The 121896-nt window shown below is 33.7% G+C and overlaps 7 protein-coding genes, 2 long non-coding RNA genes and 2 pseudogenes across 14 annotated transcripts; 4 read left to right on the forward strand and 7 right to left on the reverse strand.

Annotated features, from left to right (window-relative positions):
- Positions 1-930: 930 nt before the first annotated feature.
- Positions 931-1847, reverse strand: LOC117933900 (21 kDa protein-like). Its single transcript, XM_034855476.1, has one exon. It carries the CDS (start codon positions 1793-1795, stop codon positions 1187-1189), a length of 609 nt encoding a protein of 202 aa, XP_034711367.1. The 5' UTR covers positions 1796-1847; the 3' UTR covers positions 931-1186.
- Positions 1848-6514: 4667 nt separating this feature from the next.
- Positions 6515-12182, reverse strand: LOC117933117 (putative nuclease HARBI1). 4 transcript variants are annotated; one of them, XR_004654280.1, is made up of 5 exons: positions 11945-12182; positions 8772-9278; positions 8464-8692; positions 7381-7731; positions 6515-7248 (listed from the first exon to the last, which is right to left on the reverse strand). XR_004654280.1 is itself a non-coding variant. In XM_034854505.1 (5 exons), the coding sequence occupies exons 3-5, from the start codon at positions 9120-9122 to the stop codon at positions 7922-7924; spliced, it is 1035 nt and encodes a 344-aa protein (XP_034710396.1). In that variant the 5' UTR covers positions 9123-9278; positions 9690-9917; positions 11945-12182; the 3' UTR covers positions 7788-7921. The 4 variants fall into 4 exon arrangements, 3 of the variants coding, with proteins under 3 accessions (XP_034710397.1, XP_034710396.1, XP_034710395.1); XM_034854505.1 differs by lacking the exons at positions 6515-7248; positions 7381-7731 and adding exons at positions 7788-8376; positions 9690-9917; XM_034854504.1 differs by lacking the exons at positions 6515-7248; positions 7381-7731 and adding an exon at positions 7788-8376.
- A 20654-nt stretch (positions 12183-32836) lies between these two features.
- LOC117933278 (pectinesterase inhibitor 11-like) lies at positions 32837-33301 on the reverse strand. The gene has a single exon (XM_034854655.1). The coding sequence runs from the start codon at positions 33299-33301 to the stop codon at positions 32837-32839; it is 465 nt and encodes a 154-aa protein (XP_034710546.1).
- A 22141-nt stretch (positions 33302-55442) lies between these two features.
- Positions 55443-57781, forward strand: LOC117933279. Its single transcript, XM_034854657.1, has 2 exons — positions 55443-55774; positions 55873-57781. Exons 1-2 carry the CDS (start codon positions 55443-55445, stop codon positions 57779-57781), a joined length of 2241 nt encoding a protein of 746 aa, XP_034710548.1.
- Positions 57782-58024: 243 nt separating this feature from the next.
- LOC117933280 lies at positions 58025-59823 on the forward strand (annotated as a pseudogene).
- Positions 59824-60309: 486 nt separating this feature from the next.
- LOC117934242 lies at positions 60310-61467 on the forward strand (annotated as a pseudogene).
- A 4070-nt stretch (positions 61468-65537) lies between these two features.
- LOC117934117 lies at positions 65538-66636 on the reverse strand. Of its 3 annotated transcripts, XR_004654419.1 has the most exons (5): positions 66504-66636; positions 66326-66401; positions 66038-66234; positions 65662-65940; positions 65538-65566 (listed from the first exon to the last, which is right to left on the reverse strand). It is a non-coding gene; the product is annotated as an uncharacterized LOC117934117 (long non-coding RNA). The 3 variants fall into 3 exon arrangements; XR_004654418.1 differs by lacking the exon at positions 65538-65566 and having other exon boundaries at positions 65572-65940; positions 66129-66234; XR_004654417.1 differs by lacking the exon at positions 65538-65566 and having other exon boundaries at positions 65572-65940.
- A 4-nt stretch (positions 66637-66640) lies between these two features.
- On the reverse strand, positions 66641-68854 carry LOC117933281. The gene is made up of 9 exons (XM_034854658.1): positions 68835-68854; positions 68519-68618; positions 68253-68393; positions 68058-68141; positions 67415-67965; positions 67236-67320; positions 67048-67128; positions 66848-66958; positions 66641-66739 (listed from the first exon to the last, which is right to left on the reverse strand). The coding sequence occupies exons 1-9, from the start codon at positions 68852-68854 to the stop codon at positions 66641-66643; spliced, it is 1272 nt and encodes a 423-aa protein (XP_034710549.1).
- A 1-nt stretch (position 68855) lies between these two features.
- On the reverse strand, positions 68856-73316 carry LOC117934167. The gene is made up of 3 exons (XR_004654444.1): positions 73233-73316; positions 69212-69317; positions 68856-69097 (listed from the first exon to the last, which is right to left on the reverse strand). It is a non-coding gene; the product is annotated as an uncharacterized LOC117934167 (long non-coding RNA).
- A 2911-nt stretch (positions 73317-76227) lies between these two features.
- LOC117933967 (21 kDa protein-like) lies at positions 76228-77150 on the forward strand. Its single transcript, XM_034855552.1, has one exon. The coding sequence runs from the start codon at positions 76275-76277 to the stop codon at positions 76875-76877; it is 603 nt and encodes a 200-aa protein (XP_034711443.1). The 5' UTR covers positions 76228-76274; the 3' UTR covers positions 76878-77150.
- Positions 77151-98296: 21146 nt separating this feature from the next.
- LOC117933981 (21 kDa protein-like) lies at positions 98297-99206 on the reverse strand. Its single transcript, XM_034855570.1, has one exon. The coding sequence runs from the start codon at positions 99171-99173 to the stop codon at positions 98571-98573; it is 603 nt and encodes a 200-aa protein (XP_034711461.1). The 5' UTR covers positions 99174-99206; the 3' UTR covers positions 98297-98570.
- Positions 99207-121896: the final 22690 nt, after the last annotated feature.

The raw sequence follows: 121896 nt of genomic DNA on the forward strand, positions 1-121896 counted from the left end.
GACAGAATCGACCGATCCGACCGTTGATTGGAGCCAATTCCGGTCTGGGTCAGCATTTGAGCCGGAAGGGTCATGAACCTCTTTCAAACCGAATGGCGCGGCGGTTGAATGGTTGACTCAGTGAACCGAGCCGTCGGTTCGAGCTTGTATTCTTTTGGCCAAAATGGGTCGTGCTGTTGGGCTTTAAATCTGGGAAGTGCACGGGCCACTACTCAAATCTGGCAAGCCAACAATATAAAGGCATTTTATTCTCCATGCCATTTCGATGCCACCATTACGCCATTTATAACATATGTAAACATTTTCACATCAACTAGAAAAAATAGATTCTTCCCAAAATTTTTATGATAATAAAAATGCAAACAATTTAAAGTAAAATAATATAATTTTTTTTTAAAACTAAAAAATAATTAATTATATAACTTTTAATATATATATATATATATATATATATATATATATATATATATATATATATATATATATATATATTTTATTTATTTAATAAAATATTACATTATTAATATATCTATATAGTATATACTAATTTGATAATATTAAACAAATAAGTATTATTAATTTTTAATTTCCTTACATATTTAAATTTTTATAAAAATTTTAAATTTTAATAAAATATAAATTATATATTTATGAAATCACTGGTCTGATTGTGGTTAGACCACCGGTCCAACTAGTGAACCATGAACTGATAATTTTTCTAATTCAATGACTGACTCGATTATGAAAACATTGATAAATATTGTTATTTAAGTTAGAAAAATTATATTTCAACAACAGTGAGAAAAAACCCTTTCTACCTCCTTTGTTTTCAACCTTCTTCATCATCATTTTCTTCTTCTTCTTATTATTATTATTAGAATTTAAGAAAAATATTTCTTTAAAATGATGAAAAAGTTTCATGCTTCAAAATTTGAAGACGAAGATGACCACAATTCATTCACAAAGAATGCGGCACTATAATGGATATGAAGCAACTGACCCAACCATCATCTAGCACACAAAATACATATACCCGTACAATTTCTCTAATAGACTTCTTACAACCGCTCAATGGAAGAGCAGTCAGGACCCACACCTAGTAGCATTCCATATTTCTTGCAGCAAGGCATATAGGATTAATTAGTACCCCAATTGAACCTTAGCCGCTTAGAAACACCTAAGTTGGCTAATTGTGAAGGGAAGCATAACTATTGATCAAACCCAAGGCGTTGCTAGTCATATGCGCGATGTTAACTACGCGAGCCCTCACGGTGGTCTTTAGATTCCCATTCATGGCGTTTCCGGCGAACCCATCAGTGCATGTGTCCTCATCCGTCAAGGCAGCACTAACCCATGTTTGTATGTCATCCATCATGAGCCCAAAATTGGAGCCTTTTATTTGGGTCATCTCCCCCATTGCTCTTCGAAGCTGATCTACTGAGTCGCTCAACTCTTCCACACAGTCCTGCATGGTTGCAACTTCTCTAGGCTTTAGGCCATGGCTTTGCACCATCTTTGACATCAGGGATGATGTAGATCGTGCGGTTGAAAGGGTCACAGCAAGGGCTGTGTCTGCTAGAAGCTTGGGGCTGGTTTGGATTACACTGGCATGAGCTGAGAGGGAGGTGTAGCAAAGTCTGGGATAAGTGGTTGTACCACAAGATGTTCGGATGAACTCGGTGCTGGCTTTATCAGCAGCAGGCCTGGCTGCTGAGCTTAAGTTTATATAGGAAGTAAGGGAAAGAAAAATGAGAAGAGCTGGAAGGAAATGGCTAGAAAAAAATGAGCCTTCCATATCTCTCCTAGTTACTTGCAGAGAAACTTGGAGGCTAGGGATGAGACTAGGGAATAGAAGGGTAGTCCTTTTATAGACGAATTGGAAAACTTCTAATGTGGGTTAAGTTAACATGAAAATTAAAGGAGCCAACTCCACAGCATGACCTATATTTCTCATACACCACTACTTGTTATAGGTCCCACGAACATTCAACCTGTCCAGAGGTCACTATAGATGAGTTAAATATTAATAGTAACAGCTGAAGTTCATGGTTTCCCTTAATCCAGAATATTAGGACTAATACTTGACTCATAAGTGGTCAATCCGTACTTCTTTGTCCCTAACTAGCACGATATATGGGGTTATGTTAATCGTTACCCTTCAGCATGATTTCAGTGATCAAATTCTGAGGTTATAAGCCTATCGTTCACCTTAACATGGTCAATCCCAAAATGAAAGTTGACCCGTTCGGTGGAAAGCTCTCATGGTTCCTGGTATGATTTTCCTTAGGTTATAACTACGAGCGTGTATATATATATATATACCTTCTAAATAGTAATTTCCTTAAAATGGTTTCTAAGCTATAAAAACTAGTTACTAATTAATCTCAGTTGGATTGAAGTTGTTAGTATACATACATCAAAAACAGTTGGCGAGGTTGGCAAGAAAAGGAGGATATCAATATCTAGAATTCTATGATTCTCTGCTTTCTTTTTCAGACCATACAGCCATGGAACTATGACCAACTTGGTGTCACCCACTGGCCCACTGCATTGCCCATATCTCAATCCCGCTTATAACTGGCCTAAATTTTTAGTTTAAAAAAACCAAATTAAAGGGTATCCACGACCACAAAAAAGAAAAAAAGAAAAAAAGAAAAAAAAAAAACCTAAGAGAAGATAATGGGTTGATGTGTAAGAGATCCTTGGTAGAGGTAGACCACAAAGCATGTAACATTTCGAGAGGAAGCTGTGTATTTGGATGGCAAACAAAGGAAGAAGGGTTGGGTAAAACTTTGCGCATGCCCAGATTCCTTTGAGATAAAGAGTAATTTTTTTTTTTTGTTTTTAGAAAGTAAAATAATATATAATACAATGAAATTTAATATTTATTCTTTTAAAATAAATTGAACATTATTATATGTAATAGTAGAAATTATAAATATTATGAAATTTTAAATCGAGTTTGGGTTTGACTTGGATTGCTCGAATCCTTAGCTTATTCCCAAACTGAATTGATTTTGGATTCAAAAAGTCAAATTGAAGTATTTAAAATATTTGTTTGAACCCTCTCAAATATCGAATTGGGCTTGGGATAGGTCAAATTAAGTGTACTCATCCAAGTTGCACTCCCAATCCTGATTGCATCAATGGAGTAGTCTTTTGGTGCATGTTCCTTCTGTCTTGAGTTTTAATCAATAAACCAAAAGGAGAAGTAGCATCCTGTCTTACAAATTAGGAATGAACTTGATCAATATTCACTCATGAGTTTCAACATCATTAGGAAATTGTGTAGTCTACCTCTAGCATATGTTGTATTATACCATTTAATAAACCACCAATGTGGTAGTATTCGACACAGATAAATTGAAAGAGGTCGTTAGAGTGTTATGAAGCAATATCTAATCAATGCATTGCTTCTAAAATACTTCCTTTTTTTTTTAATTGGTTATCAACCTATACAATGGTATGATCATTGAAGAGAACCACCAAATGATTTATCTATTATTTAGACCAATTGATGCTCCAAATAGAAAAATATGATTATTCTTCAGTCCACGTGTCAAAGATAGATTTTCTTAATAATTTTTTTTAATATATATGTATATATACTCTTCCCCAATCAATTTCCTCATATTTTGATGCTTAATTCAAAGAATTAACTAAGTGAGATATCTTATAAACAACTATTTGTTTTACAAATTTATTAGCGAATTTTCTTTTCCTTTACCCATGATTTTCCCCGTTTAGGATTTTTCATATAAATTTGTGTATTCTTATTCTGTTTTTATTTATTTATTGCCTATCTTCGTTACAGTATAACAATAACTAATATTATGTTATATAAATTGTAAAATAGTAATCAACATAAAAATAAATAAAAAAAACCTAATATTTTGAACGAATATTTTTATTTTAGTTCTAATAATTTTTCTCTCCTAAAAGACTTATAAAAGTAAAATAAATAATATTAATTTTAATAAATATTTCATCTGTGGCAATTGATTTTTAACAAGTCATTTTCCATTACTTACAATTCTTTTCCAAAATTATTGAATTTGCTCCATGATAACTTATTTCATTTACATATAGATATCATGAAGTAGAAGCAGAGTGTCGGCGAGCAATGCTTTTGGATTTTTTTTCCTCCCAATGGTGAGAAAATGACAACCTCCTAAGAACCCTTTCCTTTGGGGAAGTGATACCAAGTAAGCACTCTGAAAGGAACATACACCACCCCTGCGAGTGATATATTGACATAATTGATTTATATAGGCGATGTGTCACTTTCTTCTGTTAAAGAAATTAGGCCCCCCTCAACTATCTCTCATAAAAGAACTAGAATGCCAATTTGGCAATGCTTAGAAAACGATTATAACAAATTATTTTTTAAAAATATATTTTAAAAATATTTTTTAATTATTTTCAAGAATAAAATTCTATTTGAGAACACAAATATGAAAAATAGTTCTTTCAATTTATTCTCCAAAAAAATATTATACAAAGAATTTTTCATATTTTCATTTGTTTTTCAAAATTTAATAAAATCATTTTCTTAAGAGAAATTAGAAAGAAACTGGTAACTTTCGATGGACAACGTGGAAGTTTATAGATTTAGTTTAGATAACAGGTAGAGAAGGTGAATAGGTGTTTCTTTTATCCCAAAAAATGATTATTTTTAATCCTTTAACTAACTCCTTTTAGTTTAGGGAAGCTTAAAGATATTCTAACACAAGAAACATGATATTTTATGTAGAAAACCATCCATATGACGTTTGAATGTTAAAAAATCATAGAGTCAAAGACCTCTAATTGCAAATCCACTAATCAAAAGTACAACACAAATTTATCTTGTAAAAGCTATTCTTAAGTCTTAATCTTTAACACTTATATTGAACTTTACATCTATGATGCAACACCATATGTGCTCCCAATAGATCTCATCTCAACGCCTGAGGGGATGTAGATTTCTTTTTCAAACAAGTAGAAGCATAGACAAACTGTCTTTGAGAGTTTTAGGAAAAGGAAGACAAATTAGGTTTTTTTCCCAAAGTTCACATTAAAAAGGAAATCCTTTTTTTAGGGAAGGTATTTATAATGCAAAGAACCTTGTTGATGGGATCTAAAATTTTTCCGAAAGTAAAACTTTTAGGCTATGTTTGGTTCTCGAAAAATGTGAGATAAAGAAAATTGGGAGGAAAAATGGAAAGAAAGAAAAAGCTAAGGAAAGGAATATAATTTTTTTCACTTGTTTGGTTATCCATGGAAAATTCAGGGGAAAAAAAAAAAGAATTCATTTTCTTTTGTTTGGTTAACCACAAAAAAAGTCAAGGAAAAATGGAAGGAAAATAAAATCAACAATTTATCTTAAATAGTTATCAATTTGTTGAATAATAAAATAAATTAATCCAATAAAAAAACAGTTGAAAAATGTGAATTTTTCGACATAAAACATTGCTCATAAAAAGTCTTTGCTATTATTTTTTTTATTAATAATTATAAGATTTATGTTTAAAATTTTCCTCATGCAAAGGCTCGAGTTACCGTCAAGAACACGAATTTCGGTCACTTCAAATTCGATAATAGTACTGCAACTATATCATATTTGGGCACTGCAGTAGGGGAGGCAACTATTCTTAAGGCGAGGGCTAGATCAAGATCCACCAAAAGGTTTAACATAACTGTGCCCATATCTTCATCCAAGGTAAATAACCATAGACAATTGCGTAGAGATTTAAATTCTGGGGTTTTGAATCTGAGAAGCACTGCAAAGTTGAGTGGAAAGATACATCTGTTCAAGATTTTCAAGAAGAAGAAATCTGCAGAAATGAGTTGTACCATGGAGCTTCATACTAACACAAGCTCCATTGAGAACTTGAGTTGTAAGTGAAAATTCTACCAAGCTTAATTCACTAGTGTTTTTCTGTCATGGGGGAGAGGCCATATGTGATGGAAAGAAACTACAGAATTTGTATTTTGCATATTCTTTATAGTTTGTCTATGTATTTTTAAGATATTGGAATTTCCTTTCAAGGTATTTTAAAAGAACAAGAACTCTGGTTTTACTTAGTTCTTTGCTTTAACTTTAGGTTTTATGTGATTCCCCATTGAAGTTTGACCAAGATCCCCTGCTCACAATGCCATTAGAATTTAGTGAAAAAAAAAAACCATCCAGATTATCAAGCCAAAAACAGTCCTAGGATATGAGCACAAAACTCAAAAGCAGAAGAAGATAATAACAAAGAAGACCAATTTTCAGGGAAAAAAAACTAGCAACCCTCTTGGGATCCAATTAAATCCAACTAAACAAAGCTATAACCCAACTGCTTGGTATCAACTATGCCAATTCTAGTCCTTTTTTTTTTTTCCCTTTTTTGAGATAAATATCTAGGAAAATGAAAACCCAATCAATAATGCAATCGAGAAAATTTCAACAACTATGTAATCACCTAGAATTCACCATTCATTGTAAAACTAAATAAGTCTTACATAACAAACAAATAAAAAGATGCCCTTATAGCAAATGAATAAAAGAAGTCTTCATAAGTCTAAAAATATAATAGATCAATTTCTAATAGTCAACTATCATCCATGAGTTTTGATATCAAAACTTCACATATAGCCCCAAAACAAAAGTAAAACTAAAAATAAAAATAATCTCCATCTCAAATTAGGCATCAAAAAAAGTAGGTCCAAATTTAACTGACAACCAAAGCTTACGCCTATCAATTGGACAAGCAAGGAAGGCTCGAGCTACACTCACATCACCGGTAAGAGCTTGATATGCTTTCATTGAGATACATCACTCATGCCTCCAATCTTAGCAATCTCTTCAAACAATTGCTTTTCTGTATAATTTTGAAGGTTGCTTCTATCAAGAGCCGCAACAACTGCATCCATTCCAACTCTAATTGACCTTAATTCTTCACTTACAATGTTGACATATTTTGCTTTTCGCTTTTTTGTTTCTTTGTTGGACTTTGGTGCAGAAATAGATGCATCTGCAGATGAGAAAGATGTCTCATTTGTTGCTTCATTTTCAACATAAGCAAATGTTTCATCTCTGATCCCATGTTGTGATGATCCTAATGGAATCGTGTCATCCAAATTTTGTTCATGGGCCCAACGAAGTTGTCTTTCTTTTGCACCTGCAGCAAGACTTCCTGTTGCTTGATCTTTTCTAAGAAGAATGGACAACTTATCATAATTTCTAATAGGTTTGTATCTGAGCTGAGATGTTCCTGGGTGTGCCTTTTAACATCAGAAAAAACAAATATTAACAAAACTCAAGTTCAATTGTGATAATGTCTATTAGAAATTTATACCTCTAAATTACATGCAAAATTTTAATTTCTAATAAGTCAAAAATAATAATTAACTCACCTTAGTGTAAGTAGTCCATACTTCCGTGGTAGCTTCGATCATTTGAGTTGATTCATTGAAACCAAATCCACTACTACTTTGCAAAACTTCTTGAGCAGCATAAAAGTTTTTTTTAAAAGTTTTCATTCTATTTTTTATGTGCTCAGAGTTACAACTCAATTCAAAATTTTCCCCAATTTCTCGAGCAACTATTGCATAAGCTGTCTTGGTGAAGACTCCTCCTATCTTTTGCCCTTTATGCATTTGCTCCATTAATCGATCAACCAAAAAGTTGTCCATTTCATCAATCCAAGTCGAGTTTCTTTTTTCACTTACACTTTTGTGCACTTCAAAGCCTTCACTATGTTTCATCTGAAATAATAATACATATATATATGTTTAAAATGAAAAGTCAAGAGGAGGAGATATAATAACAACTTCATTGTAACTCATTCAAAATGTGATTTTAACTAGAGGAGTTATAGTTCTAAATACAATCATTGTACTTAATATGAAACACAAAAAACTATACAAGAAAAGAACCATAAAATAAAAGGACTCATCAACGGTTTCTATTGTAATCTTTCCACATGTCCATGGCTATTTTCTCCCTTAAGATTTCTCCTTCCTTGCATTTTTCAGCTAAACTCAAGACCATTGATTCAAATTCCGCTTCTTTGCTAAAAAGCTCTCTATCGACCTTTGCTATTAATCTTTCATCTGGATCAACACCCATGAGATAGTTATGGAGGATACAACATGCTAGTATAATATCAAATTGTGTGTCAACAGGGTAATGTGGCTCTGTCCCACTAGCTATTATTGAAAATCTTTTCTTCAAAACACCAAATGCTCTTTCAATTGCATTTCTCAAGGACGAGTGTCGAAGGTTGAAAACATCTCGAGCATTTTCTGGTTGATGAACACTATACTCTTTTAAATGGTAACGAGTGCTTCTATATGGGGTAAGAAATCCAGTTTTTAGCTGAAAACCCGCATCAGCCAAAAAATATTTACCTAAGAAGCATAGACAAAGGATCTTTGTTATTAGTAATAGTCACTTGAGCTAATAAATTATGTTATTATCTAATTACCAATAATTACCTTGTGGAACAATCAATTTATCAAAATCTCTCACTAATGCATTATCTAGGATTCTCGAGTCTGACGTAGATCCTTCCCAACCAGGTAAAACATATGTGAACTTCAAGTCAAAGGAACATGTTGCTAAAACATTTTGTGTTGGATAGTACTTTCGCCCTCGATACCTTTGCACAACATCATTTGACACTTTTACACGAAAATGTGACCCATCAATCACCCCTATGCAATCCTATAAAAAAACAAAATTATTAGTTTATTTTGAAATATAAATAATATTCTAATGATGTTTGTTAGATAAGTAAGTTTACCTTAAAGTAGGGCCAAAATTTGGTATTGTCCTTGATTTCTTGAGGGCACTTTAATCCATCAGGCTGCTTTAAGAAGACATCATCTAAAGATATTATAGATCTAAGAACTTGATGAAAGTGGCGACTAATAGTTTCACTAGAACGCTTGAAATAAAATTTCATAGTTCTATTCCTTAAATTATGACCAACAATGTGAAGGAATTTGACAACTTGTTCTTCTACATTACTATGTGCATTATTTCTAAGACGACCTGTTCCCCGAAGAATGTTTACTAGTCTTGCGAATGCATCCTTTCCCATACGTAGTTGATTATAACAATCTTCATTATCCATTAGTGTAAGTCTTTCCATCAAAGCATGTCATTCATAATCTCCTTCATTAGAGATTGATCTCTCCAAATAGTTTGAGTGATGATAAACTGAAACAAGAATTGCCGCATATGCAGCATACATAGCTACACAAGTTGCAGCCCATCTTCTAAGTCTTTGCCATTCTTCATTATAAGTCTACATGATAGCAAAGTAAGAGGAATGATTTAGTAAAGTCATTAGGTAAAGTAAGAGGAATTGAAGCATTATGATTTCTAGCTATGAAAATTTCGAGGAAAATATTGCATGAAAATTAAGGGATGTTTCTGCCCACTAGTTCTTTTCTTGATGTTAATTGCAACATGGCTCTGCTATATAATGTTGGAACAAGGAGACAAAACTGCCTGGTTCTATGAATCAAGACACTGAATTAATTGGACCTTTTTACTTAATGTTGAACAGTTTTTAAAAATTGTACTTAATGGGCTAGGCTTAGAGTGAATACGTGTGAGTTAGTGTGTGGCTTTGTGAGCTACATTTAATCCATCAAGAATGTAGAAGTTGCTGCCAAAGACTAGAGAAGAAGTTGCTGTAAAGAAAATTTCCCACAATTCCAAGCAGGGAGTGAAGGAGTTTGTTGCAGAGATTGCAAGCCTAGGAAAGCTGAGGCACAGGCACTTGGTTCATCTCCAAGGTTGGTGTAAGCAAAAAGGCGATCTCCTTCTTGTTTATGATTATATGTCCAATGGCAGCCTGAACACCTTCCTGTTTCAAGAAGACAAGAACCTGGATTGGGGACAGAGGTTCAGGATCCTCAAGGAGATTGCTGCAGGCCTCCTATATTTACATGAAGAATGGGATTTTAGCATGTTGTTAGGGCTTTTAGCATGGGTAGGCTTGATACATATGGATGTTAATTTCAGGTTTTTGGAAAGGGTGAACTTATATTTCCCAAGTGCATGTTTAAATGAAGTCTTTTCAGAATATCAAACAGTTCATACTCCTTTTCATTATTTCAGTAGTATGTGTTCATGTTATTTCCCAACTTCTTCATGGTCAACCTGAATAAGATTAGTGCAATTGTGCAATCCCTTATATTGGCAGTTAAAATTTACAAATGACTGAACACTATGATAAACCTATCCTACCTATTTGGAACTTCATGATACTAACATATGCACACATTTTTTTATACGTACAAATAGCCACCAGAAATAAGGGTTTCTAGGGTTAGGGAAAGACTCCTTAATGTGCATTAGGCTAACACCCCTGCTCACATTGGACCCCAATCTGCATGTTGAGAGGGGAAATTCAATGCATACTCTAAGAATTGGAGTTTTAACAACATGTAATGTTGGATTGTAAAACCTAAATCAGTCTTGTTGTGTCACGTATTTTTGTCATCCTATTGACGGACCAAAAGAAAAAAGGTTCAGAAGTCATCAAGTTGTATAAATGAAAGACTAAAAAACTTGTATCAGATGAACAGGAAATTAATGTTGTTAGCCGGAGAAGGGAAGGAGATTTGCTTCACCAATGATTTGAGGCCTTGGACTAGAAAATTTGGAAGTATTGCAGAGGAAAAGTTGAGGTGCCATCATGAATAGGACGTAAGGTTCACATGAGTTCAAACCAAACTGACAGAAGGTCCTTTATGTTGGCTCTTGCTTATATTAGTTCTTATATTAGTTCTTGTAAAATCGTCTTGGATGTCATCATGAATTTTCGCCATTTTATCAACTAGCTAGATGCTGCTGCATTGGAACTCCCTTCTAGAAGTAAAGAAATTAACATAGAAAATACATAAGTTCTTTCTTCATTGTAGTTCCTGTTCTCCTACTTCTGCCTGTTGTCTAATTGGTTTTCGGGTTGTCTAAACAATTCATTGTAGCCCTCAAACCCTAAACCAGTGGCTTAAGATTCCAGACTTGGTTATTTAAGATTGATTTCATAGGATGCAATAATTTCCTAACAATTTAGATATAAAAAAGAATTAAGCAAAATGGGTAAATGCCATTTTTATGCTTGGTACAATCAAATACATATGTAAAGTTAGCAATATCAAGTAAATAGAATAGGTAAGATAAATTAACACAATTCATAAAGATCAAGACATCAATGAGAAGGAAAAAAATCACAAGCTATAGTCTCCTTGAATCTTTCGCAACTAAAAATTAATGGAGCATAATGAATTTATTTATTTATTTTTCAATCAAGTGAAAGGTCCCAGAACCTCCACCAGAGAACATGCAGTTGGGTGTGTACGTCTACTCCCTTACGACTTCATGAACTAATTAATATGAGCAGGTGGCAGTGTATAATCCAAATCCAGCAATTTCTAAGGTCCCACAATAGATGAGAAGTTCATGAGAATTAGTCCAGCCCTATCCTTACGCCTTTTGAATTCCCAATTCAACCTCGTGTTTCCCGGAAAATCATATATTACTGACAATAAATAAGTAATAAACATTTTCAATCTTATCGGAAGGCTAATAACAACAACACATGATACACAAAATTACAAATTATCATTTCTTCATATTAACATTCAAAGTTGCAATTAACAATAAAGAGAATCAAAACCCTAATAATATTTAAAATCCCCATTCTAAAACCTGAAATCATTGGTCCATAAAGCCCTAAGAAATAACTCAAATCGAATTCAAACCCTCATTTGAAGGGGAAAAAAAAAATAAAAAGCAAATATCAATCCAAACAAACTCGAAATTCCCATTGGAAACCTTAAACCCTAATTTCTAGTCAGTTGTATGGAAAAGGCTGAATGAGGGAAAGAGATCATAAAATTAAACCAACATCAAACACAGAGATGATGTGAGGTTAAGAGAAAAGAGTTCAATTCATACCTGACTTAAAGACATGGATCCGTCATCCATGGGAACTTGATTTGAAGAACGCACTTCATCAATGAGAACTCGGGTGCCTGAAATTGGTAGGTTTTCAGAGGCACTCGAAGGTGGTCGGAGTGATAGTGGTGGCCATTGAAAGGGTCGACGACGTTGAGAAGCCATAGCCACTAACGAAGAGGAAGTTAGAGATGAAGCTTCGGTGAACAAGAGCCGACAAAATTTTCCTCCTCTTTTCCCTGCTCTTTTTCTCTTATATTTTCCACATTATTTTTTAAGGAAAATAGTGAGGAAAATATTACAATATTTTCTTTAATATTTTCCTTCATATTTTTTTCCATTGTATTTTCCATGTCATCCAAACTAAAAAAAATCATTTTTCTTTGTATTTTTTTTTTCCTTTCCTTAGCATTTTCCGAGAACCAAACATAGCCTTAAAAATAAAGAAAACAAGATTCCGGAATTCTTGAGAATTCTGCCATGAGCCATTGAGCACCTTTAATGCACTTGAGTGCTCTAGGGAGGCTTAGGCGCTCTCCTCGACACTTGAGTACTAGAGGAGTTCTTTTAAACCAGTTTTAAAAATCTACCATTCATACCATGTTTTAATTAACTCAAATTTGCATTTTTGAGACCTTTTTATACTTACATGTCATTCTGATTAATCATGAAACAATCTTGAGTTTTCAATAGTGAGTAAGATATAATCTAAAAAGGTCACAAATAAGTTAAAATATTTGGAGCAAAATTTCTAATATTAAAAACTACATAAATTAACATACCGATAATCTCTCCGTTAGTAATTTTGTGACAAAATTTATAAACCTCAAATACTCTTAAACGTGGTTTACAAATCTCTCAATAACACTTATCTAAAATAATCATTCTCTAACATGCATATGATGATAAAAAAACATCCAAGAGTGAACAAATCAAATTAACTTGTGACCTACACACTAATAAACTAAAATCCAAGGTAAAGCAGTGTGTGGGAAAAAACATAAAAAATAGTATAGCTATAAACAATATCAAATAATGGTGAAAACAAATGGATGCAAATCAATCATGCATGCAATATACATCCATCTATCAACCAAATATTTATCTCTCCCTATTTATCACAAGCATGATAGAGAGGAGTAATATACAACAATAAGCCCACATAAGAGAGAGATGGACAATGAAGCAAAATAATATCCATATATTGTCAAAGGTTTTGGATACATAAGATAAAGCAAGAAATGTATATCAGACCAAAGTAAAATACAAAATAAAATCAAGCCAAGCCGATTGTAGTACTAAAAGGACCGATCCAACAAAAATAACTAAAAAGCAACTACTACTCAAGATCAGATGGAGGTAATGGTATAGAGCTAGAACCGCCCTAAGACATCATAAAAGAAGTGATGGATGTGAGCTACCCCTTTATGTGATAGAAACTTGCATCCATATGCTCCTCGAATTGGGCGATGAGTAGCGTTCATATGATCCAACCGTAAGTGCAGCTAGTCCATGGATTTGAGAACTTGTTAGATCCTAAAAACATCAGTGAGGGTAGGAGTGTGGGGCGAGATGTAGAACATGTCTCTCCTTATGACTACTACGACCTTGAGGGGTAGGCACTGGGAACTCTTCGCCCTCCTCGATAGCTCTAGCCTCCTACTCCGTTTGTACAATCTCATCAATAATGAGGCTATAGATGTGGCTCACGTACTTAGACCATAAGCTCTTATCAATGAGAGCACATAGGCTAAACATGCCCATCTAATGAATTTCAAAGTCAGTATCCATGAGAATTTGAGAGATGATCATTGTGATAAGAAGGCTCCTAGGATGAGACGACTCACTGTAAATAACCATCATGTAAAAAATAAACTGGTTGATATCTATGGGTTGCCCAAATAGAATGGCATGGATGAACTGAGTAGTTGAATGGTGCCTTTGTGTTCGATGGATCGAATGATAGAAAGAATAAATGAAATAGGTGGTGAGGAACCAGACTGGCTTGGTGAAGTCAACCACTAGAATATACATGGGAAGAGCATAAGGCTCACCAAACAAGGAAATAGGGATGGCTGCGAGCTCGGAGCTCATAGTACCTCAATAGAAAAGTGGGCTAAGGTCCCTTAAAGTGATGACATATTGAGAGCGCGACAAATAGATTGAGGTGTGATTAATAGGGTATAACCTTACATGGTGACTCAGAATGCGAGCCCTAACACTATAGAGTGGATGCTTGCATAGAACATCCTAACATAACGGGGATATAAATTCCTAGGAAGTAACGTGAGAGGCTCCCAATCTATCTCATGGAAAATATCAGGTAGAATAATATCTTGATCGAACCTCAAGCTATACCATACTCGATCTCGACCCTATTGTTAGAGAAATGAGTATATGTAGTAGTGCTCATGGGTGTCCTCAGAGTGGAAACAATTGATTGAAAGGTTAGTTAGCCTAAAGGGCCTCTATAAAAGGATCCCCATAGTAGGCTTAGGGGATGGAGGCCAAGGATGAAAATATCGGTAATCACGGATATATCGGTACTTCGATTTTACGGATATATCGGATATATTGGAGATATATCGGATATATCGGAGATATATCGGCAGATATTCTGGAAAAAAATATCAGTAGGCTTAAAATTATTAAAAACTCATAGAAATGCAAGGAAAACCTCATAATAATATAATTAGAAGTATAATGGACATTTTAAAGTTGTTTTATTGAAAAATTTGATATATATATATATATATAAAATATAATTTGCGATATTAGATGTAATTATATCATATCGATCTATAAGAAATGTTAATTTTGTAATTGTTCTCATTATAAAGTCACATAAAATATTTCATTTCATTAAATATCAATAATTTGTACACATTAAATTCATTAAATAAACATATTTCATATTCAAAATATACTAGTTCATGTTAATTAAATTAATTAAATAATTTAGCATGTTAATTAAATTAATTAAATAATTTAGCTAAGTTAACTAGTTTAATTTAATTCTAAATGTGAAAATAAATCACAAATAATCATCTAAAATAAACATATCAATTTATAATTAAATAATCAAATTAACCTAAGTTAATTCAATAAAAATATAAAGATTAATTACAATTGAATGTAAAAATAGCATTAAATCATCCATATTGCAAACATACTAATTAATTGAAAATACATGAATTAATTACAATTGGAAACAAAATTAATTACAATTTAAAACAAATATAACTTAAAATGATTAAATAATTGAGCAACCTTAATAAAAATTGGAGTAATGAGAGAGCAAATGAAGAATGAAAGCAAAAATGGATGAAATAGATGAAATTTGGGCTATTTATAGAATAAATTTGGGCCAAAATAGCCGTTGGAACATTAATTTACCGTTGAAAATCAATTTTGGCCGTTGGATAAAAAATTGGAACAATATGGTCGTTGGATCGCCATATTACCATTGGAATCACATCTAGGCCGTCGGATCAACACGGGCGTGATCTGGGCCGTCAGATCACGTTGCATGAAGGAGGGGAAATATCACAAAAAAATCAGCGATATATCTCTGATGTTTTGCCACCAGAGACAATTTTTTCAAAAAATCTCCGATATATCTCCCTGAACCGATATATCGCTGATATATCACCGATATTTTGGCGATATTTACGGAAATATCTCTCCTCCGATTTTTCTCCTCGAAATGTCATGTCGCCGCCTCCCGATACAAGATATATCGGCGATATATCGCCGATATATCCCGATATTTTCCTCCATGATGGAGGCATAGGAGGTGCCCCCCGGGGATGCCTACGACTAGGAATATTGATCCTTGAGTGGAATATAAAGGGACATGTAAACCCGGAAACTATTTGGAAAGCTAAACTAGTGGAAGTACTCAAGAAGTGGTTAGGAGACTAAGCAACATGAAGAGGCTAGAAGAAATAAAGACAAAATGAGTACGGGAAGGCTTTTTATAACATCTAAAAAGGTGAATCTCAATAGTGGAATACTCCTAGGAGGGTGAGGGGAATGAAAGGTGTTTTGACTAATTAAACAAAATCTCAACTCAAATTAGCGAACCTTAAAACTTTTTGAATAGTTTTTCTTCCCTTCACACATTCTAAAAAACACAAATTATAAATCGCATGCATATATGAATGCAACAACACTTCTCAACAATATTAAAATGCAATTCACATGCACATGATCGAAGACTCCCAAACTCAAATTAACTTAAACTAAATTCAGATAAACACAAGATCAATATACCTCAAAATTTTAATAATCAATAATAAGAAACAACTTCATAGATGATTCATAGTCATTTCTCTTCATCATTCAATCAAATAGTAGACAATCAAATCTATAATAAATTGTTGAAACTGAAAAATTGATGCTAAGAAAAGAAAGAGAGACAATGAGACAATTGACACCAAATTTTGATGTGGAAAACCTTCGAAGATATCAAAAACCACGAGGCTACAATCGATCGAAAACATCCACTATGAAGAAAAAAAAACTGAATACAAGGTTTTACCTAGTTCAAACCAACCAATCCTTCCCGGACCACTTAACTAGTAACTTTCACTTTCAACTTCTCACCTTCTTCTTCCAAAGCACACTTGGAGTCTACACTAAGATCTATCTCGACCTCTTTTTGAATCCACACAAGAAGAAAATAGGTTTTTGCACAAAACCAAGAGAATGAGATATGAATGTTTCATAAATCAACCCATGTTCATTTTCAGAAAATCCATTTAAAAAAAAATTCTTGGAAAACTTATGGGATTTTCTTAGGAGGCAAACATTCTCAAAATGGGAGGAAGGAAAAGCTCTTTCATGGCTACTGCTCTCTCTTGCTTTTAGAAATAGGAAAAAAAATGATTTTAAATGAGAATGAAGCCCTTAATCCAATGACTGAAAATTGACCTTAAAAACAGATTAGTTGGATCGATCTGCCCCTACACTTGGATCGATCTAGAAACAAGGGAACAAAAGCCTTTCATCAAAAAACATTTCTCCCACCTTTCTTAACTCTTTTAAAGATGAAAAACAGGGTTGATTCACATTCAATCACCACACACTCAACTACATACCTCAACTTCTTAGCAAATTCTTAATCTTCAAAGTCAAGTAGTCCGAAGAGGAATTGGAAAACCAAGTTAGGGGATGACCGAACTTCTCTGTTGTACCAAAATACTTAGCCTTTTTTACGTAGCAACTTTGGTCAAGAAAAACTAGAGAAAGAGTCACTACAACTTTTGTAGTATTCCGGGTATCGTCCTTAAGGATTGACTTATGGAATTGCTTTTGTTTAAATCCTAAAGTGAAAAATAATATGAGAATAATGTGAAACTAAGTAAAAGAAATTAAATTAATAACAAAATGGATATCGATTTTAAATTCGATTGATTTAAGTCTGGGGCCTTCCACAATCCAACCTAAGGGTATAGCAATTAGAGAAAACAAGGGTCTTTCAAGTAATATGATCTTAGGGTTTTGGGATCCTTGGCCGCTTGCGATCAAGTAGAATTCTATAACTCAAAATTGCATCTGAAACTTAATTTTTCATTTTTAAAACAAATTCCTAAAACCATCAAATGAATGAGATTGATTATCAGTTTAAGATTTGGTTTTTTAACCCTTCCTACTCCTTATAGCTTTGTTTTGGGGAAAATAACGATAGGAAAGACGAGGATAACTAATGATCAAGAACTACCAAGAATCAATAGTATCGGATAATAACCTACCGTATCATTCCCTAAACTAACTCACAAGGGTATGATAAAAAAAAATTGATAAATTCTCATCCAACCAATAATTAATCTCACTGTTATAATAATTTACCCATTGTCCCTATAGGTTCCCTAACCCTTAGGTTTTCATGCTTCAAGCCCCAAGTTGGCTCTCAACCTCTCATGGGGTGATGCCACATTCACAATCCATAATAGGGTAAAAATCCATAATTTGAATGAAAAGAAACTGAAAACAATATATTTAATAAAGAAGAAAAAGAAAACAAACCTAAGTTCTTGTTTTCTTCCACCTTCAATGTCAAACTCTCCCCAAAAAAATCCAAGATCCCTAAAACCTAGAATTAAGAGAGTTTATATAATATCATCAATTACCTAACATATGTCACACTCTCATTGGCCACTTATTACAAAATAATTTCCTAAAAATGATTAAAAAAAATAATAAAATGGTGATTTCTAGTCGTGTGGGGTCTACTTAGGGTGGATGAAGTGCCCTAGATGCAATTCCTGAGGTAGAGGAGACGAAACATCAAATTGGCAGTGGGTGAATTCAAAATTGGTGTCATTTCGAAGTGGATTTCGAATTCATAAGTTGAATTTCGAAATCATTTCGAAATGACCCTTCAACTAGGTGTAGTTGTCTTCAAATGGCCATAACTTCTTCATTTCAGCTTTGATTTGCACACCGTTTGAAGCGTTAGAATCTTGATTTCCCGATTTGAAAAAATATATAGTATGTATAAAATGGACTCCAAGAAGTACTCCAAATTTGTCCTCAAATTCAAAGTATATATTACCATAAGGTTTTTGAGTTCTGAATTTCCATGCAGCTGAATCTTGCTTCATGCCTCATTTCCCATGTTTTATTGCCTTCTTTCTTACTCCATAATGGTCATTTCTCATCTTCCAAACTCATGATGTCCTCATCTTGCCTTTTCTTATGGTCCATGAGTCTCGACTCACTTATTTCCTCATTTAGCCCTTTCTTGATCTTTCAAAATCTAAAGTGATTCAAACTGCACCCTTTTCTTCCCTTGAATCTGAGATAAGTCTCCAAAGTACAAATGAAACTCATGGCTAGGGCCTTAGCATCGATTTAGGTCAAGTTGGGTGATTTGAATGTCCTTTGGTGCACAAATCATATCAAATATGTGCCATTAGAGCACATATTTTGGCTCCGATCAGGGGACACTTAGGAATTTTGTCTGAAATTGGCAACCTAGCTAAACACTCACAACCTCTATTTGTGCGGGAGCACTAGATGTAGCATTTGGAGCTAGATTAGTGCTTGATACAACTTTGAGTGCTTAATCATTTCAAGTGTTACATGAGCATTGAAAATAAATTTGAGTGCATGAGAGCTTAAGGGCGTTGGAAGCCTAAGAGAGCTTGAGTGCTCAATGCACCAGGATAATGTGTTGCACACTAATTGGGTGCTCTTTTGAATGCCTAAAATGTCCTTTTTGATGTAAACAACCGAGAAACAAAATCCCTAACCTTAGGGAAGATGTGAATAACATAAGAGACTAATAAATACACCCTAGGGCTTTAAAAATTCATAGAAACTCAAGTTTTTAGCATGAACAAAAATAAAACAAGGGATTAGTTTGACTAAGATATCTAAGACTCCAAGATTAACATTCGAAGAAATACATTAATAATGGTATAGGCCTAAAAAATTTTCAATACTAATCAACGTATAATAGGGTTAAAAGAATCCAAAGAAATGATTATCAAGGATATCAACTTGTTATCTAATTTATATGATTTATCGGGAAGATCACTAAAACATGCCAAATTGTAATTTATTTAACATTCATTTAATTTGAAAATAGTTTGTTGAATTTCTATTTAACAAGGCAAACATTGATCTACATACAACAAAACTTTAAATTTTTTCCCCCTCAATTATAAATAACATCATTTTTTATTTTAGAATTATGGAGGTTGTCTATGCTATAAGGAAATCATACTATCAACTATGGTTGCCTTTTTCAACTTGGGGATGTTTCCAAATTTTGTAAGTGAATATATTATTTACTTGAAAATAAATATATAAATAATATAAGCCAAGATTGCTTTATATATATATATATGCTTTGGGTAACATAATTTAGAACTATTTCAAAAATGATATAAGAACTTATTTCGAATAGGCATGATGTTCATGACTTTTCATAGACCAAAATTTAACATATCAATTAAACTTAGGAAGATTCTCGATCGATCACATACCTTAGACAATTTTAAAACTCCTAGCATACCAAGACTTTTATTAACTTTGTTTTAGCAGCCTAGAAGTTGATTAATGATATTCTAGGGATAGTTGTCAAATCTTATAGAATTCTCAAAAACTCAAACCTAATAGAATCTAAAAGCTTGGTTAAAATGCCATCTAATTGATGTTTAGTGCGAACATAGTCTAAGGAATCTATCTTATCTTCTACAAGATCCCGAATAAAATGATATCTAATCTCAATGTGTTTAGTTTGAGAATGAAGAACATGATTCTTAGAGATGTTTATAACACTCGAGTTATCACACATGATGCTCATGGTGTTTTTCTCCATGCCATCATATTGAGCATTTGTTTCATCCAAAGAAGTTGAGTACAACATCTTCCTATGGGAATATATTCTAGTTTTGTAGTGGAAAGAAACATCAAGTTTTTCATTTAACTAAGCCAACCAACTATACAATCGTAGGGATAAAAAAACAAACACTTGAAATACTTTTCTTATTCTCTATGTTTTTTATCCAATTAGCATCAAAATATCCAATGATAACAAGTGAGAAGTCAAAGTGATATCACAAGCCATAGTCTAGAGTCCCATTAACATATCAGATTATTTGTTTTACTGATTTTAAGTGATACTCTTTTAGATTAGCCTGGTATAGACTCACAATAAGGTATATAAGACTTCCTATCATGTTGTTATAAAGTTTTTGCTCAACATTTTCACCATAAGTATCTTTGCAAAGCTTTGTGGTTGTGCTCATGGGTGCTTAGCCAACTTAAGTCTAAACTTTTTCACTAGATTTGAGATAGGAAGACACCACTCTCAATTTGCTTTGATAACCACTGAAAGTCCAATAGAGAACACCCAAAGAAAGAGAGAGAAAGGGGAAGGGGGATGAGGGTGAATGAGTGATTTAAAAAATATTTAAAATAATATGTCCAATTCTTTTAACCTAATAAATTTCAAGGATGTACTGGATATTCAAACTTACCAAAAAATGATTTTTACCTTTTAGAAATATCATGTGATTAGATAGGGATAAAATAATATAATTATTAATATCCAAATTATCCTAAGAGAAGTTAGGGAAAACAATAATTGGTTATATGTATAACCTCCAAGATAACCAACCTAACAACCTCAATAACAAACTAACCAATCAATCAAAAGGATATCAATATCATCAAACAAAATATAAGCAGGAAAATAAAGGTATGCAATGAGGCATAAGAATTTTACATGGAAAACCCCCACAAACTATGAAGATAAAAAAAACCACAAGGTCTAAGACCTATTAATCTAAATTCACTATTCGAAATCAAGTTACACAAATTTACCTAATCGATTTACTCTAATAACTTACCCTCCAATACCTACAACTTGATTCACATTTGTGATGTAGGAACTCCTTTTTGCTCCCTGGTAAATCCTTTGGCCACTCCAAAGGGATTAAGATCTTCAACCCAAGATTCAAATATCAAATCCTTGAATGAGAGATCAAGAATGGTGTGACACTTCAAGCTTTCTCTCTAGGAGATCTAAAACAATCTTGTCAATGAAACCCTCTCAACTAAAGTGAGATCTCTTAGCCTAAATTTCTTTTTGATCTCTAACCCTCAAGGGGTTATAAGGAAGGTATTTATAGGCAAAGTCTTAAAGAGTTTTGATATCTTAAGTTTCCAAAATAGAGTTTGAGTGACATTCATCCAAAATCCATTTCTAAATTTGGTAGGACAGTCATGACTGCTTGAACGAACTTACACTACACGAGCGAACCTTACCGCCTAAGTAGGCTGATTGTTTGCGTAGGATTAACCGCTTGAGTAGGTTCTGCTTCTTTTGAAAAATCATTTTAAAACATTTTAAGTCGAAGAATGATACTGAACCTATTTATACATCAAAAAAGCCTTATATGCCACATGTCAAACCTTTTTAGACGTACTTATGACTTCACGGTTGGATGAACAACTTTTGATTTTCAATGGAGAGCAAGTCATTATCTAAGAAGACTTCTATGACCAAACATGAAAATGAACAAAATTACCAACATATAAACAAGACTTAATGTCTTAACATTTCTAATTTGTAGGCTTAGGAAAAAGTAAAGTTCACTTACCATGCTCATTTCAAACTCCTTTTTCATCTCCTCAATAAAACCAAGGTTTTATTCATTTAAAGTGTCTATATCATCAACATAAATTTGTGTCACTAAGAGTTTGGAATTAGTCCTAAGGAGAAATAAGGTCATATCAGCTCTCCCTCTCTCAAAACGTTGTTTCAAGAGGTAAGTAGTTAGCCTGTTGTACTAAGCTAGAGCATGAATGGTAGACCAATCAAAGAAAGCTAAAATCCAAATATAGGTATGTGTTTGAAAAACCTACTAAATAAATGACTATGCATTTAAAGCCATTAGATTTAATATTTAGAGGCTAAACACTAACTACTGCTTTCTTTATGGTTGAAATAAGATCTAGTTATAACATGTTGCTAGGAGGATATACACTAGATTCATTCCAATTATCGCATACCACTTTTCCTTCATTAGTTGTTGATCTTTCAAAAAAGAATAACACAATGGAATTGGTAAGAGCAAATAATAAATCTTTCTTGGCTTATTTAAGATGGTAGAAGTGAAATACTATATATATCTATATCTATATCTATATATATATATATATATATATATATATATATATATAAAGTATGCTCTAATCATGTTTAAAAAGACAAAAAAGAAAAGAAAAAAGGAACAAGTTTCATAGTCAAAGTCTCTCTCTCTCTTTCTATGACTTTGGTAGGAGAATTTAGGGTAATGTCTCCCAATCAATAAGGTTAGGACAAGTTTCTGTATTTTATGAATGATGCAAGAAAAATGATTGGATGAAAATATCCCAAGCTTCTATTTGAAACAGAAAAGCAAAAAAATTAGGGATTGAATTGAAAAAGGTAGTCAACCTTCGCCAAACATTGGAACACTAAAGTCAAGGTAATTAAAAAAAATCCATTTGGCTAAAGAACGAAAAGTCAAAAAGTTGTGTAAGTTCAAGATCCCTTTGATGAAATAAATTTGGAAAGAAATTAGGAAGATATGAGGCCAAACTTTTTTTAGTAATCTCATCTTGAGATGATGTAGAGGATGATATAATTACTAAAAGAATATAGCGATTGTTTTGTTGGCAATATAGAAAAAAATGCCTAGGTTAAGACGAGTAAAAGAAGGGTTTAAACTATTCAAACAACCACCTAGAATGATGATGTTAGAACATATATTTGAGACAAAAGAAGAGATTGAAAGATCACCGAAGGTGAGTTTTATTATTAGAATAACCTATTATGTGGAAATATAATTGTTTATATTTTTTTCAATGGTTGATTTGCTTGTTGATAGTGTCTCTTAGCATGAAATGTTTCTATTCATAAAACACCATTTAGGATATAATCAAATTTCGCCATAGAAGAAAATATCCATAAAACAATTTTAGATGTATTGGAGCCATAGAAACCTTTTAGTGGATAGTTATATGTTTGGGTTAAAAAAATTAAAAAATGTTGTTGCAACATACCAACAGGCCATGAATGTAATGTAATTGGAAAGAAAATGAAAGTTTACATTTACAATGTGATTGTGAACTCTATTCAAAATTTTGACAACTTAGAAAAAGTGTTTGATAGGATGAATCTACACTACGTAAAAATGAATCCTACAAATGTGTATTAAGTATAAGTGTGAGGAATTTCCTTGGATTTCTAGTTCACGACAATGGAATAAAGTTTTACTATAATAAAGGTAAGGCCATACTTAAGGCTACTCTTGCTAAGAATAAGGAGTTTCAAGGCTTCATTAGCCAAATCAATTTCCTTGAAAGGTTTATGGCAAATTCTTTAGGAAAAATCTAGGGATTTTCATCACTTTTGAAGTTAATGGATAAGGATGAACTTGTATGGAAGAACTTTCATGAAAAAGCCTTCGACTGACTAAAAATCAAGCTAAGCCTCTTGTGTTTTGATACCACTAGTGATATTGGAAATATGGAGAAGATAGAGGATAAGATTACAATAAAATCTTAAGGGATGTAGAAATCACCACCCTTTGTGTCCACTGGAAACTTAGAACTCACCATTCAATGGAATCCACCAAAGAAACATAACTTTCTTTGAAAAAAGTACTCTCTATCGAATAGCAAATATTTTTTCTTCAAGCAGCAAAAACATTCTCCCTTATAATTCAAAAGACTTATTACAGCTTACACTTGGAACAATCCTCCAAGCATAGGGTTCCAAAGTACCTAACTTACATTCTTAATACCAAAACTAAATGAATTCCAAGAAGTTCTCTAATTGAAAAATAAATTACACCTTGAGGACTTATAGAAGGATTGAAATTCCACATGGGAAATTGAGGAAACTAAGAAAATGAGGTAAAATTAGGAATTCCTAGGTGACTCCTTTCAAAAAAAAAAAAAACAAAAATCAATTAGATCAACACCAACTTTTTTCTACAAGATGTTTCAAAATTTGGTTCTAATCTGGTTGCAACTTAGGAAATTAATGTGAGAATCTATAGCCCAATAGACTCTGTTTCTTAGACCATGTAGAAGGATGCTGCTGTGTCAAGCTCCTCTGGGTGGAAAAGACTCATCCTCGAATTACTGTTACTAGCATGAAAAGGAGAAAGATTAGAAAGATTGAAAGTAGGTGAACTGCATAATTATCAGGAAGTTCAATTTTGTATGCATTTTCACCAATTCGTAGTACTTTGAATGGATCATCGACCTCTGGTTTGATCTTAACATACTTTCCAGGTGGCAAACGTTCTTTGCCAAGATGAACCCATACAATCTCCTTCCTTAAACTCGACATGTCTTTCATGCTTGTTAGCCCTCCTCTTATACTTCTCATTTTGCCTGTGAATCTTGTCCTAAACTTGTCTATGAAGCTTTGTAATGCTTTGTGCTCTTTCTTTAGTATCCCCATTGAAATGGTGAGTAGTTGGAGGAGGAGCTGAATCCAAAGGACTTGTAGGATTTTTACCATAAACTACTTTAAAGGACTACAACCAGTAGTCTGAATAGTAGACCGATAGTAAATAAATTCAATATGAGCCAAAGTAAGATCCCATTTTTTGAATATCCTTCCCTACATAACATCTTAAGAGATTCCCCTTCATCAGCATAAGTAATTTCCTCTTCTTTACTCGTAATGGCATAGTCATTTTGAGAGTTTGTATGACCTCCTCATCACTATCTTCTTCAACCAGGGTGACAATTCTATGATTAGGATATTCTGAAGTAATATGTCCGTATCCATGGCACTTAAAACATTAATGAGAACTAGCTTTCGACGAGGTCTATTGCTAGTTATAACCAGCTCCACCATCACTCTTCGAAGTTATTTTAGATGTGGGTTTCAAAGCTGGATTGGCTTTGCATTAGAGATATGTCCTCGGCTAGAAGTTTCATCTGAACCCTTTACTTCCTTTTGTTGCTTTTCCACTTTAAGAGCAAGCTTGCACACATCACCATAAGTCTAGTAAAGCAGTAATATTTAAACAACATTACCAATTTTATGCTTCAAACATCCAAGGAAATTAGCTGTGGTTTGTTCTTCAGGTTCAATAAGATTACATTTCATCATGAAATAGTTAAACTCTGCTATATATTCTCCTACAGACAACTCTTTCTATTTGAAGTTGATAAGCTTAAGGAATACATACTGTCGATAATTGTCTAGCAAATATTTTCTCTTTAAGTTCTTTTTTCTATCTTTTCCCAAGTCGTAATTCTTCTCCTTTCTTCACAAGCCCTCTGCTTAATTTTTAAGATTTTCCAACCATAAAGAGGCATACTTTTTCAACTTAATGGCAGTAAGTTTCATCCTATGAATTGAACCATTGGAACTTCTTTATGGTTAAACACCCGTTCCATAGAGTGAAGTCAATCAATAAACTTATCTGGCTCCATTTTTGCCTTCAAATTTTGGGATATAAACTTTAAAATCAGAGTCTCTTAGAACATTGTGATTCCTTTGTACACGAGGAGGAGGGGAGACTTCTTTTGAATTTTGGCTTGGATCTCTGAAATGGATTGATGTCTTCATTTTTACTGCTAGGAGCCTCATGCTTTGTATTGTGATGGGATTCATTGCACCCAAGAATCTCATAACATTCTAAACGCTATTGCAACTGCTGCACTTGTCCCCTTAATTCTTCTACCTAAATGTAACGAACATATCTTTCAAGGGATATTTTGTGTGCGACGATGGTGACTAGCGGTGAGAACTTCTGACCTATGCTCTGATACCAAATTAGTATCAGAAATTTGGAGGAAACAGAGGATAAGATTACAATGAACTCTCAAGGGATACATAAATCACTACCATTTGAGTTCACTGGAAACTTGGAACTCTACCACTCAATGGAATCCACCAAAGAAATACAAATTTCTTTGAGAAAAGTACTCTCAATTGAACAACAGATACCTTTTTCTTCAAGTTGCAAAAACTTCCTCCCGTATAATTCAAAGGACTTAAATAGCTTACACTTAGAACAACCCTCCAAGCATAGGATTCCGAAGTACCTAACTTACATTCTCAATGCCAAACTACGTGAATTCTAAGAAGTTTTCTAATTGAAAAATTAATGACACAGACTTATAGAAGGATTGAAATTCCACCTAGGAAATTAAAGAAAGTAAGAAAATGAGGTAAAATTAGGAATTCCCAGGTGACTCTCCTTTTACCTAAAAAAAATTGGCCAAATCAATACCAACTTTGTTTCAAAATCTGGTTCTAATTTGGCTGAAGCTTTGGAAATTAATACGAGAGCCTTTAGCCCATCGGACTTTGCTTCTTGGACGATGTGGAAGGGCACTGCTGTGTCAACTAGATAGCAATGTCTTTGGATTTTCTTTTTTATTTCCTCCCAAGGAGCTCAAAATATCTGAGGCTGAGTAAATGACAACCTTTAAGAATCATTTCCTTATAGCAAACTAACGCAAAGTAACCACTAGAATCCACTCCTCCCAGGGACTGATATACTCAAATGCTTATTTGGCAATGTTAGAAAGCAGTCACAAAAAATTATTTCTAGTGGAATATTTTTTAATTGTTTTAAAAAAAAAAATTCTATTTGAGAACTTAAATATGAAAAAAATAGTTTTTAAATTCATTCATAATTAAAATATTGTACATTTAATTATAACACAAAAGTTTATATTCGTTATATGTTCAATTATCTATTAAAATATGATTTAGAGAAGCATATGAAAATATGTCAAATTTATTTTAAAACAATTATTCCATCCTGTTTTTTTCTCTTCTATGCCTTACACTCTTCCCCACCACCCATTACGACAGAATGTCCACAACCAATTGAAATTTTGTCTTTAAATTTAAAATACTGAGACATCATTAAGCTTTGTTTCGGTCATGGTAATAATTTTTTTTTTTTTTTTTTTGAAAAAAATCATTTTCTTGTTAGATTGTTATAGAGAGAAACAAGAGAAAAACCAGTAACTTTCAATGTAGAGTACTTTGGTTAGGGATAACTAGCTTGTGTTCCTAGTGCATGGTCCACTAAAGGCATGGTCATGTAGGGGACATATAAATATTTCTTTAAAATGAAATAATTTATAGAAGAAGTATTATCGAATATTTTAGAATTAATTTCAGCCATCAAAAATCAATCGTTGAATGCCTTAAAAATAAAGCTATTATTTTATTATTTTATTTTTTTTATGGTGGTATCATAGCTACTGAAATTTCCAAAGTTTCTGATTTAATTTATTTCACCCAAGGGATAAACTTGCTTGCCCAACCAATTGTTGGGGGTTCGACTCCCTCAAGTGGCAGAGAAACAGGTCATTTTTGAGCTTTGACCGCCATATATGTGTTGGAAATATCTTACACGATATTTTAATAACTGGTTTCACCTTGATTTTGGTTGAGACCTTAATAGGGTACAGTGGGGCTCACAATGATGCCTTTCTAAACATCCAACACGTCTGCCTGGTCGAGAATGGCCATACTGTGGAAGAAAAGTGGCTACGTCACTAGCTTTTGTTGTCCTACTTCACCTTAATTATTCAATTGACAATTAATTCGAAGATTCACTTATAAGTGTCACATCTTCTATCGAGTCTTGTGACTTTGTTTTCCTTTTTCATGCTTCAAATTTGAACACCAAGATAATCACCAAATCTACTATAATATAAAGCAATTGACCCATAATACAACTGATCCACACCTAGTGGCATTCCACATTTCTTGCAGCAAGGCATATGGGATTAATTAGTACCCCAATTGAACCTTAGCCGCTTAGAAACACCTGAGTTGGCTAATTGTGAAGGGAAGCATAACTATTGATCAAACCCAAGGCGTTGCTAGTCATATGCGCCATGTTAACTACACGAGCCCTCACGGTGGTTTTTAGATTCCCATTCATGACGTTTCCGGCGAACCCATCAGTGCATGTGTTCTCATCCGTCAGGGCAGCACTTGTTGAGATATTAGGAATGCTTTCCTTATATCATTATTTCCTTATATCATTTAGTGTTGAGATATTAGGAATGTTTAGATATTAGGAAAGTTGAGATATTATGAATATTGAGATATTAGGAATATTGAGATACTAGGAATATTAAGATATTAGGAATATTGAGATATTAGGAAAGTTGAGATATTAGGATATTAGTTGTTATTTCCTTATATCATTATTTCCTTGTATCATTCTTTCCCATTCTTAGAATGGTGATTACCCTCTATATATACTCTGTACATGAACGAATGAAAGGATGAATGAAAAAACTACAATTTATCAATTTGAAGATGGTATCAGAGCCATGGAACTGAAATCCTGGATATTTTGTCGCTATGGTAGTCCGACAGCGATCAACCATCCTAAGACAAGCCCTAATATTGATAAGTCAACCTTCAAATGCACTCACTGCAATAAGACTGGTCCCACTAGTCTGGATATCCCACAATTTCAAAGCAACGACTCTTGGTATGACCAGGAAAACAATAAGGAACCGAGGGTTTGAACCATGGACCTTTAGATCATGTTTAGGCTATCAACACTTTGTTATTAATTATAATAATCGTGATCAACGGAAGAAGGATTCCAAGAAAACCTCGACTGCAATTGTTGCCGAAATAAAAACAGAGGCTAATGTTGCTGAGAAAGCCTCTGCATTGGTAGCCGAACTGATCATGGTGGTAAGTTTTTAAATACTTTTACACCTGTTATTAATAGTACATGGATAATTGATTCTGGTGCTACAGATCATATGACTTTTGATTCTAGACAGGTTTCATCCCTTAGACCTTCCTCACAAAAAATTGTTTCCACAGCCAATGGTAACACAACCCCAGTTATTGGGGAAGGATCCTTAACTCTTACTGATACTTTGAATTTGGATTCTGTTTTAGTTGTTCCATCTTTAGATTACAATCTTTTGTCAGTTTCTCAAATCACTACAACCTTATCTTGTATTGTCATTTTTTGGCCTGAATTTTGTGTGATTAAGGACATCCAAACAAGACAGACGATTGGTTGTGGTATTAAACGGGGAAAACTCTATTACTTGGACTTGCAGTCAAAGGATTCAAATAAGTTGCAACAAGCCTTGATGGCAGATGGATCTGAGGAGGAGAAGAAAAAGTTTGAAATTTGGTTGTGGCATCGACGTCTGGGACATGCTTCCTTTGGTTATTTAAAAAAATTGTTTCCTAGTTTGTTTGCAAAGAGTGATATTTCTGGTTTCCGTTGTGATATTTGTGAATTGGCTAAAAGTCATCGTGCTTCGTTTCCGTTAATTTTGAATAAAAGTCCGTTTCCTTTTATGGTTATACATTATGATGTTTGGGGCCCATCCAAAGTCCCAACTTTGAGTGGCTCACGTTGGTTTGTTACTTTTATTGATGATTGTACCAGAATGACATGGTTATGCTTGATGAAGACCAAAGATGAAGTGAACTTGTTGTTTCAAAAATTTCATAAAATGATTGAAACTCAATACAATGCAAAGGTTCGGGTTTTGCGTAGTGATAATGGTGGAGATTATCAAAGTTCTGATCTTCAAAAGTATTTAGAAGGACATGACATTATTCATCAGACTACTTGTTCCAATACACCCCAGCAAAATGGAGTCGCTGAACGAAAAAATCGACACTTGTTAGAGGTTGTTCGTGCTTCCTTGATAGCAGCAAAAACACCAATATCTTATTGGGGAGAAGCAATCACATCTGCCGCATACTTGATCAATCGGGTACCTTCTAGCTCAATTAACTTTCAAACACCTCTCCAAGCTCTTACTAATGTCATAGTTGCCCCAACCGTCCCAAATCTACCTCCTCGTGTTTTTGGTTGCGTGGCATTTGTGCATCTACACAAGCACCAACGCACCAAGTTAACTTCCCATGCATTGCAATGTGTGTTTGTTGGATATGCATTGCACAAAAAGGGATATCGATGTTACCATCCTCCAACTCGACAAATGTATATTACAATGGATGTGGTGTTTCATGAAGATTCAATGTATTTTTCATCTGAGTCTGAACTTCAGGGGGAGTACCATAAGGAAATTCAGACTCTCGATTATGATTATCATATTTCTGAGGAAGATGAATCTGGACAATCTGAACTAGTGAACCAGGAAGTGGGTGAGTTGGATATGAGTGGTCAACAATTTGGGTCCGAAGATGTCTTCATTGAAATACCAAACCAATCGTCGTCTGTTGAGGGTGTTCTTAATTTGGAGCCTGATCCATTCATGAAACGGTTACCACATCGTCATAATAGAGGTATTCCTAAACCCACATATGAACCTGAATTGTCTACTAAAGTCAAATATCCCATGAGCAACTATGTGTCTACCCATCGTTTGTCTGAATCAAATAAGTCATTTGTAAATCAATTATCTACTGTAGCTATTCCTAACAGTGTGCAGGAAGCCTTAGCTGATCCAAGGTGGAAAGCAGCCATGAATGAAGAGATGAAATCATTGCAGAAGAATGAAACATGGGAACTCGTAGAATGTCCACCAGGAAAGAAGCCAGTTGGGTGTCGTTGGATCTATACTGTGAAGTACAAGGCAGATGGTAGTATTGAACGATTTAAAGCAAGACTGGTAGCAAAAGGGTACACTCAAACTTATGGAATTGACTACACAGAGACATTTGCACCTGTAGCTAAGATCAACACAATTCGAGTATTACTGTCTTTAGCTGCAAACCTAGATTGGCCATTACAACAATTTGATGTGAAAAATGCCTTTTTGCATGGCGAGTTATCTGAAGAAGTATATATGGATCTTCCACCAGGATGCATGGTGTCAGAAAAGCAATGTCAGAAGGTGTGCAAATTGAAGAAGTCATTGTATGGGTTGAAGCAATCCCCGAGAGCATGGTTTGGAAGGTTCACAAAGTCAATGAGAGCTTTTGGCTATCGTCAAAGTAATTCAGATCACACTTTGTTCCTAAAAAAGCAACATGGTAAGATTACGGCACTCATCGTATATGTGGATGACATGGTAGTTACAGGAAATGATCCTGAAGAAAGAAAAGCTCTACAAAATTATCTATCTAGAGAATTCGAAATGAAAGATCTAGGTCATCTGAAATACTTTCTTGGGATTGAAGTTTCTCGATCAAGTGAAGGAATTTTTCTGTCTCAAAGAAAGTATGCCTTAGATCTTTTACAGGAGACTGGAATGTCGGGATGTCAACCTATTAATACACCAATAGAAGAAGGTCTGAAATTGTGTGTTGAGCCTAATCAAGTATCAACCGATAAGGGAAGATACCAAAGACTTGTGGGGAGATTAATGTACTTAGCTCATACAAGACCAGATCTTGCTTATGCATTGAGTGTAGTGAGTCAATACATGCATAATCCTGGAGAACAACATATGAATGCAGTCATGCGTATTTTGAGGTATTTGAAGAATGCTCCTGGGAAGGGAATTTTATTCGCAAAAAATGTTGATCATCAGAGTATAGAAGTATATACTGATGTTGATTGGGCTGGTGCAGTGGATGATAGGCGATCTACATCTGGTTACTTTACCTTTGTAGGTGGTAATCTTGTGACATGGAAAAGTAAGAAACAGAATGTCGTCGCTCGTTCAAGTGCAGAAGCGGAATTTAGAGGTATGGCTCTAGGACTTTGTGAGGCATTATGGCTAAGACTCCTCTTACAGGATTTAGGTTATCTATCTAGGCAACCAATCCGATTGTTTTGTGACAATAAAGCCGCATGTGATATTGCTCATAATCCAGTACAACATGATCGTACAAAGCATGTCGAGGTGGATAGATTCTTCATTAAGGAAAAGTTGGATGATAAGATTGTGGAATTGCCTAAGATTTGATCAGAAGATCAATTGGCCGATATCCTTACCAAAGCTGTCTCAAGTCAAGTGTTCTCAAAATTTTTAGACAAGTTGGGCATGTGTGACATATATGCACCAACTTGAGGGGGAGTGTTGAGATATTAGGAATGCTTTCCTTATATCATTATTTCCTTATATCATTTAGTGTTGAGATATTAGGAATGTTTAGATATTAGGAAAGTTGAGATATTATGAATATTGAGATATTAGGAATATTGAGATACTAGGAATATTAAGATATTAGGAATATTGAGATATTAGGAAAGTTGAGATATTAGGATATTAGTTGTTATTTCCTTATATCATTATTTCCTTGTATCATTCTTTCCCATTCTTAGAATGGTGATTACCCTCTATATATACTCTGTACATGAACGAATGAAAGGATGAATGAAAAAACTACAATTTATCAATTTGAAGAGCACTAACCCATGTTTGTATGTCATTCATCATGAGCCCAAAATTGGAGCCTTTTATTTGGGTCATCTCCCCCAATGCTTTTCAAAGCTGATCTACTGAGTCGCTCAACTCTTCCACACAGTCGTGCATGGCTGCAACTTCTCTAGGCTTTAGGCCATGACTTTGCACCATCTTTGACATCAGGGATGATGTAGATCGTGCGGTTGAAAGGGTCACAGCAAGGGCTGTGTCTGCTAGAAGCTTTGGGCTGGTTTGGATTACACTGGCATGAGCTGAGAGGGAGGTGTAGCAAAGTTTGGGATAAGTGGTTGTACCACAAGATGTTCGGATGAACTCGGTGCTGGCTTTCTCTGCAGCAGGCCTGGCTGCTGAGCTTAAGTTTGCACAGGAAGTGAAGGAAAGAAAAATGATAAGAGCTGCAAGGAAATGGCTAGAAAATGAGCCTTCCATGTCTCTCTTAGTCACTTGCAAAGAAGCTTGGAGGTTAGCGATGAGACTGGGAAATAGAAGGGTATTCCTTTTATAGACGAACCACAAAATATCCATTGTGGATAAAGTTAACAAAAAATTGAAGGGGCCAACTCCACAATATGAAATATATTTCTTTCACACCACCACTTGGCAGAGGTCCCACGAACATGCACCTAGTCCAGAGGTCCCACGAACATGCACCTAATCCAGAATACTACGACTATTACTTGGCTCAAAAGTGGTCACTCCATTATTCACCTTAGATGGTCAATCCGAAAATGGAAGTTGATCTGATGGATGGGAGATTTTCATGGTCAATCTTTGGGTCCAATATCAGTTTCAAAATTATTAATTTCTTGCAAAATTTTAGGTCACAAAAATAATGAGTGAAGATGGTTCCTAATATGAGTTCCATATGTCCTACCTACCGGCATATTAAGTTCCGTTAGAAAATTTGGTAATAAAATTTAAGTTCCACTATGTTAGGTTTTGCGAATCAAAACTTACTTAAAGATATGAACACCTTCCAAGTATTAATTTCCTTGAAATGGCTTCAAAACTACATTAATGAAGTTGTCAATATTCATACATAAAAAATAATTGATATGCTGGACAAGAAAGGGGAAGATAAGGTTGCTGAACATGCTTTGAATCAATATCTCGAATTCTATGCATCTTTGCTTTCATGTGGGGGACCTCAAAGGGTAAGAGCCATCCAACCATGGCCAACTTGGTCTCACCAGTGGGTTCATTGCATTACAATCCCAGTTGTCAACTGGGCCAAATTTTTAATTGAAAAAAATCAAATCAAATTAAAGGAAACCCCCGTCACAAATTAAAAATATCTAAAATTACTATTTATTTATTTATTATTTTTTTTGTACAGGTCTTAGGTGGAGCTAGATGACAAAGCATGTTAAAATTCTAAAAGGATTAAGAGCAGTTACATGGCAAACGAAGGGAAAAGGGTGGGGTAAAATTTAGAGAAAAATAAATTTGCTGGCCCAACATTAAGATAATAATATGGTAATTTTAGTGGGCATGCATGTAAGTTGTAAGAAACTTAGGAAAATTAAATGAAATTAGTTATTAGTGATAATTAAATTGAAATGCCAAAAGTAGAGGTTATGACAAAAAGTGAAAATATATTGGGTTAACTCAATCTGTTTATTTGTTTGAATTAAATTTAATTGCACAAGTGGTTAATACCAAAAAATATTTAGGCTACGCTTGATTGGCTGGATAGGATATGATATGTTATGTATATATTAGGATATTATATCCTATTGGATAAGAAATGCATATCTAAAGATATGATTTTCAATGAGTAATGATATCCTTTGATATTAAATTCAATAGATATGATATCCTAAGATAGCATATCCAATTAAATATATTATGTTATACTTATATTTAGTTTGTAACATGAATAATATATATATACATATATATATATATATATATATATATATATATATATATTTTCAATGTTTAAAATAAAATAAAAATAAAAATGATATTATATTATAATATTTTCTATTTAAAAAAAAATCTGAATTTTCTCTTATGTTTAATAATATTTATGATTAAAATATTTCAACTTTATAAATAATTTTTTTATTTATATTATATTATTCAATATGTAAAAATAATATACATACACACATATATAGGCTACGCTTGATTGGCTGGATAGGATATGATATGATATGTATATATTAGGATATTATATCTTATTGGATAAGAAATGCATATCTGAAGATATGATTTTCAATGAGTAATGATATCCTTTGATATTAAATTCAATAGATATGATATCCTAAGATAGCATATCCAATTAAATATATTATGTTATACTTATATTTAGTTTGTAACATGAATAATATATATATACATATATATATATATATATATATATATATATATATATATATATATTTTCAATGTTTAAAATAAAATAAAAATAAAAATGATATTATATTATAATATTTTCTATTTAAAAAAAAATCTGAATTTTCTCTTATGTTTAATAATATTTATGATTAAAATATTTCAACTTTATAAATAATTTTTTTATTTATATTATATTATTCAATATGTAAAAATAATATACATACACACATATATAGGCTACGCTTGATTGGCGGGATAGGATATGATATGATATGTATATATTAGGATATTATATCCTATTGGATAAGAAATGCATATCTGAAGATATGATTTTCAATGAGGTATGATATCCTTTGATATTAAATTCAACAGACATGATATCCTAAGATAGCATATCCAATTAAATATGTTATGCTATACTTATATTTAGTTTGTAACATGAATAATATATATATATATATATATATATATATATATATATATATATATATCAATGTTTAAAATATAAAAAAATGATATTATATTATAATATTTTCTATTTAAAAAAAATCTGAATTTTCTCTTATGTTTAATAATATTTATGATTAAAATATTTAAACTTTATAAATAATTTTTTATTTATATTATATTATTCAATATGTAAAAATAATATATATACACACATATATTAATATTATTTTATAAATGTTTTTTAGTTTTTCTTTTTAAACACAAAATTAATTTTATAATAAAAAATTTTATTTTACAAAATAAGTAATATAAAAATATAAAAAATTGAAAAATAATATATTTATAATACATGAGATATATATGTGTATCTCACATCTTAATTTGAGATTAACATATCTCATATAGAAAATATATAAAAAAGAAGGTGGATAATATATCCCACTACTAATCCTATCTCATGTTTGGTTAAGTAGAGGATAGAATAAGTGATGAAATAATCCTATCTCACCAATTAAACATAGGATATAATATGATATCCTCTCTTTTATCCTATCACATATTATATCCGATCAACTAAATATAGCCTTAAGGGAAGAAGTTAACACCATAATTAAGTTGAGAGAAAAAGGTCTTCGATAGCCCACATAGCCAACACATCAACTCATCAAGATACTTATCAATTAGGTCCATATGATGTATGGTTAATTTGGAAGATTTAAAAAAGTCATATGACAATAAAAGAACTTTTTACACTGTTGATTATATTTGAGTTAAAAATATGATTGCTTAAATTTTTTTAAGATGTCAGATGGTAGCTTTTGCTTCAAGAGCTTGAGATGCCATAGTTTGGTAAAGGAGATTTTATTTGTACTACAACATTTTTTCATCAACCCTCGTTTATATATATATATATATAATGGATATTGTTAAATTATAAAAATGAGTCACTATTTTTATCTCATGTAAATCCTAACATTATTTCTATCTTCCTCCCTTTTTTTCTTCCCTACCACCTTTGTCCCATTTCATCTTCTTTTCTTTTTCCAACAACTATACCATCTTTGCCACAATTTAAACCCAAAAAAAAAGGGGAGAGGGAGCAACTTCCTAACTCATCATCGTAATAATCTTCCTTGGATTGTTATTTTTCTTTTAAAAAAAGAAGTGAGTCATGTCTATGAACATGGTTGGCTATAAGTTGTAATGAACACAAAGGTAGGCCTCGATATGATGATTGGTGTTGGGATAAGTGGTGATGGTTCAAGAAATTTATATAGGGCTATGTTGATACTACTTGTTGGGAAATATCACAACATTCAAATGCAATAGAGAAAAATAAAATAAAATAGAGAAGAAAAACTATTTATGTGGTTCAGTGTAATCACTTATGTCCATGGGAAAGGGAGATCAAATTCATTATAACCTTCAAGATTACACACTTCAAACTCTCTCAACCTTTCTCTACCCAAAACCAAATACATCCTATACCTATCTTTGTTCACTCTTTTCTTACATTTTTTTCTTCTCTCTTTTTCTCTTTCTTTTTCAATCTAATATAAAACCACATATATATAGAGCCCTATGTGTTCACCCTAAAACAATAGTTTCCTAATCCTAGTCAAACTCCACCTTGACTTAAATTCTCTTAATCTTGCACAATTAATGAGAATAAACATGTGTCAAGTTTAAACTCTCGTCAAACTTGCCTTGAGAAATCATCTTTGTCTTCTTTATAACTTTATTTCTTTGGCAATTATTCTCATCCTTGTGCCAATAAGTACTCTTAACTAAAAACAAAATCTTGTTCACCTTGTTGTGCTCTTCTACTTTGACAACTTCTTTAACAGTTGCAAAAGACTCTTCATGACTTGACTCCTCCTTTAATAGCTCCACGTAAAATAGTCTTCCTAATCGAAGTGTATAAAATTTTCACCTTTTTCCCTTTTATAGCTATTAAAGTACCTTTATTGATCTTCATAATAATGTTTTTTGTAGAAAAATCATATAACCTAAATTGTCCAAAGCCCCCAAAAATATTAAACTTCTCCTCAACTTAGGAACATGCTTAACATAACTCAATGTCCTCACAACATCATCAAACATCCTCACCTTCATGGAACTAATCCCAATGAATTTAGAGCTTGAATCATTGCCCATTCAAATAGTACAAGCATCATATTCCTTATAGGTATCAAACTACTCCTTATATAGGCACATGTGAAAGGAACATCTAGAATCTAAAATCTAAGAGTTAGTAAAATTTTCATCAACTATAACAGATGACCAATCATGCCTACCTCCATAGATGAGAGAGAACATTCTATTATATGATAAAGAATATTACAGAGGACAAAAATTAGATACAGCTATTGGCTCCTTTTGTATCTCCACCCTAAACCATTAGCCCTTTTGCTTGACTAGGTATCTCTCACTTTTCCTCGTATCAACACTGTAATGAGCCCTCTTACTCCATTGGGTGTTTCTCATTCTTCCTCACATATCCATCCCATCTCTCTTTTATCATTTTTTCCCTCATGACCTAGATTATTTATAGAGATATACTCACTAGCTTTCCTTATTTTATAAGGAATCTAATTACAATCACATATAAAGTTAGAAAATATTCTATATAGTTTTCCTTTCACAAAAAGAAGTATGTTCTAAATAGGAATTTGAGATACCTTCCCAATAGGCTACATCTAAAACAAGAACATAAAAGAGAAATGCTAGTTTTACCATTTTCTTTTATGTTCATTGTATGACCTCCTTTGTGATAGATGCTTATTAGAATAATGAAAAACAAAAATGAAAAGAATAAAAAGACTATGATATTTGTCTCATCTAATCACTTCTTGCCAATTAACAAAGCTAAAAAGGTGGTTAAAAGGTAGGAAAAGTTGTATTCTCAAAAAATTAATACTTAAGTAAGATTAAGTTAACAATTTTATTTAATTGGTGCAATTGAATCTGATACATCAAATGGTTTAAGGGTCTTACTGATTATAATTAATTTCAAGCTACTCAAGAGTCAAACTCATTTAAGGTGTGAATACATTGATGACTCTAGTTGGTGGAGAAAATGGAAATTCAAAGAAAAAAATTGAAAAACAAGTTGAAAAGAAAAAGAGTGTGGATGATCCAATGTCCCATCAATCCATTCAAATGTCCTATGGGCCTTCAGATGGTTCTTTAATAGATGTTATCAAATGTCCTTAGGATGTTCAAATGTTCCATTCACGGAGACATTTAAACATCCACATAGAGTTTAAATGTCTCTAGAAGGGAACGTTTGAATGATAACTCTTCAATTTGGTTTTTTAAGCTCAATTTTATAGTTGGATGGAAAAATTACTTTGTGAAAACCTACTCTAGATATTTTTTTTAGAGTTTTGATTAAAAAAAAAAGATTAAAAAGTATATATGCATCTAAATTAGTATCCATTACTTTGCTTTAGTACTATAATTCCTAGATTTTTCAATAAACCTTTGGGAAGTTCTTTTGGTGGAAAGCCAAGATGTATTGGTTTGCTAACCTCAATGTAGTTATAGACCCTGATTTTGTCTTTTGTAAAAAATGTACATGCTTAATCATATATTTACATTATGTCCACTAATTGTGAAGGGAAGCATAACTATTTATATAGCCAAAATATTGCTTGTCATATTTGCAATGTTAACTACACAAGTGCTTATAATGGTTTTTAGAATGCTATTCATAGCATTTTCAATGAACTCATCCTTTAAGGTAGTACTAACCTAAGTTTGATGTCATTCATCATGAGCATAAAATTGGAGACTTTTATTTGGTCATCTCTCTTATTACTTTTCATAGCTAATTTACCAATGTGTTTAACTCTTCCACACAATGCCACATGCTTGCAACTTCTTGAGCCTTTAGGCCATGGCTTTCTAGCAACATTGACATCATAGGTAATGTAGATTATGTGTTTGAAAAGGTTATAAAAAGGACTACATTAGCTAGAAGCTTTAAGTTTGTTTGGATTACACTAACATGAATTGAGAATAAGGTGAAGCAAAGTTTGGAATAAGTTGTAATACCATAAGATGTTTGGATAACTCAATGCTAACTATTTCTATAGTAGACTTGGTTGTTATGCTTAAGTTTGTATAAGAAGTGAAAGATAGAAAAATTAGATGAGTGCAGGGAACTCTAGATTACTCCATTCTCTAGACCCTGTATATTGTTGGGTGCATGAAATTATTCTTAGGGATGCTAAATCCTATGCATAATGGAAACAAAGTATTTAAAACCTTTACTAGGATCTAAATTACGGGTTTGGAGTGCTTATCTCATATCTAGATATTCTCAAATCAAATTCTTATAGTAAAGATCACTGTTTAATGGCATGATAAAAATGATCTCATAAACCTCTATTCTTCTGCCTGATGACCCCTCTGTAAAGCTAGGTAGTCAAATAGTGGAGATCTAAAAGGTAAAAGCTAGAGTCCTCTCTCTAGAATGTAAGAGAGAATGGTAGAAGATTGAAACTTTAACCCTATAAAAGGTATTTGTAAGGTTCTTATTAGGCTTAAGTGACTTGAGCGTACCATGGGCTTGGGTCATATAATCTAGCCTTAAAAGTTCCTAATTGATTAATTAAACTAACAAGATTGTAATCAATCAACCCATTCTAGAAATAAATCACTAATTCTTATGTAACCTTGAGTAATTATTGAAATGCCCTTATGCAAGCGAACAAAGAACTGATCCAAACCTCATAAACCATGCCATTAAGGTATATGAGCTCAAACTTGGACCATTAGGACCCATAGGGATAACACTAACTCCCTTATAATCCAATTTTGGAGTTGATTCAACATTCTACTAAAGAGAATCAATTGCACTCCAATGCCTTATGCAAATAACAACGAGACAAAGATCGGGTTCGTAACCTACTATTGACTACATATAAAATCCCCATGAACCAGTGTTCGCAATCTAACAAGGTAGTGTTATCATCTATCAAGATTACCTCTCAAATCTTTGAGTTACAGATCTTCCTTATTGTGTGATCAACTAACATACTCTAGCTATAAGGAACTTATGTCAAATTCCACCAAAGGAATTACTATGACTATAGATTTCATGATCACATCCTTTAGATTACCCAAGAAGACACACTATCTCAATCCCATGAGATATCATGATACCTCTATTGAGAATACCTGTTGCCACCAGTCTCCATCAATAGTGACTTAATTTGTAGGGATATATGACTACTTTAAGATCTTACCCATAGGTCAAAGTCTCTTGTTAATTTTGGCATAGACTCAATATCTTTTCAAGGTTGAAAGTCTATGCAGTATAGTAGCTTGGTAAATCTTCAAAATCGATAACCTTGCATCATGATTCAACATAGGTTTAGTCCATTTATGCATCACATACACTAGTGCACACACCATAGGAAACTCATCTCGACGGTCAAGACAAGTCATTCCTCCAATTAGGAGGTGATGTAATATACTCTTTACTAGATTGCCTAAATCCATCAACAACCTATGGACAACTTATCTACATACAAGGAACCCATGACTTGTATCTTCTGTGCAACTCCTAATAAACCCAAGTCATGTACAATGTAAACGACATGAGTTGAATGCTCAAATCAATGTCAATACACCAAAAGGATAGTAAGGGAACAATTAAGCCTAACTTTGGTACATCATGTCTTGCTTTTAGGGGTTCAATCTCAACAATAGCAAATGTAGGAATGCTTACACGAACCATCTTAGGTCTTGGATCTCAAGGTTGTATGTGAGACTTATCTTAAGCTTCTCTATACTACACAATGGAAGTAAATAAGACTTTTAAAACTTAGATTAGATATTAGGAATAATACCTATGATTTAAATGTTCTGAGACCGATTCCACTTGACGAAGAGATATCAAGGATATCAAAGACCAATTGATTTTCCACTTGATGACTCTCTTTCTTGGATACTAGCACGTAAGGAAGGCGGATTCCTTAGGGGATAAAGGATAAACTCTCTTGAATATTGAATGACAAAGGTGTAACACCTTGAAACCCTAATGAGGTATATACTTCCTTGTAGGCTTAAGTGACTTGAGTCCATCTTGGGCTTGGGTCACTTAATCTAAGCCCATTATGTTCTAGTTAATTAATTAACCATTTTAGGCTCCAATTAACTAATTAGCCCAATTTAGAAAGACCATTCATAAGTTCTTGTGCAACCTTCTGTATTTATTTAAACGTTTTTATAAACACATATGAATAAAGAACTCAAACATCATTAAATAATATGCCACCAAGGAATATGACCTCAAGCCAAGACCACTAAAGCATATAGGAAAATATTAAGTCCCTTATAGTCCAATTCTAAAGTTGATTCAACATCTCACTACAAAGAGTCAACTATACTCCAATATTCTATGATATTAAAATGAGATACTAAACCTAGGTTTTTGACCTATTATCCACTATATGCAAGCTCCCCATGAATTGGTGTTTGTAATCCAATGAGGTAAATGCTATCAACTAGTCAAGATTACCTCTATAATCCATTAGTCTCAAATTCTCCGATTATATGATCAATTGACATACTCTAATTTTCAAAAAACATATATCAAATTCAATTTAAGGAATTAATATGACCATAGATTTCTTAATCACAAGTCCTTAGGATCACCTAAGAGGACACACTATCTCAAACCCATGAGATATCGCAATGTCTATCTTAAGAATACTTGTTGTCACCTAACTCAATCAATAGTAACTCAATCCATAGGGAATATATAATCACCGTAGGGTCTTATCCATAAGTCAAAGTTACTAAAGACCTTAGCACTAGTTCAATATTCTGTCAAGTTAAGAACCCATATAGCATAGTAGCTTAGTGAAGTTATGACCACCCAATTGCCAATGTCATGACTCATCATAGATCTTATCCAATGTATGTTAGGACAATAAGTCGTTATTGTGTGTTGGTAATTTGGTTCCATTTTATTTTCTAGCTTAGGAATCTTTTTAGATAGTGATTTACTTTCCATTGAAGATCTAAGGTTGCTATTTGTCTAATTGGACAAGTCACAAGCACGTTTAAAAATGTTTGACTTGTGGCTAGTTAGACTCTTGAAGAGTATAATGGATCGATATGCTTTTCTGAATTAAAAGTATTTTATTTAATATTTAAAAACTGTAGGGATAGCTCAAACGGGGAATAAAACTCAAGCATTGGGATCGTTCAAGTGCTTAAGCAACACTCAAGCCCCCAAGGTGCTTGAGCAATTGTTAAGTGTGCTCAAGGGTGAATTTTCCAAAATTTGGCAAAATATTTTTGAGATATTCACACAAATCGAGTTTGGAAACTTTGAGATATTGGTTCCCTATGACTTCTATGCCTATATATACCTCATATAGCCCTTTTAAGGTTAGATATTTGGAAAGAAACTTTATTGGAAAGCAAACCTAACAAGCCACACCATTTCCAATCTCTAAAGAAGGATTCGAGCGTTGAATCTAGTTGGAGGTTGGAGGATGATGTGTTACGGACATGGAACAAGTTGTAGGTATTAGAGAGTAAGTCTTTTGGGTAATACTTCTAGATAAATTTGTGTAACTTGTTCTCATATAGCGGATTTAGATTAACAATCTTAGATTTTGTGGTTTTTTTATCTTTACGGTTATTGTGGAAACTTTTCACGTAAAAATCTTGTGTTCATTGCATATATATTTCTTTATCTTGATTATATTGATTGTTTTAGATATCTTGGTTATCTGTATTATCTCGTAGGGCAAAAATTGGGTATAATATTTAATCCTTATATTATAATCTTTTAAAATACACTCATTCACCCCCCCCCCCCCCCCCCCCCCTCTAGGTGTTACCCTACTAGACTACAGTTTTTCACTATACACATTAGTGTACTCACTATGGCAAGACAAGTCATTTCTCTAATTAAGAGATAGTGCACTATAGCCTTAAATGGATTATTTAAGTTTATGAACTATTTGCGAACAACTCATCTACTTGCAAGGAACTCATGGCTTAGATCTTACAACTTCTAATGCACCAAAGTCATGTGTAATACAAGTGTTGTCAAGCTTAAATGTTCTGAGAGTATTGAATAGGACAAATAAAGGGAAATTTGAATCATATTATAAACAATAAAAACCATTTATTGTTACATCATGTCATGTTTTTAAATGTTCGATCCTTACAACAATATCCTACTTATGATACTCTATGAACCCAACTTAATTAGTCTTTTATTATGGGCTTGGCTCTTGAATCTATAATATAATGATGGGATGTATAAGCAACCATAACATGGCTAGAAAAAAATATCACGAGAACTATAGTTAGATACTAAGTTTTTTGGTTTAGTGCAATCATAAGAAAAATGTTCTTCATTGCCACAATTATAGCATTTCTTAGTTTTGCCCTTTCCACCATGCTCGTCTCTTTTGCACTTGGTGGTCTATGCTTTATTGATGTAAGTCCATTGCGAATTCCTCACTCGAGAGCATTTCTCTTGTGCTTAGGCCTAGATGCCTTGCACAAGCCATTTTTTGCCAAATCAAGGTCATTGCTAGCTTTGTGACCTTTTCAGCTTCCAAGTGCTCAACCTCTAATAACTTAAGGAGATGCGATAAATCATCAGAGGTTTTTATATTTTTGTTTTGTGTCATGATGACCCTCATATGCTCCCATGAATCAAGAAGAAAAAGAATGATAACTTGGACTTGTTGTTCATCGTTCAAATTGTTATCGGTTACTTTAAGCTCACGAATCATAGTTGACATTGCTTTGTGATCCTGCTTCACCATTTGGTTCAAGTGTATCTTATAGAAATCAAATTTTAGTGCCTAGGCACATAGTCTAGTAGCAGAGGTTCCATAACATTTGACTTAAAGGTATCTCATTTCTCAAGAATAGTAGCATATTCTTCAAACACATTGATCAAATCATTGTGCATGCATGCTACTTAACATGGTAAAGCACACACAATGGTTCTTAAACCAACTTTGATAAACATCTTGATCGTAGGATATTATGTTGATGAGCTATATTACCTTGCTTAGGTGGGGACATCAATGAGGTTATGGTTTCTAAAACCTTTTGCTCATAAAAAATGTATTGGATCTTAGCATGTCAAGTGTCATAATTGTTTATCATCCAATTTCTCTCATTTATTCAAATTAGCAACAATATGCTTAGATGTCATCTATTCATACACAAAGAGAAATATTAATATTAGCACAAAAAATCATGTTATTTTGCAACACAAATCCTAGATTAATTTTAATGATTTCACATGTCACAAAATAGAAATAAAAAAATAAAAAAATCATTATGCTTATAATTATCTCTTATATCTAGTGCTCATTATTAATTTTAATTTTAGATTTATGAAAAATATGTGTTGGAGAATAAATTTTTTTTGCTACTATACTCCCACTGATAATAATATTCTTAATATGTTAGTAATATTTATGTCATCATATCATATGCATTAAAATAAACATGTATGTTGACACAATTAAAATAAATAGCAATTGACGAAAAAAATTAATCAATTTCTAAAAAAGGTGAATATAAAATTTTTAAAATTAAATTGGTAATTATCTTTTCACAAATAATTTTTCATGCCTAAAATTAATAATGCAACTAAAACTAAAAATTATGCAACCCATACTACACTCACATTCCAAAATATATAAAGTAATTATGGACATTAAAAAAATTCAATTTTTTTTTTTTTTTTTTTTTTTTGCATTAAAATGATCCCATCTCTTGAAATAAAATGGATTTTTAAAGAAAACTTCAATAATAAAAACCCAGAGAGCAAAAAATTGGAAAGATATATAGAAAAAATTGAAAATAAAAATGGAGTCCAACAGTGATCATAGTGTGGGTTTCATCCTTTGTGTGTGGTGCACCTACAAGGTGATGCCTAACTACCGACTTCTTCTATCAACATGTATAGCATTGCCATACTCACCTCGTCATCGTTGTCTCGTCCATGCTTTTACTCGACCTCATGTTGCCGCCATAGCAAGGCATAGCACACACTCTTCTCATCCTGAGAGTGTTATTTGCTTGTGAACATTTTTTTTCCCCTAAAATAGTGTGAAACTTCACAAAAACATAAACATTTTAATCTTATGCTAGATGCATTCTTATACGATCACAAATTTCAACCAAATTTTTAGGTTTGACTACATTTTTATCTCAAAATAGTAACTAAAAGTTTTCAAAATTCTTATGGTAGATAAAAAAAAATACAAAAATCTAAAACACATCTAAACTTAAATAAAAATTAATGATAAAAGATATAACTAAATTCATGAAAAAAAAATTCATTAAATTTTTAATATATTTTTTCTTCATTTTTCTAACATTGGTTATGATATCAATGTACTAAGCATTCTAATACAATACTGAACATGATCTTCGTGTTCATAACTTCAATATACCTAGAGATGGTTTGTAATGCTCATGGGGTGTGGAGACCACTTGTTGGAGTCATCCACAACTCAAGAACTTCTTTAGAGCTATTTTCTAATGAATTGGTAAGAAAGTAAGAGAACGAAAGATAGATATTCATGCAGAGTTGCAAAGAAGAGGTTTTTCCCACTTCAAAATACATACAACTCCCTTTGTGGTTAGGATAAGAATTAGATGGGTAACAAACTTTCAATCTAATCCTTTAATTTGCCAACCCATTATGAGCACTCCAATTAGGCAATTCATAATCCAAAAAATCCAATGAAAATACATCAACACCTTCCAACTATTTGGGATACAGAAATTAACTAGGTATTAATCTCAATTACATTAATGAAGTATTTAGGAATTGGTATTGATTGAAACAAACTTCAACAACGGTCATTATCCAAAGAATAATCAAAGCATGAAAAAATATGTATGAAGTTGTTAGCATACATACATAAAAAAACAGTTGATGTAGTGGACCAACAAAAATGGAAGATAAGGTTGCCTAATAATGCTTTGAATCTAAATCTAAGACTCTATATACTCCTTGCTTTCCAGTGAGGCATAAAGGTTAATAGCCTCAAAAGTATAGTCAACTTAGTGTGCTCACCAATCTAAATCCTACTTATAAGTGGACCAAATTTTAAATTGTAAAATCAAATCAAAGGAAAAGAAAAACATGTAAAAAAAAAATCTAAAATTTACATCTTTATGTATCTTAATGTTTGAGCCACAAGTGGTTGACCCAAAGAAAATAAAGGACGGTGGCATGTAAGAGACGTTAGGTAGAGATGGCATAGAGATGATAAAACATGTTATAATTCTAAAGAAAGTAGGATTGTGATATGGTAAACAAGGGAACAAGGGAACAAGGGTTAAATAAAAACTTAGGGGAGAAAAAAAACAAGATGTATTCCCTCCAAGATTTAATGGGATAATTATATGGATATTTAATAAGTCATGTTTCTAGCCCCATGGATGTTGAAAAAAAATTAGAAAAATTAAATATAATTAGCTATTGATGGTAATGAAATTTAAATGGTAAAAGTATAGGTTATGATAATAAGTGAATATGAGAGTCTTGTTCATTTGAATTAACTTTTATTGCAAAAGGGGTTAATGCCAAAAAATAGTTAAGAGAGGTTGTTGACACCATGATTGTATGTGCTATGAGGGGAAAAAAAAAAGAAGGAAAATGGGTAGTTTACATGAGGAAGATAGGTGATTACGGCCACTCAAGTATAAAAGAGTATGAGGCCCTCAATAACACACATAAACAAGACATCAACGCAACACACTTGTATTTTTGTTGCTACTCATAACAACTTTTTATCCTTTTAATAGGAGTAAGGTAGTAGTAAGTTTGTCTAGGTTGCTTTAATGGAACAGTATCCAAATGCATGTTCTAGTTCCTTAATTTTAAATAGATGAATTAAAGGGAGGAATCTAGTCCTAAACCAATATAAAAGCCTAATCAATATTAACCAACCATCAGTTTAGCATCATTGCTTAGGTAATTTTTTTCATGGGGTTTCCTCTAGCATGAGCCTTGCCATAGTAGTTAAGTAAACTACACTATGGTAGTATCCAAATCATACGTCAATGAGGAGTAACCAATAGACTAGCATCAACACTGTACATCCTATAACCATAAAGGAGCAAACAATTCCATTTCATAAGGGTTTATGATTTATTAGATTAAAGAAAGGAAACATGCTACTAGATCCTATATATAACGAAAAAATATGTCAATTTTAAATTTGTACTTTTTATGATGTTTTAGAATATACCTTGGATTTGGATGTTCTTCAATCCTTTTTGAAGTTGATAAAAAGTATCTTAAAGACCAAAAATCTTCCACTAGATAACTCCCCCTTTAGATCCTAATATAGAGAGAAATGTGGGTTTCTGTTTCACCTTGAGAGGATGGCGGCTAGAGTTTCTTTACTCTTTTTATAGAACAAAGGTGAAATTTTTTTCTAACCTCAAACCCTAAGTGGGTTTTTATAGAACACTGGTAGTCTTAAGTGACTAGGGTGCATTATATGGGTTTAAGTCATTTGATCTAATCTATTGGGTCCTATTTAGTTAATTAACCCATTAGATGAGCTCCAATTAATTAAATAACCCAAATAGAAACCACAAACTACTTAATTATAAACACTTATGTAACCTTGTGTTTATGTATAAACTCCCTTGTGCTTAGGCACTCTTATGCACACATATAATTAATTATATAGTTCACTCAAATCATGTGCCACTAAAAAATGTGAGCTCAAATAGGGACCATAAGGACCCATAGGAAAATATTGGCTCATTTAAAATAAAATTCCAAAATAAACTTAACATTATATTAAAGAGAATCAACTACATTTCAATATCTTATAATAAATAAATCATATGATAAAGTTAATTAATTTCTTAGGTTCATGGCCTAGTACTTATTATATACTAGTTTCCTATGAACTGATGGTTATAATCAATAAGGTAGTAGCTATCAATATCTCATAATTACCTTTCCAATCCTTCAGTCTCAGATCCACCTATATCATAATCACCTGACATACTCTTGTACACAAAGGACTTATGTCAAATTCCAATGAAGGAATTATCATAGACATAGATATCATGATCATAAATACTTAGATTCACTCAAGGGGTCAGACATACCATCTCAAACCTATGGGATATCATAGTATTTTTATTAAGAATATCTATACTACTTGCTTAAACTACTAGCCACTGAATCCATAGGGTATATATATGATCACATTAGGATCTCACCTAGAAATCAAATTCATTGATAACCTAAGCTAGTTGCAATACTTTCTCAAGATCAAAAACAATGGAACATAGTACCTAGGAAAAGTCATGACAATCCAATAGTCATTTAGTTATGACTCTTTATAGATTCTATTTAATGTGTAACCATATACACTATTACTCACCATGCCAAAATTATCTCGATGACCAAGACAAGTTAACCCACAAATTTAAACATAGTATACGATGGCTATCAATGGATTACCAAAGTTTATGAACTAGTTGTGAACAACTTATCACCTTGTAAAGAACCCATGACTTGAATTTTTTATTCAACTACTAATGTACTCACATCATGTATAATACAAGTGACATAAGTTTGATACTCAAATAAATTAGATAAACAATGCAAACAAGATAGGAAATAATAGATATCATATATGATGAATCAAATTCTTACATTATGTTGATGCTTTTAAGGGCTTTGATTCGTCCCAAAGTGCTTTTGTGCCATTTGATTCTAGCCCAGATGGGTGTCATCAACAAAATTTATAAACCTATTTCACCATACACTAGGGTAGCATAGCTAGCATAGTATAGTGGCTCTAGGATCATCCACATGGATGGGTTTTCATGGTACAATTGATATTAGTTAAGGTACTGAAATGATGCTTTTCCTTTTGAAAGTTAGCTTTAAAAGAAAATGTAATTGTGGGTGGAAAAGGTTGATTTTTAAGTTAACCAAAAATAGTAACTGAAATTAATTTCAAAGAAAAGGTTTCTTGGAGTTTTAGGTTACTAGGTTTAGATTCCTTAGGCAAAGGAGGAGATTCCGGATCTTTTCCTCGTGTTGGGGATAATAACATAAAGGATGGTTATCTCCCGAACCAGTTTTTGTATTTAGGTATTAAGATTTGATCCAAAGGGTTCATGAAAAATGGTAATTGCTTCCCATTAATGGTTTCAAACACTAAAGACCCTCACCTTGAACCACTTTCCAATGGCTCGTAAATGATAACTGATAGACATCTATGAATCTAGCAATAAGCATCCATAGAATCCAAAAAGCTTACCAAGTATTGGCCATTCAAGGTGATTTTAAGGGATTTAAAGCTAAACCTTGAAATAAAAACCATTGATGGTTCACAACTACTATCATTTAAAGCAAGGACAACTCTCACCTTTGCATTCAGGTCCTTCACCTAACTTCCATCACTCCAAGAAACGTAAAACCTAGCCACTCATCCCCTGAGAAATCATCCTCAGAGGTTGTTTGGCTAGGAAGAAAAGTGAAAACAAAATGAGAAGGAAAGGCAAAGCAAAAGCTTTGTATATTTCTTACTACGGGAAATTTTTCAAGTGTTTAATAAAAAACATCCATCTCAATATCACACATATCTCTCCTTATATATCTGCTACCTAAAAGATATAAAAGAAAATATCTAAATTGGTTATAAGGAGAAACTAGGAAATTAAACAAAATATCTGAAGATAAAAATCTAACAAAGTCGGTGCACAGGAAGATTTCGCATACCATGCAAAATTTGGCATGGTGTGAGAAATTCTTTGTTGTCTCAAGAGGTTTCGCATGGTGTGTGAAATTTCACACAGGGTGCGAAATTTCTTTCACTCATTCCTACTCTCTATCCTGCAGCTATTGAAGTTCCTCTTGATTTCACATGCTATGCGAAAATTTCACATAGCCATGCGAAATTGCTAGTTGCTAGATTTCTTCTCTGATTCTCTTCCTTGCATACTTGATTGGCTTGGAAAAGGGCTATGAAGCTCCAAAGCTTGGATTCTTCATGTAATTGAGCTTCAACTTGCTTTGCCATGGACTACACAAACTTCTCCCTCATTCTTGGCTTGTTTCAATGATCAAATAGCTACCAAAAACACCAAAACTTGCCAAAAGCTGATTAGTAACACTTGCAAGGGTCCTTAATGTGCCAATTGAGTTAAAAGGTATTAACTACTACTCAAAAGTGTTTAAAACAGTTAATTTCAATCTATAAAAGAGCACTTTTTGAGTAGTAATCATGCTTTATCCTAATAATCTCTCGCTAGGCCTCAAAATATACTGGGCAAAATATGGCACCTATGTTATCCCTATGCGTATCGAATACTCATCATGGTAAGGTCTTAAGAAGGGACATTAGGTTCTTTACAGATGATGTTTTCCATAGTCACATAACCCCTTTAAAGCATCTCATGAATCAAACAAAAGTTCCTCCTTATGTGTTTACTCTTTCATTGGTTCTTGTTTATTTCGACTATGTCATCGTCTCACTATTATCATAAAATAAAATCATGGGTGATACAACCAAGATTACTACCCTTAGTTCCATAAGAAACTTCCTAAGCCAAACAACATCTTTTTCAGCTTTAGAAGCTACACCATATTCAACTTCCATAATCGAGTCAATAATACATGACTATTTTACACTTCTCCAACTAATAGTCTCACCACTTAAGATAAAGACATAATTAACTAGAAATAGAATTACAAGAGTCTTTATTAGATTGAAAGTCCAAATCTCTATACCTAATTAGTACTGATTCATCATAGTGGTAAACCCACATAGGATCCTTTATTATTTAAAGATACTTGAATATATGCTTAACTATTGTCCAATGCTTCAATCCTAGACTAAAATTATATCCACTCACTATACTTGTAGCTTAACAAATACCTAATCTAGTATATAACATCCCATATAAATCATGACACCCACAAATGAAGAGTAGGGTATTGCCTTCATGCTCTTTATTTCCTCAGATGTCTTAAGATGGTAATTCTAAGAAATAGGAACTCCATGGCTAAAGGGTAACAAACCCCTCTTGAATTCTTGCATCACATAGTCAACCAAAATCTTGCTAATGTAGCTAGCTTGAGACAACCAACTACTATCTAGGTGAGACTTATTACTTTGTATGTCTTTTCAGCTTGAATCCTTCAATTTTGGAACTCTACAATTAAATGCAAACCTTGTAGTTCAAGGGCTTGGATTGTTGGGAGCACTTATTATCTTTGTTGTGGAGGGGTTTGACACTAATCCCTAAGTATTTCTTCTTGTCTCTTCCCCTTCTTGGAGATCTTTAGTATCTTTGTTTTCACCATTCTTTCATCTCAATAAAAGAATTCCATAGAAATCTCCTATGACGGTTGGCAAGCTTTTAATAGATTAAGAGATGTAGTTTGACATGAAGCTTAGTTTCAACTTTCATATCTCTCCATTACCTAAGAAAATTAAGGAAAAAATCAAAATGTGAACCATGATAAGGTTTTAATTAAGTACATTTGATATTCTAATTAGGTTGCACCAATGCATTTAACAAATGATTTGAAAGTGAGCATACTTCTATGTATGTGTGGGCTTCGCTATCCTAAAGGTGTGCTATCTTAGAATATTCAACAAAGTGTATTATATATTTCCCACATTATTCTTCAAAAACCCTTACCCTTCTTAGTTATGGCCTAATTTCTTAACCTTGCTTTTTCTTAAAAACTTTTTATTGATAACTCCTAAATTAGGTGTAAGGGACTAATTTAAGGTGTAAGGGATATTACACCCTTTGTCCCACAACACTTTCTAATCTAACTTTTCATCATCAATGAGTGGCAAGATATGTGTAAGAAATTTAATTGGAATTTAAATTTGATTCTACCAAAAAAAAAAAAAGGAACACAAAAAATTTCCATCAAATTGAATTGAATTTCATTCAAAGATAACAAAATTTACAAAATGATAAAGAGCTTTTTATAGAGTGAAACAAAATAAAAACTATGAAATATTTAATTAAAACTATTTTTCTCCAAAATTTCTTTTGATTGACTCCAATTAATTAAATCTCTCAAGTAGAAACCATAAACCATTTAAATTTAAGTATTAAACCATCCAATTATAAGCACTTATGCATAAGCCAGCACCCTTATGCACATATATAATTAATTAAATAATTTCCTCAAATCACGTGTCACTAAAGAATGTGAGTTTGAACAGGGATCATAAGGACCCATAGGAAAATATTGGTTCTCTTAAAATCAAATTTTAAAATTGACTCAACATTCTACTAAAGAAAGTCAACTACATTATAGTATCATATGAAAAATAAATTGAGATAAAATTAATTAGTTATTGATTAATTAATTTCTTGGGTCTATAACCTAATATTCGTTGCATGCAAGTTTCCCATAAACTGATGTTTTTAATCCAACAAGATAGTAACTATAAATCTCTTAGGATTACTTTTCCAACCATTCAGTCTCAAATTCATTTATAACATGATTAATTGACACACTCTTGTACACAAAGGATATATATCAAATTCATTCTACTGAAGGGATTACTATGGTCATAGATCTCATCATCATAAATGCTTAGGATCACCCAAGGGGACATAATGCCTGAAACCCACGAGATATCACAGTGTTTCTATTGAGTATATCTTTTATTACTTGCTTAAGCCATCGATCACTCAATTTAAAGGAAATATATGATCATATTAGGATCTCAATCGTAGATTAAAGTTACTGATGACTCAGGCACTAGTGCAATACTCTTTCAAAGTTGACAATCTATGCAACATGGTAACTTGAATAAGTCATGACAACCTAATAGTCATTTAGGCATGACTCTTTGTAAGTCATTTTCAATTTGCAACTATACACACTAGTACATTCACCATGAGAAAAATTGTTTCGATGAATAAGATAAGTTATCCCATCACTTAAAAGTAGTGCACTTCAACTTTAAATAAATTGTCAAAGTTTATGAACTAGTTGTGAACAACTTATAATTACCTTGTAAAGAACCTATGACTTAAAGTTTTTGTACAGCTACTAATGAACTCGAGTTATGTACAATACAAGTGATATATACATACATGTTCTAATAAATTAGTTACATAGTGCAAGCATGATAGAAAATAATTAATATCACATGTAATGAATCAAACTGCTATATTATTTCATTGTTTTTAAGAACTTAATCCTCATAAATTCTAAGGACTATTGTGAAGTTGGATAGTTGTGACATAGCATTCAAAGTACGTACTATAAAATTGTATCTAATGAATAGCCTCTAGGATTGCTTTGTTTGGGTTATCAACCATTATAATCTAGTCAAGTTAACGTTGACCAGTTGTCTTGGTGTAACACATATTGACTTAAGAAAACCTAAATCAATAATTTTAAAATAATTTATTCACAACACTCACAATTAATTATGGGAAAGTTGTGTTTTCATGGACCAATTTGTTAATTATATGGTTTTTGGAACCCAGATTTACGAAATAGCAAAAATATTTTTCAATGTGGAAACTTATATGGGTTTCATGCACTCTGAGCCGGGTGTCTTTTTTCTACCAAGATTGCCCCTCTTAGTATCCAGGTCAGCAACAACTGAAGGGCACGTCAGCAGGGGCTGAAACTGAACGGGTTCAAAACTCCAAAATCAAATGTTGAGCTTCCCACAAAAATACCCTAGCCGACGGTTCTTTCTTCCCTCTTTCTCATTGTTGTCTTCACTCGTCACCAAGGCGATTTGAGCTTCCCAGAAAAACGGTGTAGCCGACGCTTGAAGACCCTTGCCGATGGTTCTTTCTTCCTTTTCTCTCATTCCATACCCATTCCTCTCATCGGTCTTCACTTTGTCACCGAGGCGATTTGATCTGTCTTCACTTCGTCACCGAGGCGATTTGAGTTTCCCAGAAAAACGGTGTAGTCGACCGTTCTTTCTTCCCTATCTCTCATTCCTTACCTGTTCCTCGCATCTGTTTTCACTCTGTCACCGAGGCGAAGCAGAGAACCGTGTAGAGTGTTAAAAAAGTTCTGTCATTTCAGTTGAGAAGGGCTTAATCCCATTTGTTTCATATCAGATTTTCTGTCTCGAGGTAACCCATTCCTTCCTTGTTTTGCATTCGCATTTACATTCACGTAAATATGTTGTTTGTGTGGGTTTTTTATGAACTAGGTGTGGCTCAAATGTTGGCATTTAGGAGTTGGTACTAAATTTTTAAATCTGTTCGTAATAAATCATCATCATTTTTTTCAATTCCATGCGTTTTCTGAGTTTTTACTGTTTTATTTGGATTGGCAAATTCTCGAAAATGTGTTGTTTTGATATAAAATGAAGGCAATAATATGGGTTGGGAATTGTTTTGCTAAAAAACCCATTTGTTTTTGTTGTGGTTTAGAATTGGGAAAAACATATTTTGAATTTGTTTGCCAAAAAAGGAATTTTTTTTTTCCTAAACTGTTTTTGGGTATTGGGAAACAATGCATTTTTAGTGAAACCCATTTATTGGATTGTGTTTTTGGATTGAGCTATGCAATGGATGACCAAAAGGGAACATTTTTTCGGGATGATGTATTCATTTTGAGAGCGAAATAAGTTCTTAAGAAATGGTGATTTTTAGATGGGAAAGTTGTTCCAAATTACTCTTAATTGTGTAATGTTTTTGAGAGCTATGCAGTGCAGTGCATCGGCCAATTAGCATGTTTGAACCTTAATTGTGTGCATCAGCCAATTAGCATGTTTGAACCTTAAAGTCTATGGAATCAACATGCATAATTCTTCAATCTTTCGTTGTTGTATTGTTTTTAACAAATCTTTATGTCAATAAGGAAATGGAAGAGGAGATGTTTTGTTACATTCATGAAGGTGGTGAGCTTGTTAAGACTGCTGTTGGGTCCGTTGAATATAAAGGAGGTTGGACCAATTGCAGTGTTGTTAGCAAGAATATCTCACAATCTGAATTCGTTTCAAAAGTATGTGGTGCACTGAACTTGGATTCCAATTCCATTAAATTGGAATTCACAGTCAAGTTTGACCCATCATGTCTATTGCCACTGCATAATGATGGCGACATAGTCAATATGTTCAAATTCAACGACATGTTTTGTCATGTCTACATCTCCCAGTGTACTGAATGTGGTGATGACCTCATTTGCCCTACTAGGTACCTAATGTCCTTCCACAATAATGTTCTCTTTTGTATAATCGCTTTTCACACTTAGATTGATGGAGGATCAAATTCTTTCCTTATGTTTTTTGCAGTGGCCCAACCCCCATTGTTGCTTCAAACTCAGCTCATGTTTCCTCTATTGGCGAGCCCCCATTACACATCTCTAATGAGTCGCCCACAATTCAGTCATTTGGGTTTTCCCAAAGATGTGCTATGACAAATACCGTTCAACTTCAACGAAGCCGGTTCGAACATTCAATTGTAGGTAGTGGACATACCTTCCCAAATGCGTCGGAGTTTCGAGATGCAATATATTTGATGTCTTTGGCTGGAAAATTTCGATATTCTTACAAAAGGAATAGTCCAAAACACATGACCGTAGTATGCACAATTGAAGATTGTCCTTGGAAAATCACTGCGCGTGCAATAGGGGATTCAAACATTGTTCAAGTACACACATTCCGAAATGTGCATAACCATTGCTTGGAAGATGTTGTCTTGTCTCAGCCTTTAGTGAGATCCACGCGTGCATCGTTGGTCATTGATGATGTTATTCGATCTACTCCTGAATACCAACCACGCCAAATTTGTAAGGACTTTGTAAGGCAACATGACATCCAGTTAACTTACCTACAAGCATGGCAAATGAAGGAGAAGGCTAAGGAGCGCATTTATGGACAGCCCAAGAATTATTACAAATTGTTGCCATGGATGTGTGAAAGAATGCTTGCAACAAATCCGGGATCGAGTGTTGAGTTGAGTTATTCTGATGACGACCATTTTGAGAAGCTTTTTGTTGCTCATTCAATATCTATCGAAGGGTTTGTAAGGGGGTGTCGACCAATCATTGCAATTGATTCGGCCCATATGAGTGGGCCTTATGGTGGTGCTCTATTTTCAGCCACCGCCTACGATGCTAATGACTCCATGTTCCCCTTAGCCTTTGGAGTGATGAGCTCGGAAAATTATGCAGATTGGTTATGGTTCTTGGAAAAACTGAAGATAGTTGTGGGAAATAAGGAAGTTATTATTATCTCAGATAGACATCCTGCTTTGCTTCGTAGTGTCCCTGAGGTGTTTGGCATTGAAAATCATGCTTATTGCTACCGTCACCTGAAGGAGAATTTTAGTAGTTTCTTGTCCAAGCATAACACACGAGGGAACAAGGGTAAAGAAAATGCATTGCAATTCCTAGATAGCATTGCGTATGGAAGGTTAGAACATGATTATAACGTTTCCATGTTTGAACTTAAAAATTACAACGAGGCTTTAGCCACATGGGTTGAAGAAAATGCGCCGCACCATTGGGCCATGTCAAAATTCCCAAAACAAAGATGGGATAAAATGACTACGAACCTTGCCGAGTCATTTAATGCTTGGTTACGGATTGAAAGACATCACTCTATTTGTAACTTTTTATTGGAGCACATGTCCAAGTTAGCTTCTATGCTTGTGAAGCATGAAGAAGAGTCCAAGAATTGGAAAGGGTGTATAGGGCCAAAAATTGAAGCTAAGGTGCAGGAAAATATTGCAAAGGGTACGGTGTATCCAGTCACGCCGTTCAAGAATGGAGTATTTGGGGTATGTATCGGGAAAACCTTGTTGAATGTAGACATTCTGAACCGTACATGCACTTGTAGAGGTTGGCAAATGTTGGGAATCCCTTGTGAGCATGCCATAGCTGTCATTATTTCCATTGGTCAAAATGTTACTGATTTCGTCGATGATTGCTACAAATACCCAATGCAAGAGTTGATATATGGGGGCTCTTTCTCCGGCATAGAGACCCATGATATGCCTACTGTGGACGATGATGGTTTGGTTCGATCTATCACCGGGGAGGTGTTCTTCTCTCTAAAGCCTCCACATAGAAAGCGCGCTCCCGGAAGGCCAAGGAAGAAGCGCATTGAGTCTCAATATCAAGATAAACGGACTGTTTATTGCTCTCGTTGTCATATGTCCGGCCACAACAGAAAAACCTGCAAAAATCCTTTGCCCTAAATGCATATCTGTCTACTTATTGCATTATGCTGATATTGTATTACTCTATTTCAACTAACTGGTTGTCACCCAATCATCATTACTATTTGAATGTTTTGTGCTTTTCCATTCACCTGCAATGTTCATTGAGTTACATTATATTTCTCTGCTGATTCAGTTCTTTCACAAAGTCCGAACTATGTTTGCATGGTCAAAGGACAACTTTGCTATCCACAGTTCCTTCCTTATCGCTCTCTTTGAACCATGTCGGAGGGTCATCTCTTTAACAATATCTCTCTCGGCGGTCGTGGCGGAACGAATCCAGGGCAGTTGAGGGTTCATCCAGGAGGGATATTATGGAAAAAGCTATGAGGTGGAAAGGCTGTTTTTGGTTGCCAAATCTGATATTGTTGGGGTGACCTGGATGAAAGTCCCAAGAACTAATCAGCTTGGTGTTCGAGTTAAAGCTGGGTTATACTACAAATTCACTGGTTTCCATGACCAGGATGTCACTAATTTGACCACTTTTTTCCAACATTCTTGCGGAATAAACCCAGAAGAGAAGCAGCTTTCTGTGAGTGGCCGCAACTGGGGAGAAGTTGATTTAAATGGCAATATGCTGACTTTTCTGGTTGGTTCGAAGCAAGCATTTGAAGCATCTTTAGCAGATGTTTCACAGACACAGATGCAAGGGAAAAATGATGTCATTTTGGAGTTCCATGTGGATGATACCACTGGGGCTAATGAGAAAGATTCATTGATGGAGATAAGCTTTCACATACCAAATTCCAATACCCAATTTGTTGGTGATGAAATTCGTCCCCCAGCTCAAGTATTCCGTGATAAAATTATGTCAATGGCGGATGTTGGTGCTGGAGGTGAAGAAGCAGTTGTTACATTTGAGGGGATTGCAATTCTTACAGCAAGGGGATGGTACAGTGTGGAACTGCATTTGTCATTCCTACGCCTGCAGGGACAGGCTAACGTTTTTAAAATTCAATACAGCAGCGTCGTTCGCCTTTTCTTACTACCTATGTCTAACCAGCCACATACCTTTGTTGTTGTGACACTGGATCCACCAATCCGTAAAGGGCAGACTATGTATCCACATATTGTGATGCAGTTTGAAACAGACTATGTGGTTCAAAGTGAATTGTCATTAAGTGAAGAAATTTTGAATACCAAGTACAAGGACAAGTTGGAGCCTTCATATAAGGGACTCATTCATGAAGTCTTCACCTTGATATTGCGTGGCTTGTCTGGTGCCAAGGTCACAAAACCAGGGAAATTCAGGAGCTGTCAGGATTGTTATGCAGTGAAGTCATCATTGAAAGCTGAAGATGGTGTTTTGTATCCACTAGAAAAGAGCTTCTTCTTTTTACCCAAGCCTCCTACTCTTATTCTTCATGAGGAGATTGATTGTGTCGAGTTTGAGAGGCATGCTGCTGGAGGCTCAAATATGCATTACTTTGATCTTCTTATAAGACTAAAGACTGAGCAAGAACATCTCTTCTGGAATATTCAGAGGAATGAATACCATAATCTTTTTGACTTTATCAGTGGGAAAGGCTTGGAAATTATGAATCTTGGAGATGTCCAAACCACAGATGGTGTTGCTGCTGTTCTTCCGAATGATGATGATGATGCTGTTGACCCACATCTTGAGCGGATTAAGAATGAAGCTGGTGGAGATGAGAGTGATGAAGAGGATGAAGATTTTGTTCTTGACAAGGACGATGGAGGCTCTCCTACTGAATTCTGGGGAAGAGGAATCTGATGCTAGTGAAAGTGGAGGCGAGAAAGAAAAGCCTTCGAAAAAGGAATCCAAGAAAGAGCCTTTTGCTTCTAAGGCATCTTCGTCTATGAAGAAACCCAAAGATGGAGATGAAGATGGTTCAAAGAAGAGAAAACAGAAGAAGAAAAAAGATCCAAATGCGCCAAAGAGGGCTATGTCTGGTTTCATGTTCTTTTCACAAACTGAAAGGAAAGAAGGGTGGGCTAAATTAAGGAAGGAAGTGTGGATAGCAAAGTTGTCCTTTGACATGCACCACATCTTGTTTTAATGGTATTTACTCAAATCCCATGTATTTGCTAAGATTACATTGGTTAAGCCATTTTAACCATACTGCAGTTTGTGTTCCCATGTATCATTTGGTGGCATCATTTAATTATCCGAAAATAAATACTTTGAATGAGTGGCATCATTTGTGTTCCCATGCACTCTAACAAAATTTATTTTTCACCACACTTCTTCATGGTTAAAATGGCTTGTGCAATACCAGCCACAATTGTACGGTAATAGTTCTTACTTTGCAGGTTTAATTAATTGCGCTTCCATTATATCCATCTGAACAAGACGATCATCTTATTCTAGGCATGGCAACAGAAATGAGGAAAAGGAAGGAACATGTCCCTGCAACATGTGCACATGTCGCCAACACGGCTTTCATTCAACAATGCATGCTATAAATGAACATAGTTTTTCGTATTAGTTAAATGACCATAGTAGCTTAAATGTGGGATTGAGCTGAAACTTGTTCTTTTAATTCACAGTTGGAGCTGAAGCTGATGATGATGGGATTGAGCTGCTGTTGTCCGAAGTTAAGGGTAAGGATATAACAGAGCTTATTGCATCTGGAAGAGAGAAATTGGCCTTAGTGCCTTCTGCTGGTAGTGTTGCTGTTGCAGCTGTTGCGGCTAGTGGTGGTGGTGGTGGTGGTGCAGCACCTGCTGCCACATAACCAAAGAAGGAGGAAAAGGTGGAAGAGAAAGAGGAATCAGATGAGGTAAGCGTTCAATGATTGGGTTGGCACTAAAACCAGCACCTTAGTCTTATTCAGTCACATATCAGCTGTCCCTACTGGTCTTTTTGGCTACTCTTGGGATTCACTTTATGCATTTTCAGAGTAAATCTCTACTCCTTCATCATGCCTCAACAATGAGCTCTCCTTTAATTCCTGCATATAAAGTGGCATTCATATGTGTGGAGCCAGATGTGTGGTAGATTACCATAATTTTGGTCTCACTTATCTTAGGATTGGGTTGCATGATTATGTTTTCCCAATGAGAAAGCACAACTAGATCCTACCTATGTTCTCTCAAATTAAGTAGAACCATGATGCTAGAAGCTTATAACTTTGATGAGCTTCTGGATCTCTATCTTTGCTTACTTTATGCTGTATGGTTATTTTGACCTTTATATTATTTGAATGCTTGACTCACCTAACCTAACCAAGATGCCTTTGCCACTGGTCTAGAACATTTTTTGCCTACAAACCTTAGATTTTGAAGCATTTTTCAGATTTGATGCTCTTTGCTATCTCTATCTCTGATTGTGAAAAAAAAAAATCTAATTTCCACATAAAAGGAATGGTTGTTATTTGGAGCATGAGACTTTAGTCTTTCATGGATACAGATTACAGAAATCCCTTTTTTAGTTTGATTATATGCAATTAAATTTGAGTACTTTTGGCTGCCCAAGTGTGGTTATGTAATGTGGAACTTGCAGGAACCATCTTACTGCGCATGTAGCCTCTCCACTGTCCTGTCACTGCATTGGACTTTCACATAGAAAGCACACTGATTATGCCTATATAACCAACCTTAACTGTATTAAACACATGCACAAATTTAATTCATCATGCACTGATATATCTTTCCTTTTGTTTCATTCATTGCAGGACATGGGCTTCAGTGTCTTTGATTGATGGAATGGGATTTTGATTTTTTCATATGCTAAGATTTCTCAAATCTTTATACTATTTTGGGAATTCAAGGTTGTTTTTTCTGGAGACGATTTGCTCTTTCATTTTTAACCACAATGATTTGCTAACTATGTTCAAGCAATTACCAGTAATTTAGTAATGACAGATTTTAATTTTTATTTATTTATTTATTGTGTATTTCAGAATTGACATAATCAACTAATTGCTAAATGAGCCATCACTATTGGAAATTCAATATTGTTTTTTCCAGCAACCCTTCTCTGTTGCTAATAGGTTCAGAAGGTGAGGATTACATTTGAAGTAAGGATGCTATTTCAATATATTGATGTCAGTCTGTTGGAGTGCCTGAATCTAGCAATACGGAATGGAATGGTTGTTTATATGTTATCCCAGATTCACAAGAGGAAACTATCCCAGGGGAACTTTGGGAGATGCCACCACCCACCCAAGCTTGATTGTGTTGTTTAGTCCTTTCACCAGGGGTGACAAAACTGGAAATTCCCTCAATTGAAGTCGCTTCGAGGGAGGTGAAATCATTCACTGTTCCACATTCTGCACACTTATTTTGAAATAAAAACCAAGGAAATTTCACACATGAGCAGGGACCAATTACCAGGGAGTTGGATTAAGTGGCAGATTGATCTTCAGGGTTGTTGGTCTTGTGGTAGCATTAAGAAAATTTCACACAATTTTGTGGGGGCTGCAACAAGACAGGTAGCCTAAGTGGAAGGATCACACAATTAGTTCATTTGCTCCAGAGGTCACTAAAAACAACTCAACCAGAAAATCGAAATGTCAATTGCGACATAAATGTGGAGGAATTTTTATGTTGGTAGTGATAATTCATTGGGTTGCGGATAGCCCTCACTTCCAGTTCCCCTGCTGTTGTGCCGGATCAGGGGCGGTGATATGTGGGCAATGCTATCCACTTATTTTGTTTTTGTGATTGCCGATTGGGAATTATAATCTGGGATGTCTATCACCTTCAAAATTAATGACACACTTTAATCTCAACACAAGCAGTCCATTTCCCCTGTTTGTAACAAATTCTCACTTCCACTTCCACATGATTGGGAAAACGTTTCCCCCCCCCCCCCCCCCCCCCTTTTTTTTTTACTTCTATTTATTTGAAACCTGATGTTTGAAAATTTTGAAGCTTGTTACTGAATCCAAGTTGTCTCAAATATCCACAGGGCCTAGCCTTAATGCCCAATTTTTGGTTCTGTGGCTCTGTTATCCGTTCCACTATCCCCTCTTTAGTCACATACATGGATCCAACAAGTTTCTTCCACACTTTTACCCTTTTTTTTTTATTGATTTTCATCCATAATCCATCTACTTTCTACATTTCTCTTAGTCCCAGCAATCCCACCTTTGGAAAAGTTTTTTTCCCTCATAACTCCACATATGAACCACACCACAGCTCCCTCATCATTGCATTTCAAGCATTATGACAGAGAATTCGCCTTTCCAACTGCACCAAAAAAGAATCAAAATGAGAAAAAAAGTTCACAAACTCTCATCTACAACCATCTCAACCAGGATGACCAAAGGGGACTGATAGGAATGGGGGCTCCATCTATCCCGCATGAGAAAACATTGACTCGATAGTAGTGGTCTGGGACACATCCCATGTCATACCGCATGAAAAAGTTCACACAGCCCACAATGCTTTGCAGATTATAGTATTCATGCTTGATTCCATTCACAAATTAACTCTGCTACTTGTAGAAAATGCTACCACAAACCTAGGTATGAGCTAATCCCACATAAGAAAGGGAAAGAGAATGCAGGATACTTATCTTAAGTAAGAAAAGTAATGCATTAAACACATGTCCCCATCCCATTACTAGTACCATGATGATTAACTACACATGCAGTCACAATGGTATTTTTCAATTCCTCAATTTTGTGAAATCCACATTTAGCAAGGAAAGGACTGAGAAAGGTACTACCTTAATGCACCTGAGGTACTACCTTAATGGTCATGAGGTACTACCTTAATGCACATCAGGTACTACCTTAAGGCAGATTGGAGATATGTTGTTCTTGTATGACTTAAGTCAGAATTAGTTCATTTCATTACATATTAGCATGACATTGTTGTGTTCTTATTTCTTACTCATTCGGTAGCGTATGCACTCATCAGAAATTTAAGGTACTACCTTAATGCACATTAGGTACTACCTTAATGGTCATGAGGTACTACCTTAATGCACATCAGGTACTACCTTAAGGCACCTTGGAGATATGTTGTTCTTGTATGACTGAAGTCAGAATTAGTTCATTTCATTACATATTAGCATGACATTGTTGTGTTCTTATTTCTTACTCATTCGGTTGCGTATGTCCTCATCATAAATTTTAGGTACTACCTTAATGCACCTGAGGTACTACCTTAATGGTCATGAGGTACTACCTTAATGTACATCAGGTACTACCTTAAGGCACCTTGGAGAAATATTGCTCATCTATCACTTAAGCTACAATTAGTTCATTGCATTACACATTACAGCATGCCATTATTATATTATTATTGCTCACTCATTCGGTACCTTATGTAGTCATTAAAAATTGGAGGAACTACCTTAATGGTCATGAGGTACTACCTTAATGCACATGAGGTACTACCTTAATGTACATCAGGTACTACCTTAATGCACATCAGGTACTACCTTAAGGCAACTTGGATAAATGTTGCTCTTCTATGATTTAAGTCAGAATTAGTTCATTGCATTACATATTACAGCATGCCATTATTATATTATTATTGCTCACTCATTCGGTACCTTATGTAGTCATTAAAAATTTGAGGAACTACCTTAATGGTCATGAGGTACTACCTTAATGCACATGAGGTACTACCTTAATGTACATCAGGTACTACCTTAATGCACATCAGGTACTACCTTAAGACAACTTGGATAAATGTTGCTCTTCTATGATTTAAGTCAGAATTAGTTCATTGCATTACATATTACAGCATGCCATTATTATATTATTATTGCTCACTCATTCGGTACCTTATGTATTCATTAAAAATTGGAGGAACTACCTTAATGCACATGAGGTACTACCTTAATGCACATGAGGTACTACCTTAATGTACATCAGGTACTACCTTAATGTACATCAGGTACTACCTTAAGGCACCTTGGAGAAATATTGCTCATCTATCACTTAAGCTACAATTAGTTCATTGCATTACACATTACAGCATGCCATTGTTATGTTCTTCTTGATTACTCATTCGATAGCTTCTATAATCATCAGAAATTTAAGGTACTACCTTAATGTACATGAGGTACTACCGTAAGCCACTGAGGTACTACCTTAATGTACATCAGGTACTACCTTAAGGCACCTTGGAGAAATATTGCTCATCTATCACTTAAGCTACAATTAGTTCATTGCATTACACATTACAGCATGCCATTGTTATGTTCTTCTTGATTACTCATTCGATAGCTTCTGTAATCATCAGAAATTTAAGGTACTACCTTAATGTACATGAGGTACTACCGTAAGCCACTGAGGTACTACCTTAATGTACATCAGGTACTACCTTAAGGCACCTTGGAAAAATATTGCTCATCTATCACTTAAGCTACAATTAGTTCATTGCATTACACATTACAGCATGCCATTGTTATGTTCTTCTTGATTACTCATTCGATAGCTTCTGTAATCATCAGAAATTTAAGGTACTACCTTAATGTACATGAGGTACTACCGTAAGCCACTGAGGTACTACCTTAATGTACATCAGGTACTACCTTAAGGCACCTTGGAGAAATATTGCTCATCTATCACTTAAGCTACAATTAGTTCATTGCATTACACATAACAACATGCCATTGTTATGTTCTTCTTGATTACTCATTCGATAGCTTCTGTAATCATCAGAAATTTAAGGTACTACCTTAATGTACATGAGGTACTACCGTAAGCCACTGAGGTACTACCTTAATGTACCTCATGTACTACCGAAATGGACATTCGAGAAATGTTGTTCTTTTGTCAATATTTTATTGTGACTATTTATTTAAGTAAACAAATGCCTTATCTCTATTAGGATTTCCTGTATAAAACAAAACACAAACATAGAACATAAATATTGTACATCAGCAAAATGTTTGTAATATAGTCAACAAACCAAAGAAACCTCCAACCTACCTATAACATTGACAAAAGATGCCCCAGAATAATGAACAACTCCTTTCCTACTCCCTTTCCTATACGATATTTCACATTAATGAACAACCCTAATTTTGATCATATGGTAAACCAAGTTTGCTTCATACAATCCGAAGAAAGAGGATAACATATGACTCATTCTGATATTACTCCCTCTCGTAAGCTATAGGAACAGCATCACCATGACGTCTTTCTTTCCCTTGGTTGTTGCCCATTGTTGTACATAAACTTCTGACATTCAGCATCACCATACTGTCACTGTTACAATGGGATGTTGTATACTTAATAAGATACAATAAATATAGAACATAAATAATAGTTTTAGAATGGGAACAAAATCACATCATCACATAACAGGATATGAATTCAGTCATTTGTGGACAAACTACAATCAAGTATTGCTTTATATGGTAAGTAGCATCAGATAGGAAAAACTTATCATCAACCATGAAGTCACAAATGACAGGAGGCCATAATTTTATCTCTAACAGTGTTGCGTTCATGGAGCACTAGTTCCACAACTAGCTGGAGTCTGTACATGTTCAGCTTGTCCTACAGAAATGGGAAAATCTTATTTCATCATGTTTTTTAAAAAATAAAAATAAAAAAAACAAAACCAATTAGGATGTAAACCAGCTCTAACCTCTGCCACAGAAGTGGTTAAGGTCGCCCCGTTCCAAAACTCCATGAACTTTAGTGCAAGGATACCACAGTCGAACCTATAACACATCACATTTAGGCTTGTCATGTAGATGATAGAAAGCAAAGAAAAAAAATTCACCTCAAATGTCCGTTTTGGTTAGAATATATGAATATTTTACCCATTCAGTTGTTGCACAAGGTCTGGTTGGACATGCACAAAAGTCGAGACATCCACGTCCATATGCATTTTATATGCATGCAGTGCTTTATTGATTGCCATAGATAATCGCCTTGTTGCAGCACTAATACTGTTTCCTCACCGCAAGGGCAAAGATGAAAGAATTTCAACTCTTCCAGCTGCAAAGTTGAGAACATGGACGTGCCAGTGATTGTTCTCACAAACTGGGATGAACATCTGCATTATCATAAAAGAGTTATTACCTTGTATGTTATAAGATAATAGTCATGCCCAATGCCATTGCATATATTACTATGGAAATGAAATTTAACAACCGTTATTTACCATGTCACATGTCCCCAAATCATGGCCCAATATACCAGCATCCAGATACATGCGACATCTATCCATGATCACCTGGCTGGTTGCATTTGTTTTCAAGTTGGTCAGAATCACCTGTTCACGGGTGGGGTTAATCAATACAAACATCAACAAATGCTATTCTATTTTGAGACTATGTCAATTGAGGATATTAGAGGGTTCACCGAGAACGAAGGATCAAAATAGTGGGTGCGCGCTGGTAGTGCTTGCTGTCCATTCATCATGCGACAGAAAAGCGCCACAATCTGGCAAATATGTGGAAATGAACATATTTTACAACCCCATCAACACTTTACACATTATATGACCTATTAATTTTGAATTTAATTCAACATAAAGATAAGTAACTTACTACTGAATTAACCCATCGGCCTGCATTTAGACAAGAAATTTCTTCTCGGGTAATGTACATCCCAAACATCTCGCATAAAATCTCGCTACAATGATTGAAAATGAATTATGTCACAATGATGTAAAGTTATTCACATATTAAATGATTGCAAGAATTATTTTTAGAAAAATGAAATGTACCTAGGATCACCAATTTCTGCCAAAGCGTAGTCCGCTACTACCCGATGAGCATGGGGGATTTTAAGGAATTGTTTTACACATTGGGTGACAAATGGACTTTTGCAAGTGGGAGGACGCTTCACAATCCTCTTACCAGTCCGCTTAAATCTCTTGATAGATGAAGGTTTAATGGCTTGATTACCACTCCCACCTACACTATCACATTCTCGCGCTTCTTCTATTGTCACTTGTGCTGGAAGCGATGGCTCTGCATGAGACTGTGGGGACATTGGGTCGGAATGAGTGGCTTCTGGTGACGGTTCCATTCCAATTGGAGAATGGGGGGTTGGTGCGAGGCTATCTTGTGGTTCCATTTCATCAGCTGACGTCTGCTTGCCCGGTGTTTCGCGCCTTGGTTGATATTTAGCGTGCTGCTCTGCATTTGGGCAAGGGATTGAAGATATCCCCTCTGATCCACTTCGGCGGGAACGTAGTGCAGCAACATCCCGCGCCAGAGAGGAAGCTAATCGTAGCATACTATCCGATGTGTCAATGACACGGGCTTCAATAACCTATTACATAGTGGAAAACAGAATAGTTTTAGAATACTATTGTATGCATTGTATAGAAAAACTTGTATGAGTGGTTAGTGAAGAAGAACTACCTCTGTAGCATCGTCATCCGCTGTAGAGGTTGAGGCTACTGATGGTACATTCATATTGGCTGTGCTTTGTGCTCGCTCCTGTGCCTGTGTCTTGCATCATTATTTCAATGAGAGAATCAACAAATTGGTTATTACTGGTGCGAGGCTAAATGGTAATTTAACTAGTAGGGAAAGCTTTGTTGAGTTAGAGCATACATGCACATATCCATAACCACCGAATGTTGATATTTCAGCTGCTAATCGGCGTTTCATTACATCGTCAGTCCATGCAGCAGCTAGCGGGCTGGTCACTTCAACATTGACTGATGGCATGTAGAAGTATGCCATGTAGAACAGCTGTCCAAGGGTAGTATATGAAACAAGGAGCATTAAAAGAGCAAATTGCAGTAAGCATGACATTCAAATTAAAATGTAAACTAAGTTCATACTAATTGCAAAAGGGGTTGGAGGCTAAACTGTACCTGGAGGAACATGAGGCAGCCTCGGATGTAAGTAGGCTGCTTTTGTCGATATTCCTTGATTCCATCTTCTAAGTGTTTCAACAGAAACTTTGCCCAATTCCTTTGGACACCAACATCACCATCCCATATGGTGTTCCAAAGGTCATGGCTTCCTTCAAGCTTAGAGTTAGGTGCCAGTAGAGTGGCACATGAAAAAATTAAAAATGATTTTAAAAAATCATCACACACGGGCAAATTCTCAAGGTTTTGCTCCAGTACCCTGAGAGTGTATGTGCGATTGGACGGAGTTGTTCTCTTAAGGATAACCACGTCTTACCCGGAGTTAGGGATGCCCATCACTCTATTCACATGTTCTTCATTGACAGTGATAGCATTGCCGGTTTCCATATTAAGTCTATGGTAGGTAAAGTCATATTGAGATATGAGCCACGCGCATAGCTCATATCTTAGTTCGCGACAAGCAAAATTCAGTAGGCCCCCAAAGCCCATCTCTCTAATGGCTTGCTGTTTTTCAGGGGCTAGGCGTGCAATGGCATTTATGAATTTCTTCCCAGAACATCGGGACTTAGGAAGCTTAACCTACAGTTAAAATGAAATATGGGTTAGTGACAAAAAAATCCAATATATGCAAATTTCCAATTAAGCTGAATTTGAATAATGGAGTCATTGTTCAATGTAATCTGTTTTGCCGACCTGTGTGTATGTTGGTGGAACATGCTCCTTCCTTTTTCTCTTTTCTGTTGCCATGTGTATAATCAGTATGTTTGGATGGCGATACTGAATCGGTCAGTTTCAAAACCTACAAAGTAATCAATGGCCTTATGAACATTGAAGCCTATGGATATGAAAGCTGTACAAAGGAGTAAAAATGAGACACGTATGAGTTCAAATAGTTCCTGTATAGCATTTCCTATTTCCATCTTCTAAAAGAGATCTCTAAATCAATATCAATTACTAATCAACAGGAAGAGTAACATATACTAACCAAAAATATTTGAAGAAATGGGCCGTGAATTTAAACTATACATATAAAACAAATACAAAAAAAAAAAAAAAAACAATGAAAACGTTAGCACTTATTTCGCTCTTAGAAGAAATACATCATCCCATGAAAACGTTAGCACTTATTTCGCCTCCTAAACAGTGTGAATAAGAGAAGAAGACGAAGAAGGGGAAAATTAGAGGAAAATTTTCGGCCACTTGATTAACTTATATAAAAATATATATGTGAAATAGGATGCGCCTCACTTCACTAAAGCCCATGCCTTAGGTGTGTCTTGCGTCTCAAGATCTAGAAGGACTTTGCGCCTTGACCCTTTTAAAACTATGATAATCCCTAATTTGTAGAGATTCTCCTTTATTCTTTCATTTCTTCCTTTTTCTTTCCTTTCCGTTGTTATTTATATATATATTTCATTGGTTGTATACTTTCAGGATATGAAAAGAAATACAATTTTTCTCCACAATGTGCCAAATTTTTTAACATGATTTTTATGTCTAGGGAAAAAAACAAACACGATGTTGTATCGGGATAGCCACACTACCATTGCACCAACTACCAGTTGTTGCCACCATCATTGTCACCTAAGCAACAAAAATATCACCACTACTACAGCTGCCACTATCATCACCAATATACTTGCACCATGCTGACGAGGGTACAATCATTGTGATCACCATAAGCATCCTAATTAATGCATTGGAATTCAATATACTCATCCAATCATGTGTTAACTAGTTTTCATTTTCTAAATCTATTCCACAAAAATAGAAACAATCAGCAAAACTGGTAGCAGGTTACCAAACAGTAAACATGAAATATACAAAGTGCCCAAACAAATAAAAAGAAAAACAAAAAAGGTCCTATACCAGATTAATCTTCCTCCATTCAACCAATGGAACCCGGAAAATGAATTAGAAACCACCATGGAATTCCTAGATCACTCAAAGGCGGTTTCTGAAGAGTCTTTTTTAAAACACGATCCCAACTCTCTAAGTCTTCGAAGTTTTGGTGGGTCCATCCATCCCAAAACCAATAAAAGAAGCACAAAGGTGTTATTTTACACACTTTCGTACTCCTCTTTCCCACAAACTCTCATGCCAACAGATCAACAACTACTTTATTGACTAAGGAAGCACCCAAGAAATACCAATGAGGGAGGGAAAAAAAGTTGCCACAAGAAGCAAGCTTTCCCAAAATGGATCAAGATGTGGTCAATCATCCCTCGCAATGCATGCAGAGGCAACACTCGTTAACCAAAGTCAGCCCTTTCTTGTAAGTTAGTTGATTAGCCAAAATCTTCTTACATAGAAGCCCACTTTTGAGACAACATTCACACTTATTTTTGTGGAACAAACCACTAGAAGCCACCTATAGGTCACACAGATAGAATTGACCAAAAAAAAAACTTCCCACTCTTGTCACACTGCCAAACCAAACTATCCTAACAACCGCTCCGAATAAACACCAAGAAACTCACACCTTCTCCAACTCCCAAGCATGGAAGCTCATCTAGAAGAAAGGGCTTAGAAGACCCTACCAACCCCTCCTAACCCAAATATCCACAATTTAAGCATCTTTATACATAGTAATGTTCAATGTAAAGAACAAGAAAGAGAAAGCACGCACGAGAGAGAAAGAGAAAGAAGAGAATTCTCCATGAAAACTCCTCACACCAAACATAAAGCCAGAATTTTGACATATGACCATCTTCTATCAATAAAGTTATTCTACAATGAAGAGTATTTGAACCCCCTTCTAGTCATTTTCCAAAAACCTACTCCAAAAACCTTCCTCCTCTCCCTAGCATTGAAAAAAAAACCTTGCTCCACTGGAATTTCTATAACCTTTTAGTAAGAAGTACTTTGTTCAGCATTGATAGGTTCTAATACCTAAATCACCCATAAACTTTCTCTTAGTAGACAACCAACCACTTTGGCAAAATGTAATTTCCTCTCTAGCCACGGTCTTAAGAACTAAAGTGGCTTTGAATCCTCTTGGGCATTAGGTGGACCATTATAAGAATCGCAAATAGAGGCATACAATAAATGGGCAAATTAGAAGAAGTACTCTTATATAAGTATTGATTTCACAGTTAGACAAGGTTTTTTTCCTAAGAGACCAACCTTTTATGAAACCTTTCCTCCACTCGATCTCACACCAAAGTAGACTTGAAATGGTCGTCCAAGGGAAGGCCCAAAAATAAAGTAACTCGACCACCTTAAAACCAAGCAACAAAGCCACATATAGCGCTTACTCATAGGAAAGAGCTCACTCTTCTTCAAACTGGCCATTTATTATGCAACAAAGGCCACCTTCAACAGAAGTCAACCTCCTAAACAACCTAGAAAAAATGAAATGGAACTCAAAAGGCACCACCTTATCCTATCTATCCAAACTATTTAAAGCTTGTTTATCCATAAGTTTTTGTCCAAAGAAGGAATAACCCACAGCATAACAATCTCAATTTGCTATTTTATTCTTTAGAAGGACCATTAATGATCCAGCCATTCCCTAAGCAGAGACCAACCTTATACCATTACCAAAAAGAATTATGCTTAAGTATCAGGCTTCCAAAAATGTTTGCATTTAAATTGGGATTGATAAGTGAAAGTCATAACAAAGACCAATAGTAGGGATGGATAATATTCTATTTTATGGTCTTTCAACCAAACAAACCTCTTTTGCAATTGTATCATGCATTCTAGATCCTTTTTCAACAGGTAAGATATCTATTTTTGGTCCTTGTTGGGGCTTGAACTTGGAACCTCCCACCCCTCCACCCTAACCCTTGTCACTTGATCAGCCCTCAAGGGCATATGTTCTGACCTTTACCTTCCAGTCCCATAATTTAAATCTCCCCCTAGCTCAAAGTTGGAAGATTCTAACTTTTCAACGCTCATATCTCCATTTTTTTCCTTCCTTTTTTTCCTTATTTTTTTTCTTTTTGTGCTGCCTTGCCTTCAAATTCTCCATCATTCTACAAACCTTTTCATTGGATCTTCTCAAACCATAGCACTGAATCTTCGCCAATCTTAAGTTTGATGAATATCTGTTGTGCACTGGCGCAAACTCTAATATCATTTTTTTAGTACCAGTAGAATCTCTGATGGAGTCTGTTGTGCATGTGTATGCAATCACAACAGATAAATCAGTCACAAACCACACAAGCGATACAAACCATACAAGGTAAACTATGCCTACTTCCAATTACGAGATAAGGGTTCCATATAACCCCAACAGAAAAGATGAAATTTGTGTTTTATGATCTCTAACAACACTTCAAAAAGTAGGCTCCAAGAAACTACAAAGAAAATAAATTCTAATAAAGCAGAAACCGAATTCAAGTCAGAGACCTATTTCAAGGGAAAATATATAAGTCCAACAATCAGGTTGTGAAATTCTTAGTTGAATCCCACACAGCAGAAAAGTAACAAAATCGACATAGCAAGCCCCAAAGGCCAGAAAGATCTAAACTATGAACACCACAAACTAAGTTGACAGAAAAATGAATAGAGAGAAATCGATATCTCCTTGAAAAATGAAAAACTGAGAGAAAAGCTCAGACAAATTCCCCCTAATCATTTGATCATAAATTATATGAGTCGCGCATCAACCCTCGAAATAAAAGCACATTACTCCTGGTGAAATCAAACTCGTACTGAAACTAATTTCTGTGAAACAAAACAGAGCCTAATGATAAAGAAATAATACCCAAGATATCGAAGAAGCTTAAAGCTGAGGTGAGTGACGAGATAAGTCTCGGCGGCTGCGTGGCCTATATTCTAATATGGAATGACAGAGAAGGAAGAAAGAACTGTCGGCAAGGGTCTTGAAGCGTCGGCTACACCGTTTTTCTGGGAAGCTCAAATCGCCTTGGTGACGGAGTGAAGACAACAATGAGAAAGAGGGAAGAAAGAACCGTCGGCTAGGGTGTTTTTGTGGGAAGCTCAACATTTGATTTTGGAGTTTTGAACCGTTCAGTTTCAGCCCCTGCTGACGTGCCCTTCAGTTGTTGCTGACTTGGATACTAAGAGGGGCAATCTTGGTAGAAAAAAGACACCCGGCTCAGAGTGCATGAAACCCATATAAGTTTCCACATTGAAAAATATTTTTGCTATTTCGTAAATCTGGGTTCCAAAAACCATATAATTAACAAATTGGTCCATGAAAACACAACTTTCCCATTAATTATTGTCAATGTGTCATTTTCATGTCAGTTTTTTATAGATTTAAGTTTATTAGCCAGCACATGAAGCTTTTACGGTGAATTGATTGTTCAATATTAAGAGTTGGTTAATTAGGACTTGTCAAAATTGAACCTTTCCAACCGTCTATTCGATGGTTCAAATCTCTTGCTCATTCATCTATAATCCGTAACACGTTATATGTCTGAGAAGGATATTCATTGGATAAGTATTTTTAGGTTCATTAGTTAACAAGCCTTTGAATCAAAGTTAGACGCAGAATTCAAGGAGAACATGATTGTCCATAAACTAAAATTTGAGGACCCTGTCATGATCATTGTTGTCACTGAACTGCTATGAAAGTAGTGGTGCAATTGAAAGCACCATTCAAATTAATTATGATTGAGGAAATTAAACCAATAGTCTTCTCCTTCGGTTCTTCAGTTGACCATGATCAACGGTTTGGTCCTGGTCGTTATGGTCGATCGATGTGACACCAAATCTGTTATGGTTGAGTGCTCATTATTTTTAAGGATCCATATGCAAAAGGGAGTCCATAGAATATTAGATTAAGATACAAAGAACTGTTCACCAATCTTTATCATCAATTTTTATATTTATTCACATTTTTGTCACACCGACAGATTTAACCTTCATGAATTATTTTTTGAATGTTGTTACATGATATATGGACTAATTTCCACTTGCTCTCATTGTTTTTCAAAAAAGACAATTACGGGAGCCCACTTAATGTCCTTTTCTATTATCAATTCTACTATCTTCTAATAGGCTTATTTGGCTTTACCTCTCTATTCCAGTAGGGCCTCCCTACAAACTAATTAGTTTAATTTCCAATCTATTTTGGTTGTTACTTTTTGAATTTTTTTTTAAGAAAATGACTTAAAATCATTTAAATTAAAATTTTAGCCCAGAATTTACAGTAAACCTTTTCTAAAGACATGCTTTCTTTTTTGAAAACCCGTCTAACGTATTAAACACGTAACCTTTTCAAACGCATATGTTTAGTGTCTTAAAGGTCCATCCCTTCGATAACCACCACCTATGACTATAAATAAAAATCATTCATCTATCTCTCAATTCCCATGTGTGATGTTGCATTTCAAGTTTAAAGTTAAGCGTGAATCACGAATGTATAGGATTCAAAATATCATATTTTTATAAAGCGTACAAAGCATTCTTTGATTTAACTTTTCTATAGCTTAAAATATTACTATTACAAAAAAGTTATCGTTGTATTCTAAAACAAAACAATTGTTATTAAACCATAAGTATCTAAATAGAAAAAAATTCATATTAAAGACGTAGAGTCAAACTCTACAACTCGATCAACTTTTTTTCCGAGTTAACCGTTGTTAAAAGTTCTTTACTGATCAATAAATGCCACGGGTAATATTTTTTTCATTTGTTTTTTTTTATTTGTATGCTTATGCCAATAAGGTTGACAGCACATTTACCCCCCTAGCTTGGCTTTACCCCACCTTTAAGTAGTCGTACGTGCCTCATTCATCTGCTTAACATTGAACTGTAAAAACTTTTCATTCCTTGTCTATTATACAAGTCATTATGCTGGTAGTTAGGCTGCACCTAACTCAATAAAACTTTACAAATCCTCTCTTGTAGAAGGCGCCATATTAGCTGCACCTAACTCAATAAAAGTTTACAAATTCACTCTCCTAGAACCAGCCATGGAATATTAATTTTTTATTTTTATTTTTGTTTTTATTTATTTATTTATGGATACTCACAAGTGAAGCAGTTTACAATAGAAGCTATATTTAATAAAGTTGAGCTTTAATCTTGTAAGTCCCTCTTGTGTCTAAATATTTTTTGGATTAAGAGTCTCTCCATGAACCTTTTGGATAATTATTGTTAGTAAGTATACTATCAAATGGGTATAGATAAGTAGTTAATAATCAAAATGATATAAAAAGAGGAATATAAATATATAGAAAATAAATTAATATGAATTGGAATAGTAATCTCAACTATATATAAGTAACAAATTTTGAAACTATGACAAACCTCTAAATTAGTATTTGTTGAGTAAGATTATTTTTTTAAAAAATAACTAATTAAAAAATTATTGAAATAAGTTTTTCTTTTTGGGGAAATTTTCCTTTATTATGAAATTCAACTATTTTTGTCATCTTTCAAAATATTGAACTTAGGTAGTGCAACTTTAGTCAAAGATGCTCACTAATATGGCATAATAGGGGCATTGGATATTCTTTTGCTTTAAGAATAGTTTTCCATGATCGTTCTACCAAAAAATCAAATACTATCCCTCATTATGGATTATGACTCGCTTGGCGCTTTTCATGGCATATACTTCAATTAGTAATGAATCAAGTTATAGGACGTAGTGTTGGGCGGGGGGGGGGGGGGGGTGGGGGGGTGTTATTGGTGGGGGTGGGGGGTGGGGCGCTCCTTTATGTGTAAGTTCTAGGGGCGTTAGCTTTTCTTTCCCATCTTTTTCTTTATATAAGGGATACCCTTCATCTCCTACTATCATCACTAATCTCCAATCTTCTTTCTGCCTAAGAGAGATATGGAAGGCTCACCTAATTCTGCCCATTTCCTTGCAGCTTTTCTCATTTTGTTCGCCTTCCATTTTAACTCAATCTCAGCCGCAGGGCCTGCTGCCCGGAAAGACAACACCGAGTTCATCCGAACATCTTGTGGTACAACAATTTATCCCAGACTTTGCTTCACCTCCCTCTCAGCTCATGCAAATGTGATTCAAACAAGCCCAAGGCTTCTAGCTGACACAGCTCTGTCTGTAACCCTTTCAACTACCCGATCGACCTCGTCTGTGATGTCAAATCTGCTTTTAAGCCATGGCCTGAAGCCTAGAGAAGTTGTAGCCATGAAGGACTGTGTGGAAGAGCTGAGCGACTCAGTGGATCAGCTTAGAAAAGCCATGGGGGAGATGAACCAGATAAAAGGCTCCAATTTTGGGCTCATAATGAATGACATACAAACTTGGGTTAGCGCCGCTTTGACGTATGAGGATACGTGCACAGACGGGTTTGCTGGAAATACCATGGACGGGAAGCTCAAGAAGGCAGTGAGGGCTCGCATAGTGAAAATTGCACATTTGACTAGCAATGCTTTGGCTTTGATCAATAGTTATGCATCTCTTCACAATTAGCCATCCAGTTTAATCTAGTATGAATCCCATATATGTGACAGTAGCGTTTCGCTTGTGTACTGCTAGAATGTTGTGTGAATTGTTCCATCAAAACTATGCTTTGCTGCAGCATATCTGGGTCCATTTAGATGTCATTTATCAAGAGTCCATTAGGCAGCATTGTATTAGAGAAATTGCTTGTATATAATGTAGTAGATGATGGTTGTATAGCTTGCTTTTTCCTTTCTACGGTGCTACAATTCAACCTAATTGAACTATTGTTTCTTTGTTGAATTGATCCCCTGGTTTCAAATTGAGTGATTATAGAGATCAAACCTATCGTTCTTGCCCGCTTAAATTTGGTAAGGAAAACAACAGATGATCTGTAAATTTATGGAACTTCACATGTATAGGAAGAAATGAGATAACTGACAACTGAACCTTTCAATTGGTTCTAAGGAAAATGAGGCGAGTTAGGAGTTAGAACAAGGAAAGCTACCAGTGGGGTAAGTTCCATCACACAGTGCTATTTTTTGACCAGACAGGTGGGTATAGTCTTTATGATTTCCTGTGAAATTACCTCCATTATATCATCAGTTAATTAAAAGCCTTCCAAAGGGTTCGACTGAGATGTAGTGCCGTCCAACTCATCTCACTAGGTCTTCCACCAAATAAGCATATATGGTATGGAAAACAACTAGGAAATATCAATGTCATCTTCAATAGATGTTTTTTTTTTTTTTTTCTGTTAATAGATTCCTTTCTGTTGAAAGATACCATTTCCTCTTGACTCCAGATGTTTTTGGGTTCAATGGGAAAAGGAAAGTTAAAAGAGTCCAGAAATCAATTCAATTTCTTTTCCTTCAATTTCCTTTTCTTCACCTCTTGAACCAAGACTGACGCCATAAACATTGGCGAGACTGGGGCCATTTAGTTCCACATTTGAGAGACCCTTGCAGCCTTTAATTTCTAATTTGTCTTCTTGAGCTCATGTGAGCCTAAAGCAAGCATTAATTAATAGAAACAAAATCTTGTGGGCAACATTCTAGGCTTAAAGTTGCGATTTCATCCTCTCTCTCTCTCTCTCTCTCTCTCTCTCTCTCTCTCTCTATATATATATATATATATATATATATATATATATATATATCTAATTCAGGAAAAAAATGTAGGCAACTATGACAAACCAAGGTCTTGGAGTTTAAAAGGCATCTGGTGTGCCATTAAAACTGCCTTTAATTTAGGGTTTTAGATTTGTCAATATTTTTCCCACTTCTAATGAATATTTGGATCCTTGTAGACATTTCATTTTCTATTCTTTTTGTTTTTTATTTTATTTTATTCTATAGATTACTTTACTTTGGAAAAGGTTATTAACGATATCATTTTATACTTTTTGATATTTTGGGTTATTTGAGAATCCCAAAAAGAATTCTGGCCCATTAAGAGTATGTTTGATGGTGTTTTTATTAAGTGTTTCTATATTCATTTTTTATGCTTAAATTTAAATGTTAAAAAGGCTTTAGAAATGTTAGAAACATTTTCTAAAAATATTCTCAAATGGACTCTAAGCATATACTAACCTTACCACCCTTTAATAATATGAGTATTTTCTTGAAAAGAACTAAACAATAAAATATAAAAAATAGCAATTTTGTAAAGAAAAAAAAATAAAATTCAAATAATTTCTTTATATGTTCTTTTTGTAGATTATAGAGATCTCTTTATTTTTCATTAAGGAAAAAAAAAAATTAATCATGGCCACAACAATATTGGTACCATGATTCAATGCTAGCTCCTAATTGCTTGGTAATCTGGTTTGGATGTTCCTAATTGTAATTTTTGGAATCAAAATTTCGAAGTCTTTTTCTCATCCTTGCTGTATTCACACAAGGATCAATAATGGCTACAATCAAAATCATTCTAAGTTTATGCATCAATCACGATTAGTGTGGAAGGTTATTTGTACTTAGAGAGGGCTTAATTATTAAAAAGCTAATTGAATTAGAGATTCTTTCACTAATTTAGATTATTTCTTTATTTTTAAAAAGGTACGAAAATGATAGTGTGAAAGGGTTGGTGGTGGTGAGACTTGTTGATAGTTTTTTCCCACTACAAAACAGATCTGATGATAATATGTTCTGAAATAGTTTCGTTAATTATTGGAGGTTTCATCATCTGCCTTCACAAACAGACAAGTTTGATCAAATCAAATCTATTTCAATCGCCTCTTGCCTTTTGTTTTTTATAAAGCCAAAGAGGCTAGGAACCTCTGAGGTTACTTGAGTGGATGACACTAAAGAAATTTTTTCTTTAAAATATATTAAATAATAAAAAAAGTTTTTAATTAAAATTTAAAAAGAAAAAGAAGAAACACAAACTAAAGGAAAACATGTAGAGCTACCACTCGAGTCCTTATGAACCCCTTCACGTTTCTGAGAAAGAAAAGTAGATGAAGCTAGCTTCCATCCATAGACTTTAGTCCACTAAGGGACATACGTAAAGCCTTGAATTAATTCTCATTTTCTTATAAGCTGTTACAATTTTTTTTTCTCAATCTTTTATCACTATAATCAAAATAAGTGCAAATGAAAGAGGTAAATTTTCAAAATTTGTAGCATCATCATGCAAGGAGGCAATCTTCTAACCTAGCGAGTAATCCAAAATAAGTGCAAATGAATTTGGTAAAATTTTAAAAAATAAAAAATAAAAACTAAATTAACAAGGTCTTGAACATTGGGCATTGATGATCAAACTTGAGCTCTCGGCCATGTACTAGAGAAAGTAATCTGATTTGTTATTATTCATATATAAACCCTATATACAAGAGTACACGAGAATCCTAAAATGCTTCACCCTCTAGGTTTTTCTCTTTATGTTTTTCTATCTCTCTCAATACCCAAAAAGTAAAACTCTCTTTCAAAGTTAACTACCCTAAACATAATATAAATATGGTAACCAAATTACATATGTAAAAACCCCAAAATACCTTAACTTAAAATACTCTTACTCACTACTACAAAAATTGAAATTAATGACGTTTTATTTTATGACGCTTTCTAAAAGCGTCATTATTGAGGGTATACAATGACGCTTATAAGAAGTGTCATAGTTGTATTATTTATCTTGATACTTATTATAAGTGTCATTATTTGATGTCATCTTTTTCCTTATAACTGTGTATATAATGACGCTTATAAGAAGCATCATAGTTTTATCATTTACCTTGATACTTATTATAAGCATCATTATTTGATGGGTATGTAATGACGCTCCTGATAAGTGTCATAGTTGTATTGACTTTTAAAATTTTTGTTTTTAAGTTAACTTATACAAATTTTGATATTAGAATTTTATTCTATAAATTAATTATGGTAAATTGACATTAATATTAATGACATCAAGTTGCTACATTAAGGTTTTTTTTAAAAAAATTGGATATAAATAATATAAAATCCTAATAAATTATTTTTTTTATTATTTGATATTAAATTAGTTTTTTTTTAAATATCAATATTCAAATTAAACCAACATCAACCTAAAATATCAAATAATTAAACAATATAAATTCATTATGAGTTCAATATAGAAAAATTATTATTGAAAGATGAAATAAAGAATACTATTTTTAATTTATTGAAAAAGGACATGCATGGTATTTTAGAATTTGTTATAAAGTCTCCATTGAAAACCCTAACTTTTGGAAGACAAGAAAGAAGGGAGAGAGCCATCGTTTTTAGTGAGAAAGAAGAGAAGAGAGAAAAACGCAAGTTTTTCTCATCATGCCCAGATTTCATCAAAGGTCCGATCCCACTTCGTCTGTGGTCCGATTGAGCTGAAATTTGGAGAAGCGTTTCGTGACTCATTTATATTCAATCTGAACGGTGAAGATAGGATTTGGAGTTTCGGAAAGTCATTAGAAAGAAAGAGGAGAAGAGAGAAAAACGCAGGTTTTTCTCATCATGCCCAGATTTCATCAAATGTCCGATCCCGCTTCGTTTGTGGTTCGATCGAGTTGAAATTTAAAGGAGAGGTTCGTGGCTCATGTATCTTCAATATTAACGGTGAAGATCGGATTTGGAGTTTCGGACAGTCATTAGAGAGAAAGAGGAGAAGAGAGAAAAACAGCGGTTTTTTACATCATGCCCAGATTTCATCAAAGGTCCGATGCTGCTTTGTTCATGGTCTGATTGAGATGAAATTTGGAGAAGAGGTTCATAAGTCATTAATCTTAAATTTGAACGGTGAAGATCGGATTTAGAGTTTTGTAAAGTCATCTTTCAGCCAAAAATAGAACCTTTATTTTGGTGGGCTTTTTTCAGCCAAAGATGGCGCTTCCTGAAAGTGTCATTGTTGCCTAAGACATACAATGACAGAGGCAAAGAGGACGCTTTAGAGAAGCGTCATCTGTTACCTTTCTTGACGCTTAAAAAACGCCATTGTTTCCCATTTTTCTTGTAGTGACTATTAGGATAATAATTAGGCTTCACACATCTTAACAGAAGCTACCTTAGTATAGTTGAATTAAGTTTAAAAAAAAATGTGTTTTAATGCAAAAACAACAAAAATTCATTGATAAAAAATGGCATCATTGCCGAGGATGGTGCCAAGATGATTGAGGCAAATTTTCTTTAGTGAAGTTCACCCTTTATGATTCACATCACAACATTGGTGACATCCTCTTTACCGATTCTCCATTTTCCATCTTAGTTTTTTTTTTCTTTTTTAAAAATTTTATTTTTCTTTTATTCTCTTTTTGTACTTCTTGGTTTGTTTTGTTTCTTGGGTTGTCTTATAGGTGAACCCTTGCATGCTCCATTGGGAATTTAATTCTAAGGGAAGATTGGAAAGAACTAATTCATCTACTCAAGTGTCATATCTTGGAATTGATACAAATAAAAGGGAATCCTAAGATGAAGATCAATTAAGTCAACATGGTCCTAATGAAGAAAACTTTCATTTTTGATCTATGAGAGACCATATGCATCCACCAAGATTGAGTGCTTCATCATGCATCATTCTTCCTAACAAGCAAATGATCATTCGTCCTTAATTATTTCGTACGACTTCTTCCTTAATTTCATGGTATGGAGAATGAAAATCCTTATGTAAAAGATTTTAAGGAAGTATGTCATACTTTTTAGGAAAGGACTACATCAATTGATCTCATAAGGCTAAAATTGTTTCCTTTCACTTTAAAGATAAGGCAAAAATGTGGTTGAACTCTTTGAGACCTCGTAATATATGCTCATGGCCGAAACTACAAGCTGAATTTTTAAAGAAATTCTTTCCAACTCATCATTCTAATGGTTTGAAGAGGCAAATTACTAATTTTGTGGTTATGGAGAATGAAAATTTTTATGCTTGTTGGGAAAGTTATTGGAAGTAGCTAATGTTTGTCCTCATCATAGGTTTGACACTTGGATATTGGTAAGCCACTTTTATGAATGGATGTCTTCGACTATCAATCAATTGTTAGAAATCATGTGTGGAGGTGACTTTATAAGCCAAAGTCCTAATGAACCATTGGATTTTTAAACTATGTGGCAAAGATATCTAGATCATGAGATGAACCTAATGGAAAATAATCAAGTAAAGCAATGACGCAAAGCAATTCTAAAGGAGGAATGTATACTTTGAATGAAAATGTAGACATGGAAGCAAAAATGACAGCTCTAGCAAGGAGATTGGATAAAACTTGAACCAAGAGAAGCCCATGAAGTCAAGGTAGTTAATGATGTTTCAATGCAAATTGTACAATATTCTACATGTCAATCAACTAAACATCTAGTGAGTGAATGTCACATCATATTGGCTATTAGAGAGATGTTTGTCGAACAAGCTAACACAATTAGATTTTTCAAGAAACCCAACAATTCTCCATTCTCAAATACCTTCAACCTCAGGTAGAAGAATCATCCAAACCTATCTTGCAAAAGAGGACAAAGTCAATTATCTTCTAAAATGCAAGCTTCTCAACATCAAGCTTTCATGGTGGATCAAGTTATTGTGAATTTGAGAAAAGTGACAGGTGACTTCATTAGAAATCAAAAGAATATCATTAGCAAGTTGAACAACCCATGCTAAAATGAAAAGATTAAAAAAAAAAAAAAAAAAAAAAACAAGAAGAGAATGTGAAAAAAAAAACAAGAAAAATGAATGATGTAAGCAAAGATGATAAATCAAGTGAAGATGAGACTATGAGTGAGGAGGTTAAGAAGAAATAAAAGCTCTTATCTCCACATTTTATAAAAGCTCTTCATTCAAGGAAGGTGGTAAATAATGCAATTAAAGATTTTGAAGTTCTCAAGAAGGTCAAAGTTAACCTACAACTCCTTGACATGATCAATGCAAAACTCTAATCAAGTATAAAAATATGGGGTGTCCTACCATTTCGGTGAAAATTGGAAACACATATGTGGAGAAAGTTCTTGATTTGGGTGCAAGTGTAAATCTTTTTCCTTATTTGGTGTACAAACAATTGGGGCTAGGAAAACTTAAAACTATTTTTATCACAATATCTTTGGCAGATAGATCAATAAAAATTCCAAGAAGGTTAATTGAAGATGTATTAGTTCAAGTGGATAAGTTTTACTATTTGGTTGACTTTGTTGTCCTTGATTCGAATTTGGTAGCATGTGGACCACATCATGTTCCAATTATCCTTGGGAAACCTTTCTTAGCCACGATTAATGCTCTGATAAATTTTTGAAATGGGATGATGCAAATTACTTTTGGGAATGTCACTCTTGAGTTGAATATTTTCCATCTATGTAAGGGACATCTTGCTCAAGATGAAGATGAACAAGAAGAAATGCGCTTGATTGACACTCTTATTGAAGAACATGTAGATGGACTAATGAATGAGGAGTTGGAAAAGATTTATGAAGAACTTGAAGAAAATGAAGTGGAAGAAAAAGTTGAAGAAGCTAATAAATTTGCCACCAATAACCACTTTATGAAATGGAAGGCAAAAGAAGAGTTGTTACCTTTAATCAAAGAAGAAGAAACAAAGAAACAGGAAACACCTAAGCTCAATTGATTACTACTCCAAAAGTGCTATTTGATAGCTTGTAATTAACTCTTTTAAACACTTTTGAGTAGTAGTTATCATCTTTTAACCCAATTAACATATTAAGGACCCTTGCAATCAATTCTAATCAAATTGTGTTAAGTTTTGGTGTTTTGATAGCTTTTTGATCACCAAAGCAATCCGTGATTAAGGAGAGTTCTTTGGAATCCATGGCAAAGCAATGGAAAGCTCAGAAACATGAAGAACCGAAGCTTTGAAGTCCTTTGTCATAAGCAGCTCTGGAACGCAAAGAGTAAAAGATGTCCGGACAGGGCATCCAGACAGGATGGCGGCGGAAGACAATGATCCGGACAACATATCCAGATAGGATATGCTATCGTCCGGCTTCTCCCTGAGGAAGTCCGGATAGGAGAGCGCGCCACATGTCTTCTTGGGGAATCCGGATGGAGTTGATCTGGATAGCCTTGCGCACTCCACGGTCCCCCTTGCGCAGCATAGCTCATTCCAGCCGAGGAAGAATTCTATCCGGCAGACTTTCCACCTTCTCCGGATATGAAATATCCGGAATTCCGTGCGCCGACATTTCGTATCCGAAATTTCGTGCGTCGACATTTTACATCCAGACATCTCATAGCCGGATGGGAGAGGAGGACGCTTCAACTTCTCCGTATAGACATATCTGGACCTTCTGATAACGCTTACCCGCAAAGTTTTTCTCTCGGTATATAGTGCAGCAGTGTTCTCCTGAAGCTTCCTGATATTTCCGACCGACATTTTAAGATATTTTGGGATATTTTGCTTTAGATATTTGTTGTCTAAATCCCTAAAGTCTCCTTGTAATCCACCTATCATAGGATTCCTTAGTCTTTAAGCAAGGAAAAGGGTGAATAACCTCATATATATAGTTTGTAATTTTCTTTAGAAAAGAATCTATGATGTAATCAACGGAAAAAAGAAATATATTTCACAGAGCACTTGCTCTATTTTTTCCTTCATATAATTGTTTTCTCGTTAGTTTTCTTACTAGCCAAACAAGCTCTGAGGAAGTTTCCTCAGAGAATGAGTGGCTAGACTTTTAGTTCCTTGGAGTTAAGGTTGCCGGGAAAGGTTCCAAGTGCAATAAATTATAGCTTTGTGGTTTCAGCCATTAATGAAGAGAAAGTGTGATCCTTTAATGATTTCTATGTTTTTAGTTAACTTAAAATACCTTCAAGTCACTTGAGCCAACACTTGGTAAGGCACGTGATCTCCGTCCATGGAGATGCACTTGTTTATCTCTTGTGAGCTTTTGGGAAGTGACTTGAAGGTAGGATTTTCTAGAATTGCCAACACTTGGTAAGCTTTTGGACTCCAAGGAGACATCCATTAGTTATCTATTGCGAGCTTGAGAAGGGAAGTCCAAAGTTGAAGATCACCTTGAATGGCAAATGCTAGGTGAGAGGCACGAGCCATTGCAAGTTGCATCAGTGAGAGGAAATTAGAGTTGAAATCCTTTTAAAGGTTACATCTGTACAACACCGGTTAGAGAATCGACTATATGTTAATTCTCTAATGCGAGGAAATGAACCAAATGACCGGAGCTCTGTTTTTGCATAAGGAACCTCCTCTGTGAACCTAAACCTCCAAGGAATGTTTTTCTTCATAAGTAATTTCTATTACTTTCTTTTTAGTTAGCTTTAAACAAAACCTCATTTAAACAAAGTTTGTGTTTTATTTCTTAAGCTAACCTTGAAATGAAAAAGCACCAATTTACTTTGAATTGGTATCAGTTGAGAGTTGAAAACCCTTCCCAGTGAACGATCCTAGAGCCACTATGCTATATTAGCTAAGCTATCCTAATGCATGGTGATATAGGTTATAAATTTTGTTGATTACTCTCTCAATCAAATAGCACCAACTGGACATGAATCAGCTGAGACACCAATTGGGAACGAATCATCAATCTTAATCCATTGTCAAATGATTTGAAATATGCATACCTTAAGGGAAATAAGTATCTAGTGTCAATATTATCACACCAACAAGAAGCTTGCTTGTTAGAAGTCCTATGAAGATGTAAAAAAAACCTATTAGATGGACTATTTATAATCTAAAAGGGATAAGTCCTTTGGTATGAACTCACCACATCTATTTGGAGGAAGATGCCAAGCCAAACCAACTCGTCAACCTCAAAGATGGTTGAATCCTTACATACAAGAAATTATTCGAAATGAGATACTTAAGCTATTACAAGTTGAAATTATCTACTCAATTTCAGATAGCACTTCCTAAGTTGTGCTTAAAAAGTTGGGACTGACCATGGTACAACATGAAAATAGAGAAGCTATTCTTACAAAGTTGACTATAAGTTAAAGGGTATGTATAAACTATGGAAAGCTAAATTTCATCATAAAGAAGAATCATTTTCTTATTCCATTCATGGACTAAGTCTAGGAAAGGATATCAAGACACCTTTATTATTTCCTTACTTTCTAAAGATGCCAAATTGAAATTGAATGATGATTATAAATAATACTTTAAAGAATTTAAGAAACTATTTATTAGTGTACTTATTGTGAGGAAACCAAATTAGGAATCTATGTTTGAAGTCATGTCTGATGCAATTGACCAAGCACTAGGGGTAAATCTTGGGCAAAGAGATGAAGGGAAACCTCATGTTATTTACTATGCAAGCAAAACTTTTAATAAGACACAAAAGAATTGCGCTACCATTGAAAAAGAGTTGTTGCAGTTGTTCTTGCATTGGACAAGTTTAAGGCATATCTTATTGAAGCTCCTATAGTGATCTTCACGATTATTCATCTTTGAAATATCTAGTTAATAAGAAGGACTCTAAGGCAAGGCTAATTCAAAGGATTTTACTACTTCAATAGTTTAATCTTGAAACTAGAGACAAGAAAGCTAAGGAAAATGTGGTAGCTGACCACCTCTTCCAAATTTCTACAGAATGTATTCTAAAAAGTTCTCCCATTAATAAGAAATTCCCTAATGATGTTCTCTTGCAAGTGGATATTAATCCATAGTATGCTCACATTGTAAATTACTTGATCACCCGAGAATTACCTAAGGAGTAGACAACTCAAGAAAGAAGATAATTCTTGTCAAAAGTGAATGTATACTATTGGGATGAGTCATTCTTGTATAAGTATTATGTTGATTAAATCATTTGAAAGTGTTTATCGGAAAAATAACAACAAGGAATTAGTATGCAATGTCATGCTCATGCATATGGAGTTCACTTTTCCACTCAAAGGACAACTTTGAAGGTTCTTCAATTAGGTTTTTAATAGTCAACTCCATTCAAAGGTTCTCATGACATTGCAAATCTTGTGATAAATTCCAAATGCTTGGGAAGTTGACAAAGAAGAACATGATGCCACCCAACCCCATATTGGTAGTTGAATTGTTTTATGCGTGGAGAATTGACTTCATGAGGTTGTTTCAATTCTCTTTTGGATACTCCTATATCTTAGTAGGAGCATACTATGTGTCAAAATGGGTTAAAGTAATAGCTTGTAAGCATGATGATCACAGGTGGTGGTAAAATTTCTCAAGGAGAATATCTTCACAAGCTTTTAAGCACCAAAGGCCATTATTAGTGATGAAGGTAGTCCCTTTTGCAATAATCCATTCAACAACCTCCTTGCTAAATATGGAGTGAAGCAGAAAGTAGTCATGTTGTATCATTTGCAAACAAGCGGATAAGTGAGAGATTGTAAAATGTGAAATCAAGAACATCCTAATGGAAACGATGAATACAAATCACAATGATTAGGTTGTGAGACTTCTTTATGCACTTTGGGTTTGCGAAACCACCTTTAAGACAATCCTTGGGATGTCGCTATATAGGCTAATTTTTGGTAAAACTTTTCATTTTCCCATTGAAGTGGAATACAAAGAATGGTGGGCTATCAAGAAATTTAATTTTGATATTCAAAGAGTCGGATTGAAGAGATTTTTAGATTTGCATGAGATAGAAGAATTAAGAAATGAAGCTAATATGAATTCAAAGATTGCCAAGGACAAACTTAAGAGATTGCATTATCAAATTATCCTTAGAAAAAAGTTTCAAGGACAAAAAGTGCTCCTAAATGATTCCACACTACCCATCTTTCCAAAGAAGCTCAAATCTAGGTGGAATGACCAATATTTGGTTTATAAAGTGCATTCAATTGAGGTTATTGAAATTGTTAATTCAAAAGGTGGAAATGTCTTCAAAATCAATGGACACCAACTTAAGCCTTACTTTGAGCCTATGGTGCAAGAGAATTAGGAACTCTTCCTCCTTGATCCTTCCATGACTTGAGTAAATATTTTTGGAAAGGCTTAATCATTTTAAAATGATTACCGGCCAATTGTTCTATTTTTTTCAATTTCTTTACCCTTTGTTCCATTTGTTTCAATTTTCTTATCTTTTTCTAAGTGCAATAATTCTTTGTTTCTTTTGTGATCTTGTAGCATTTTAAAGATCAAAGAAAGAAGAAATTGCCAAGGGTTTAAAAATTCAAAAGATGGAAATTCAAAGAGGACATGATGCAATAGAAGTGGCCTCTAGAAGAATTTGCATGGCTATGTGAAATCACCCATTCCATGCGAATTTAAATGATTTTTTTTTTTTTTTTTTTGAAAGCTTTGAATGCAAAAATCTTATGCCTTTGATTTTTTTTTTTTGCAGGCCTATGTGAAATTAAAATATGCTATGTGAAAATGAAATTTCAAAGAAAAATTTGTAAGTGGAAAAATTCATTTCTCAGGTCCACGTTGCACACCCATGTGAACGTAATAAATCCTATGTCAAATTAGTGTTTTCAAGCCCTTTTGAAATGCCAAATTCTCATGGCTTAGGTTTGTTTCACATGGCCATGTGAAAAGAAAAGAAATAGAAAGCAATGGCTAAGCATTTGTGAGCTTAATAAAGTTACCGAATGTCCATGGAGAAATCACCATGCCATGCACTATGGCAATAGTCTCAAGAGGTGGATTTCATCATGCAGTGACAACCTATAACAACCTATAATATTAGAATTTACAACCATGTGAAGGGATAAACTTCAACCCTTATATGTAGCCCAACTTTCATACTTATATGCAACAAAATTTGTCATGTTGTGTGTTAGGAACCCTAGATTACTCCATTCCCATGCCCTGGATCTTGTAGGGTGCATGTTTCTATCCCTAGGGATCTTTAGATCTAACACAGTGAAAAATAATGACTTCAAAACCATTTTAGAATAAAGATCTAAAGATTTGAAACTTATACATATGACTTGGATGTTCTTAAATCAAAATCCATCCAATGAAGAACATGCTTGAAAAATCTAGAGGTCTCATACACCTAATATCTTTTAACCAATGACTCAAACTATGATTTTGACACTCTAAAATGTGGACAATGGAAGGGAGGAAGCTTTAGCTCTCTGTCTCTCTAGAGGTGGAAGACAATTAACTGAAAGTCATTAGGAAACCCTAACCTATAAGATGGTTATTTATAGGGTTGCCGACTAGACTTAAATGACTTGAGTTCATCAAGGCTTGGGTCACTTAATCTAAAGTTTTCAAGACCCAAAGTACCCTAATCATACCTATAGACTTAGAAAAACTCTTTATGGTTTGTAACAAGCTCATAGAGCTTAGCATGAAAGACTCACATCTTATCTTCTTAAGAAATGATTCATGAGAGGGGGAGTAGATCAAACACTATTCATTAGAAGAAATAATGGAGCATTCTTGGTGACACAAATTCATGTAGATGATATAGTTTTTGGGTCTACCTCCTAGGAGGTGCTTTAGGTTTTGCCAAAGAGATTAAAAGACTTTCCCAATGAAATTAGGGTCATTTGATATAACAATAAGTCTTTTTTTTTAGAACAAGAAGTGAAACTACAATAATTTCTTTTTTATGATGTTGTCAACATAAATAGGAACCTACATAAGGTGAATTTGAAATGAGCATGGTAGGGGAATTGACTTACTTTCTTAGCTTCCAAGTAAAACAACTCAATAATGAGATTTTCTTATCTCAATCCAAGTATGCAAGGGAACTTGTCAAGAATTTTGGTCTTATGTTGACAAAATACTATAAGACACAAATGCCTACCAACATAAAGCTAAGGATGAGTCCAAAAAAAGGGTAAAGGAAACATTGTATAGGAGCATGATTGGTAACCTCCTGTACCTCAAAGCCAGTATACCAAACATAGTTTTTAGTGTTGGAACTTGTGCTAGGTATCAAGCATGTCCTAAGGAGCCTATCTCATAGCTCTTAAGTGCATCACTAAGTATATTGCTAGTACTTTAGAGTTAGGCATTTCTAATCCTTTTGACATTCATTATGATATAACTTGCTATAGTGATACCTATTGGGCTAGAAATGTTGATGATTGAAAAAACACTTCCAGTGGTTGCTTTTATATAACTTGCCTATATCTATCTAATAAGCCTCAAAGAGTAAGTAAAGTTACTTGAAATCTCCTTAAGTGTTCAAGATTTTTTTTCCTTGATTGTTTACCTTTTTTTTTGTTTTTTTTTTTCCTAAAGAAAAAAAAAAGAAAAGAAAAGAAAAAGAAAAAGAAAGATAATGTTTCCCAAAATGTTTATGACACCTTAGCAATGTTCAAGTGTAAAAAGCCCTCATTGCAAGATTGGGATATCCCTTATGTTGTAAAGACCACCTTAGCGATCCGCAAGTCAAAAATTTATCTTAAGTGTAAAGCTCATGTTTTTTTAATCATCAAAATGTTAAATGAGAAAAATAAGTGAAATATGTGTTGTAAAGGGATGTGAAAAGGCCGTGTTAAGTAGAAATTTGGCCAATAAATGTACAATTTGACTTCAAGGGATATAATTTTAAATTTCTCTAGCTGTGGATGTGTGTTCTTGAAAATGATTTTTGGTTCATGGATAGATATAGTCTTATAGGTGAAAATCAATGAACATTCTCATTGATTATAGAGTCATGAGTGAATCTCCTTTGAGCTTAAGCTTTCTTGGTAGATTGTTAATAATTTTTTTTTTTTATCTATGCAGATGATAAATTGGCAAGGTTCCTTACTCTCGTTTGATTATTTTTCCAACTCCTTAAAATCACTTGGTAGCATTTTTTATCAATATGAATCCTTTTTAGCCATGTTGTTGTATCATTGTTTGTTCATTGTAATTCATTTTGGTGTTTTACATGTGGTATTCTATATAAATAAAAAATAAAAAAACATTAGAAATAAAAAATTGCTTAAGTCACTTTTGTGTTGGGTGTGGATATTGCTCTAGGGGTGGATTGATCAACTGTGTAGATAGTCTTTGGTTGAGAATCTATGAATGAATTTTGGATCAATCCACCAAGACAAATGTCATGAAGTTTCAATAGTTAACCACTTTTTTTTGTTAGTATTCTCATATATTAAAGTTTCATAGTCATTTGGATGAGACCTCATGAATGAAATGTGGATCAGTCAACCAAGATCTATATCACTTCTATGTTTTTAGTGAAAATTCTCATTTTGACCTTAGTTTTATGGGTTATCTGAGTGTTTGAGGGGTCAAATTATCTTTTCCTATTTATTTAAAAAAAATAAAATGTCCAAATCCTTTTAATTCCCATTTCTATTCTCTATGCCTTAGCCTCTTTGTTTTCCCTAGAAAAAAGACCATTTCTTTAGGCAAGTTTCTCCTACTATTGCCACTGGCCATCCTCTCTATCGTTCCTCTTTAGCGAGGGTTTCTTCCTTCATTTTTCATTAAGGGTGCCTAGAATCTCAACCTCATTGTGTTATTCCTTGTGTGATTCTTTTCCTTGTCAAACCAGTTGTCTTCAATGTGACTCATCCACAAGATTCTTAGCTTTAGTCATCTTCTTCGTCATGGTTCTCATCTCTAATAGCCTTTGGTGTTATGTCAATCTAGGTTTTAATCATTTGTTCACCCTATTTAGTTTTGTGCATATTTGTGAGGTATTTTCATAATAGGTTTACTTTGTGGGTTTCTTCATCTTTGTTTTTATTTTTATGTTTTTGGGATGGAGGAGGGGAAGGTTTAGTATACAGGTTATGGTAGTAAGGCCCTTATTAGAAGGTTAAGCTCTAAGTCCCGTAATAAAGATCGATATGAGAATGTTCATATTGATCCTCTTTTTTCGACTCCCACCATTCCTAAAGCTCTAGAAAACAAAAACGTTGATAGCAGTTCATTTAATGCTTTCCTTGCTAGGAGTTGTAGAGAGATGTACACAAATGTTTATCAAAATCAATCTTTTGGAATCATTTGAGGACATTCCAATTATAGAATTGTTTGCACAACTTGATTGGATCCCTTTTGCATCTTTCATTGGGACTGCCTATGCTATGATTGCCCATTTGTTTTATTCAAATATCATTAAACATGATATGAATGAAACCTACCTTAAACAAAGCATTTTTGGAATGGGGATTGAGATAACATCGAATGTGGTAATTGAAGTTTTAGGTATTCCCTAGTTAATGCTCCCTTCTATGTGTGAACTAGAAGTCACTATAGAGTTGTTAGACAAACTTTCGTTTGATCTATGGGGTGAGGTGTGTGGATGGTTAGGCATTGTAGTTCATATTGGTAGTATTTCACAACCAGCTTAGGTTTTGGCCATATTCCTTGCGTATTCAATCTATCATTCCTCTCACCAAGAAGATATCTATAGGAGTGGGTGCATTCTCTTATCCCTTATTCTTCACCCATCAACCTTGTCGTTTACCTTATAAATGAAATAATCTATAAGGAAAATCCTTCAATGTCTAAGAAAGAAGTTCTTCCTTATGGGATTTTGATCACTAAAATTTGGAAAAGAGTCGGGGTTGTATTTCCTACAAATGCATCTTTTCTTAAACCAATGGGTCATGTTAATACTTTTTCTTAGAATCATAGTAAGGGATAGACTAGTGGTACAATTTGTCCTAGTAAGAAAGTGTGACGTCCAAGAGAAGATAACATAGTTAGTAAGGATAACACTACTTCAGTTTTAGGATCTGGTGTCTTTGATCAATTGATTGCTAGATTTGATGCTTTAAAGATAAAGATTTCTACACAATCCACTTCTTTCTCTAAGCAACTTTCACAACTTCATCAGAATATGGAAAAAGGCTTCTCAACGATTGATGGACAAATGCTCTGCTATATGGATCAACGCTAAGCTCTTGAGGATTTCATCAATCATCATCTCCCTTAGTTTTGTTTTATATAGATGGATAGTTTACTTTTGCTTTCTACCCATTTTTGGTTTCACAACACTTTACACTTTACATTTTTTTTAAAACACTTTTCTATCTTATTTACATGCTTATAGGTGGTCATTTCTACCCTTTGTCTCCTTTTGGGACAAAAAGGGAGAGATACATTATAAATTGAGGTTTTGGATTTTGTTGTATTGAATGTTGTTGTTGATTATTGTTTTTTTTTTTTTTTTTTTTTTTTTTTTTTTTTTTTGAGATAACTATTTAAGATATATATTGATATAAGATACTTGTCTATTTTGGATTTGGATATACATGTAACGACTCGCACCCAACCATATAGATATTGTCCGCTTTGAGCCCAAGGGGAACCTCACGGCTTTAAAACGCGTCTACTTGGTTAAGAGGAATCTCTACATATATAGTGCCAGGAACATTCTCCCCTATCCGATGTGGGACATCACAAACACCCCCCCATGCAGACACAACATCCTCGTTGTGTCCCATGGGATTGCGGGGTCAAACAGACAAACAAACACCCACACCGGGGTCGAGGATCGGCTCTGATACCATTTGTAACGACCCGCACCCAACCATATAGATATTGTCCGCTTTGGGCCCAAGGGGAACCTCACGGCTTTAAAACGCGTCTACTTGGTTAAGAGGAGTCTCTACATATATAGTGCTAGGAACATTCTCCCCTATCCGATGTGGGACATCACAATACATATGTTGATATGAGATACTTATATCTATATGATGTATATTCAATTGTTTCGTACATGTGGTACTAATTTTTTATGAGTTTTAACCATAGGTTTAGTAGTACCTGGGTTGTGAGCTTAAGTGGTAAGTAAGCAACCTTGTATGAGAGTGGACGCGGCTTGCTTGCTTGTACTCATTTGTGTTGTAAAGGGTTTTACCTGAAAATTGCTTAAGAGGGAGATTGTGAGTGCTTAGCAAGGTTGGCAATTTAGGAAAAAAATTCTTAAGTGTCTTCTAACTCAATTTTTCAAATCCTTCCTAAGATTACTTGCCTAATGAAGATCAAGATATTGAATTTGCTAAGAGACCAAGGTATATAATTGAGGTTGTAAATGAATGAAATGAAATCAACCAAGTTTTTTAAATTATTCCTTTTTGAACTATTTTGCTTCTAAAAAGAGTTGAGGAGGCTAAGATAACAAGTTTTGTTAGAGTGTTCAAATGCCCTATTCCAGGATCGATCTAGATTTAGGTTAAATCAAACCAGGTTATTTTTTTCTCCATGGTTTCTAATTGTTGGATCAAGGCCCTCTTTCCTTTAAACCTAAAACTACTTCCTATTTTAACCTAAAATTACTTCCTATTATGATAGAGACATTTGCAATTGTTCCCCTCTTGAGCTCCCTTCTCTTATCAAATTTAAGGTGTATGGTTACCATAAAAATCTCTTTTCTCACCTTGATTTCCAAATGGATTTTCTTAAAAAATGGGTTGAGTTTTCCTATTCATTCATCTCTCAATTTCCTATTTATTTGGGTTTTGGATGACAACCAATATTCTTCTTGATTGAGTTTTAAGAAGAGGTCGAGATCAAGCTTGGTGAGGACTCTAACTATGTTTTAGAAGATGAAAGCATGCGGCTGAAGTGAGAAGGTGATGGTCAACTAGTCTATAAAGGATTAATGGACTTAAGCTAAGTAAATCCTTGTATGCATTAGTTATTTTTCATAGTAGAATTTTTTATGATTGGTAGGCCCATAGTTCTTTATCTCTTAAAAGATTTTTCAAGTAAAATCTGGAGTCATTGTCTCTCTTACTCTAATTCTCTCTTCGATTTATCTCTAGTTTTTTCTATCCTTTGTTACTTGAGCATGTTTGTTGAAAAGATGAAATATGAGCTGAAATTGGCATGATTACCATTTTAGATATTCTTGAATAATTTTTTTATTCATATTGTTAATGATATCAAGTAATAAATGGATATATATTAAGGTGATAATTGTACTTATGAATTAATATTGGAAAATGTTGAAGCATTTTGCATATAACTTTCATGTGTAAATTGTTGAGAGAGTGTTGTTGCATTCATATTTCCTTGCGATTTTTATCCTTTCTTGAATAGTTGTTAGAAGAGATGAATACAAATTGTGAGGATTCAAAGGAAAAAATAATATATGTTAGAGGACTTTTTCAATTTTGTTCAAAAAAACACCTATTCAACTTTCCTCTTAAGTGTAGTTCATCATTAATATTCACTTTCATAGAGAATTCTAAATAATTTGTCTCTCTTGCTCTTATAATCATACTAGCAAATTCGGTAGTCTAAAATTTCCTTAATCAACCTGTTATGTCCTAAGGAATTGAGCATTGAAATATCAAATAGATGATTCCTTGATTAGAGCCAATTGATATATATGCATGCCTTAAGTAGAAAGAGAAGACATGAGTTCAAGACTGTTGATATCGTAGAGATGGGGTTGCCTATGATAACTTGAAAATAAGATAAGCTAAAGGCTAGATCCCAAGAAATAACCTAAAATTAAATAATATTCATTACCTTGTTTTTTTTAAATCTTAAAAATAACTATTTAATAATTAAAAATAATTATTAATTTGAAATTTATATTTATTATTTTCATTTAAAAATAAAATATCTTCAACTAGATCCTAATTTTTTTTGTCGTGTGTGCTCCATGCATAATGCCTAGTGGGGACATCATTTGTCGTAAGGAAAGGGTCCATGCTTACAATATTGTAAGCACTTGCCTGAATAAATTAATGAATCAATCAATAAGTGAGGTAATTGCCCCACATGGCCAATAATCTTCTTCAATTTTTCCAACCAGACCAAAATATCTTGGCACAGAAAAAGAATATCTCCTAGCACACTAGCTAGGTGTCTCTTTCCTATCCAAAGGAGGACGGATAAAGGTCACCCTCAAGATTCAGGTAGGCTCCAAAATAATTGAATTATATGAGCAATTTGTTACTTCCTGCCAACCGACGTAAGAAGCAGCTGGGTTTCTCTCTTCTCTGTGCAGAGGAAACGTTAAGGTCACCCTCAAGATTCATAAAAGATGCCAAAATTTCGGTTTTGTCCTGCAAATTTGAAGTTTCTAACCAACTCAAAATTTATTTTATTTTACTTTTAAATCAACAACCACGTGAATTGATTATATATTTCCTTTTCAGAATTTTGTGTTGATAATTTTAAATTTATTTTTATTTTATAACTTTCAAAAATCAAGCATTTCCAATTAACAACGACCATTTATATTGATGATGAAGAATTAGAAATCATAAAACTATGTCATATGTGCCTGGGACATGCAGGTGAAAAGACTTTATAGAATTTGGGAAAATAATTAAGAGTACAAAATTTGTAAATTAGGATTTGGTGGGTATTAAAAGTGAGATTTGAGACTAAAGTTTCCAATGTACTGAAGGGAATTTAAATTAGGTCCATATGGATGTTTTGGGTCCAACCAAAGTAGCTTCTTTATGAGGTATGCACTAATTAATTATTTTATTGATAATAACTACTTTTAGAAGGGTTTTAGTAGATGTCATGAAAACTAAAGATGAAATTTTACAAATTGTTTTTAAATGAAAAAAGATTATTGAAACTCAATCTAGAAAAAAGATCAAACTACTAGGATCAAATAATGGTTGTGAATATCAAAATGATTCATTTCTCCAAGTATGTGAAAATAAAAGCATTTTTTGACACTTCAGAATTAGAGATACACCATAGTAACAAAGCATATGAATTGAACTTTACTGAAAAAAGGTGATGTATTTTAGATTGAGCAAAAAATGTTGGGTTGAGACAATTATTTATGCATGGCATCTCATTAGTTGTATTTCATTAACCAAAATTGAGGGCAAAACTCCTACTGTAGTATGGTTTAGAATAAGGGTAAGTGATTATGATTCCTTTCACATATTTGGTTTCATTGCTTTATTCATGTGAAATAATCTAAATTAGATCCACTAGCCAAGAAAGCATTATTTACAGGGCTCAATATATGTATGAAAGGATATCGTCTTTGATGTCAAGATTCGAAGAAAATAATTTGAAGCAAAGATGTGACTTTTGATGAATCTACACCACTAAGACATGTAAAGAAAAATTGTTTTCAAGAAGAGTGTGAGTACTTCTTAATAGGTGGATGTTGAGACAACATCAAAAGACCCAACAAATATTGATGATACATATAATGACCTTCAAATGACAAATGAAGGTATCATCTAGATGAAAAAGATGCTTTAACTCAAGCTCTTCCCATCCACAAGATTGGATTGCAATTAGTAGACCAAGAAGAGAGGTTCAAAAGCCTGCTCAATCTGTTGATGGTGGCATATGCACTTTTAGTAATAGATGTTTGAACTTGATTAATATCATGTAAATTTGAACAGCATTGTGTGAATGGCGTCTTGAGGCACATTTGAGGAGATGATGGTCAATTCTCTTGTTGGAGAATTTTTGAATTTTTGAAGTTAGTAGTAGATGACTAATTTCGCCAAGATAGAGATTTGTTGGTTTTTAGCTTAATTTATAATGTTTGTTATTTTAAGGACTTCTTATCCCGCATGGATTATGAATCGGTTTTTCCAAAGCTTGGGAGCTTATTAATAAATTCACATCCTTTAGCCAAGGTATTTTAATGGCATATTAATCTAGAGAAAACTCTTTGCATGCCAAGTTAAAACCTCCTAACTTGATATTGTTCCAATTTTTAAATTTTTTATTTAAAGACTAGCGTTGGGCAATGACAATCAATCTACTAATTTTCAAATCAGAAAATTGAAAGAATATTAAGTTGTAAGGCTCTTACTTCGCAAAAAGTTCCCTCCAGTGCACTAATATTGGCTAAAACTACAAAGATACCTTGGCTAAAGAATGTGAGCTTCTTTATAAACTCACAATAAACTGATGCGACCGACATAGCACAATAAACCATAAAGATATCAAACCTAGCTAATTGGTGGAAAATTGCATACTGTGAATTAAGTTGCTCCACCAGTAGTTTTTCTTGTCCTAATCCTACCTTCATCTATTCAGTTGAAACAGACAGGAGGACGACCAAGTTGTCTCATGCATTTTCACTCTACACAATAGAAGCTCCATAAATTAACTTACTGGGTCATGGAAGTGATTTTCGTGAACTTAGGTTCGTTTTTTCCCCTCATGTTTCATATGCTTCAAAATTAATGAAAACAAGCAGTTCAACTCAACAAATGTGTTGAACAGTTTGGATATAGAATAAGGAAGTGGAACAGCCATCATCTAGTGCATACTATAATGAGGGCAGTGCCCTTGATACAATACATAACTGATCATTTAAGACCAGTGAGATCAATCTCCAGATCAAGCATTCCATATGTTGCAGCAACCTAGGCTGATCAAACAAGCAACACAAGACCCTAAATACACCCACTTGAAACCTGCTGCTACATATGGGATTCACACACAAAATAAATTGGAAAATTTAAGGTTGGCTAATGGTGGAGGGAAGCATAACTATTGATCAAAGCCAAGGCATTGCTAGTCATATGTGCAATATTTACTATGCGAGCGTTCACGACAGTCCTGACATTCTCGGTCATGGCATTTTCCGTAAACCCGTTAGCACAGGTGTCCTCATCCGTCAAAGCAGCACTAACCCAAGTTTGTATGTCATTGATCATGAGCCCAAAATTGGAGCTTTTTATTTGGCTCATCTCCCCCATGGATTTTTTAAGCTGGTCCACAGAGTCACTTAACTCTTCCACACAGTCCCGCATGGCTGAAACCTCTCTAGGCGTCAGGCCATGTCTTTTCAGCAGAGTAGACATATCAGATGATGTTGACCGTGCTGTTGAGAGCGTCACAGAGAGAGCGGTGCTTGCAAGAAGTTTCGGGTTTGTTTGTATTACACTGGCATGAGCAGCGAGGGAAGTGAAGCAAAGCTGTGGATAAGTTGTTGTACCACAAGCAGTTCTAATAAACTCGGTGCTGGCTTTGTTGGTGGCAGGCCTGGCTGCTGAGATTAAGTTTATCGAAGTGAAGGCTAGAGAAAAGAGAAGGGCTGAAAGGAAACGAGTGCAAGGTGGGGTTTCCATAACTCTTAATTAGGCTTTTAGTGATGAGAGTAGGAGTTTTGGGGCATCGGTATTATAGAGAGGAGGATTATATATAGAGAGGAGTTTTGAGGAAAGGAAAGCTAATATGCACGAGTACAGCCCACAAATTATTAGAGCCGACTTCAATGGATGGCCGATAATTCCATGCATATCCACTAGTATTTGCTTGGGTCCCATGAAAATTGAGAAGAGCAACTAGATGGTCAGCTAGGAATACTTGTTATGCAGAGCATCAACCATAGTAAATTAACAATTTTCACAGTAGACGGAGATTTTCGAAGGAACATGTCACAGATGATCCTTCCAACAATTAATATTGTAAATTAAGTTGTGAAAATTTGTACAAATTTTTATCCAGTAAAGACCTAGAATTCCAGGTAGGAAACCAACATACTTTGGAGATAGATTGACTACAATTGCTTTTCACAAGCATTCACACACTGTCTACGCCAACCATGCAAAGACTCATTAAATGATTTTATGCAATATTTGTAAAGCCTTATATATTGAATGAAAAAGGACATGCAAGTGAGTCTGGTTGAGATATTTTGAAGACTAACAATAATCAAAGCACATATAAAATGTATCAATTTGTTAACTAGTACACATTGAAGAATAATTCATGTGGCCCTTTTTCTGAAGTGAGAACCATGTTCCAGCTAATTCACATCTCAGATCCAAAGTTCCAGCCAACCCCAATTACATGCAACTTGTAAAGCATTATTGAATGAAAAAACGACACCAGAAGGTGGTCCTGTTGAAGATGTTTTGAGGCCTAACAATTAATAAATATTCAAAGCACGCATAAAATATCTCAATTTTTAAGCACGCATTGAAATTAGAAGCAAGTGGGCAAATGGAATAGAGTGATAAGATAGCTCAACAATGTTCTGGATCAAATCCATAATATTTTATGGACTCCTTGCTTGCAAATGGGCCTTCATGGAACGGCCGACTAGGCGCCACCAGTTGGTCCACCATACAAGTCGGCCACACCATGCTCTGGATCAGACTTTCTGGGACCAAATTTTCGTCATTGCACTCAACTTATCCATTGCCTATGGATATGACTCATTCGTGTCATTGTTGCCACTTCATAAGGGTCGTTGTGTTTGTACTTTTAATGACCTGGTTGTGACAGAGAAATTTTTTATGGAAAATATTGTACTATACCTTGTAAAGATAAATCCATTGACACGAAATACATAGAATTTCTATATGATTTGGAGAGGCACGTGAGAACACATTATCCTAGAACAGATATCACCTCCCTATGTATGGGTGCCGACAATTAATAACAACTTCAAGATACAACCTAATCGGCTCATACCAGTGTTTCCTCCATGGGCACGTCCACATGAAAACTATGAAAAACTAGTTGACAGCCAAGTAGCCCTAAAAAATATGGAGATTTAAGGATGAAAAAAATATCATTTAGGAATACAAAAAACTATGAGATGTGGAGCAAAAGAGAATTGTATATATATATAGATATTTTAAGATGATTCCAAAAGTAAAGCCAGGTCTTTTTAATTAAGAGATGAATACCATCGTATGTGTTAGGTGTCTCTCAATCCAAGCTTTATTACGTTAGGTGTCTCTCACCTCTCCATCGCATATCTCCAAACCTAATACAGCCAGCCGTCTAAAACTACCTCTATGCATGTTATAATTCTCTATTCCATGATTGCAAACTAAGCGTAGTGTCTAAAACTATCCCTATTCGTGTTGTAACATCTTCGTCTCATAACCTAAGAACATTTAAAAGAAATTTTATGAATTCATTTCACCTTTTTCTTTTGATAAGCTAATATGTCTCTACAACCCAACATCAATCAAGAAAATCCTCCTATAATACATCTATACCAAAGGAAATTTAATGAAATAGCAATAATTGTAGTGAATTAAAATTTTAAGACACTTCCTAATTAATAAGTTTATTTGTTTAATATGCTTAGATGTTAGAGAGAGAGAGAGAGAGAGAGAGAGATGACAAGGGTTTCAGGGGACCACTTCAACATTCAAGTTGGTTGTGGAATATGAGTGGAAGACATGACAAGGGTTGGATATTTGTTGATTCATTTTCACTGTGGAGACAAGAATATTCTCACATTCGATTCAGATAGAAATAATAGTGTTTCAGAATTTTATTCCATGAATTAAAATCCTCTCAATTCAAATTCTCTAATCACTTGTCATTTTTTAAATTTTGCTTATGGAGACACCCAACAAGTAGTGATAAAAATTTATACTTTTCTCTTAATTTCTTCTAAAATATTGCTAGGAAATCTCAGTCTAATATATTGTTAGTACGTAAAAAACAATTAATTGATGCAAACTTATGTTCAATTTCCAGGTGCATTGCATCCTGAACATACATGATTTTAGCCATCAATACATTCATAATTGAAGGGAGAACGATGCCAAAAACAAAATCTCAAAAAGTGTTACTCTTTCTATCACTAGTCTTTTTAAAGCATTTTTTTTTTAGATTCTTTTCAACACGTTCATTAATATGTTACTCAATTTCTTATAAAATAATAAGTATCTGGGCCTTAGTTATCAGTTTCTTTTTTCTTTGAAGTGGCCCTTCAACAAGCATGATATTGAAAATTGCTGATATTCTTGCGAGTCTCACTTCTGTTCCTCAGGCATGCCTGACATCATTTTCCTGTATGATCAGTGTCAAAATTTGGCAGTTGTAAATGGTAGGGTCGTCATATCATTAATATATGTTCACTTTTTATTCATCTAGCCCGTTCATATCCAATTATTGTAAGGCGCCCCACATTTATTAGATGTAGGGCAGCCTTACCTTATGGAAGGAGGATAAGGACCATTTTTTTGCCACCTTCCTTGACCACATTCTTTCCTATTTGCAACCTTTCACATATTGAAAGCTATATTGCCATGGTCCTGCAACCACTATCAATCTTTCTTCTTTGTATCGTCTTCAGCAAACTGGTAATGGATGTTTCATATTGTCCTCGTCTTCATGTCGGCCAATTTGAATGTAAAATTTTGAGGTGGAGTTGGTCTAATATGGATGGTGATTTTTATAAAGGAAAAAGGAAAAAAATGGGGAAAAAATAATAGCATAGAAGCAACTCATTTTAAGCTCGGTAAATTATGATACATAAGTACATTTAGAACTTATTTGACAGTGATTTAAAAGTTATTTAGTCTTTCGGACCCTTGAAAATGCCTTTAGTGTTGAAAAAATTAGAATTAATTCATAGAATAAATTTGGAGTCTTTTAGCACTTGAAAATTTTTATCAAAAAGGTGGTTTTCAGGTATTAAAAATGTTAGGAATGTTTTCTAACTAGAATCATTATCAAACTAGATCTTAATGAGTTAAAACTTATTGTTCTTATTTCAGATGTAATATTTTATCTGCAATCAATTTGATATTGATTTTAAATTCTGAGTTTAATCAGTCAATTAGGGGAAAAAAGCGCATTTGAGCAACTCATTGCAAGCTTAGTATATTGTGATGCATTAGTACATCTGACAAGGTAGAACAGCAATTGTTCTTACTATATACTTAAAGAGGTAGCTAGGTCCAACTAAAGTCTTTTGTCTGAAGCCCATCTTAGTTGAATTGGACTGAAGTTTTGCATGCTCATCTGAGTCGACCTTTAGAGCCTTTTTCTAAAGCCCAAAATCCAACCTCAGTTCCCCATTTCATGGTGAACTCAAGCTTAAAAGATAGAGATTTAGCTCTTGATCTAATGGCTGGTATGCGACTTTCAAATAAAGATGAAGTCCACAATGAGCAAACCATACAAATATTAAACTAGCCTTCAATAGTTTGGCTCTTAGTGATGAATGAAAACAATTATTACTGATGTGATTGTGCATTTATAGGTAGATCAATATGTTACTTCGGTATTGGGCAGTTGTCTTCTTTGTTCGATGAAAGGATTATCCATTCTATAGATGATACTTGGATTTTTTTATGATGATTTTTATTGACTTGATCCTTATCTTTTTAGAGTAATACCTATTGTATAATTCACAAAAGTGGCGTTGTTTTTTGTCAAGAGGAAACAATGGCGATTCATATGTTAGATTATGTACTTACATCAAGCGTAAATATATAAAGTGATAATTTTTTTATTTTTTCTTATTTTAGGATTATTATTAATTAATAATATAGTTTTATTAGAGTTTGAATTTTTTATATTATAATTAGAATTAGTTTCCTAATAGAATTAGAATTAACAATTTATATATAGGTTTTAATATTAAACACTTTAAACTCTAAAAATATTCACAATATTTGTGCGTGTGATTTAAAAACAAAATTGTTTTTAAAAATTTTACCAATATTTGGTTATTGTTCTTTAACAATGATTTTTAAAAACAAAATAAAATAGAGAATTGTTCTTTTGATTTTTTTTTTTCATTAGAAAAATGAATTTCAAATCATGTGAGAATTTATATTGAATTTATTAATAAGTTTAATAATTTAAAAATAATAATAATAATTTAAAACTCAAAGTATATAATAACTATAAAAAATAATAGACATAATTAATGATTTAAATTCTTTAAATAAATCTTGTAATTTTAAATAAAATAATTTAGAATGTCATCTTCATAATTGAGTAATTAATATATGTATATAATAAAAAATTCGGCCCATTTATACCTTAAAAAATTAAATTTTATTTGTTTTCATATTCATTTAAAATAGAATAGTATTATAAATTATTAATTTTGAATAATTATTCTTTATTTTTAACAAAAATAAATTAATTGTTCTTTTATAAGATGTTAATATTCATATTTTATAATATTTATAAAATCATATAGAAATTAATAGAAATTATTAATTTTGAATTATTATTATTTATTTTTAAAAAAATGAATCAATTAATGTTAATATTTATAAAAAAATCATTTATAATTTTATATTATCAATATTCATATTTTATTAAAAACTCTTTATTTTTTAATTTTTTTATAATTAAATTTTTTTATTTTTAATAATATACCATTGTGTTTTTTATAAAATAAAAGCAATAATTTTTAAAAAGTAACTTAGGAATCAAAATATCTCTCGGTTTGAGAGAATTAAAATCTCATGTATAAGTGGGATTTCATTCTCATTCAAATCACGAAAGATATTCTATTTTCATCATAATTTAAGTTATCCAAATATGGGAATGAATGAAATGTTCATTTCCACATACCAAACAGTATTTTTAGTTTTTTGTAAAGTTTTATGAGAAATAATTAAAATATGAAAAAAAAAATGAAAAAAATGGAGAATATTTTGCAACTTTTGCACTCCATAGTGTATAGTATATTTATAATATATATATATATATATATATATATATATATATTTGAGTTCCAAAAAAACAAACATTATAATAATTGTGATTTCCTACATTTGTGGCTACTTGCTATTACGAATATCATATTCATCAGTTACAAACATTATAATAATTAATGACTTGTAGGGATGGTTTGAATTTAATTTGGTTTACATGTGAATGAGCATTAATTCATCAGTATGAACCCTTCTAATAATAGACTGTCATAAGAAAGGTTGATACTAACAATGCTCATTCAATATTAATACCTTCCCATTCACATGATTTCCTCGTGGATCAAAAATTTATTTTATTTTATTTTATTTATTTTGTAATTGTCAACTTCAAGGTGTTGTATGTGGGTTATTAGGTTTCAAATTTCTGCATTCACCCTCTTGTATTCACATTTTTAGTTCTCACCATACCTTTTATTTATTCATTTATTTACAATTTTAAAAACAAAGTATATTAACTATCAGTTGGATTAGATATTTATATTTAAAAAGTAATAATTTTAAAATTTTGAGATATCAAAACCTTTTTTAACAAAAATTTTAAATTTTGTGAAACTAATTTTTAAAGATATAAGGTAAATATAATTTATATAAAAGTTTTGCTTTCAAAAACAAAAAATAATCAATGTATCTTAATGTACAGTTCTATATTTATATATTTGAACAAAATCATGAAAGAACATCTCTCACTTTCTATGCAATATAACTATTATAATGCCTCTTTCTCCATCGGCATATATCACATATGCATCCGTATATTACATATGTCTCACATATCATAGTGCCTTATAAACATAGTGCCCCTACAACTCTCGTCACGCTTCTCATACAAATTGCTCCAATGTCCCTTCATCTCTAGGCACAAAAGATCATTAGGTCAATAAGCTATAGTATGACCCTCCATCTCTACGGCACGATATAGGTTCAAGGTATATTACAATCACATCTATAATAATAATATAAAGTACAATAATGACAATACCAGTAATTTTCAATTAATAGTACTAAGTAGGCTCCTAGGAAATATTGGAGGGGTCATAATGGTCCCGTTTAAAACCCAACCTCCTTAGAAAGAACTTCCCTAAACCGTACACATTCCTTCATGATCGTTGAACTATCATAACTATTTATATACATATATATCAATGATACAATACATATTTATTATAAACATAACATTTGATCAACACAATTTCAAAGCATATTTCATGATATTTAAAAATAATGAAAACATATATAACACTTGAAACATGAGATATATAATTCTAAAACCCTATAGAATCATACATTATAAGATCACTCACCTTTTAGACTAGAATTGTTGTGTTATATCTGTTACAACAACTCAAAGATCCAACTTCTAGAATAGTACCACCCTAGGAGCTTTTCATATTTTTCTAGTTTCCTTTCTTGGTAGGTGAATGTCTTATTTATAGGAGCCCAAGCAAGTAGACACATTGGTGACTCATCGCTAGGTGTCGATCAAAGCGAAGTGATTAGTGTCTCCCTTATCAGATGGAGACAACACGAGGCACATGTTTAATCCTTGCAGCTGCTTGGCAGGTGCAACGACTTGCAAAAGATGGCACGTGACATGTGTTTAATCCTTCCAATTGTCGGGTGTAACAGCTTGCTAAAGATGACACCTGGCATCCATGTGCTCAATCCTTACAACTATTTGGTAGGGTAACAACTTACTAGAGAAGACACATGGCACATGCTTAATCTTTGCAGTTACTTGGTAGGTGCAACAGCTTGTTGAGTCACCATGTCGTACTAGGTGTCAAGCGATGAAGGCGGCTTAGTGTCCTCTAGGTTACATGCATTTGAACACCTCGTGTTTGTTTGTATGCATTGCAATACCTCATACTTGGTTGCATGCATCGCAACACCTCACACTTGGTTGCATGTCTTCGACACCTCATCTTTGCCTACATGCCTTGGACACCTCATACTTGCATGCATGCTTTCGACACCTCATACTTGCATGCATGTTTTCGACATCTCATACTTGCATGCATGCCTTCAACACCTCATCATTGGTTGCATGCATTGTGATGCCTTAAGCTTGGTAAAGGATAGATAAGAAGGTGATGCTCTTGCTTGCTTAGTGAAAAGGTGATTAAAAAGAAACTTTAAAAATTAGGATTGTTACATCTTCTTCCCCTTTTCTTTTACAAGCTACTTTCTTAATATAATGGAAAATCATTTGAAACTAGTTAATATAAACTAAACCTATATAATTGAGGTCCTTGATCATGTTTTTAAATAATGATGTTTGTCAACATCTCCATGCTACAATATAGGAAGTATTAGACAATATATAATGGCAATTACAAGGCACACTAGCAAACAAACTTCTGAAAACTTGTAAATATACAACTCAATTCATCGACACTTTGTTATTTAAATTTCATTAAATGGATTTTATCAACACATGCACACATTTTACATTGTATAGATTTATTTATAATCAATGTCAAAAATACATATGATTTTTTTTTATGGTGTCACACTTTTTGTGATTAAATGCTATTAAATGTCACAAAAACAATAAAATAGAGTTCATTCAATTACATACTTTCCACACAATCCTTATGCACCCTAATGTTTAATGCATGATGTAGACCCCCATTTTGGGGCTCACTTTTATGCAGCTCATTTTGCCAGTGGAAGGCTCCTGAAATACCACGTCTCACCTCGTGGTTGGCTATCAGTGAATCATGTTAGTGGTTTAAAGAAGCAATGATGAGGAGACAGGTGTGGAGAGAATATTCTAGGGGAAGCGTATTTTGTTGGGAAAGGAAGATATTTTCTGGGTTGTTACAGAGAGAGTAGTGGTTACAAAGGAGGAGGAGGATATTTTAGGAGGCAAGACAAACAGAAAGAAAGAGACTGAGAGGAGAGTGGTTTTAGGTTTTTTTGGGGAGAAAGGAAATCATTGGGGAGTTTCTGAGTGAGAAAGAAAAAAACCAGAAAAATAGAGAAATGGTGCATGACTTGAGGGAAAACGAGAGTGAGAAGGAAAAACCAGAAAATATGGAGGGGCAAGAGAGCTTGAGGAGATAACTGCGAAGGGAAGAAGAGAAAGAGTTTTTACAAAGAAGAGTCATAGAAGGAGAAGAGAGGAAAGGTATGACTACCATGGATTCTTTGATTTTCTTTATTGACATATAGTCTCTTTCTCTTTTTTACGATATTTTATGTGGATTGCTTGATTAGGTATTTGAGTTTTATGGTTCTCATTTGGTTTATGGGTTTATTGTTGCTATCTCCTTCATTTTCTTTGAGGTGATTTGAGAGCAACACAACTATGTTTTAGCTTCACTATGCATCATGTGGGAGTCTTGTTTTTGTTCTCATTTATGTGGGATGCATTCTAGTTCACTCATACAGCCAAGCCTATTGATCTAAACATGAAACATGGCTTTGGTTGTTTTATTTGCTTCGTTAGTTTGTGCTCTATTTTGTTTTACCATTCCCCTGTTCTTGGTATCTTGCCTTGTTATACATCAGTTTGCACATCCCTACCTGAGAGAGCTGGGTAATGTAGTCACAGAACATAGCTCGTGAGTGTTGAGGGTGAATGAAGTTCCTCCAGATGATTTGGGTTTGTGCAGAGACTTTGGATAGGAAAGAAGCAGGATACTGCTCAAGCTGGTCTTGTGGAAATATTGTTGTTATGGTTGATCTGGATCAGTTCGTTACTCAGGATGTTTCACTGATCAATGAGAAAGAAGTTTATGCTCATCCAATTATGGCAATGAAGCTCTCTGTCTCACCTATTGTTCATGTTGTAGTGCAATGCAAGCTTTGAAGGACGGAAAATATCACTACAAGCATTGGAGGCAACAGAAAAGCCGCAAAAAGAAATAGGACCCCTGAACTTATGCCCCTAAGCCATACTCTTGCTACCAAGCTTGGCACCCGCCTCACTGAGGTTAGGAAGAATGGAACTTGCTCGTGGTTGAAGCTTGATGGTAAGACTCAAGTCACTATTGAATATCACAATGAGAATGGTGCCATGGTTCCCCTTCATGTACACATTGTTCTCATCTCTACCCAGCATGATGAAACTGTCACCAATGATGAGACTACCACTTCCACCTTGTGTCATTCCCACTTTACAAGAAAATGACTATGTCGTAATAATAGGTACCACTGACACCATAGAAGCCTTCATATGTCATGTCATCCGAGTAGGCCTACCATGGGCAGTTTTCAGTTACATAGATCACCAATGGTGCGCTTGAGCCATCAACCATGATGGCTAAATGTGACCCTCGCCATGAAAAATGCATGGCTTGCTAGTTGATGCACAGGAGGATGGTTCAAAGTCACGGTATCGATCACTGACTCGAAGGGTCCCAAGGCGTATTGGTCTCAGTGTATCGGTCTGGTATCGAGCGATACTTAAAATATGCTAATTAGAAATTTCAAAAAAATATAAAAATATTATGTAAATCATCAAAAAAAAATATACAATTAAATAAGCTTAAAAAATTAATAAAATAAAATTGTCTCACATTTAACATTATTTAAATAGTTATAAAAGTATCTGCTCAAAGTTATTTATGATAATGCTAATAAAAGAAAGTTATTTTATTTCAAATATAATAACATTTTTACTAATAACACATACAATACAATAATCAATTCCATGTTGAATGACGAGGGGGTTCAAAATCATCATCATCAGTCCCACGATGAGCATACAAATTGGGGTGGCAATTCTCGTAGTGAGGATATGGTTGAAAGAGTTGTTCATAACTCGAATATGTTGGGTGAGATGATTGGCTTGATGATCCATAATCAAGAAAATATGGTTTCGAAGGCTGTTCAGGATCAACACCAGATTGATAGTATCCAAAACCTCGATAAGCAATGCTACTGCTACTAGAAGATTGATCATATCCATATGAGTCACTAGCTCGTGTTTCAGTATTTGAATATACCTCTGGATGCATCATTGGAAATCGATTAAAATAATTTCTACTAAAAGTACTGGAAGAGCTATCACGGTCTCTAAAATTGTGATATGATCTACCATCTACCCCTCTGAAATACGGCCTTGATCATATACCCAAATTTTGTAAGTGCTCATCAATATGGTGATAATTTGATCTATGATAATCATGCCCACTAGAATAATCATCATCGTTGGGAAATGTAGTTAGTATTTCCAAATGCTTTCGTTGTTCCCATATCCCTAGTCGATATCCATGATCTGTATCTTGTGTGGCATAGTAATTTTCACATCCTTGTGCCCATGACATGTCGGGATCTAATTAACTAACATAACCGCCCCTAGTGCTACCATCTCCTCCAGTGCCATCAACTCCTCTATTGCCCCCACTAGTGCCACCACCCCGCCTACTACCCCTATTGTAACCATCATCACTACTAGAACTTGAAGAAATTGTTCTAGAAGCCTTACCTTTATGATGGGAATCAACATCTCTTTCTCTACCTTCTTCATTAGTGGGATGACCTTTATTCAACCGATCCAAATTATCAGACGATGAAATAAACTCATCTCCTTCTCGTATCCACTCATCTAATATATCATCATCATTAGAGATATGATTCAGATCAATTGGATTGTATAAATCTTCAATGCTTCGCTCTTGCATCAAATTCTTAACTCGAAGTCGCATATTCTAGTGCACATAAACTAACTTATGAAACTTTTTCATTGCCAAACGGTTGCGCAACTTTGTGTGAATCAATGACCATGTGCTCCAATTTCTTTCACAACCTGATGAAGAACAAGTTTGCCTTAAAATTTTAACAGTAATCTTTTGTAGATGTGGACCTTCGTCGCCATAGTTGTTCCATCATTCAACTATAATAAAGAAAATACATACTTATTAATCACTATGATATATTTAACAAAAAATGATGATAATTTCTTATTTGTGATAGACATAAATGTATTGAGTACCTGGAAAAGATTGATTTATTGCTTTCTTTGTAAGTGCACTTCCAAATCTCCTTGGCCGTCAACAAATAATTTCACCTACATCATTAACATTTTTTTTTTTTGTTAATGCTCATTACATATACAAAATACATTATATAAAGGTCACAAACTATTATTATACCTCGTTAATAGCTTTTGCTTGTCTATCCAAATCTGGCTTTAATTTCTTGATAACCTCCTTTAATCTAACTTTAATTTCCAGATGGTTGGAGAAATGCTTTGAATATTGGAACATTGGATTTAAAAAATATGTTGCCATAAGTTAAATAATGATCAGTTTATAATAATTTGTACTTGAAAAAAATAATAAAAAAATATATAAAGAATTTTTTTATTACCTCAGCATGCAAATGTCTGTGCAATTGACCTTCCCACCTTCTATCACTAACTTCCCAATACTTTTCCCATTGCTTGACCGATGCCTTGATAGCCAATTTAGCTATATACATTGCTTCATAAATGATTGATAGTGTGGGCTTTTTATCTTGATCAACCAATTTAAATACTTTGACAAGAGGTTCCATGATGGTTTGAACTTCCTCTGCCTTCTTCCAAAATTGATCAGTTAAGATAAGGTTGGATACCTTATCTCTTAGACTTTTTTTGCTCCTATCTTTATTGAATTCATGCCACTCATTTGTTGTGCACATTCTCTTCAAATCAGTCTCATAATGTATAAGACTCTCAAGTGAAATGAATTCAGTGGCAAAACGGGTTATTCCTAGCCTTAACAAATCTCTATCCTTGGTGAACACTTTCATCAAATTCACTACTTTCAAGCTATTATAAATAAATCTTGTGGTCATCTTAGCTTGATCTAATGTCTCCTTAATCTGCTTCATGCTTCCAATATCTTCAAGCATTAAATCAATACAGTGGGTTGCACAAAGAGACCAAAACAAATACTTCTGCTTCTCCATCAATAACATACCGGCTGCTTTAAAACTTGCCTCATTATCAGTGACTACTTGAACAACATTTTCCTCCCCAACCTCCTCTACAACTTTATCCATAAGGGAAAATATGTAGTCTTTTGTCTTAGGTATGTTGATAGTGTCAACTGAAGAATGGTACATCATACTTCTATCACAATAAATCATGAAATTGATGATAAGCTCTCTAGTCCTAGAACTCCAACCATCACACATGATTGTGCACCCATATATAGGTCATTTAGCCTTCAATGTTGTTATGTATACCTCAAGCTCTTACACTTCATCTTCCAAATATGTATTTCCAATTTGGTATCCCGTGAGACCCTTGATGCCTGGACCTGCTTCTGCTATGGTATTAATCATTGATTAATAGTAAGGCCCATTGTCAACTGCATTAAAGGGTATTGCATTAAAGAGAGAATTTAGAAATAATTTTACCCACTTTCTTCACGTCTTCAATAGAAAACAAGCTTTTTATTGATTTCTGCTTTGATGGGAACATGTAGGGATCAATTCCTTTTGGAGGTATGCTAGCTCCTTCTCTTACACTGAAGTTACGTGTCAGTCCGCACTTAATCCTAGCATTAGAAGGTTGTGAGGAACTACCACCCTTCTGATGCTCTTGTCCACCTTCTTCAAAAATTCAACGACTTTCTTTCATTACTTGTTTCATTTGTCTTCTTTCAAAATCAGCCATAGCAACTTCCTCAATTTCATCATCAGAATCACCCTCATCAATTTCATAAAAAATTTATCTATTTAAGGAATTCAAAAGTCGTTCTTTTTTTTCTTTGACTGTGCTTTTTCTTTTGAAGTATTAGACATATGTTGTCTAACACTATGTGACACTTCTACCGGTACACGTGTACATCCTTCCACTTGTCCAGATATATGTGTGATGTGTTGCTTTAATCTTGTTATACCGTCATGTATAACTTTCCCACAATATTTACACTTTGTGGTTCTTCTACTACCACCAACAGGTTCTGCATGCTCCCAACCAATATCATGTTTTGAAGCCATTTTGAAAATTTAACCTAACCATGTATAAAAGGAAAACAATTTACTTTTCAAATTAAATATATATAAACACATTTATATAAAAAATATATATATTCAATTTTCCACTCACTTATATGTTTCATATTGTTACCATATAAAAATAAATTGTACTAAAACATATTTTGAAAATAATTCTCATAATCAAAATATTTTTCAAACATGCCTTGAAATTCTTTCCAATGATATATATATAAAGACTACAATATGTTTGGTAATTGTTTTCAAAAACAATTTTTAAAAATTGTTTTATAATATTTTATATAATAAAAATCTATTTGAAACTCAAAATATTTTAAATATGTTTTAAAAATAATTTTTATATCTATTATTTTATTTTTAGTCATTCTATATTTTTATTTGATTATTTTTAAAAATAACATTAAAAAATAAAAATAAAAAAATAACTAAAAAATATTATCCGAAAATACTTTATTTTTTATTCTTAACAACAAATTCTTATGATTTTTTTTTTCTTTTTCATTTTTCATCAAAAGTTGAAGGCTAACTAGATTAGCATGTCACATGCATTTAGTGTTAAATGCCTTTTTTTAGAGGAAGAAATTTGTTTGAGGGGGACACTACAGTGGTATGTCAATTCACTTTATCGTGGTAGCAGCCACTAGGCCCACCACTAACTTTTATGACCAACTTTACAAATTTCGTAACATTTATAAAAAGTTTTTTTATTATAATAAAAAAAATTAACATAAGATAGGAAGGCTGGGTATTAGAATTTCTCATATTTTAAAAATAAATATATTTTATAAGTATATAAAATATTATAACTTTTTTTTATAATTTACTTTATTATTTTATATATATGTTAAAAATGAGAAAATTAAAAATTTTAAATTAAATTATTTTTCATAAATGTTTAGCTAATTTTTAATTGTAGTTGATTCTCTTTTATATTTTTTATGATAAAAATAGTGAAAAATAAATAAATTAATTTTCTTAATAATTTTTTGGGAATCAAATATAACCTAAACGAATGTTTAGTATCTATTACAAAAGAGTACTTATAATTTTTTACTTATATATGATATTATAATAAAATCATAGGTTAATTTTATTTTATTTTTATAAAAAAATACTATTTTAGTATATGTTAGAAACATAAAAATATTAACATCTTCGTCATTTTTTGGGTTAAAAATTAATAATAAATATTTAAAGTAATAATTTTTCATAATATTTTATTTAAATTGAATAATTAATAAAGTTTTAACTTTTTAAAAATGAGTTAAAATTTTCATTCCATGTACTCATTTAGAATTGAATTATAAGCATAATATTATAAAAAAAATTATTTTATATGTAATTAATTAGATTGGTTTTCTGAATTCAAAATTATTTTTAAAAATTAAAAAATTCATGAAATAATTTAAAATTATTAATTATGTTTTATTTAGTTTATAAGAATATTTGAAAAGGAATAACATATTATATATAGCAACAATATAGCAACAATATTAAACAATATTTGAAAAGGAATTCCTTTATTAATTTATTACCTGCCAGTTACTTTCAAACCCCTTGCCCTCTGTCTTTTTCCCCAACACCACAAAAACGCAGCCTCTCAGACTATCGGACCATGATCTGCTACTTTTCGGTCCTTCCCAACAGGCACCGCACCAAAGACGAAGATTCTACACTCCAGCAATGGTGGATTTAGGGTTAGGTAAGTTATTCTTCAACCGATACTCTTTTTAAAGGCTTTTGAAAGGGTCATGGGTTTGTTTCAAATTTTCATGGGTTTGTTTAAAATTTTCATAGGTTTTCTATTATAGAGGAATCTCTTATTTCTCTGAAAAATCAAGACTTGTTGTGATGGGGCTTTTTTGCAGAGAATCTGTTGAATTTTTTTCCTCGAGTTGACCAAGTTAACTCAGAATATCGGTCAACTCATCCAAGTCCAACCGATTCAAGCCGAGTCTAGGTATCTAGTATCGGACTCGTCGCGGTCAACTTCGAGGCGGATACGACTTGGCCGAGTCGTACCGAACTCGGCCAATTTTTTGAACCCTGCATAGGAGCGATGTGATGCCCTAACGTCTTGTATTGTCCATCCCGATTCCAACACTTGCTCACTTCTGCCACGCCCACTGCACTATCCATGCAGGGTTCAAAAAATCGGTTGAGTCGTATCCGCCTCAAAGCTGTCCGCGACGAGTCCGATACCTAGACTCAACCTAAATCGGTTGGACTCGGATGAGTCGACCGATATTCCAAGTTAACTCGATCAACTCGAGGAAAAAAATTCAACAGATTCTCTGTAAAAAAAAAGCCTTATCACAACAAGTCTTGATTTTTCAAAGAAATCAGAGATTCCTCTACAAAAGAAAACCTATGAAAATTTTAAACAAACCTGTGAAAATTTGAAACAAACCCGTGACCCTTTCAAAAGCCTTTACAAAGAGCCTTGTTTGAAGAATAACTTACCTAACCCTAAATCCACCATTGTCGGAGTGTAGAATCTTCGTCTTTGGTGCGGTGCCTGGTGGAAAGGACCAAAAGGTAGTAGATCGTGGTCTGATAGTTTGAGAGGTTGCGTCTTCGTGGTGTTGGGGAAAAAGACAGAGGGTTGCATCTTCGTGGTGTTGCTGTGTTGGGGAAGAAGAAGAAGACAGAGAGCAAAATGTCTTCGTGGTGTTGGGGAAGAAGACAGAGGGTTGCATCTTCATGGTGTTGCTGTATTGGGAAAGAAAAAAAAGACACAGGATAGAGATCTGTTAAGGCCAGTAATAACCCGTTTTGCCACTGAATTCATTTCACTTGAGAGTCTTGTGCGTTATGAGACTGATTTGAATAGAATGTGCACAACAAATGAGTGGCGTGAATTCAATAAAGATAGGAGCAAAAAAAGTCTAAGAGATAAGGTATCCAACCTTATCTTAATTGATCGATTTTGAAATAAGGCAGGGGAAGTTCAAACCATCATGGAACCTCTCGTCAAAGTATTGAAATTGGTTGATCAAAATAAAAAGTCCACACTATCAATCATTTATGAAGTAATGGATAGAGCTAAATTGGCTATCAAGGCATCGGTCAAGCAATGGGAAAAGTATTGGGAAGTCATTGATAGAAGGTGGGAAGGTCAATTGCACAAACATTTGCATGCTACAGGTAATAAAAAAATTCTTTATATATTTTTTATTATTTTTTTCAAGTACAAATTATTATAAACTGATCATTATTTAACTTATGGCAGCATATTTTTTAAATCCAATGTTCCAATATTCAAAGCATTTCTCCAACCATCCAAAAATTAAAGTTGGATTAAAGGAGGTTATCAAGATATTAGAGCCAGATTTGGATAGACAAGCAAAAGCTATTAACGAGGTATAATAATAGTTTGTGACCTTTATATAATGCATTTTGTATATGTAATGTGCATTAACAAAAAAAAAAATGTTAATGATGTAATTATTTGTTGACGGCCAATGAGAATTTGGAAGTGCACTTACAAAGAAAGCAATAAATCAATCTCTTTCAGGTACTCAATACATTTACGTCTATTACAAATAAGAAATTATCATCATTTTTTATTAAATATATCATAGTGATTAATCAGTATGCATTTTCTTTATTATAGCTAAATGGTGGAACAACTATGGTGACGAAGGTCCACATCTACAAAATATTGATGTTAAAATTTTAAGGCAAACTTGTTCTTCATCATGTTGTGAAAGAAATTGGAGCACATGGTCATTGATTCACACAAAGTTGCGCAACCGTTTGACAATGAAAAAGTTGCATAAGTTAGTTTATGTGCACTACAATATGCGACTTCGAGTTAAGAATTTGATGCAAGAGCGAAGCATTGAAGATTTATACAATCCAATTGATCTGAATCATATCTTTAATAATGATGATATATTAGATGAGTGGATACGAGAAGGAGAGGAGCCTATTTTATCATCTGATAATTTAGATTAGTTAGATAAAGGTCTTCCCACTAATGAAGAAGGTAGAGAAAGAGATGTTGATTCCCATCGTAAAGGTAAGGCTTCTAGAACAATTTCTTCAAGTTCTAGTAGTGATGATGGTGACAATAGGAGTAGTAGGCGGTGAGGTGGCACTAGTGGGGGCAATAGAGGAGTTGGTGGCACTAGTGAGGGAACTGGAAAAGATGGTAGCACTGGGGGCGGTTATATTAGTCAAGTAGATCTTGGCATGTCATGGGCACAAGGAGGTAAAAATTACTATGCCACACAAGATACAGATCATGGATATCGACTAGGGATATGGGAACAATGAAAGCATTTGGAAAGACTAACTACATTTCCCAGCGATAATGATTATTCTAGTGGGCATGATTATCATAGATCAAATTATCACCGTATTGATGAGCACTTACAAAATCTGGGTATAGGATCAAGGTCGTATTTCAGAGGGGTAGATGATAGATCATATCACAACTTTAGAGACTGTGATAACTCTTATAGTACTTTTAGTAGAAATGATTTTAATCGATTTCCAATTATGCATCCAGAAGGATATTCAAATACTGGAACACGAGCTAGTGACTCATATGGATATGATCAATCTTCTAGTAGCAATAGCATTGTTTATCGAGGTTTTGGATACTATCAATCTGGTGTTGATCCCGAACAGCCTTCGAAACCATATTTCCCTGATTATGGATCATCAAGCCAATCATCTCACCCAACATATTCGAGTTATGAACAACTCTTTCAACCATATCCTCACTACGGGAATTGCCACCCCAATTTGTATGCTCGTCGTAGGACTAATGATGATGATTTTGAACCCACTCGTCATTCAACATGGAATTGATTATTGTATTATATGTGTTGTTAGTAAAAATGTTATTATATTTGAAATAAAATAACTTTCTTTTATTAGCATTATCATAAATAACTTTGAGCAGATACTTTTATAACTATTTAAATAATGTTAAATGTGAGGCAATTTTATTTTATTAATTTTTTGAGCTTATTTTTTTGTATATATTTTTCTGATGATTTACATAATATTTTTATATTTTTTTTAATTTTCTAATTAGCTTATTTTACTTATCGCCCGATACCAGACCGATACACCGAGACTAATATGCCTCGAGACCCTCCGAGTCAGTGACCAATACTGCGACTTTGAACCATGTTGAAATGACTCACTGCGTACACTTCCATTTATCTTAGAAAGTAAAATTGATGAACAGGTGAGAGTTGTCGTTTCAATAACTTCACTAGCCTAAGCACCATACTTGTTTAAATGTATGCCAGACAGGGTCACTGATGATTCGGGGTCATGACATCAGATGTGGTCCTAAGAATGAATAGTTATTTGTCTCAAGAAGATAGGTGGTCGTCTCGGGCTATTTTGGATCCTGCAGGGATAGAGTGTTTCATGGTTCGAATGCGAGTGGCTAAAGGATTTTGGAAGAGAGATGGTGAAGCTCCATCAGTAGTGAAAATAGAAGATCTGATTACAGAGGCGCATGAGGATCCTTGGCCTTGCCTTGCTGTTATTATTGGTGGGGTTCTTGAGAAAGTGGTGAGAACTGCAATACTAAAAGAACCCTCAAACCATCAAATGTCTACATGGTACTTTTTCCACTGAAAATGAGCTACTGGTACAGCAGACACAGTAGCACTCTAGGACTCACACATACATGGTTGTCATTCACCATCTCTCCCATTTATGCATGGTTTGTATGGCCACCTTTAGGCCACATGTCCATCTCCTAGTTCATCATCCTTGATTTTTGAAAATAATTTTCCAAATCCTTTTCTTCAAATAATTTTCCGGATTTTAGTTTTTTTAATAATCCCAACTCTACATTTTTTTCATTCTTAGAATTTTTAGGTTCCAAAAATCCATTTTCCAATCAAATTTGCCACCATTTTCTTCCCGACAAGCCTTATTTTCACATCTTCCATGATTTTTAAAATAAGCATGAATTTAATTTTGCAATTCCAAATGATGGAATTCATGAAATTAATTAAGGTAAAAATAAATTGGGCTTTGGTGGGGGCCCAACATAAATATATATATATATATATATATATATATATATATATATATATATATATATATATATATATATATATATATATATATATATATATATATATATATTTAAAATAAAAATAAATTTGAGTGAGGTGCAATGTTTGCTTTTGGAGATTCCTTGTTTTGTTTAGTGATGCATGTGACATATTTTATGATCATTATTGTGCACTAACCTCATTTCATGACAGTGTATTAGTGTTTGTTGCTAAGGTACGCATACACACTCACTTCGACCATTCTCTCTGTGTTGTTATGAATCTCATACGTGTAATATCATTTTGGTATCTCTTGATTTATCAGTTAATTGTCACATCTGCTTCATCTCATTAGCAGAGACCCGTTTTAAGGGACTTAGAGGGGTGTTACGGTCTTTACCAAACTTTCCCTATAAGTAACCTATCCCCCGAACTCAGATTTGGTTTTTCAAATACCGTCTTTTCCAAAATAAGAAGTCACACTTAGGGTTTTCTTTTTTATTTTGTTTACCCTTTAAAAATAAAACAAAAATAAGTGGCGACTCCAAATCATTTTCTAAAAAATAAATCATTTTCAAATAAAAAGCGAGTTCGTCATTTAGTGGAAGCGCATGAGCAGAAATACAGGGTCCACACATGCCCAAATTTATGGCATTCTTAGGAATCTTAAGGTATCATGGACTCCATACTAGTTTCCCTAGTTCAAGTGCTTTGAGTACCCTCCACCTTGACTAAAATTGGGTTGGCTTGGGAGTATTGGCTAGGTGGTTTGAAAGGTTAACCAAACTAGTAGCACCTCTTGTTCCATAACCACAATAGGCTACCTTCTCTCCTCAATCTTCTTCGAGTTGTTGATGAGAAAATAAAATCTTACATGTATCCGATCTTTCTCAAAACCCCCTTTGACACATTTCATAAGTTCATTTATCAACCAATTTTAATCTTAATTCTAAAAGAATATCTCTATCAACTTTGTCTATAAATAAGCCCCCACCTCAAAGAGGAGTGGTCTACAAGCAAAATTATTTGAAGGATCTCTAAGAGAATATTGGAAAGACTATTTGTTAGAACCTCATAGAAAATATCCTAATCTTATAAGTCAAAATCTTGAAAGATGATTCAAAACTATTTACAAACATTAAAGATGGTTCAAAACCATCCTTCAACTAAGGTAACCGAGATATAAAAGATTCTAGCGAGCATTGCAAACCTAAAATATATGAATTTCTAAAACTTGCACTTATTCACTCCTAAAATTCGATATTCTATTCCCAATTATGGAATTATAAGGGACTCAAGGCTTTGTACCATAATCCTATTTCCTTGCACCCCATCTCATTTATTTGTATCTTATTCTCATTTATTTATAATTCCACATTCGGACCAAAATTGAAAATATGGGGAGCACATGGAGTAAAAATTTAAAAATTCACATTTTTAAAAAATGATCACTATACCTAAAAAAAAAAATGTAATTTCTATGTTTACATATTATTATCACTTTGATAAAATGGTAAATCCATAATTTGTAGAAGAAATCTTTTGTATTTAATGACAAATTAATGTGATAAATATGTGGTTTTTGTAATTTTTTAAAATAAAATTAATTGATAAATATGGAAAAAAAAAAAGTATAAGAAGAAATAGGACTGTGGTACAAAGTATTGGTACCTCTTATATTTCTCCCTTGGGAGAGGAATTTGAAATATTAGGAACAAGATATTAAATTTTGGGAGGGGAATGAGTAAAAATATTTAGAAAATTCATATCTTTTTGGGTGTGACAACACTTATTTTATAAAAATTATACATTAATCCTAATCGATCGGTTCAACCGCTGGAACCATCGACCGAGCCTGATTTGGTCCAATCAGACCATTGGGTTAAAGTACACATTGAACTGGTATTGAATTGGATAGACCAATAATTGAACCGTTGAGCTACTAAACCGGTGAAACAATTCTAGATTGGCAAAGCCCAGCCCAAATTGAAAGACTAGTGCATGGGAGGCTCAGCCCACGCTATTTGGAAATGGCTTTGGCTTAGGCCCTTTGCAATGCAGTTGGAGGGATTCAACCATAGACCCTTCGATCATGTATGGATGCTTTCACCACTTTGTTGCTAATGACTGACATTTCAAAGTTGCAAACTAAAAAGAAAAATAACATAATTACTATAAAAGTTTTCAATAATAACTAATATATAAAAAAATATATATGTAAAAGTAATGTATTATAAGTAAAATAAACTATGTATAAAGAATTTTCTTCCATTTTAAAATATTTCTTCACATTTTAATATATACATATATTTATAAAATTTAAATAAACTATGTATTTCTTCACATGAATAAATTTATATTTATTCATGATTTAAGGTTGATAATATCAAAGAAGAAAAATAAATATTATTATTTTAAACTTTTTATATATTTTTTAAATTTTTAAAATTTATTTTCAGTTTTAATAATATATAAATTATATATTTATAATATCACCAGTTTGATTATGGTTCAATCACTTCTTCAAATATTGAATCATGAATCAATAATTTTTTGGGTTCAATGGTCAATCCAATTCTTAAAATATTATAAAAAAACAATTATACTAAAAGTACTGAGTTACGAGACCCATGATGTTATGATTTTGTCTTGAGAATGAAAATTACAAATTTATGAAGTTAATTGACTAATTTTGAGAGCAGTATTTGTAATTTTAAAGATTATGTGAGCATTTTTATTACTTTTAGAAATGAAATTTACCTCAATCTTTTGTAATTTCTCAATTAATTCACTTCTTCATTATCATGAACAAATATTCAATTTTTATAATATTAATAATTTTTATTTTTCAATTTTGTAGTTCATGATGTTCCATATGAAATAAGTATTTCCTTATAATTTTTTTGTTTCAAATAAATATTCTTTATAATTTATTTTCTTTAACACAATATTTTATTTTACCATTAAATAAAATAAATTAGTGATTATGATAACTATTTTTTTTCCATGGTAAATCAATTTTTTTACTAAATACATCTTTATCTATATTAGTCATTATCAAATATATCTTAATTTTTGTTTTTCTTTAAATTATTTTTTATTTCACTATTTTTTTTCTAATGGTCTTAATAAATAAATTTTTTATAAACAAATTTAATTAAAAAAAATATATTCTTTTAGGTAAATACATTGAAGATGGGAAAGTATGAAGATAAAAAAAAAAAAAGTGTGGGGGGGGGGGGGGAGGAATGATAGAAAAGTTAAATAGAAATTTTTATTACTTTGAAAAAATCAAAAATAAATTTTTTTGTATATTTTATAATTTATTTTTTTCAAAAAGGCGAATGTGGGGCACGCAGCTGTGGTCG

Source organism: Vitis riparia, chromosome 16, assembly GCF_004353265.1.
Source record: "Vitis riparia cultivar Riparia Gloire de Montpellier isolate 1030 chromosome 16, EGFV_Vit.rip_1.0, whole genome shotgun sequence".
NCBI lineage: Eukaryota > Viridiplantae > Streptophyta > Magnoliopsida > Vitales > Vitaceae > Vitis > Vitis riparia.

What these genes read in the sequence shown, in the direction of transcription:
- LOC117933281 (XM_034854658.1), bottom strand. Translation starts at nt 68,854, where the DNA reads ATGGGCATCCCTAACTCCGG. An exon ending in CGGATGACGATGCTACAGAG is followed by an intron (nt 67,966 to 68,057) that starts GTAGTTCTTCTT and finishes ACTATGTAATAG; the next exon opens with GTTATTGAAGCCCGTGTCAT. An exon ending in ATTTGGGGACATGTGACATG is followed by an intron (nt 66,740 to 66,847) that starts GTAAATAACGGT and finishes ATGATAATGCAG; the next exon opens with ATGTTCATCCCAGTTTGTGA.
- LOC117933900 (XM_034855476.1), bottom strand. Translation starts at nt 1,795, where the DNA reads ATGGAAGGCTCATTTTTTTCTAGCCATTTCCTTCCAGCTCTTCTCATT.
- LOC117933279 (XM_034854657.1), top strand. Translation starts at nt 55,443, where the DNA reads ATGGAAGAGGAGATGTTTTGTTACATTCATGAAGGTGGTGAGCTTGTT. An exon ending in GACCTCATTTGCCCTACTAG is followed by an intron (nt 55,775 to 55,872) that starts GTACCTAATGTC and finishes TGTTTTTTGCAG; the next exon opens with TGGCCCAACCCCCATTGTTG.
- LOC117933117 (XM_034854504.1), bottom strand. Translation starts at nt 9,122, where the DNA reads ATGGAAAGACTTACACTAATGGATAATGAAGATTGTTATAATCAACTA. An exon ending in AATTTTGGCCCTACTTTAAG is followed by an intron (nt 8,693 to 8,771) that starts GTAAACTTACTT and finishes GTTTTTTTATAG; the next exon opens with GATTGCATAGGGGTGATTGA. An exon ending in TAAATTGATTGTTCCACAAG is followed by an intron (nt 8,377 to 8,463) that starts GTAATTATTGGT and finishes TATGCTTCTTAG; the next exon opens with GTAAATATTTTTTGGCTGAT.
- LOC117933278 (XM_034854655.1), bottom strand. Translation starts at nt 33,301, where the DNA reads ATGGATATTTTGTGGTTCGTCTATAAAAGGAATACCCTTCTATTTCCC.
- LOC117933967 (XM_034855552.1), top strand. Translation starts at nt 76,275, where the DNA reads ATGGAAGGCTCACCTAATTCTGCCCATTTCCTTGCAGCTTTTCTCATT.
- LOC117933981 (XM_034855570.1), bottom strand. Translation starts at nt 99,173, where the DNA reads ATGGAAACCCCACCTTGCACTCGTTTCCTTTCAGCCCTTCTCTTTTCT.